This window comes from Gorilla gorilla, chromosome 16, assembly GCF_029281585.2.
Source record: "Gorilla gorilla gorilla isolate KB3781 chromosome 16, NHGRI_mGorGor1-v2.1_pri, whole genome shotgun sequence".
Classification (NCBI taxonomy): Eukaryota; Metazoa; Chordata; class Mammalia; order Primates; family Hominidae; genus Gorilla; species Gorilla gorilla.
Window position 1 is genome coordinate 20,535,667 of NC_073240.2, and position 105,543 is coordinate 20,641,209.

The window sequence follows — 105,543 nt, forward strand, 5'->3', positions numbered from 1 at the left end:
TCATGTTGATCCATTCCTGTAGGGAGTCTGTGTCAGACAAATCTGCGCATCCTCCTCCACTCAGATGGGACATTCGACTCCTAACAATGGTCATGTGAAACTTTCAGCAGCCTAAACACGAAATTTTTGGGCAAAGCATGAATTAAACCTAAATTAATTGAGACTTGACAAATTACTCTTTATCCAACATTTCTTCCATGACAAAAGTACAAAAAATGTAAAAAACACATTAAAATCAACCCCCAAAATTACCATATACATTTTTAAAGAGCCACTGATTTATTTTTGTCATACACTAATATAATCGCCCAAGTATCAAATTTCTTTTAAAAAGCTTTGATTTCACATGGATGAACCTTGGAAACGTTATGCTAAGTGAAAGAAGCTAATCACAAAAGCCCACATATTCTAAAATTCCATTTACAGAAAAGATCCAGCAGAGACAAATCTGCAGAGACAGAAAGTAGATTCATGGTTGCCTAGGGCTGGAGAAGCCAGGGGAAGACAGACAAGAAAGTCCCGGGGAGGTGGGGTAGGGTGTTAGAGGCAGAAATAGCTAAAGGATACAGGGTTTTTTTTCCTTAATTGATGAAACTGTTCTAAAACGGACTGTGGTAATGGTTGCACAACTCTGGGAATATACTAAAAACAGCCACTGAATTGGACACTTTAAATGGGTGAATTGTATGGTATGTAATTATATATTAAACAGTTATCCCCCCAAAAGCTTTCATTCTAAAGCTACATGTCCCCTCCAAATAAAGCTATTAGGTACACAATTTTGCTTCATAAAAACATAACATTTTTCTTATTGTAATTAAGTATGACAGAAAAAAAACATGGGGGAATAACCAGTTTTTATAAATTGCCTAATAATGAGAGGAATATGAACATTACAAATCAATTACACATAAACACCAACTCATCCATTTCCAGAGTAACAGATAATATAGTCAATAGTAATAGTTGAATGAACTGTCCACATTTTAAAATTTCATTTAATCTATGGGTTCAATCTTTTGCCCAAGACATTCCTTAATTAGAATACTTAACAAAATAGCAAAATGAATTGTTTCCATGTTTTTTTCTCTACCTGTGTTGCTCCTTTTCTGAAAATTCTGTGAAACACCCTGATGAAGGGGTAAAGAGCAAGAAAAGATAAAGAAATGGTCTCTGCAACAGTCTCTAGCAGTGCTGCCCAGTATTTCTGTGATGATGGAAACATTTTCTCTCTCTGCTGTCCAGACTGTCATATGTGGCTACTGGGTACTTGCAATGTGGCTACTATATGATTGAGGAACTAAATTGTATTTAATTTTCATTATGGTAAAATTTAAATAGTCACACGTAGCTAGTGGCTACCATATTACAAAGTACAGGTCTAGATAAACCACAACTAAATATCAGTCTTCAGACAACTATATGCTTACTTTACTGAGTGACTCGTGAAAGATTACCAAAGAGAAGGACATATATTTAGCAGATCAGTTAATAGACAAAAGTCAACTTTACAGACTTACCTGGCTATCATCCATTTTGGCTTTTGGATAGTTAAAGATTAGTTTTGTTGCTTGTTCCCATTTTGCATGTGTATCTTCCCAAGCCTAAAATGAAGGCAATTATCACTTGAAAGCAACTTTAAGTCTAGAGGTAAACGTCAATCAGCAATGGCCAAGTTTCAAACTTGATGTATAATAAGTACTCAGATATTACACTTCTAACACTCACATATCTTGGATTTACTTCAAAAGCTATTCCTGATTACACATATGTAACAATAGGTTTCCAAAATTGAGGGTGGGCGCCTAGGAGGGGTGTTTCTCTTGCTAAGAGCACACCTCAGTGTTTCCTGCAGTGGGATGCTAAGTGCGCCTCAGCAGTGCCATCACTCTTTCTGAAGTGCTGCTGTTCCTAAGCAAATACAACAGCCAATCAAGTCACTGCACTTAGAGCCCTGCCTGCCAATGGAGAACCTCGTAAGCCCTACCCAAAAGGCAGAGTAGGAGGAGCAGAGCAAATGCCTCAAATGATAAAGCCAAAAACTTCCTTTCACTAACCTCACAGGAAAGGTACTTATCTTAGACTCTACAATGTCCACAGCACAAAATAGCTATTCCCACCTATAATTTACTCAAAACATATGCCAATGTGCGTAAAACTTCACTATCTACAACTTAGGTGGAGTAAATTATATGATCACAACTGATAGTAACATATACTGCCAGTTATTTTTAAAACGTATAGCATATTAAAAACTCAGTGGGAGACTATTTCAAATGCTTTTTCTTTTCATCTTTGTTTCATTTCTTTGTTCAGAAAAGGATTTCAAGTAAGCTACTTGAATTTCCCCTGTAAACTTACAAAGTAGTAACCTTAAATACATTCTCACAATCAGATGCCACGTGCTTCAGGCAGGTTGAGTAAAAAAACCACTATTCACATTTACCTGTTGACATCACATTGCTGACAGAGGCAAACTCCATGAATGTGCTACAGTTGGGCAAGAGGTTATGCAATGACACTTCATGCATCCCACACCAGGTATCTGCTTCCTCACAGAGGTGGCGGAAACAGGACATGGCACCCAGAACAGCTTCACTGTCAGGGTTCCACAGAAACATGTACAGCGCCACACTTCTAGTTTGGTCTGCCCTTGTTGGCAAATCGGGGAAGGGGGGGCGGGGGCGGTTGCGCTTCATCCTGCTGCACTATCCTGAGAGTCAAAGTTGTAAGACATATATTTGCAACTTGACTAATTTTATGTATAAAATCCAACAATGCAATAAACTGCGTGTGTGTGTGTGTGTGTGTGTGTGTGTGTCTCAGCATACAATAACTCACAAGAGTTTTCTCCTTTAATCATCACAGGAATCTTTCAAACCCTCAAATATCTTGTCCAAATGAGAAATCAGATTATCTGGACCAACATAAAGCTACTATCTTTCCAATTTCAAATCAAATAGGTATTATCCTATTCCAGATTCCAGAAACATAAACTGATTCTAACATAAACAGGTAAAACACTGTAACATAAATCTGCTGCAGTAATGATATAATGTACTTACCAGTCAATTAGAAATGACAAAAAAAAGAAGTAGGCCGGGCATGGTGGCTCATGCCTGTAATCCCAGCACTTTGGGAGGCCGAGGTGGGCGGATCACGAGGTTGGGAGATCGAGACCATCCTGGGCTAACATGGTGAAACCCCGTCTCTACTAAAAACATAAAAAAAAATTAGCCGGCCGTGGTGGTGGGCACCTGTAGTCCCAGTTACTCAGGAGAGGCTGAGTCAGGAGAATGGTGTGAACCTGGGAGGCGGAACTTGGCAGTGAGCGGAGATCACGCCACTGCACTCCAGCCTGGGCGACAGAGTAAGACGCTGTCTCAGAAAAAAAAAAAAAAAAGAAAGAAAGCCTAGGTTTTAAAGACCAATAAAATAGTAAACATGAACGAGGAAAAAAAGAAATGAGGAAACAGTTACAAACATAGATACTGAAGGTAATTATATGATAATATAGAAATAAAATACAGCCTTTAATTGTACAAGTAAAATATAGAAATATTATTTACAACTCTGCACTGATAAAATTGAAAAACATGTTTTCTAGGAAACAACAAACCATCAAAAGTGACTACAAATAACAGAAATTCTTCAAAAAAATAAAAATAGAATAACCATGTGATCCAGCAATTCCGCTTCTGGATATATATTCGGAAGAACGAAAGCAGGGCCTTGAAGTTATGTGCACACCCATGTTCACAGTAGCATTATTTATAATAGTCAAAAGGTGGAAACAACGGAAAAATCCATTGGCAGATACATTTAGATCAATAAAATGTTGGTATATACATACAATGGAATATCATTCAGCTTTCAAGAAGAAGGAAATCCTGACATGCTACAACAAGATGAATACTACTTCAGCCATAAAGAATGAAATCCTGCCTTTCAAGGCAGCATGAATGGAACTGGAGGACATTATGCTAAGTAAAATAAGCCCATGTCAAGAAGACAAATGCTGTATGATTCCACTTATGTGACATAGTGAAATTCAGACAGAAAGTGGAAGGATGGTTGCAGGAGTTGCAGGTAGGGAAGAATGGAGAGCAGTTGAATAGACACAGAATTTGTTTTGCACGATGAAAAGGTTTTGGAGATTGGTTGCACAACACTGTGAAAGATGGCGCCACTAAACTGTGTACTTAAAAATGGCTAAGATGGTAAATTTTATGTTATGTGTATTCTACCGCATACAAAATTTTAAAGAGAGACAGAAAAACTACATAGATCCATAAGGCAGCTCAAATAGAAGGTGATTAAAGAGTTATTTTAAATAGACAATAGATAGGCTAGTTCTAGAAACAGCATAAGAAACCAGTAGCAGTACTTGACTTAGGAAGAAAAGTATAAACTGAAGGTCAAGAGGGAGTAGGAAGCTTACTTTTCCACTGAATTCCCTTCCTGATGTATAGTGAACATTTCCATTATGTCAATTTATTTTTTCTTTAAAACTAATAAGTAAAAGTCAAAGGAAATCTTAAGAGCTTCTAAACTTGATGATTTTACAAGGAATTTCTATCTAATCAGATAATTTCTATTACTTAAATTATTCCAGACCATAGAAAAGAGTAATAGTTCCCAAATTCATATTCTAATTTAGCACAAATAAGTGTTAGAATAACTACTTTCAAAAGTGATAATGCATATTATGTTAAATATACACATGTTCTAAGAATCAGAAAGCTGAAACACTGGAAGGAAATGTTTTACTAAGTAGCTACCCAGTACATTTGCCAATAGCCAACCAAGTTTACCTCACACACACACACAAATCAACATACTAAAAGTAAGGATTTCCAAACATATTTCCGCTCCAAATTTAAAGTGAAAGTTTAAATAACATATAAACCATCTGACTGGATACAATTCAGCCCTAAAGCTAGAGTTCAGGGCCCCTTATCTTTTGTTCATTATTAATTTTAAAATTTTTGATGTATTTATTAGTATTTATGAAGAACATAGTAACATTCCCATAGATATGCAGAGATCAAATCGAGGTAATTAGCATATCCATAATCTTATTTATCATTTCTTTGTGCTGGGAATATTCAACATCCTCCTCCTAACTCTTTGAAACTGTGTGACATATTGTTGTTAATTACAGTCATCTTACAGTGCTATACAACACTAGAACTTGCTCTTCCTATCTAGCTGTAATTTTGAAAACTTTAATAAATTGCTTTCTACCGTCCCTGCACCCTATGCTTCCCAGCCTGTAGTATTCTGTTCTACTTTTTACCTCTATGAGATCAACGTTTTTTTAGCTTCCACAAATGAATGAGAACACACAGTACTTAATGTTCTGTCCCTGGCTTACTTCACTTAATATAATCTTCTCCAGTTCAATCCATGTGCCTCAAACTACAGGATTTCATTCTTGCTTATGGCTGAATAGTATTCCATTGTGTATGTATACCATATTTTCTTTATGCATTCATCTGTTGTTAGATACTTAGGATGATTCCATATCTTGGCTATTGTGAATAGTGCTGCAATAAACACGGGGGTACAGATGTCTCGTCAATATACTGATTTCCTTCTCTTTGGATGAATGTCCAATAATGTATTGTTCGGCCATATAATAGTTCTATTTGCAGTTTTTTGAGGAACCTCCACACTCTTCTCCATAGTGGCTGTACTAGTTTACATTTCCACTAGCCACATTTAAGTGTTCACTTTTCTCCACATCTTTGCCAGCATTTGCTATTTTTTGTCTTTTTGATAGTAGCCATTCTAAGTGGGGTGAGATGACACCTCATTGTGGTTTTGATTTGCATTTCCCTGATGACTAGTGATGTTGAGCTTTTTTGGAAAACATATTTGTTGGTCATGTGTCTGTCGTCTTTTAAGAAATATCTATTCAGGTCATTTGCCCATTTTTCAGTTGGATTCTTTTTTTTTTTTTTTGCTATTGAGATGTCAAGAGTTCCTTGTATATTCTGGATATTAATCCTCATATGGATACATACTTTGCAAATATTTTCTCCCATTCTGTAGGTTGTGTTTTCACTCTGCCAATTTCTTCCTTTGAATTAATATTAATTTTTTAAAGAAAAGTAACTTAAATGCTTGACAATATGGAATTAAAAATACAGTATCTTCAAGCTGGGTGCAGTGGTGCATACTTATAGCTGCAGCTATCTGAAGGCTGAGGCAAAAGAGGATCGCGTAAGTCCAGAAGTTTGAGACCAGCCTGGGCAACATAACAGCAAGACTCAGTCTCTTTTTAAAAAATGGTATATTCAATTTGGGGAACATGCTACAAACCCTCAAAAAACGGGTACAGAAGAAACATACTGCAACACAATAAAAACCACGTGAGAGACACCCACAGCTAGAATCATATGGAATGGGGGAAAATGGAAAGCTTTTCCTCTAAGATCTGGAGCGTGATAAGGATGCCCACTGTCACCACTGTTATTTAACACAGTACTGGAAACCCTAGCTAAAGCAATCAGTGCAGCCCCTGATATGGCCCCCAACCCACCCTGCCCCCTGCCACCAGCAGTGTAGCCCCCCCGCAATAGCGCACCCAACACACCCAAACCGCCCCGCCTCCCCGAACCACGGGCATTGCAGCACCCCATAGCACCCTCAACCCGAAACCGCCACCCCTCCCAACAGCCGTGCAGTGCAGCCCTGGATAGGACACTTAGCCCACCTCACTGTTGCCAGCAATACAGTCTGGGATAGTTTCCCCAACCGGCTCCCCGCCGAGGGCAGTGCAGCCCTGGTTAGGGCCCCCAAACCACCCCCCGGTGCAGGCAGCACAGCCCAGATAGCACACCTAACCAGCCACCCTAGGCGGGTAGTGACGCCTGAGATAGGGCCCCCAACCCGTCCCAGGCCATGGGCAGTGCAGTCCTGGATAGCGCACTTACCCTGACGCCTTTCTACACTCTGGCCGGTTGCAGTGTCCATCGCTGCCACCAACCGCAGCAGGCGAGGCAAGCCGGCGAGGTAAGCCAGCCAGGCAAGGTGAGGCAAGCCGGCGAGGTGGTGAGCCAGGGAGGCCAGCCACAGCCCGGTAGGCTGCAGCCTCCAGCATGCAGTCGGTAGCACCTCCTACTCCAAGCTGGGAACGCAGCAGCTATGAAGTCAGACGCCGACGAGGCTGGAATAGTGCAACTCTCCCTCTTAACATGCTTTATATACCGAGATTATAAACTACATGTTCTGATTGGATGAGAGGAAAACACTAGGCCTACTCTGATTGGACTTTATTGTCACGTTCTGATTGGTTAGCCTAAGACTTGTGCTCATCCAATCAGAACATGAAAATAACGTCCAATCAGAGTAGGCGTAGATGTTTTTCTCATCCAATCAGAACGTGAAGTCCGAGAATCAGGCCTGCACAACCCCCAGTATATAAGGTATGCTAAGGGCGCCTCGCGCTATTGCAGGCTGTGGTGTGTTATCGTGTAGTTCTCCTGCAGAGTTTGGAGAAGGCGGCAGCAGACTCTGCTGCCGCAGGCTGGAGCCTGTGGTGCCAGGGCTCGCCTTGAGTGGTGTGTGGCGGCAATGGAGAGAGGCAGCTGGCAGTGACAGCTGCTCCGTGCCTGGCTACAAGAAGGAAAGGAGAAAGCACCTACCATAGGCTGGAGGCTGGAGCCTGCAGGACTGTGGCTGGCCTCGCTGGCTCGCCTCCCTGGCTGGCCTCGCTGGCTCGCCTCCCTGGCTGGTCTCGCTGCGGTTGGTGGCAGCGACGGACACTGCAGCTGGCCAGAGCGTAGAAAGGCAATGGGGTGGTAAGTACGCTATCCAGGGCTGCCCGCGGCGGGGGCTGGTTGGGGTATTATTCCAGGTGTCACTACTTTGGGTGTACTAGAGTGTTATTTTGGGCGTCACTGCTTTTAGGTGTGCTATGCGGGGCTGCACTGCCCTCAGCAGCAGGGGGGTGGTGGGGCGCGGGTTGGGGGCACTATCCTGGGCTGTATTGCTGGCAGCAGTAGGGCTGGTTGGGAGCGCTATTGGGTGCTGCACTGCCCGCGACAGGGGCCGGGTTGGGGCTGCTATTGTGGTTGCACTGCCGGCGGCATGGTGGTGGGAGGACTGGTTAGGGCGCGGACTGGTGGGGGCGCTTACTGGTCGGGCTTCATTGCCGACAGCGGGGTGGGGATGCTATCTGGGGCTGCACTGCCCATGGTGGGGGCTTGTTGGGGGTGCTATGTGGGGCCGCAATGTCCATGGCAGGGGATAGGTTAGAGGCAGTATCAGGTGCTACGCTGCTGGTGGTGGGGCGGGGCAGCGGGGGGTGCCGGTAGGTGCTTGGAGGGTGTGGTTTCGGGCGCTATCGGGCCAGACTGCCCATGATAGAGGGCAGGTTTGGGTGCGCTATTGGGGGATACATTCCTCACAGCAAGGGGCAGTTTGGGGGTGATACCCGGCCGGTGGCAGGCGGGGTGGTGGGGTGGGTTGTGGGCACCATTCGGGGGCTGCACTGCGGTCAGTGGCGGGGGGGCGAGTTAGGTGCTCTATCAGCTGCTGCACTGTTTGTGGTGGGGGCTGGGTTTGGTGCGCTATCGGGGACCATATTTCTGGCAGCGGCATACAGGTTAGGGGTGCTGTTGGAGGCTGCACTGCCCATGGGGGGGTGCGGGTGGGGTGCACTATCCAGGACATCATTCCCCTTGGGTGGGGGATAGTTGGGGGTGCTGTCTGCTATGTAGGGCTGCACTGCTCGTCGTGGGGAGGGGGTTGGGGACCTTAAGGATCCATGGCTGCACTATTGACGGCAGGGAGCAGGTGGCCGTGCTCTCCGGGGCATCACTGCCTGCAGTCGGGAGTTGGTTGGAGGTCCTGTCTGTGGCTGCATGGCCCACGGCAGGCAGTAGGATGGGGGAGTTATCTGGTGCTGCGACGTTCGAGGCAGGGACGGGTTGGGGCCGCTATTGGGTTTTACACTGCAGCGGCGAGGGGCGGTGTTGGGGGCGCTATCCCAGAGCCAACATCAGGCAGCGGATTAGGGGCGCCATCGGGGGCTGCCTTGCTGGTGGCGGCAGAGCTTGCAGCAACAGGGTGTCCAAGGAAGGAGCCTTCTTCCTCTTCCTGGATTTCAGACTAGAAGGCGATCTCCTCCTGCTCCTGCTAGAGCGCAGCGAGCGCACGGCGTTTCCGCAGGAATCCTGAGCACGGCAAGGACCCCTTACCTGCCGTGGTTCCCGGGGCCACGCCCTTTTCGCTCTGTGTTGCGGAGACCACCTGGCACCCCTAGGCACGCTGGACACCGAGTGGCGGGGACACCACGGGGAGACAGGGCTCTGTGGGTGGAGGCATCAGGATGGGGAACCGTCATTTGGGTGGGAGGGCTGGCTGGGTCTGAGTTTCTGCTGATTTTGTTCCCCAAGGAGCACAGTCCTGGTGGGCCCAGCGGTTCCTGTGGATTGGAGCCGGGCAGTGTGATGTTACCAGTCACCACTCCAGGTCCCAGTTCCTGGCCCGCTTGAGCCAAAAGGAGAGGCTGGACTTTGGAGGGTGGGTACGAGTGCCTTTACTGAGACTGGCCCCTGCCACTCAGTGGCCAGGATGACAAGGTGAGGCTCTAACGCTATCACTCTCTGCATTCTCCTCTAGGCTTTTTTGGCTTTGTCTGCCCAGCTGTTCCATGCCAGGAGGAGGAGGAGTTACATGCTGGAAGCTTGCAGATGGCCTGGGGCTGCTGCTTGCCTTGCTGCGGTTGGTGGCAGCTACCGAGACTGCCTCCCGCCAGAGCGGTAGGAGGATGGCCACCTGCGGCCATGGCAGGGGCAGGGCTGTGGCAGTGGCCAGGTAGTAGGAGCTTTGTAGGGTGGGCCAGTGCATTGAGGGCAACAGCAGCGATGGTTATAGTGACATCTGCGCTAGTTGTGGCAGCAGCCGCAAGTCCGGGGGCCGGGAAGAGGGAGTAGGAGCGCTGCGGGGCCTGCCCGGCCAGGCCTAGGGTGGGTAGGAAGCTTCAGGTGCTGTACCACAGGCCTCGGTGGAAGTGGTGGAGGAACAGCCACGGCAAGGAGGAGTTCTCCCTCTTCTCCTGCAGTCTCTGGAGGGCGACCTCCTCCTACTGGCGCATGAGCCCGGTGTGAGTGTCAGCATATTATCTCACTCTTTCTTCCAATATAATACAGTCATACACTGCATAACAACGTTTCGCCAGTGATGGCCTGCATGTATCAGGGTAGTTCTACAAAATTATAATGAAACTGAAAAATCCTCATTGCCTACTGACAGTGTAGCCGTCTTAACCTTGTAATACAATGCAATACTCACGTGTTTGTAGTGATGATGGCGTAAACAAACCTACTGAGCTCCTGGTTCTATGAAAGTATAGCCAGGCGTGGTGATTCACACCTGTAATCCCAGCACTTTGGAGGGCCAAGGCGGGCAGATCACGAGGTCAGGAGATCGACACCATCCTGGCTAACACGGTGAAACCCCGTCTCTACTAAAAATTAGCTAGGGGTGGTGGCAGGACCCTGTAGTCCCAGCTACTCGGGAGGCTGAGGCAGGAGAATGGGGTGAACCCGGAAGGTGGAGCTTGCAGTGAGCCGAGATGGCGCCACTGCACTCTAGACTTGGCGACAGAGCGAGACTCCGTCTCAAAAAAAAAAAAAAAAAAAGTATAGCACATATAAGTATATATAGTACATAAAAGTTGATAATGAACAACTATGTTACTGGTTTGTGTGTTTAGTATGCTGTGATTTTTGACATTATTTTAGAATGCATTCCTTCTACTTACAAACAAAAAAGTTAACTGTAAAATAGCCTGAGGCAGGTCCTTCAGGAGCTATTTCAGAAGAAGGCATTGTTACCATGGGAGATGACAGCTCCATGTGTGGTATTGCTTCAGAAGACCTTCCAGTGGGACGAGATGTGGAGATGGAAGACTGATGTTGATGATCCTGACCCAGTGTAGGCCTAGGCTAGTGTGTTTGTATTTGTGTGTTAGCTTTTACCAAAACGAAGTAAATTTAAGACATTTGTATGCTTATTTTTTGTTCTGAATACTTACCAAGATACAACTTACAGAGAGGAAGCATCGAGGCACCTCAGTGTGTCTTTTTAACGCTGACATTATCATTGAGAAAAAAATTAAAACACAGAAAAAGCTATTTTTCTTAAGAAAAAGTTTGAGTGTTTTTAACAAATCTATGAATTGATCTGCAATTTCATGGTATCTTTATTGGTAATGGACCTTCAACAGTGCAATCGTGCACAGACTTTACTGAGGAGGCACTTAACACAGGCTGAATCACCTATAGATCTATTCAACTGATTACCTGTGCCTGTGAGAATATACGAGGTAAACTCTAATGATGTATCAATAAGTAGAAAGCTATGAAGCAAATTGAGACAATTATCTAAATCATCCTGTCAGAAATTCCCTTTTTATCTGGACTACTAGGCCAATAAAATATCATTAATTTCTGGAACCTGTGAAGTTAGCCTCTGTTCAGTTAATTAGGGAAATGAGTCTCTAAACAAATAAATAATGTAAACCAGCAGATTGTGGTCTCCACAAGAGTCAAAGGCAAATAACTGCTGTCAACTATTTGTAAATCCAGTCAAGGAAAAATAGTTTTGTCATAACGAAGAATATTTTATTATAAAATTTGTTACATGATATTGATTATATAAAATATATTAATATCACATTAAATTAATATGTTAAGGGAAATTAGATTTCAAAATGTTTTATTCTCATTGCTCTATCTTAACTATTTATTTGAATGTTCTATTAGCATGTAGAATCTAATAAAATATCAACTATATAGGGACCTGAAAATACATTGTAGCTATTACTTATCTTTGCGTTTTCAATGTCAGAAAGTTCATTGTCATAGGTAATCTAGTAAGCAAAAGTTAATAGTTTTTCTGAATTTAATTAATTTAAATAGTTGTATCATGTGCATTAACCAGTTCATGTAATCCAAGTTAAATTTTACATGCCTATGGCAAGAAGTTCTAAATCCCTAGTGTACGTCTCTAAAAGACCTGATTTCTTTCCCCAGACTTATCTCATCTTTTTATCTATCCATCTCTTTCTTCCACTAACAAAAAATTCTATCTCAATCGTTGTAAATCAGTTGTATCACTAGTCCCATTCCATCTATGAGAAAACTCCAGTTCAGGGATGTTAAGTGACTTCATTAATGCCCCACAGCTAATCAGTAGGAAATAACCAGGAGTGGAGGCTAGAAACAACTCCAGATCTATAGCCTTAACATTGCGCTGTGTTTGCTGCGTACTCGCTGACATACAAGTAATAAAAGTATTTCTCAATTCTCTGGGAAATTTCTACACTCCACTCTTGCTCAGCCTGTTCATATACCCAGAGCCCATCACTTATGTCAGCCTTTTGAATTTTACAAATTTTGTTAAAGTAAGATACCATTCCTGGTGCTTTTTCCAATTCTAAATATAGAGTGATTTTTATTTTTGTGCAATTCTTAACCATTGGACCTATTCCCTTATTATGCCATTTGTCATTATTTACCAGCATTGCTTTTACATTTTTATAGGTATTCTCTTCTCTACTAATTTAGGGGCTCTTTGAAGATAATAATTACCTTGCTGTACTTTAAATACACCAAAATTTGTTATGATTGCTGAAGAAGTAAAAACAAAGTGAAAGCTACCAATTTTATTCAGTTCAAATAGTGGTATACCTCAGATATTGTGGATTCAGTTTCAGGCCACTGCAATAAAGCAAGTCAGATGAAGTGTTTGGTTTCCCAGTGCATCTAAAGTTTATGTTTATACTACACTGTAGTCTAGTAAGGGTGCAATAGTATTATGTCCATCTTACCATTTCTGTGTATTGAATATATTGGCTATGGGTTTGTCATAAATAGCTCTTATTATTTTGAGGTGTTTCACCAATACCTAGTTTGAGCGTTTTTAACATAAAGGGACGTTGAATTTTATCAAAGGCCTTTTCTGCATCTATTGAGATAATCATGTGGTTTTTGTCTTTGGTTTTGGTGATGTGATGTATTGTGTTTATTGATTTGCACATGTTGAACCAGCCTTGCGTCCTAGGGATGAAGCTGACTTGATGGTGGTGGGTAAGCTTTTTGATGTACTGCTGGAATCAGTTTGCCAGTATTTTATTGAGGATTTTTGCACTGATGTTCCTCAGGGATGTTGGTCTGGAGTTTCCTTTTTTTGTTGTGTCTCTTCCCAGTTTTTGGTATCAGGATGATGCTGGCTTCATAAAATGACTTAGGGAGGAATTTCTCCTTTTCATTTGTTTGGAATAGTTTAAGAAGGAATGTTACCAGCTCCTCTTTGTACATCTGGTAGAATTCAGCTGTGAATCCACCTGATCTTGGGCTTTTTTTGATCAGTAGGCTATTAATTACTGCCTCAATTTCAGAACTTGTTATTGGTCTATTCTGGAATTCAACTTCTTCCTGAATTAGTCTTGGGAAGGTGTGTGTGTCCAGGAATTTGTTCATTTCTTCTAGATTTTCTAGTTTATGTGCATAGAGGTGTTTATAGTATTCTCTGATGGTAGTTTGTATTTCGGTGGAGTTAATCATTTTTTTGTGTGTCTATTTGATTCTTCCCTCATTTCTTCTTTATTAGTCTAGCTAGTGGTCTATTGATTGTGTATTTTTTTCAAAACACGAGCTCCTGGATTCATTGATTTTTTGGAGAGTTTTTATTTCTGCATCTCCTTCAGTTCTGCTCTGATCTTAGTTCTTTTTTTCTGCTAGCTTTTGAATTTGTTTGCTCTTGCCTTTCCACCTCTTTTAATTGTGATGTTAGAATGTCAATTTTAGATCTTTCTCACTTTCTGATGTGGGCATTTAGTGCTATAAATTTCGCTCTTAACACTGCTGTAGTTGTGTCCCAGACATTCTGGTACATTGTCTCTTTGTTCTCATTGGTTTCAAAGAATTTCTTGACTTCTGCCTTAATTTCGTTATTTTTCCAGGAGTCATTCAGGAGCAGGTTGTTCAATTTCCATTTGATGGTGTGGCTTTGAGTGAATTTCTCAATCTTGAGTTCTAATTTGGTTGTGCTGCCGTCTAAGAGACTGTTTGTTATGATTTTAGTTCTTTTGCATTTGCTGAGGAGTGTTTTACTTCTGATTACATGATCAATTTTAAGGTGCCACGTGGTGATGAAAAGAATGTATACTCTGTTGTTCTGAGCTGGAGAGCTCTGTAGGTATCTATCAGGTCTGCTTGATCCAGAGCTGAGTTCAGGTCCTGAATATCTTTGTTAGTATTCTGTCTCAATGATCTGTCTAATATTGTCAGTGAGGTATTAAAGTCTTCCACTATTATTGTGTGGGAGTCTAAGTCTCTTTGTGACTCTTTGCTTTATGAATCTGGGTGCTCCTATATTGGGTGCATATGTGTATATTAATAGAGTTAGCTCTTTTTGCTTAATTGAACCCTTCACCATTATGTAATGCCCTTGTCTTTTCTGATCTTTTTGGTTTAAAGTCTGTTTTGTCAGAAACTAGGATTGCAACCCTTTCTTTGATTTCTATTTGCTTGGTAAATTTTCTTCCTTCCGTTTATTTTGAGCCTATGTGTGTATTTGCACGTCAGATGGCTCTTTTCAAGACAGCATAGTGATGGGTCTTGGCCCTTTATCCAGCTTGCCTTTCTGTGTCTTTTAATTGAGGCATTAAGCCCATTTACATTTAAAGTTAGTATTGTTATGTGTGAATTTGATCCTGTCATCATGATGCTAGCTGGTCATTTTGCAGAATTGTGCATGTGGTTGCTTCATAGTGTCCCTGGTCTGTGTATTTCAGTGTGTTTTTGTAGTGGCTGGTAACAATTTTTTCTTTCAATTTTCAGTGCTTCTTTCAGGAGCTCTTACAAGGCAGGCCTGAGGGTGACAAATTCCCTCAGGATTTGCTTGTTTGTAAAGGATCTTATTTCTCTTTCGCTTATGAAGCTTAGTTTGACCAGATATGAAGCTCTAGGCTGGAAATTATTTTCTTCAAGAATGTTGAATATTGGCCCCCAATCTCTTCTGGCTTGGAGGGTTTCCACAGAGAGGTCCACTGCTACTCTTATGGCTTTCCCTTTGTAGGTGACCTGGACTTTCTCTCTGGCTGCGCTTAACATTCTTTCTTTTATTTCAACCTTGGAGAATCTGATCATTATGTGTCCTGGGATTGATCTTCTCATGGAGTGTCCTACTGGAGTTCTCTGAATTTCTTGAATTTAAATGTTGGCCTGTCTTGCTAGGTTGGGGAAGTTCTCCTGGATGATATCCTAAAGTATGTTTTCCAACTTGATTCCATTCTCCCCATCTCTTTGAGGTACCCCAATCAGTAGTAGGTTCTGTCTCTTTACATAATCCCATATTTCTTGGAGATTTTGTTTAGTCTTTTTTATTCTTTTATCTCTATTCTTTCCTGCCTGTTTTATTTCAGAAAGATAGTCTTCAATCTCTGAGATTCTCTCCCCTACTTGTCTCCATTTTTCTCGGGAGGTATTTTAACAAAATTTAAAGAAATTACCACACCGTTTACAATTACTGTGTATATTTGTGTTTATGTGTGCACGTGTGTGTGTGATGAACCCAAGGAAAGAATATTCTAAAAGGAGGACCAGTAATGTTATTTTCTATAGTTTTTTCTTAGTACGGAACCCAAAAAAGGAATATCGAGAATGTTTCAGACAGTAGAGTAAGATAGAGATAAATCCTACAATTGCTACTTATAATCTGGGTAACTTTGGGAAAATTACCTTTCTTTTGAACTTAAATTTTATTAACTTTTAGAATGAGAATAATAAAAATACTCTCCTCATAGGACTGTGGTGAAGATTAAGAGAATTAATTAATATAAAACACAGCATGGGGCCAAGCATATGGTAAGACCTTAAGGAATTTTATTTTGTTAATTATAAAACACACATTTCTCCCTACATTTTAACATCTCAGTAGAGAAAATGTCTTAGAATTTATGTTCTTATAGTTTATGAAGCAAGGATTCTTACCTAAATACATGATTTATAATTGAAACATAGTTTTTTGTTTAAAAATGTTAGAAATCAACACTATGAAATCAGATATCAATTCTGTCAGTGGGGATAGTTTGCAGTGAGGGAAATAAAATGGAGAATTTTGCAAATTAGGACAAAATTAATATATGTTCTCTTTATTTTGAGTTTATTCATATTTATTCCACAAACATTTGAACTCATGACCTCATGATCCACCTGCCTCAGCCTCCCAAAGTGCTGGGATTACAGGCTTGAGCCACCATGCCCGGCCTAGTTCTTTTTATCTTAACCATATCATTATGACTTCTTCAATATATAAGAATCTAGATTCTTTCTGCTTGATATTCACTCTTTCATGTATTTTCTAGTTTTATTGCTCTTATTTTATTGAAAATCATCTCAAATTTTGCATTTAAAATTAATTATAACAGGCATCCTAGTTTCCAAAATAAAAGATATCTTTCTAATGTTTTGCTTTAAACATAATATACAATATATTTCTCATAGATGCCCTCTATCCAAACAAGAACTTTCAATCTTACGGTTTCTAAGAATTATTATTAAAATTTGGAGTAAATATTTATTTTTTAGTGTATTTTTCTAAAACTGTAGAGATAACGGTATAATCCTCCTTCCTTAATCTTTTAATATGACATGTTTACATACGTTTTTTAAAGCTGTATTATCCTTGAGTTCCTGAAATAACTGTTTTTGTAATAGAGTAAAAGCCTTACTTAATGTAAAATTTTCATTTTGGCATAATTTCTGACTTACAGAAAAGTTGACTTAATAATACCAATAATTACCGTGTATCAAAAGTCCCCAACTGTAGCATTGTACTATAATTGTTTATCATTGTCTTTTTCCTTAAAAGACGCAGAGGTTGTGTTCCTTCAAGGCATTCTCTTAAAGTTGTATTTGAATCAAAGAAAAAATTCACAGGGAAGTTGGAAAACCTTTCATACTGAAAAATAATGATACTACTATATATCACAACTTGTGGGATGCAAACATAGCAGTATTAAAAAATATTTATAGTATTGTGTATTGATCCTAAAAAGGATAATGCAAAATCAATTATCTAAACATCCACGATAAGCTACAAAAACAGATTACATTAAAACTAAAGGAAAAAGAAGAATGGCAAGATCAAATATAAAAGTAGAAATTAAGGACAGTGAAAAATACAAAGAAAAATTTTTCTGTGAAAGATTAATATATTTGTTTGACATATGGTAAGTCTAATAACAAAACACACACACACACACACACACACACACCCCAATATAAGGAATTTTTAAAACAACATTAGTTACAGAATGTACAGAGGTGTATGGTTTATTTCCTAGATAGCTTGTGTTTTTCTACGTGTCTGATTTTTATTTATTTGTAACTTAATATGCTTGTGATCAGAGAATGTACTTTCTATGATATAAAAAGTTCTAATATATTGAGACGACATAAAACTCATATTCTATCTTGTTAAATGTTTGGTAACATTTACCAATTGAAAAATACATATATTTTGTTAATTGGTTATAAATGTCAAAGATTTATTTGTTTTATTTTTTAACTCTTTTTTCATACTGATATCTTATTCATTTGATTAAGTGGTGATGGAAAGGTATTAAATTGTCTTTATTTTATTTTAATAGTTTTTAGGGAAAGAGGTGGTTTTTAGTTACATGGTAAGTTATTTAGTAATGGTTTCTGAGATTTTGATGCACCCATCACCCATGCAGTGTACATTGTACACAATGTGTGGTCTCCTTCACCCTCCCACCCCGCTTCCCTTCAAGTCCCCAAAGTCCATTACATCATTCTTAGGATTTTGTGTCCTCATAGCTTAGTTCCCATTTATAAGTAAGAATATGCAATGTTTGATTTTCCACTCCCGAGTTACTTCACTTAGAATAATTCAGGTTGCTGCAAATGCCATTATTTCATATTTTTTCTTTTCTTTTCTTTTTGGAGACAGAGTTTCACTCTTGCTGCCCAAGCTGGAGCACAATGGCACGATCTCGGCTCACTGCAACCTCTGCCTTGCAGTTTCAAGTGATTCTCCTGCCTCAGCCTCCCATGTAGCTGGTCTTACAGGGGTCTGCCACCACGCCCAGCTAATTTTTGTATATTTAGTAGAGACGAGGTTTCACCATGTTGACCGGGCTGGTCTTGAACTCCTGACCTCAGATGATCCTCCCGCTTTGATCTCCCAAAGTGCTGGGATTACAAGCGTGAGCCACCATGCCTGGCCGTTTTTTTTTTTTTTTTTCCTATATCTATGAAGAATCTCTTTCCTAATTTAACATGGATTCCATTGATTCTGTAGATCACATAGGGTGATACAGATATTTTAACGATATTTTTCTAGTGCTTGGACATGGGATATCTTTACATTTACTTGTGTCTGCTTTAATATCTTGCGTCTATGTTTTATAATTTTAATTGTGGGATCTTTCGCCTTTTTGTTAAGCTTATCTCTAGGTATCTTTTTTGGGGGGCATTGGGTAACTACTGCAATAAAATAGCTTTCTTGATTTCTTAGGTGTTTCACTATTGGTACATGGGTGTGCTACTCATTTTTATATATTGATATTGTATCTTGCAACTTTATTAAATGTTTATTATTTCTAGTAGGTTTTTTTGAGGAATCTTTAGGGTTCTGCATATGTGTATGATTATGTCACCTGCAAACAGAGACAATTTGATTTCCTTTTATTTCCATTTTGGATGCATTTTATTGCATTCTCCTATCTAATTCCTCTAGCTAGGACTTCTAGTACTGTGATGAATAAAAGTGGTAAAAGTAGCCACACTTGTTCCAGATCTTAGAAGAAGAGCTTTTAACTTTTCCCCATTGATTATGATGTTAGCTGTGGATTTCTCATATATGAACTTTACTGTGCTGAGATTAGTCTACTGTTGAGGCCCTCTCATGCATTTTTCAGTTCATCAGTTGCATTTTTCAGCTTTGAGGTTTCTGTCATCTTCTTAAATTACTTCTATCTCTTTGTTAAATTTCTTTGATAAGTTTCTGAATTACTTCTCAATATTTGAATTTCATTGAGTATCCTCAAAACAGCCATTTTTACTTCGCTGTCTGGAGAGTCTCACATCTTTTTTTTTTTTTTTTTTTTTGTGAGATGGAGTCTTATTCCATCACCCAGCCTGGAGTACAGAGGCACAATCTTGGCTCACTGCAACCTCTGCCTCCCAAGTTCAAGAAATTATCCTGTCTCAGCCTCCCAAATAGCTGGGACTACAGGCACCTGCCACCACACCCAGCTAATTTTTGTATTTTTAGTAAAGACAGAGTTTCACCTTGTTGTTGGTCAGGCTGGTTTCGAACTCCTGACCTCAGGTAATCCACCCACCTCAGCCTCGCAAAGTTCTGGGATTACAGGTGTGAGCCACCACACCCAGCCGAGTCTCACATCTTTAGCTGTGGTCACTGGTGACTTATTTATTGTTGGGTGAGGTCATATTTCCTTGAATGTTCTTAACGCTTTTGAGCATATGTTCATGCCGGGGAGTTGAATAAGTGTGTATTTATTCCAGTTTTTGCAGTCTGTTCTTGTATGTGCTTGTCCTTCTTCAGTCTTCCAGAAATTCCAAGAAATTCAAGACTGTTGAGTTCCCCAAGCCTGTGGTCACTGCAGCTGTTACATCACCAGAGGGCACCTTAAGCTCAGGTTCACCATGACTTTTGCAGACTGAGGTCCCTGGTGGCCGTGACACACTTGGAGAAGATAAGGGAGGGGTTCCCTGGGTTCCCAGACAAAGTTCTTCATTCACGTCCATCTTCTTCCCCTTGCAAGGAATCTGGGCACCAAGCTTTGTGAATCTGGGCACTCTCATGTGATTTGGGCACTCTCATGGCCACTGTAGCTGGCGCAACACACCTGAAGCCCACAGCCTCCCAGACCAGAGCACCACTGGGGTTTATCTGAGTCCTGTGGCCACTATATTGCCTGACTGCTGCTGACTTATTTAGGTTTCTAAGCCAGGTTAGTCTGCTGGTGATGAAGCTGGCCTGGGTTTGGGTCCATCCTGCCAGGGTGGCAGAATCCCTTCTCCCTGCAGGGGAGTCTGTAGGTGTCTTGGAGCTCCTGCTTAGGATCAGGGCCACAGTATTCTGCCTGACACTGTGTCCACTGTAGTAGGGCTGATACTGGGTTCTCCTCTTTCTTGCATAGGGAAGGAATTCTCTCTGCACTGCACTGCCTGGAGTTGGGATTGGGGTAACACAGGCAGCCCTGTGGCCACTGCAGCTGATGTCGCATAGGTAGCCCACAGCCTCCCAGACCAGCACATCGTTGGTTGTTGGAGCTCACCCAAGGACCAAAGTGACTCTGGCCTGCCTGCCACTGAAATTTATTTGGGGCCTGAGGCCACTTGAATCAGCTGGTGGTGAAGCAAGTCAGGACTCAGGTTTGTCCCACCAGGGTAGTGGATTCCCTTTTAGACCAGGTCGTGTCTAAATGCTGTATCTGTGGGCACTAGCCTGGAATGAAAGGCCATGGGGTTCTGCCCAGTGCTGTCCTTTACTATAGCAGAGCTGGCACTGGGCTCCCAGGCAAAGTCCCATGGACCCTTCCTTGTCCCTCCTGCAAGAGGTGGACACATTCTCTGCACTGCATTGCCTGGGGTTGAGGGAAGGGCAGTGCAGTCACTGCAAGACTGTCTTTTCACCCTCTTTAATGTGTGTTCTCTTGTTTTTAAGCTAAAACCAGGTTCTGTGATCTGTCACCTGCTTTCTTTAGCTCTTGTGAAGGTATTATCTTGTGTGGATTGTTGGACGGTGGTTCAATGTAATATTCCTGCAGAGACGCAGTCACTGAGATTCTGTCCTCCATCTCGCTCCACCTCTTCTCATTTATTTAGTTCTTCTTCAGTTTATTTCAACAATGTTTTGGAGGTTTCAGAGTATAAGTTTTGAACTGCTCTTGTTAATTTCTAAATTTATTACTTGTTTTGTTGCTATTATAAATGGGATTGTTTCTTTTATATCATTTTAAGGCAGTTCATTGACAGTATATAGAAATAAAATTAATTTTTAGTATTGCATTTATATCTGGAAACCATGCCAAATTTATTATTTTGAATACTGTTTTACTGAATTTGTTAGAATTACATATATATGAGATCATGCCATTAGTAAATATAAATAATTTTATTTTTTTTTCAATCAGGATGTTTTCAATTTTCTATTCTTTACTAAATACACCTCGCTAGAATCCACAGTGTAATGTTGAGTAGAATTTGCAAGAGTGGACATTCTTGTAACTAACCCTGCCAGGAAAGGATTCACCCTTTCATTGCAGAGTGTAATGATAGCTGTGGGTTTCATAGGTAACTACCACTAGTTTCAGGAAGTTATCTTACTGTCCATAACTGGAGTGTTTTCATGATGAAAATGTGTAATATTTTCTCAAATGCTTTCCATCTATTGAGATGCTCATATATTTTGGTCTTTTATTCTGTTAATATGGTGTTTGCATTCATTGATTTTTCAAATATTAAATCAATGGGGCATTCCTGGGGTCAATCACATCTGCACACAGTGCATAATCTATTTTATATGTTGGTGGATTCAGCTTGGCAGTATTTTGTTGAAGATTTTTGATTTTATAAAACAATTAAAGACACTGGTCTATATTGTTTTGTGATTCAGTTTTGGTGTCAGAGTAATCCTGTTTGTAAAATGAATTGGGAAGTGTTCTCTGCCGTTTTATTTTCTGCAAGGGTTGGTGAACAATTGATATTAATTTCTCAGAGTGTTTGATTCACCTGGGAAGCTAGCTGAGATGAGATTTTTATTGTAAGGTTTTAAAATTACAATCCAATGTTTTAACCTTCCATAGATCTACTTATATTTTTAATTTCTCCTTTAGACTATTTTAGTTTCTGTCATTCTAGGACTTCATTCTATCTAGGCTATCTTACTTTTTCGGCATAAGATTTTTCATTGCATTCTCTTTTAATCATATTTGTTTTGTAATACTGCCAGTGATGTGTTCTCTTTTATTGCCGATTTTAGTAATTTGAGTTTCTTCTCTTTTTTTCTTGCTTAGCCTAAGTAAACATTTGCCAATTCTTTTATCTTTCCAAACATTTCATTTTGGTTTATTGATTTTCTCTGTTTCGTATTCCTTATCTTTCTGTTATCCTAACTCTATTTTCCCCCCATCTTTATTTTTTTATTTTTGTTTTGAGACGGAGTCTGGCTCTGTCACCAGGCTGGAGTGCAGTGGCGTGATCTTGGCTCACTGCAACTTCCCACTCCCTGGTTCAGGTGATTCTCCTGCCTCAGTCTCCCTAGTAGCTGGTATTACAGGCACACACCACTAGGTCCAGATAATTTTTCTATTTTTAGTAGAGACAGGGTTTCTCCGTTTTGGCAAGGTTGGTCTCAAACTCCCGACCTCAAGCAGTCCGCCCGCCTCGACCTCCCAAAGTGGTGGGATTACAGGCATGAGCCACCTTGCCTGGCCGGCTTAACTCTAAGGAAATGTTTATCTTTAGGAACATTGTATTTGGTTAATTAAAATTTTAGATTCTGGAGCATCAACTGTTGTCTTACATGAAAATAAAAGCATGAATTGGGAAATAATGGGTTCCCCAATTTTTTTGTGGGGGGAACAAAACAACTATCCATGTACATACAGTTTTTGGTTCCCCAGATCATTGAGCCAACTTGGCCAAAATAAGTAACCCCTCATTCCTTATCTCAAGAAGGTGATCTTGCCTTGCTTGGAGACGTTAAAATGAATTCACTGGATGTAGTCACTTTTAAGACTATTAGTTTACTTCATGTCCCATTTTCAACCAGTTACTGTACCTGGAATAATGAATCAAATTCTGTCATGCACATTTAAATAAGTAAATTCTGTCATTTAATATCTAAATTATGTATATATATTTACATACCTATATTTTACTTGTAATTCGATGAAGATAAGCCTTTGTATGTATGCTCTGTGTAAAATATGCTGTCTATATTCTCATGATTACAAAGAATAGTTTGAGTAATGGAATGTATTTGAATTTTACATATATCTTTCATTTACTAGCAGAAATAAAATCTTAGCACTTGATTTAGTAAATTCCTCCATTTAAAATAAGATGTTACTTTAGCAGAAACAAAATTTATCTTAATGGGATAATAATTCACTAGTTTACCTCTGATGAGCATCAGCTAATATTTAATCCATTGTGAAATTACACAGCATCAAAATAAAATATAATACAGTTAGTTAAAATAGAAAAATTATCTTATTGATTATTTTAGACATCATAAATTAGATTATAAAATCAAGGTATTTTTGCTGTTTGTTTTGTTTTTAGGATATTAGCATATACTACCAAACGTGAACCATAGTAAAAGCTCTTCAGTAACACTTACCATTCCATTTTCAAATAACCCGAGTTCATGTGTCAGATTGAAAAGCTTTTAGATGAGTGGTTTATGTTTCTGTATGTATCCAAATATTTGTATATCATGTAGACAGCCCAAGAACATATGCACATATGTTAGCTATTGCATAGAATGGTAAGGAATACATTCTTAAAAGAAAGAAGAGAGTAAGATACCTTCACTTAATGTTCCAAATAGGTCTCTAGTATCTCAAATGTACTATTCACCCATTACTTTCAAACATTATATCAGGGTGAGGCACCATGGCTCATGCCTGTAATCTCAGCCCTTTGGGAAATTGACGTGGGTGGATCACTTGAGGCCAGGAGTTCCAGGCCAGCCTGGCCAACATGGCAAACACCTGTCTTGACTTAAAAAAAAAAAAAAAAAAAACTAGGCATGGTGGCACGCCCCTGTAATACCAGTTACTTGGGATGTTGAGGCACCAGAATCATTTGAACCTGGGAGGCAGGGTTTGCAGTGAGCTGAGATCATGCTACTGACTCCAGCCTGGGCAACCAAGCAAGACTGTCTCAAAAAAACAAAACCAAAAACATTATATCATGGTATGTGATTAATCTGAATTCAAAACATTTTAACATGAACTAAATGAAAATTATACAAAATTTTGCTTGTTTTACTGCATTCTCCTAATTCCTCTAGCATGTATTCAATTCTATTTGTTTTGAATTTACCAACAATTCATATCTTGCTGAGAATATTTGCACTGTAAATATTTTTGTGATTATTGGTTATATTCAGACCATTTATGGTCTCTAGAATAGAGAAGATGGTGGTGAGTGCCATTGTGGACAACTTGAAGACAGCATTTCCTTGCTCTGAATCCCAGGGCCCCACAGAGGAGCTGAGTGAGGCCGAGACTGAAAGCAAGTCCCAAACAGAAGGCAAGAAGGCTAGGAAGTCCAGGCTGAGGTTCTCATCCAGTAAAATTTCTCCAGCACTAAAAGTGTGACTGAAGCACAAGACAAGATTCTTTATTGTCTCCAGGAAGGCAATGTGGAGTCCAAGACCCTATCCATGTCTGGGATGGAATCTTTTATTGAAAAACAGACAAAGTTACTGGAGATGCAGCCAACAGAAGCCCCAGAAAAAGATCCTGAACAACTTCCCAAAGGACATGTGGACAGTTGCTTATCAGATGCAGCTGTGCCAGCCCAAGATCCCAGCAACAGCGATTCAGGAACAGAGACAGAGTTAGCTGACACAGCCCTGAATCTGCTTCTCTTGCTACTAACAGAACAGTGGAAATGGCTGTGTACTGAAAACATGCAGAAGTTTCTTCGTCTTATCTTTGGTACCCTAGTTCAAAGGTGGCTAGAGGTGCAGGTAGCTGATTTAACAAGTCCACACTGCTGGGTGCAGTACCTCCGGCTTCTTCAGGAGTCCATCTGGCCTGGTGGAGTTTTGCCTAAGTTTCCACGGCCTGTAAGGACCCAGGAGCAGAAACTGGCTGCTGAGAAACAGGCTTTGCAGAGCCTAATGGGAGTCCTCCCAGGTCTCATAGTAGAAATTCTTGGGGTGAACAAATGCCAGCTGAGTGTCTAGTCTAGGAGTCACTACAACAACCACTCATCAACAGGCATTTGATTTACTGCCTTGGGGACATTATCCTGGAATTCTTGGATCTCAGTGTCTCTGTTGAGGAGTCCGCTGCTACCACCTCTGCTTAAGATACCCCAGGCAGCCCTAAGAGGATGGGTGTCTCCTCATAGCTGGTTATTCCTGCATCCTCCCCAGGTCAGGGAAGTAGAGTTACTCAGCCACTCAGAGACCAGTGAGGAAGCCTGCATCCTCTGGAAGTAGGCTACAGCTCAGAAGGCCTAGGCTCTCAGTGGCTCAATTCTCTCCCGCTTCTCCATTTGTAGTAGGTGACACAGGGTACGTGTCCCAGTTGCATGCACATTTATTTCCATGTCCCTTTTGTGGTGTTGGGATTGTTGTTGGTGAGTAGATTCTGTTTCCTTTGGGAAAAGAATATGTGAGGTAGAGGAACAATCCCCTTTTGCTTCTCCTTTTGCCGTCCTCCCTGACATTGTTTGCCAGAACCCTGGCCCTGTGCACAGATGTATTTAATCCACCAGCACACAAGCTCTGGATAGAACAGGAAAAAAGCTATGGCCAGATTTCCTTGGAGGAAAGAACAACCTTCTGAGCTCTCTGTTCCTACCCGGAAACTAAAAATTCATTCCGGGCCATTCTCAAAAACCAGACTCCTGGGTCTTATCTAGTTTCCCAACAGTTCCAGAAGAAGAAGGAGGGAAGAAAATTTTTCAAGGGACTTCTTGCTCATGTGTTGCTATTTCCTAACACATCAGCCTTATGGAAGACGTCATCAGGCTGCTTCCCTGGAAGGCTACACTTTTCCTTTCCAGAAGACTTCAAAGCTGATTGCAAAAGCTTCTGGTAAATCCACGGCACCCTTCACACCCTTTCCTGAAAGGCATTTGTACCACACATTTTATTTATTGGCTCTCCTCCCAACCCCCCGCCCTAGAGCAACTAGGTTTTTGAATTTGTGACCCTCTCATTATCTTCAGCAAATTTGCATGACAACTTGCATATTCAGCCTCAGCTTTTCCCAGGAGAAGGTAAAGCACTTGCCTCCTGTCTTAAGAATGCAAAAAGAGTAGGAATAGCAAGCCGGGGGAATGAAATCTCCCTTCATAAGTCTTTGATGGGGAACTTTTATTGCTCTGAACAGAGGAGATTAGCAAACTTACAAGGAATAGCTTCTTATTTCCTGTTCCTTATGGTTATAATTAGCCTTTAAAGAACTCCAGCAAAGGTGTTTTGTTAGGGCACATCTATTAGAAAGGCAAAGAAATTAGGAATTGCTGGAGGAGAAGGATAAATCAGGAGGAATTGCTGGTAGAAGAGGATGCAGTCAGTCACAGGGAAGTGGTATATATTAAATACACGTGAATAGCTGGCAAAAAGGTGTCAGAGATGTTACTCGGAGCCATTTGGCTTCACACTTGCCTGTTAGTGCCTTGCTTTCGCTGAATTACCAGAGCCTGCCACTTGGAGGAAGGTCTTGGAGTTAGACTGATGAGAAGGCAATGGGGTGCCAAAAACAGGTGTCAGAGTTCTCTTAGATTCTGAAGTAGGTGGTGAGCACACAACTAAAGTGGTTTGTGGAAGAAAAAAATGCTACCCTTACTGAATCTCTTGATTATAGTTTATAATCAAAATCATTGTAAAACTTTTCTCCATTTGTAAGTAATTACGCATATAAAGTATCTCCCTCATTCGGTAGATTTCAGATTTCTTTCAGAAATGTGTATCAAGTATAAAACGTTTTGAATTCTACATTGCATTTGAAATTATTTGTTATTGGTTATATAATTATAACCAAGTACATTAATGACTACATACTGTAAACTTTCTTTGCCATGTGGCACAAATAGTTAATTTACCTTTTCTTTCTCTGTTTATCTTCTATGTCCTAGTCTATTTCAGTTTTCTCTCAAGTAGTGGTTTTCATTGAACTACCAAAAAGTTGCAAGGGCAACCACACTTGAAGAAAAACGTGTTAGTAACATATAGTTTAAAGCTTTTTTTATTTATAAAATTATATTCCAAATTGTTAAATTAATTTTATTATGCAGACTTGATGTCTGAAAACTTCTTAAAATAGAGAAGTTCACAATATTAGATACTGTGTCTTTCTTCATATAATGACAAAAGTCTTCAGTTCTGAAATTTTAGGAAAAGTTTTGCTTTAAGATTAATTAAAACAAGATTGCATAAGCAGAGAGCATGTAGGTACAGCTATTCTATGGAAAACTTATTTTGTTATTAGAACTGTTAGGAACATCTTTTGAGAATATTCAGGCTATATATGATGCTGCAAATTTATTTTCATAATTGCTATAACTGGCAGGGCAAGCAGATGATATGTTTGTAGCTATCTCGTTGTAAGCACATCTCCAGGAATAAAAAAGGGCCTTAAGAAGAGGGAGGCAGGTGGCACAGTAATCACATCATGAACACAGATGCAGTGGCCCCTGAGAAAGAGTCATGATGACAGCTGCATTCTTTGTTTCTGTCTCATATGTAATCTAATTTCAAGGAAGTATCAAAGTGTTGGGGTGGAGAGAGGATAAGAATCACTAGCATGAAATCTAAAGAAGTGCAGTCATCCAGTTGCCTGATGTCTTCTGAGGTGGTTCACCCAGATTCACAATACAGATAATTAAATTCAGAGCTGCAGAGATAGGGAAAATAAGATGTGGAAATAGGCTTCTTCTGAAGTATTATTCAGGTCTCCTCCTTTTCTTCCAAATGCCATCCCCATCAGTATACTCAAGGTATCTGATGGCATTGATGAGCAACTGAAAAATCATTTAATTAATCATCAGGTTCTTTATCCTTAGTTAAAAATGTAGAGTCACAAAAGTCATGTATCAAAATACGCTCTTTTTTAATAGAGTATGGTCTACTACCCACTGTGTGTCCTCTTAACCTTTCCAGAGTAGCAAGGTGTCCTTACAGCATAAATTTAGCATAAAATTAGACACGTTCCAGTATAAAATAAAATGAAGACATAATAAGCCAATACTGAATTCTTTAGTGAATCTAGAAAATTCACTTTAATTTTTTTTCTAGAAAATGGATTTATTTTAGTGTATTTATTTGCTTTTGCATTTGCCTCATGGTTCTGCATGACTAACTTGTTAAAGTCACAAGATATCATATATTGGGTGGATTTGCAAGCGATGTTTAGTGTTTTCTTCCCTGATGAACCAACATAACCATCATTCTGCTATGAGTCTATGTTATGAAATATGTCTGTGTCCTGCTGTGCTATTCTCAGGCTTCATTTTTGCCTCTAAATCTTCCAGGTACTGTTGTTTTTGACAATGTAATGGATATTACTTCTTTCTGTGCCTTCAAAATTTCAGTAAGGAAATAAACTGGTTACCAAAAACACCTGTTTGTTAAAATTGGAGTCAAACTTTTTAAAGAAGAGATATACTTGGTTTTCTTTCCTAAATATTTAAAAATTAATAGGATTTATTCATAGTATAACATGGTTTTAAAAAGTAATTTAACTTTAGTTTTATTGAATACCTATTTGTGTAGTATATTACATTTATTTTTGTTAATATTAAATTTTTAAAAATTTAAGTATAAATTGTGCATTTTATGTATTTATACCGTTATTTTACTTTGGGTTCTCTCATTTGAAGTTATAACCAAAGTTACACTGTTACTCATTTTTTGTGTTATGCATTTAATGTTTTCATGGATTCCTTTTTTTTCTATTTTCAGCTAGTATATATTGCATTATATTTAAAACCACAACAGGTAGGAAATGGGGAGTTGTTACTTGATGGCTATAGAGTTACAGTTTTGTGAGATGGAAAATTTCTGCAGATCTGTTGCACAGAAATGTGAATATAGTTAATACTTACAATATCTACACTTAACATGATTAAGATAGTCAATTTTATGTGTATATTTTTGCTGTAATTAAAAAATACCATCACAAGTTTGAATGATAAATAATAACTTATTTTGTATAATATTGAATGTGTTCACATCAATAAGAAAAGCCTAATATACCAATGAGAAAGAGTTAATCGGACCAGGCATGGTGGCACACACCTGTAATCCCAGCACTTTGGGAGGCCGGGGCAGGTGGATCAACTGAGGTCAACAGTTCAAGACCAGCCTGGGCAACATGATGAAATCCCATCTCTACTAAAAATACAAAAATTAGCTGGGCATGGTGGCCTGTGCCTATAATCCCAGCTACTCTGGAGGCTGGGGCAGGAGAATCGCTTGAGCCTGGGATGCAGAGTTTGCAGTGTGCAGAGATTGTGCCATTGCACTCCAACCTGGGCAACAGAACGAGACTCTGTCTCAAATACATACATACATACATACATACATACATACATACATACATCTGTCCATTACAATATTTTAGAGATGTGAAAAAAAGTTGCATAACTGGTGACTTGAATATCTATGTTTTTTGTAAGCTCTAATACATTGAGAGTAGTTATTCAAGGAATAAAACAATGAAGAATTAATGCTAATTTTATGTTCACATAGAAAGTATTAGTAGCAGAAAGCGATTTCATCTCAGAGAAGAAGGAAATTCTTACATAACATAATGAATGATGCAATCAGGATACAAGAAATTATAACATTATTTTTGTATTTGTGCAAACGTTATTTGAAAATCCTCAGTGCACATACTTTAAGAATTAGGTTTAAGGCCGGGCTTAGTGGCTCACGCCTGTAATCCCAGCACTTTGAGAGACTGAGGTGGGTGGATCACTTTATTTTGAGCCTATTGGTGTCATTACATGTGTGATGGGTCTTTTGAAGGCAACAGAAGGTTGTGTCTTGTTTTCTTTCCAATTTGCCACTCTATCTTTTAAATGGAGCAATTAAGTTGTTTACATTCAAGATTAATATTTATATGTAAGAGTTTGTTCTGTTGTAGTGTCGTTAGGTAGTTTCTTTGTAATCTTGATTGTGTAGTTGCTTTATAGGGTCTGTTAGCTTTATACTTATGTGTGCTTTTATGCTAACAAGTATCATTCTTTCATTTCCATTTTTAGAACTCTTTTAAAAATTTTTGTAGGACTGATTTGGTGGTAACAAATTCCCTTAGCATTTGCTTGTCTAGAAAAGACATTAGTTCCTCTTTGTTTATAAAGCTTAGTTTGGTGGGATGTATAATTCTTTGTTGGCATTTATGTTTTCTTTCAAAATGCTAAAAATAGACCCCCAACCTCTTCTGGCTTATAAGGTTTCTGCTGAGATGTCCACCATTAGTCTGATGCTATTCCCTTTATGGGTAATTTGGCCCTTTTCTCTAGCTTCCTTTGAGATTTTTTTTTATTTCACATTAATCATGAATAGTCTGATGACTATTTGCCTTGGGAATGGTCATATTGTTTAGTATCTCTCAGTAGTTTTCTTAATTTCATATATCTGGATGGCAATGTCTCTAACAAGATTGGGGAAATTTTATTTAATTATTTCCTGAAATATGTTTTCCAATTTGCTTACTCTTTCTTCTTCTTTCTCAGGAATGCCAGTAAGTCATAGGTTTTTGTTGTTTAACATAATATCATATAATATTTCTTGAAGACTTTGTTCATTTTTTAAATTCTTTCCCTCTATTTTTGTCTGACTGAGTTAATTTGAAACATGGTCTTTGAGCTCTGGCATTCTGTATTCTGCTTGTCTAGTCTGCAGTTAAGTCTTCTGATTGTATTTTGAGATTCCTGTAGTAAATTTTTCAATTTCAGAAGTTCTGTTTGGGTTTTCGTTAATATACCTATGCCATCTTTCATATCCTGAATCATTTTACTGTTTTTTTTTTCTATTGGATTTCAACATCCTCTTCAATATCGAGTTTCCTTACAACCCGTACTTAGAAATTTTTAATCTGTCATTTCAGACATTGCAATCTGGTTAGGTTTCAGTGCTAAGGAGCTAGTGCAATCCTTTGGAGATGTTGTGAAACACTGTGATTTTTTGTACTGCTGGAGTTCTTATGCTGATTTTTCTCATCTAAGGAAAGTGTTGTTTCTTATTTTTGAATTTGTATTGTTTGGATGGGGCTCTTTATTTTTTTTCCCTTGAGGGTGTAACTGGTGGGTGTTATGTATTATCTTTTGGCTTAGTTTCTGAATGCTTTTGGTGGGCGACAAGGCTCTACATGTTGGTTGTGGATATGTGGATACGTTTTGTGTGGTGGCTTTATCAGATATTGTTTGGTATAGCCATGTATTTTTTATTTGGTGGTGCATTTCAGGCTGTAGTCCAGTATATAGCACTTAGGAGTATGATATGGCGGGTAAGCTGCTGCCCATTGGATGAATTTGCACTGATGAGCATGGTGGGAAGAGATCATGATGGAGTGCCCTGAAGCCTCCAGGAAAGAGATGGAGGGGTGCACCAGCTCTTCATACTGAACTGGAAGAAATGCAGTCTACTTCCCTATCATATCCCTGTCACAGGTCTCATGACCTTGTTTGTAAAATCTTCATCATTTAATTCCCAGCACAGTGCCTTTGTGGGCCATGGATCTGCCTCTCTGATGGCTACCACTATAATGAGGGTCAGGGTAGAACCTCTTCCTCCAGTACAGGACAGACAACTTTGTAGTCTATCCTCTGTTGTCAGGGTGCTGCCACTCTGTTGGAAGGGGGAGTTGGACCCCACCCCTTGTGAAAGCCAGAGCAGGCACAGTCTCATTTTCAGCAGGGATGGATCCACCACCCCTGCTGAAAGCACAAAGAATCACTTTCTTTCAGTGTACACTCACCAGGTCTGGCAGGAAGAACTGCTCCTGCATTCATAACAGTGTACAGTGGATGAAAGGTGGGAGACGATCCTCTTCTTCATAATTATTCCTGGATATTGATGCTGTCTCATTCCTCAGTTGGTGCCACATCTGTATTTCCTTTGTCCCAGGGAGTACTTTGGCAGGCTGTGCTCCCCAGCTCCTTAAAGGGTGGCTCCATGCTGAGAGTAAGATCTCCAGAGAACCTACAATTCCCCAGGCACCCACTAGTCCCCTGTGCTTGCCAAAGTCAGAGCAGGTTATGGAGTATATTTGCAGGTGGTCTGGTGGTGCAATGACTTAAGGGCAGAGGATCCTTGGGAAAGAAAGTGACACACTGGTGCACAACCAGTATGGTGCCCACCATCTCAGTTCAGGTCCAAGGCGAGAGTGGGTATGGCTGTGCGAGCTGGCCACTGGTTCTGTGTTCTCAGGAAATTCTCTAATCATCACTGATTGTGTTGCCCTGGCTAGCAAGCGCAAAGGGGCTCCCCAACCGTTTAGCACTCGGCAGGTCATCAGAGGGGTGTAGAAAGAAGCAACTTCTACCTACCATTTTGGCTGAGCTCTGAGTTGCTCAGAGGTTGATATCAGCCAGAGTCTTGCTGCATTCTTCTGGGCTGCAGCTTCTTCGCGTGGTTACTCCAACAGGTCCTCACTTCTCTATATTTTCCATTCAAAACTTGTTCATTCACTGGTAACTTTGATCTTTCTGAGAAGAGCTGGTATGTAATTTCCCTAGTCAGCTTGAAAAAAAAATTTTTTGTTTTCAGAATGTATACATTTATCACTATAAATTTTCTCCTTAGTACTGCTTTTGCTGTATCCCATTAGTTTTGGTATGCTGTGTTGTCATTTTCATTAGTCTAAATATTTTCTAAGTTCTACTGTGGTTTCTTTGATCAACTGATGGTGTAACAGTGTATTTAATTTCCATGATTTTGTCAGTTTTCCAGTTTTACTTCTGTTATTGATTTCTCACTTTAATTTGCTGTGTTCAGAAAAGATATTTTGTGTGATAGCTATCTTTTAATTCTCCTGAGACCTAATTTGGGCCTAACATATTTTCTGTCTTGTAAAATATCCCATATGCACTTGAGAAGAATGTGTATGCTGTTGTTGGGTAAATATTCTGTATATGTTAGAACGATTTGGTTTATTCTAAGTCCTCTATTTTCCTTACCTATCTTCTATCTGGTTGTTTTATCCATATTGAAAGTAGGGTATTGAAGTCTTAAACTGTTATTGTAGAATTGCTTATTTCTCCCTTCCATTATGTCAGTTTTTTCTTCAAATATTTTGATGGTTTTAAGCGTTTATGATTGTTATATCTTCTTACTATATTTAACCCTTCATCAGTATATAATGTCCTTTTATGTCTCTTGTAAACATAAATTTGGATTTCAATTTTTATTTAAATCCGAATTTTTCTGATATTAGTATAGCCACCCCTGTTCTCTTTTGACACAACACCCTACTCTCTTGACTTACCTAGCCAGGTTTTAGTGAAAAATCCTGTTAAGTCAGTTTGGTAAGAATCCCTGCAACCTTGAAATCAAATTCGTTTTTTTACTGCCAACCTTTGATAGCTAAGTTCTTGGCCAGCCTTCAACAAGAATCCTTCTGAGCCAACCAGTGATCTCTGACTGCTGTTCAGAAGAAACAAGAGGGATGGATAATGTAAAAATCTGAATCAGTATTTCTAATTCTGGGCACATATTGGAATTGACTAGTAATCTCATATTAGCTTGGTTCCAACAACTGCCCAGTTCACGGAAAGCCTTCTAATTTAGTTTACTTCAGATATTTTTACTTATTTTGCTCTACTCTTGTGGAATATATTGCTGTTGTACTCTCTGTGTAGGAACGTAGGATAAACTTATTCAATGTTTCCTTAAATTAAACACTTATTAATCTCCCAGATATCACCTTTTTTCAGAACTCAGAGTTAGGAATGGCCTTCACCATACTGATGCTTTCTGACTGAGCTCCTCTCTACCCCAAATACAGGGGACCCTAATAATTAGGCAGGAATATCATTACCCCTATTCAGCCTGAAGAAGTTTCAGAAGATGGATCTCCATCCCTTTGCAACCCTTAGTATTAAGGATTCTCTTACAAAAGTGAGGGGGAAATGTCAGAGGTGTTTGAACCAGAGCAACTCCATCTTAAACAGGAGCTAGGTAAAATAAGGCTGAGATCTACTGGACTGCATTTCTAGAAGGTTAAGGCATTCTAAGTCACAGGATGAGATAGGAAGTCGGCACAAGATACAAGTCACTGATGAAACAGGTTGCAGCAAAGAAGTCAGCCAAAACCCACCAAAATCAAGATGGTGACAAGAGTGACCTCTGGTTGTCCTCACTACTACACTTCTGCCAGCACCATGACACTTTACAAATGCCATGGCAACATCAGGAGGTTACCTTATATGGTCTAAAAAAGGGAGGCATGAATAATCCACTCCTTGTTTAGCATATACTCAAGAAATAACCATAAAAAATGGGCAACCAGGAGCCGTAGGGATGACTGTCTATGGAGTAGCCATTCTTTTATTCCTCTACCTTATTAATAAACTTGCTTTCTCTTTACTCTGTGTACTCACTCTGAATTCTCTCTTGCATGAGATCCAAGAACCCTCTCTTGGAGTCTGGATCCAGACACCTTTCCTGTAATGACCATGTATGAATTGAAAAAATGATTAGACAGAGTGAAAAACAGATTAAAAAATTAGTACTTAGTGTATGATTTCAATTTTCTAAAACTCTACAAAATTCAAACTAATCTAAAGTGACAAAAAGTAGGCCAGTGTTTCTCTGGGGGGAGGAGAGTAGACAGGATCTCCATAGTATTACAAGGGATCCCTTGGGAGTGATTTATATGTTATAGGTAGTGATGTTTTCTTGTTAGTTTAGCACTTACTTATTGTTTGTTTTCTTGTTTACTTGCTTTCTGTGTCCCCTACTATAATGGATTATCTGTAGCCAGGGTTGGCAAATTATGGCTCCATGGGCCAAATCTCACTCATAGTCTGTTTATGTATGGCCCACAAGCTAAGAAGCATTTTTATATTTTTAAAGGGATGTAAAAAAGAAAAAAATGGAACAGTAAGGAACAATATGCAACAGAGACTATATGCACCTCATAAAATCTGAATATTTAATATCTGGCCTGTTACAGAAGAAATTTGCCAATCTCTACTCTATATGATCAATTATCTCCTATTCTATTCACATATATATGGTAGCCTGTATATTACAAAATAGCTAGAAGAGAGTGTTGGAAATAAATTTTTGGTGCCGCAAAAGAAATAGCACTCGAACATGAATTTTCTCAGCAAGGCAATTTTACTTCTATAAAAGTGTGTGTCTCATGGATGGAGCAATGGTGAGAGCACACCCAAACAAGGGAGGGGAAGGGGTTCTTATCCCTGACCACCCCTACTGCTGTGTCATTCCCCTATTGGCTAAGGTCAGACCGCACATCTAAGCTAATTCAGATTGGCTATTTTAAAGAGAACAGAGGTACAAGCCAGAGTGGCAGGATGAGTAGTTTGGTGGGAAGGACAGTTACAGAAAAGGTGACTCAGGATGACTAAGAACAGAGCAGGTGACCAAGGATGACCAAGATCAGAGCAGGTGAACAAGGGTGACTAAGATCAGAGCAGGTGATAGAGGGTAGGAGGAGGTTGTTTACTGAAACTAGGGGCAAGGAGACATAAAGAACAAGGAAATTCAACCTTAAAATGAAGAGCAAAGAACGGGGAGCCGAACATACTGATACATTGGTTCTTTGAGGAGGATCTCAGAAGTCATTCTACTTAACAATTTACAGGCTAAAACCTTTGAGGAGGAATTTATGATATCCTACAATTTTCTTCCTTTCAATTTTCATAGTATTTCCTCTTCAGACTTTTTTTTAACATATCTTGGCTTTGCTGCTCAACTTAATCCTCTAAAAGAAAAAGCTGATCTGAACAAGGTGAAGGAGAGCTAAGGGAAGTTTTAGTAAATACTGCTTCTATAAGTCTTTGCACTAGCCCATAGATGCATGGTATGACACAACACTGGACAAGAATGAGTACACCTACTACAGCTGCAAGAGAAGTAAGAATTGAGGCTATGATTCCTTTCCATTTAATGAGCCATTTTTCTAGCCACCCTGTGAAGGGGTCATTCACTCCTGAGTTTTTGGCTAACTCATTGGACAGGGCAGTTAGACCTTGCAATGCCTTTGTTGTACTTCCATCAGGGGTGCTGTTGTTTGGGATGAAGGTACAACATTGAGTTTTAATCATGATGCAGACTCCTCCTCTTTCTGCTAATATTATGTCTAAGGCTATTCTATTTTCCCAAGCCATCTGGCTAGTAGGCCCTAATTGCTCAGCTATTCCTTTAACAGCATCTCTAGTGTAGTTAATAAACCACTGTTGGTTGTAATAAATGCAATTTATCCAATCTATGTTTTCATTCATTGTCACCCACCAAAATATTGACTCAAATCCTGTAGCTGTTTGATCTCTGGCTTTAAATTTATCTGGTACTCCTCATGGGACCCCAATTACATCTAAATAAATGCGAGAGTCAGAAGACACATAAAGGGCTTCCCTTGTTTTATGATGTTGTATTTTTCCTCTCTCTGGTTGGTGAAATGCCAGGGTGAAAGGGATAGCCTACCGGACTAGAGTACAAGTGCCACTCAGTTACTTGGCAGAGAGTCCAATAAAGGTCCACCACAATACCACCATACATCTGCTCAGGGATGAACAAGGGCTGACTGATTGGTAAGCTCTTGGAAAGTCTTAAGCTCATTGCATCCTTTCAGGTCTCCAAGAAACACTGAGTTTCCTCCCTGTCATGAGAGACAAGAAGTGAAATTAATGTGGGGAGATGGAAGCTGGATGGCCTTCAGGGGCTGACCTGCAGAGTGTTGAACTTTGGGATATAGCAGAGAGAGAACTTGACATGACTTGTTACCCCAGGCTGTGTAATCCTGGAAAAGAGCTACCATGCAGCCCATGCCTGGTCGACTGGAGGACCACCCTAGTGGAAAGGGGTCAATCTGGGCCTCTGGCCTGCCATGCACTCAAGCATAACAATTGCTTTTGTTTCACCTGCAGACGGAGTATTTGATCCATTCCAACCAGGCATTTGCATCTTGATATCCTGTCTCTATTGCTAAAGTTTGTTTTAAATCATTTACTTCTACAGCGTCTACTTTGGTCCTATCATTAGATGGAGGAGTAACAACTGTTTCATTGTGAGAGGTTTTGGAAGAAGGCTTAGGGGAAGGTGTAGGTGGTGGGGGATCAATGAAACATATTTCAAAGTATCTGATAGGGTCTGTTCCTGAAACCTCATCCCCCATACCATAAAAACCAGCTTAAAGAAGGGAACCAGCTTAGAGAAGGGGAAGATCTTTGAGGGTTTGGGGTAGTAACCTGTATTGGATTGCACTGGTTTAGCTGACAGCTAGGTGAAGCTGTTCCTTTAGTAAAATGAATGTATGGTTTTAGGAAATTACAACTACTGGTTGAGGCAGTCCATCCTTGCTCTTTAGTGGTCCACAGAACGTTGGACCAACTGCAGCATAAAAGCTCTATGGGGGGCAAGACTCCCAGCTGATGCCAGGGTCCTCATTGAAATCTTCCCAGACTAAATGATCCCAATTCAATAATGTCCAGTCTGAGAAGAGCCAGGAAGGACAGAGGTACTTTTCTGAAGTGGAGAGCTGTCTTTGACTTAAAAAGTCTCCATAGGATGTAACAAGGCAAGCATCAAATTTAATAGTTTGAGGTGAAATTGACTTGGTTACATTAATAACTAGGTGGTCAGCAATAGAGTGAGGAAAGAAGAAGGAGTAATAGAATAGATGAAAGGAAGTTAAATTTTTCTGAGCTTTAGTTTGGTAGGGTTTTCCCCTGGGACTATGGCCCATGACTCTGGAGGGGGTGGCGCTTTCTTGACTCAGGTGTAACGGGTCCATCCTTTTTCTGCTATTCGGACTGCGGTTTCAGTAGTTAGGAGCATTAGGTAAGGTCCTTCCCAGGCCAGTTCCAGCTTTTCCTTCTCTCCAAATTTTGATGGGGACGTGGTCCCCAGGCTGATGTTGGTGTACTGGAAACTCTAGAGGGGGCACCTGTGCTAAAAGACCTTTAGTTCTGAGGGAAGATAAAATGGAAGATAAACCAAGTATATAATTTCTGAGAAACTGATCTTTTGTTTCAAATGTAGGAAGATCAGTAGTAGAATGTAGATAAGGTGATCCATAAAGCATCTCTTAAGGGGATAGGCCTATGTCTTTTTGGGGAGCAGTTCAGACTCTTAACAGGGTAATAGGCCTTTCTACTTTCCCTAATGAAGATGGGTGCCAGGGAGTATGATAATCCCATGTTACATCCAGTACCTGGGATAATTTCTTAATGACATGTGCCGTGAAATGAGTCCTATTATCTGAATTAATGTTTTCTATTAATCTAAACCTGGGTATAATATTTTCAACTAATGCCTTGACTACATTATTAGCAGTTGTACTTGAAAAGGGAATAGCTTCTACCCAATGAGTAAGGTGATCTACTATTACTAATAAATATTTCAGACGACCAATTGGAGGCATCTGTGTGTAATCAATCTGGATACTTTGGAAAGGCCTTAAGCCTGGACTCCTTCCCCCAAGGGGTAATCTTTTACTAAGCAACTGTCTGTAACCTGTTTGGCCAGGGTATACATTCCTGTGCACCCATAAACTCTGAGGACTGCATCACACATGGCTTGGGACCCACAATCGGTCCCTTGATGCAGTTGGAACAAGAGCTCCCTTATAAGGGGCTTGGATAACATTTCTCTCTGGTCTAGCAATATCCATTTTCCTTCTAAATTCTCTTTAGCACCTATTTTTATTAGTTTTTAGACCAAAGAAAGCCAAAAACCATTTTATATTTGACAATGCTTCCTGTATGATTTTATACCAGATAAGCTAAGTTTCACCTTTATATTAGTGTGCCATTAATGTTAAACTCAATTTTAATAAAACCTTGTAGGCATATTTATCCAATGTCTGACCATAAGGTAAGATTTTTATAGACTCTTTTTAAGCCTTTATAATTTTTGTTAAAGAACAGGTTAGTGCTTTAAGAAAAACCCGTCGTGCTTTTATTTTAATGTCCAGTTTACAGAAAAACTGTACCAGTCAGCCTGAGCTCTTGTTATTTGAGTAACTTTGCAAGGAACTTGGGTACCCTCTTTAGTGAAAAACATAATATTCGGAGACATTTTTGCATACTAGGAATGGGAAAAAGTGTGTGAGAGGATAACCAGAGAATCATATTTTCTGGACAAGGCACACTGTACTTCAACTATAATACACAGTAAATGTACTACTATAAGCAGTAATACATTTAAAAAGTGTGCCATCTGGGTCAAAGAAACCAAAAAAACAAAACACCACAAAACCTGCGTAGGAAATCCATTCTGCTATTTTCTAGCTCTATAATATTGCACCGTATTCTTAATGCTTCTTTATCTTATTTTTATTGTATGTAAAATGAAAGGAATGAATATATCCTAGAGATATTTTAAAGCTTAAAAAGATGTAAAACTATTACTACATTTCTTGTTGTTCAATGTCAACTCAGTTGTAATTAGTACTAGTACCACAAGATATCATTTGTTTTATGCATAAAATTAGAATATGCAAAAATATTGTAAAATTTTGGAAGTGTTGTATTATTGTAAAAAGTGTTACTATGTTTTTATACTTACTTTTTTTACTTATACTTTTTTGTATTTAATTTTTTTCTTAAATGCTAATGCACATTTGTTTTCTTTTTATTTTGTTATTTCTTAAATAACTCGGAATGCTTTGGCTCAGAAACATGTTTTTCCCTTCACTAATAGGAATTATTGAATCCCTTTAGGAGACTCTAAAGACTGAGTCTGGAAAAGAATTGGTTAACATTATACCAGACTGTGACTAGAACCCAGTAAAAAAATATAGAAATAGCCTTGAATGCTATAAAAGAGGAAAAGCCTAAAATAGCCTGTAGTGGTGAATCCCCAAAAGTCTTGGTCTTGTAAGTGATCAAGGAGGGGTAAATTTATGATGAAATCTAAGGTCTTGAAATAGGGTTCTGTCATTTTCAGAGCTTACATGGGCAATTTAAAAATGGAATGTCAACTGAATTAAAAAGTCCACATAGAAAAAATTATAATATCTACCAAGTACTAATATAAAAATACTCTAAGAAGATAAGATCATAAAAATCTAGGGGGAAAATATTTTATACTAAGATTCAGACTCCTACTATCATGAAGATAAGTGGTAGAGAATTATAACTCATCTCTGGTTCCCCAGATTATTTTATCAGTATTAAACAGAAGTTAACATAGGCCAATACAAAACACACCAGTAAATAATTTGTTCAGGTGGTTGTTTTTCATGAACAACATATATTAAGCAGCCGCTGTGATGAAGGGTTTGTGAAAGTGTTGAATGTAAATGCCTTCTGCTGGTTAGTCATGCCCTTTTACATTTTACTGTATCTTTCACACCATTCATAGACGTGTCTTCATGTGCTGTTAGATATATAGTGCAGTATAAAATGCATTCGTATCTAGATCTATCACATGCTGTATATCACGTATCATATACTTATAAATAGATCTGTTATCTCTGTGGCTTGGAGATATGCACCTATCATTACTCCAAAGTTGGTGTGAGTAGTACTGTTTTCAAAGGGAGAGATAATAGTATATCAACCATTTATTTTTAAGGCAATGTCATTTTCTCAATGTCATCAAAGTCTATATCTTAAGTTTTAAAATAAAGAATACAAAGTAGGAAATTAAAAAAATATACAATGGAGAAAGAATACTTAAAATCACTAAAGTTTATTTCATGAGTTTTTATTATCATTACAGTTTGCTTCGAATCAATCAACTGACCTTTCCCACAGGCCAAGTTGATTTGCTTTAAGATTACAGTGAATCCACTTGTAAGTGTATGGAGACAGGGCTAAAGTGGTAACAGTCTCATAAGTTTACTTTGTTTCTAGGAAAAGAACATTTCTTATGACTACAGAAACCTGACCAGGCTTCTGATACCGACTCTTCAGTTTTGACATAGCTGCCTTCACTTCTTTGTTTCTTAGCATGTAGATTACAGGGTTTAAAATAGACGTGAAGATGGTGTAGAATATAGCAAGGACTTTGTCAACTGAGTAACTGCTGAAGGGTCACACATAGATGAAAATGCACGGTCCAAAGAATAAAGTGACCACAGTGATGTGAGCAGTCAATGTGGAGCGGGCCTTCACCATGCTTGCAGAGGAGCGATTCCTAACTGTAACAAGTATTACAGTGTAGGAGACAACCAAGAGGAGAAAGGAACTCAGAGAAAGAAAGCCATTATCTGCAACTGTTAGTAGGCTGACAACGTAAGTGTCTATACAGGCTAACTTGGTCACTAGAGGAAGGTCACAGAAAAAAACTGTCTACCTTATTAGGACCACAAAATGGCAGATTAACAGTGAATGCCAACTGGCTGGTGGTATGGATGAAGCCCACAAACCGGGAAATGAGGATGAGCACAACACATACACGGCGGCTCATGATTGTCATGTAGTGGGGAGGTTTGCATATAGCAACATAACGGTCATAGGCCATGGAAACTAGAAGCACCATTTCACTGCCAGTGAAGAGATGAACAAAGAAAATCTGGGCCAGGCGGGCATCAAAAGAAATAGTCTTGTGCTCAACCAGAAAGTCTGCAATCATTTTAGGGGTAGCAGAAGAGGCAACACATACGTCTGTAAATGACAGGTTTGCAAGCAGAAAGTACATGGGGGTGTGAAGGCGGGAATCTGAGGTCACAGAGAGGATGATGAGAAAGTTGCCCAACAGAATTGCTAGAAAAAGTAGTGAAAATATAAGAAACAAGAAAGGTTGGAGCTCCCTTGAACTAGACAGTCTAAGCAACACAGATTCTGTCACCCAAGAATGATTTGTCTCATTCATTGAATTGTGGAAGGGACTTAATTTCAGCTACATGAATAAGAGAGAAACAGAGATCAGTTAATGAAGTGAGCATGGGTTTGGTTTTCCAATTATACTTTTAAGAATTCCAATTCCTATTCCTATGTTATGTGTCTGGGTTTTCATGAGTTATTACAGCTAGTACAGCTAAGTATGGAAGATTGGGTTAAAGGGGAGAGTTGTCAATGAGATGTTCAACCAACTGGGATATCTAAATACATTAATTTAAGAAATAAAATCGACAATTTAAAAATGAATTTGAACATCTGAAGTTTTTGTGACACTACAGAAATCCAGTCGAAAAGTCTACAGAGACATAATCTAAACCAATTTTTCTAAAGTAAATGATAGTAAAAATTTTTTGAACATCTGTCACAGAGGAAGAAAATTTCACAAACTTGATGACTAAAAAAGTTAGACACAAAAGAGTATACACTGTATTGGTCTATTTAAATGAAGTTCAAAAATGGCAAAACTAAGGTGTAGAAAAACCTCATAGCAGTTATCCTTAAGGGACAGGAAGTGGTCATGGGAGGGGTTTCTGAAGTGCTGGTAATATTCTTTCTTGATGTGGTTGATAGTTACATGGGAGTGTTTACTTTATGAAAACTTACTGAAATATGAACTTTTGCTTTTTTCACTTTTGTATACATAAGTTGCATAATTATGAACATTAAAATAGAAAGAGAGACAGTATTAGATTTGTGTAAGAGAGCTCACAGGAGAAATCATTGCCTTAAGTGATTATATCTTATTTCTTCTCTACAGTTAAACATTATGTAAACTAAAGTACAGAACCCTGGCAAAATTGAAAGGCCCCAATATTATTGGAACTCTTTTATGATTCAGCTTTTCATGGAGTTCTACTTTATCATGAAATCTAGCACACTGGTTCCTTTCAATTAATCCCTGAAGGTATGAAGCTTCTTTAAACTTAGCCATTGGTGTTACTAACCATAGACAGTTTATTGAGCTGTGATTGATATTTCATTTGATGTGATGTGGCTTAAAAACTTATAAGTTATATTGCTTACTATAAATACTAATATAACTAATAAGTTATATTACTTATTACTAAGGAAATCAGACCAGGAAAAAAAGATTTTTCTTTTCTACTCAGCTACTCTATATTCTATGTTATCAGAACTTTCTTCCTTTTATGTTATTTTTATTTGTAGAAGCTATTTAGAACTTAGAAAAGTTTTATGGTAAACAAGAAAAAATAAAATGTGAATTTTAAAGGAGCATTACATTATCTGATTTTGAAGAATCTTTCTCTACATCTTAATCGGGTCTTGGGAGAGGATGTCTTTTATTTTACTCATTTCTAACCACTTGCAATTTTTGATATTAATGTCTTCTTAGATCATAGGTGCAAATTGCTTAGTCTATCTTTGGGTTAGACTGGAGGGTTTATTTATAAGGACAGAATGTGTGATAAATAATTTTAACTCCCAGAAACCAAATTTAGACTCACCTCTGTATTTCAAATCTCCAGTTCTCCCAAAAAAATACAGATTTTCTCCCTTATTTGCAGATGATGTGTTCCAAGACCTCCAGTGGATGCTTGAAACCACTGATAGTACTGATTCCTATATAAGCTATATTTTTCCTATACATGCATACCTAAGATAAAGTTTAATTCATAAATTGGGCACAGTGAGAGATGAACAGTAATAACTAACAATAAAATAAAAAAGTATAACAAGATACTGAAATAGCATTTATGTGAATGTGTTTCTTTTTTTCCTCTCTCTCGCTCTCAAAATAGGTTAATATTTTTGGACCACAGTTGACCTGAGGTAACTGAAACTGCTGAAAACAAAACCATGGATAAGGGAGGACTCTTGAGTTATCACAGATTATATCAAAACTATGGCTCTAGGCTTTTTAGAAGAGTTTAACAAGTGGAGCTTGAAGGTAAAGCAGGCTACCGAAAAAAATTATACGAATCTCTCTTCTCACTTCCCAGAAGTCCTGACCCTTCAATCCTGTGACGTAAATACTGCATTGAATCCCTAAGGCATGAATAGAAGTAAAATCTAACAAAATCAGCAAATAGGAGTTCATAGGTACTCCATCAGAAAGAGCAAAGCCATAAGCACAAGGAATGAGTGTCCTATGGAGACCCTCCAGGTGCTGCAGCAGAGAGGGGCATCAGGAGACATTTCTGAGCACAGAAACTTCCTGGTGTCTTTAGGCTAAGACACATAATCCAACTGTGTGAAAGACAGTCATAAGAATCATCCTCCCGATAGCTTTTCTGACTCTTCTGCAGAGCTCTATTGTTCCATTTTCACTGGCTTCTTCAGGTGCTCAGAAAAAGAAAAGACCCTGTTTTTCATGGAGAAAACATTGGGCAAATTGATTCAATCAAGAACTTTCTTAGTATATAAGATGAAAGTGGTAGAACACATGAACTCTGAACCTGTTTCTTACCTAAATCCATTCTTTTTTAGTTCACTTACTTTATATAAATTTAAATGCCTGCTTTTCCCAGGCACTGTGCTATGCACTGGTGATGAGGCAGTTAGGTTTATAACTTGTCTCCCTAAAAATTATTTGCTAATATTAATAACCCTTTCCTTATTTAGACAAGCTGACGAATTCACTTCCCTTTACCCCCAGTACATTCCCTATTAGATAAAATGGACTGTATTTTTGTTCCCAATAAAATCGCTGTACTGTAGTGAAAACAAAGCTTTTATTTTAAAATGTTCTATGTTGTATCATTGGGTAACTGTGTGACGCTGAGCAGTTCCTTTAGCCATTCAGGGATTATTATCATCAAATATTAAATCTTGAGACTATTAACCTCAAAGAGACACTAAAAATATTTCTTAAAAGATTATATAAATGAAAATTCTTTAACCAACTGTAGTGACTAAGTATATGTATGCATTCTTAGTAATGTATTATTTTAGATCAGAAGAAGTAAATATTTTCTCACAATTTTACATTATGTGGTCTGACTCACACAAGAATGAGTTTCCAATAAGTAGATGTTTTATGTAAAGACCTTTTTCAAAAAAAAATTCTTGAAAATTTGAAGATGGATTAATGCATGTATACAGGGCTGTGCTCGGCAAACCTCAGTTCCCTCCCATTTTAAATTCTGTCAGATGAATCTTGCCTCAATATTTTTATCTCAGATATTAAGACTGATAGATGAAGTGAAATAAATAGGTATCGTTTACAGGGGCCACCAAACTCTACAAGTTCAAATAGGTATCTTTCACAAACTTGCCAATATTGCTGTTCCCCTGACCCCCTCCCACTCCAAATGCAGATCAGAGAAATAGCAGTCTCTCTGTTATAGACTATATTGGAGACAAATGCTGGTGCATGGTCTTCAGAAGGATGCTGACAAAACACTTTTACTTACCTAAGATGAAATGGAAAGTGTGGAGCTATCCTATAATCTATAGTCATTAATGCTTGGGAAGAATTTCGTTGTTACTTCCACATCTCATAAGAAAACAGAACAATCCCTCAGGAGATTAGTCATAAAGAATTTACTTCTAAACAAGACAGAAGTGGATTCAGGGTGTCTGTAGGTGAGTTGTTTTCAAGGAGGTGAGACAGGTCTGGATGCTGTATCTTAATCTAAGTCTTAGGCAACTAGAAGAGCATTTGGAGCAGTAGGGAATCTGAAAGGAGAAAAAGAGCAGACTGAAAAGAAGAAATGCTGAAAACAAAATCTTCTGCTTCACAATTTTGCAAAGGATTCAGCCTCACTGGATCTATAAAACTGGAGAATGTTTTAGGAAGTACCATCAATAATAGTGATTTTTATATGATTTGGGATCTGTAAAGACTCTGAAGTAGTAAGATATTGCATCATTTTATCAAAAATTTCATCAGGGAAGATTTAGGGTTTTCTTCCTTTCATCTGACTTTCCCTCGATTCAAAGTGTAGGTGACTTTTTACTTGCTTCTGACAGATATATATAATCATTATAAAACTAAATCAAACATCTTGTGCAGTAGTGATATAATGAATTTACCATAATAGTAGTAATATTTTAAAATATATTTTAAGGAATTATACATGGGATATGCTTTTGTTCACAAATAGAATATATATCCAGCAAGAAATGTTAAATCTCATTAGTGGTTTATATTACTACTTTCTAGTCATAGATTAACAAGGACCATTCTAAACTATAAGCTTTAAAAACCTGAAGTTCAAATCAGTGGATGCTGGCCAAAGACATTATGGACTATCAAAAATGTATTAGCCATCTTGAGTACAATGTACACTACTTGTGTTTGTGGGTGATAGGTGGACTAAAAATCTTATACTTCACTACTATATAATTTATCAGTGTAACCAAAAACTGCTTGTATCCTAAAAGTTATTGACATAAAAGAATATATTAATTTTTAAAAATTAAATACATGTATTAGCCTAGGCTATAGAAAATATATTTTCCAATTCTATCTTTCACTCAATAAACTTTATAATTGTAAGCAAATTACATACCCTCCCAGGTGCTCTGTGTTTCCTCAAAAAAAGAGTAGACTTCCCTCTCCCAAATGCTGTCTCTGGTTTTTGAAAAACATGATCCAAAATGAGTAAGTCAATTCAAAGATAAGAATAATTATAAAATATTATATTGAAATTAAGGTATATCCAATCAAAAGCGTAAAACACCTGGTTTTAGTAAAGTGATGGCAGCAGTCACTCTTCAGAGTTAGGTATTGGGACAACGGTAAATAGGTAAAATGGGCATAGAATATTCAAAGATTAATTTAAAACGATACGGAGGATAATTGACTGTCTCTGGTCTCTGTTCTGTTCTGACTCAATCTCTGTCCTTGGCCTTAAAATATCAGCACCTACCCAGGAAAACAAAATTCACCAGGAGCCATTGGATGAGGGACAAAGATAGAGAACCCATGTCTTTCCAGACTTCAGTCTTCACCTTTTACACTCTGCAGTATCAGTGTACTCAGCACACTGATATAAGAAAAGCCATCACGATTATTACAAGCTAATTAGGAATTTGACGTCACTGGACTGCAGTGACCAAGAGACCCAGAGGAGAGTTGTGATAGCAGAAATACCTTAATCAGGGATAATTATGTGAGACAATTTGTTTGTCCACAATAATTATAGTGCATCACCTTGAGGATTTCACAAATGGAAGAAGCAGCAGGCCTAATGGAAATGCTTTGTTCTGTAAGAGATGTAACACTTTTTTTTTAAAAGCAATGAGTAATTTTGTTAGCTAATTCTTTATGCTTCCAAAGAGCTTTAGAAAAGCACTATTGGGAGTGTCAAAAATTGATGGGGGGTCATCATGTGACTGTGCATATTACATGGCAAACACCTTGGCATTTTGACAGCTTCACAAAAGCCATGTGCTTGGTTTCTAGGGCAAGGATTCTAGAGTAAAAAAGTGAAAGCTGCTTTATTAATACAATAGAGATACTGTATCCTACAGAGTAGATTCTAGTAAAGAGACTCCAAATAATTTTGCAAACATTTATACTTCTGAGTTCAAATAAAGAATTTGAGCATTAATGGGACTCTAGGTTCATAATACAAAACTCAAGACTCTAGTACCATACAGTCTAGATGTGTCATGATCAAAACTCCCCTGTGCACCCCTTTACAGATAACCACTTCCCCTCCTCAAACACCTGGAAACCATTCTTCTGTTTTCCATGCCTACAGATGTGCGTTTTCCAGAACATGAGACAAATGAAATTGTACAATGTATAGCCTTTTCAACTGTCTTCTTTCATTTAGCAATATACATTCAAGATTCATTCTTGTTGTTGCATGGATTAATAGCTCTTTCTTTGTTATATGGAATAGTATCCCATTGTATTTCTACCACAGTTTGTGTATCCATTTGTATATTGAAGGACTTCTTGGTTGCTTTTTCTCTGTTTTTGGTGATTATGAATAAAACTGCTATAAACATTTTTTGTAGGTTTTTATGTTTATGTTATTTTTCAAGTCAGGTGGAGGATTTGATTTGATAAGAAGAAATATTTGATTCTATTTTAAACTCTGAAATTAGGTGCAAACAGATTAGGATTGGTATGTCTTCATGATTGATTAAGCCCCTTATATGACATGCTTCTCTTTACTTTTGATTATATTTTTTCTTCTGAAATCTACAGAGTCAGATATTGATGTGACTGCTTTAGCTCCTTTATAATTAGTATTTGCATTGTATTGTATATCTTTGTTCATCTTTTTATGTTTAAGTAGTCTGTGTCTTTATATTTAAAGTGGATTCAAGGTAGGCAGCAAATAGTTGGCTTTTGCTCGTATTCATTCTAGCAATGCCTGCCTTTTAGTACACTTCTTATACTATTTACATATAATGTAAATGATATGTTGGGTTTATATCTACTACCTTGCTACTTTTTTTTAATTTGGGACTTCCTTTACTTTCCGTTTTTGTGGTAGAATTATATTAACCATGATATGTCTTGCTTTTGTTTGACTTACAAAGTCTTCATTTCACTTTCATTTTGAAGGATATTTTTCATGCTTAAATGATTGTGTTGACTGTTGTTTTCATTCTGTTTTTTTAACAATTCTAATCCTGTTTTATAATAAGTATTCAGTTATTCAAATCCTGGTTTTTCAGTATATGGTTGTTCTTTTATCCATGGCTACCGTAAGATATTTTCTGTATGACAAGTTTCCCATATGAATTCTGATATGTCTTCTTGTGATTTTCTTTTGATTTATCTTGCTTGAGGTTGGTAGAACTTCTTGACTTTTTTTATTATAACTTTCAATCAAATTGAGAACATTTTGGTCCCCATTTTATCCTTTCCTCTGGAACTCCAGTTACATATGTGTTAGGCCAGTTGGCATTCTCTTGCATATTGCTGTGACTCTGTTCAATTTTTCCTTTCACATTTTTGTCTCTGTACTTTGGTTTAGAGATTTTCTATTGCTGTGTCTTCTAGTTTACTGATAATTTCCTTTGTGGTGTCTAACATTTTTCACCTCATGAAATCTTGATGTTGTTAATATATTCCATTCCTCTCTTCATTCTGTTTATATTTTTTATTTATATACTTGAGCATATTTATGACAGCTCTCTTGAAGTTATTTTATTCTAATTTCCACATCTTGGTAATTTCTGAGCTTATTTGAATCAGTTTCCAATTCTACTCATTATGATGTATATTTTTATGCTTTATTACATTTATCAATGGTGGACACTAAAAGTATTTCTGAGTGCTGGATTCTTTCTTTTTTTATTCAAAAGTAGTAGTCTTTGTTCAGTCGCAAAGTTACTTGTGGGCTAGGCTAATTATGTTATTTTATTTTTAAATATTTTAGGATGGGTTTAGAGTAGGCTTCTCTAAGCTACTTTAGCCTTAGTATTAAGGAATTATCTGGTATTTAAGGAATTGCCCAAGGTCGAGTAAGGTCTTGGGTATTTTTATTTTATTTTATATTTTATTTTACTTTATTTTATTTTTTATTTATTTTATTTTATTTTATATGTTATGTTATGTTATGTTATGTTATGTTATGTTATGTTATGTTACGCTATTTTTTACTGAGATGGAGTTTTCACTCTTGTTGCCCAGTCTGGAGTGCAATGGCATGATCTCGGCTCACCGCAACCTCCACCTCCCAGGTTCAACCCATTCTCCTGCCTCAGCCTCCCAAGTAGCTGGGATTACAGGCATCTGCCACCAAGCCTGGCTAATTTTGTATTTTTAGTAGAGATGGGGTTTCTTTATGTTGGTCATGCTGGTCTCAAACTCCTGATCTCAGGTAATCCACCCACCTCAGCCTCCCAAAGTGCTAGGATTATAGGCGTGAGCCACTGCACCTGGCCAGTGTTGGGTATTTTTAAAAGACTGTCTTCTTTGGCTGATCAGACATCATACGTCTCCTGAGTAAACTCACACAGTTCAGCTTATAGCTCTACAAAATTTTTCCTTGATTTTAGAAGATTTAGCCTTTGTGTATTCATCTTACTATTCAATAAACAACTCAAGTGGGCCCCATAAAAACTTCTGGAGAGTTTCTCTGTTTTGTTGTTGTTGTTGTTGTTGTTGTTGTTGTTGTTGTCCTCGATGTAGACTTTGGCCATCGCCAGCTCTCTGAACTCCATTTTCTGTTTCTAACTCATCAGGTCAACTGTACTCTGCTTTGAATTGCCTTTGCTGCCCTGAAATGTAGAAAGTACCTCCAAGGAGGAAACTAGGTTGATCATAATATTAATCTTATATTTTATTCTCTCAAGGATCTTAGTCTTGTGTTGCATGTAGACTAATGCTTAAACACAATATAGTGGTATGTTTTATCCAGTTTTCTTGTTGATTATGAAGGGAAATTAAATCCAGTAGTACCTCATGGCTGGAAGTGGGAGTTCACACTGTTTTCTTTTAAAGAAAAAAATCATGAATATTGTTTACTTCTCTTTTAAAATGATTTATAATTCATTTACCATGAAATTTATCCTTTTAAAGTGTACAATTCAGTAAATTTTATCATGTTAACAAGGTTATGCAGCTATCCCTACTGTCTAACTCTAAAACATTTTCCACAACCCCAAAAGAAACCCTGCAACCATTAGCATTTACTTCCCATTCTCCCTAAATGCAGCCTTTGGATACCATTAAACTATTTTCTGACTCTTTGGAATTACCTATTCTGAACATTTCTAATAAGTGATATGACATAATAATAATGTGTCTGGCTTCCTTAACTTGGCATATTGCTTTTAAGTTTCATCCATGTTATGGCATGTATGAATACTGTATTCCCTCTTATAGCTATGTAATATTCCATTGTAAGGATATAGAAATTTTGTTTATTCATTCATCAGTTGATGGGAATTTAGGTTGTTTTCAGTTTTGATTGTCGATAGTACGTCGATAGTACTGCTGCTATGAATACTTGTATACAAGTTTTTGGATAAACATCTTATTTCTCTGAAATGGAATAAAAACCTATGAACTCTGACTAGAATTGGAATTTCTGGGGCATATGTTTCACTTTTTGGGGAACTACCAAACAGATTTCCAGAGTGGCTATACCAGTTTACATTCTTACAAGCAATAGATGAGGAATTTAATTTCTTGACAATTTTGACAGCATTTGTTATATTCCATTTTTTAAATTACTTACAGCTATCCTAATGGTTGTGAATTGGTATATCATTGTAGTTTAAATTTCCATTTTATTAATGACTAATGGTGTTGAGCAATATTATGTGGTTAAGGTTATGTGCATGTCTTGTTTGGAGAAAAGTCTATTCAAATCCATTGCCCATTTTTAAGTAGGTTATTTGTCCTTAGTTATTATTTTTGAGAGTTCTTTATATATTCTGGATACAAGACCCATGTCAGACATAACTTCACAATTTTTTTTTCATTTGGTGAGTTTTCTTTGAACTTTCTAGATTGTGTCATTTAAACCTCAACAGTTTTTAATTTTGATAAAATTAAATATCTATTTTTCTTTGGTTACTTGTGTTTCAGGTGTCAAATCAGAGAAATTATTACCTAATCCAAAGTCACAAAGATTTACATATGTTTTGGTATGCTGTGTTTTCATTTTCATTTTAAAGCATTTTATAATTTGCCTTGTAATTCTTTCTTTGGTCCAATGGATATTAGGAATATGTTGTTGAACTTCCACTATTTGTTAATTTTTCAAGTTTTATTGTGTTACTGATCTCTAATTTGATTCCATTGTAATCAGAAAACATAGTTTGCATGATTCTAATCCTTTTAAATTTAGTGAGACTTGGTTTAGGGTCTAATACATGGTCTGTCCTGGAGAATGTTCTATGTGCACTTGAGGAAACTGTATTGTACTGTTGTTTGGTGGAGTGTTTTATAAATACATTAAGTCTAGGTGACTTACAGAGTTTTTCAAGTCTTTTATTTCCTTGCTGATCTTCTATCTTAGTGTTTTACTTAAAAGTATTAAAATTTTTGTCTATTATTGTGAAACTGTCTATTTCTCACTTGAATTACGTAAGTTTTTTCTTTATGTATTTTAGGACTCTGTTGCCATTTAATGAAATAAATAAACACATACACACGTGTACAAAATTGTTTAATCTTCTTGATGGGTTTATGCTTGTATCATTACACAATGTCCTTCTCTCTCTATTAAACTATCACAAGGACGAAAAACCAAACACCGCATGTTCTCACGCATAGGTGGGAATTGAACAATGAGAACACATGGACACAGGAAGGGGAACATCACACACCGGGTCCTGTTGTGGGGTGGGGGGAGGGGGGAGGGATAGCATTAGGAGATATACCTAATGTTAAATGATGAGTTAATGGGTGCAGCACACCAACATGGCACATGTATACATATTTAATCTGCACGTTGTGCACATGTACCCTAAAACTGAAAGTATTTTATATATATATATATATTTATAAAAAGATGTTTTGTTATAAAGTCCATTTTATCTGATGTTGATATATCCACTCCAAGTCTCTTTTGCTTATGGCTGTTGGCATACTGTATATTTTTTTAATGAATCTTCTGTCAACCTATTTGTATGTTTGAATCAAAAGTGAGTTTTTTATAGGCGTCATATAGATAAGTCATGTTTTCAATCCATTCTGCTTATATCTGCCTTTTAATTGAAGTATTTAATCTATTTACATTTAGTCATTAATAAGGTAGGGCATCTGCTACTCTGTTATTTGTTTCTATATGTCTTGTATCTTTTCTGTTTCTCTTATTATAGTCTTCTTTCATGTTAAACGTATGTTTGCTAGTATATCGTTTTAATTATCTTGTATTAGTGGTTTCCCTGGGGCTTAGAATTATCACCTTAACTTATAACAATCAAGTTTGGATTAATATCTATTTAATTTCAATAATATTTTTAAAACTTTGCTTCCATATAGCTCTGTTTTTACCCTTTCTCCGGGCTGTTATTGTCATACAAATTACATCTTTATACATGTTGTGCTGAACAACAAGTGGATTTGTAGGTGTTTCTTTGTGAAGTTATCTTCTAAATCAGGTAGGAGAAAAAAGTATTACAAATAAAATACATATTTATGTATTTTACATTTACATATGCATTTACCTTTATTAGTCCTCTTTATTTCTTCATCTGTATTCAAGTTACTGTCTAGGACTTTTAGTTCAACCTAACGGGCTCTTTTTAGTATTTACTGTTAAGAACCAAACTACTTTTCTTTAATAAATGTTCCCTGGGTTGCTGTAAGCCTTTCCTTAATCTCCGGGATATGGAAACAGTGGCTCTGTAAATTTTTGTCAATTTTTCATTTCTTTATGGAAGAGGGATTTTAGATTAGCTCCTTACTTTATCATTTTTGGTGGCATAACACTCTATTTTGTAGGGTGTTTTTTCTTTTACCATTTTTACTGGATATATATTCAGTAGAAAATAAATCATTCTACCAAAAACACGCATGGACTTGTATGCTCATCACTGCACTACTCACAATAGCAAAGACATGGAATCAACCCAGATGTCCATCAGTGGTATAATAGTTTGGATTTATAAAAATGGTAAATATACACCATGGAATACTATGCAGCTATAAAAAAGAATAAAATCATGTTGTTTGCAGCAACATGGGTAGAGCTGAAGGCGATAATCCTAAGCAAATTAACTCAGGAACAGAAAACCAAGTACTGCATGTTCTTCCTTATAACTAGGAGTTAAACATTGAGCTCATACAAATATAAATATGGTAACAATAGACACTGTGGACTACTAGAGGGTGAAAAGGGAGCTTGGTTTAAAAACCACCTATCAGGTACTATGCTCACTACCTCTGAGATCCATACTCAGTATGTGAGGTTTGGAGTATGGATCCCATCACATGTGTGAGCATCACACAAGATTCCCCTGTAACAAATCTACACATTTATCCCCTGTATCTAAAATAAAAGTTGAAAAGGAAAAAAAATTTCCAGGGATTTTGATGATCAGATGAATCTGATAACCACTCAACTAGTTGGCCTCTAAAGTCCTTTTGAATTAGATGTGCTGTAAACCTCACCTCCTCACCTCATGTGCTGTGAACCTCACCTCCTTCTACTTTATGTTTACATTTTTGGCTTTTTTGTTAAAATTATTTTTGCCTTCAGCGTTGATATTTCAAATAAGTGGAGTAGATAACAGTGTCATTCGCAGATAGCATTGTGTGCTTATGGCTGATATTAAACTTTTCAGCCATATATACTTTTTATATTCTTTATGAAAGTTTTCTTTACAACAATAATTATTATTTTTAAACAGTTTTTGCACCTATTGAAGTAACTATATATATATTATATATACAGTTTTTCTTTTATTCTGTTAATACAGTGAATTGTATTAAATTATTATCAAATGTTCATTCAGTTCATCATCAACATTGCATTGCTGTGTGATCTCAAATGGATACTATTTTATTATTCTATTTTCCTGAATTTGTATTGCTCTGTCTTTAAAGGAATTTTGTATTTTTGCTTTTGAGCGAGATTGGCCTATAATTTTTCCTTCTTATATGACCCTTTTCAAATTTTGAAGTCAGAATTATTCTAGCTCATTATGTGAGTGGAGCAACGTTTTCTCAGAACGAGGAAACAATGTCAGTCTGTTTCAGATGACACTTTATTAATTTTTTAATTTTAATTTTCAGTTTTTGTGGGTAGATAGTAGGTGTTCAGATGACACTCTTGCACTGAGAAAATCAACAGTTTATTTTCTCCTTATGACTTGCTTTACCCATTTCTTCATGAGGCTATATTTTCTACAGTTCATCATTTCCAATGTACATATATATATATATATATGCATTTAATTTTCTGTTACAGAATTAGGGAAGAAATTATTCAAGATAGACTCCTAGAAATACAATTATCAGCTCATGAATAAATACAGCAAATTGCTTTCTAAAAGTTGTTCTGTAATTTTTGACCAAATAGAGCTTCCATGTTTTCAAATTTTCTGTCTTATTTAGTAATATCCTTTTGTTTTACTCTTTATTAATCTAATAGGGGTCCATTTTTATTTATCTATTAGATCAATTTTTTTGCTACTTTTGTTTTCTATTTGTATATCTTTAGAAAATGTTCTCATAATATTTGACTCACAAAACTTTATAGGTAATAAAATAAGTCTGACAGAGAGGGTTAAGTTCTAAAAACATGTATAACGGGTAAGAGAACATATGCGAATGTATGATGAGATTGATTTAGTTATCTTGCAGTGATATGTAACCAATAATTACCTTATTATCCTTACAATACTATAAAGTAGATATTATTATAATCCTAACTTTGTGTTAGAAGCAGCTACAATTTAGTGCTAAAGTTAGCGTCACAAGGCACACTGGTAGTCTGAAGGTTTGAATGCACAAAGAACATACGTTTAACTGCTATATATTGCTTAAATAAGGATCTGATTACAGAAAACCTCTATCTAAGGATGTCTACCTGGTCTTTAAAATAAAGTTTTATTAGTATTATTATTATTTTAAGAGACAGGGTCTTGCTCTATCACTCAGGCTGTAGTGCAGCTATGTGATCATGGCTCACGGCAACCTTGACCTCCTGGCCTCAAGTGATCCTCCTACCTCTAAAATAACAAAGTTGTGCCCAATTATATTCTCTGCTCTTTCTGAAGTATACATCAGCATGCTCACTTTTATCTTGCTGCTTCAATCCCATGCTTGTGTTAGCAGTAACAATAATCAGCAATAATTCACTATTTTGTTTTATATTAGGCTCTCACACCCAAACCCCAAGTCCTCATGCTCAAAAACCCAGGTTGCCTTGATTTGGTAATAACTTTAGCCCAGAATCCCTTTATCTCTCTGAATGGCAACAGGTATAGTAGCTTTTAAACTTGATGCGATTAAATTCCACATACCAATTTTGAGATAAATCTCAGGAAAGTAACAAAAGGGTGAAGAGGAGAAGCTTCCAAAACTTTTCAAAAAATAATTTTAAAAAGGGAATCACAAGAGTCTATAAGGGAACTATTTAAATATCATGATACTCCCCAAAGTCTCAGATAGCCAATCTCATGAATTGGAAAAGCCAATTAAAAAAGAACTTTGTTAAGTGAATTCATCTTGCTATGGTAGTTATTAACACTATTTTAGTTGCTTCTCCCCCATATCAAGATGGTAAGAACTTTTAAATTGTTTGCCCATAATTTCAAATGAGAACATATGTCATGAGACAGAAATGTAGTGACCTCAAAGTTTGCAACAACTACATTTGCCCTCATTTAATGTTCTGCCTCTATGCTTGCTTTGTCCTTATCTAAAGTGACTGTGCCAGTAAGCACTAGCACACATGCACAGGGCCTGAAGAAAACTAGATCCAAAGAAATATAAATCCAGCAGTGGGTCTAAGAAAATTAGAATTTTGTTTTCTCTAATCTTATACTTCTTCCTTTTCTTGAAAATTTTTATGTCAAATGTTTTCAAATTCCATACAACACAATATTTTGCCAAAATTATCCAATATTTTAATTATCACTACACAGTACTTGACCATACAACAGACATAAGTGGGTAAAACTGCCCAGATATAAAAATAGCTTGCTTTGGGATATTGTGGAAACATATCCCATTAGAGCTGTAGAAAGACTTAGGAAATCTATAGAGAAGAGCAGGTGACAAAGACAAAGGTAAATGTCGTGACACAGAATGAGTGCCCAGGAAATTTGATGAGCTTAATTGAGGAAAGGAGCCCAATCGTCAGCCCAGACTGATAGACCACGTTGTTTCTTCACATCTTCTCTTTAATTTTCACAGGCATTTCAGTTCTTCTGTTTCCAAATCTAGTCCTCCTTTAGTCTCCCTTAACCCATGTAACGGCATTTGTATTCCCGCAGTGGTTTCAGCCAGAAACTTCGCTCTTTCCATTTTCTCACTCCCACTTCCATCAAAGCTTTCTATTACAATTTCCCTTGTCTAAACCTTCCCTTTCTTTCTCCTTAAATGTTTCAAAGGGCTTCTAATAATCTCCAACTCTCTGCACTGATCTTTTTTCCAGTCAGTTTCTCCTCAATACTCAGAGCAGTCTTTAAAAATAAGATAAATCTTTAAAAATAAGATAAATAAGTCAAACAACTTTAAAATGATAAACATGCAGTCATTCCTCTGTATACATGGGTTCTGTGTCTATGGATTCAATCAATCACAGATCAAAAGTATTTAGAAAAAACAATTCCACAAATCTTCAAAATCAAAACTGAAATTTGCAACACACCAAGTACTACATTGAATTCACTTAAACGAAGTGATATGTAGACATTGTATTAGATATTATAAGTAATTTAGAGATGATTTAAAAGTATACGAGAGAATGTGCATAGGTTATATGCAAATGCTACACCACTTTATACCAGGGACTGAAGCATCCATGGGTTTTGGTATCTGCGGGGGTCTTGGAACCAATTCCCCATAGACACCAAGGGACCATCATAGTCCCCATTGCTCTAGAAATATAATCCAGTCTCCATAATGAGCCCTTGATATCCTGTATTTTACAGATTAACCTTCAGCTTCATCTCTTCTCACTCATTGGTCATTCACTAAATTCCTCCTTTCATTTTCTGAAACACATAATCCATTTCCACTTCAGGGAGTTTCCATTTCTCTCTTGTCTGCCTGAATATTGTTTCCTTTGGCTCTTCTATTGTATATCCTTCTCACTGGAACTAAATAAAAGATTATTCATTACACAGAGCAGAGAGAGGCTTTTTCTCAGCACCATTCCCCCCTCTTCACTCCTTTGTTTTTTCTCATCTCACATTATTTACTACCTTCATAACACTCATTAAACTTTTAATTTGCTCGTTTGATTTTCTTACATGTTTTTGTTTCTCTCTCCTTCCTGCATCTCCACTCCAAGACTGTGGGACTCATGTGGGGAAAAACTGAGTGTCTTAGGATCACTATCATCACCCCAACACCTGGCCCAGAACCTAGCAAATAGTAGATGCCCACAGAATATTATTGATTCACTGAATAAATGAGTGTACAAGCGGCCGTCAGGTGGTTACCTTTTACCTTTCAAAAATACCATAAAACTCTTTTTTTAAAAAATGAGAATGTTATAATGGGGTCATACATATGTTTTTATTGACACTGGCTTCTTTTACTCAACATAATGCCTTTGAGATTCACCCCAGTTACTCTGTGAATCAATAGTTGGTTCCTTTAAATTGATGAGTGGTATTCTGCACTGACTCTGGACTTGGCCATGTGTCTTGTTCTGCTGAAAGGAATAATAGCACAAGAGAGTTTTGCATTGGGACTGCCCTCTATTGTTACTATTGGAATACTGAGGCCACCATGGAATTGAGCCTAAGCCAGTCTTTTGGAAGACAAGAAGCAATGATGTCCTGGTAAATGTTTAGGAGCTGGTTCTTGGGGTAAAGGGGGCAGAGAAGGCTCTGATTTGTAGTATTTTCCAATGTCTGTGGTACAAATACTCCCACTATGGCAGATTTCAAGCCACCAAGTGTATAATAACTACCTCACAAAACCCCTGATAATGTAAAACAAGCTCTCATTCAGGTATAAGTCAGCTCCAGCTGATGACAGATGAGAGACCATGTGGAGAGAATTTGGGGCCTGGCTGACAGTAAACCAGCTCATGTTGCTAACCTGGAGGCTACCAGACATATGAGGGTGGTCAGTATAGATTGTCCAGCTCACCCAGACTTACCAGATATCCTAGTAGAGATCAAACATCTTGGCCCAGACCAGAAAAGGTACTCATCTGGTTTGTGAGCAAATATAAAATGGTTCCTAGTTTAATTCAATAAATTTTGAGGTGGCTTAATATGGAGCAAAATCTAATGAATACAGTTGGCTGTCATTTCATTCCATATCACCTATGGGTATCTTGAATATTATAAATAAACAAATGATAAGCAATTTCTGAAAAAAATGAGTCTGCAAGGCACCACCAAAAGTAGTAAAATTTTTGTTTTCCTGAGATAAGTGGCTACGTTGTTGTCATATTGCTAGTGTACTGCTAGGTTCATGTGGAACTTGAATTATTTTTTTTAAACAGTGAAAATATAGGTTGCAATACCAGGAGTAAAAATAAACTGTCGACGCTAGCATCCCATCCTAGTTGATGTTGCATTTTTTTCTTTTCATTATATGTTGTTGTGACTATTGTTATAGAAAATTTCACACAAGTTTCCTCTAATAAACCATATGTTAATACTAGTGGTCAGTGTTGAGAACCAGACCCAAAACTGAAACCAAATATTTGAAATACAAAAATTTAGAGATGTTCTGCTCCTTTTCTTTTAAGAAAAAACAGAATTTAAATCATCCTGGTGGCACGACAGGAGCCGAGCTAATTTTTTAAATTGAATTTTAATGCAGGATAATTTGCATAGAAATGAACCGAAATAGACCACTCAGAATTAGGTCCCTTCTTGTACAGTTGGACAGTAAGGAGATTTAACCATTATGGACCTATGTAATGATAAGGGGAAGGAAGCACAGAAAACAGTCTTGATGATCATTCTCACACCCTAGAACAAGATATTTGGATTTTCTTCTTTACATGGGCTCTTAGGATATGTATATATGTACTGTATAAATTCATTTCTTACTTTGTAAAACCAAACCCATTCCCATTAGTATGAATTCCTTCAACTTTCTCTCTTAAGTATCTAACTTTCTTAACACATCGTCTCCCAAGTATAAATTCATCTCTTCCCATTTATACCCTAAATTCTTGAAATCAACTATTACATCATGTCAGTTGTCCCCAGGTCATCATTTCCCATTGATTTCTCTTGAAGTTTTCTTTAGTTGTTTGTTTCATTCTCCACCCTTTTCTATTCTAGGCCCCTGTTGGCTCATTATCATGGCTACATTATCTGGGCTTTTCTGCCTCTAGCCTTTATTGAGATTGGAGAATAAAAGGAGCTGGCAGGAGATTAGAGGGAAAAAGGAGAGAAAGGTCTGGATTTTACTCAGTTTCTCCTCCCTGCCACTTCACTAGAATTCTTCTAGTAATCTATCCTTGAGTATTTATACCTTGTAGGTCCCTTTATGGCTCTAGCTCTCAACAATTTCTAACCCTCTACTTGTCCCTCCAGGCCAGGAGTAATAAAGCTTCCTGCTGGTTCTGGTGGTAGGATGCCTCATTTAATCGTGCCAAGATTTTATAGATAGTTGATTCTCATATTATATTGAAAACCTTTGGCAAATAGGTTTTATGTTTTCTTCTGTGGCTTTGACTAATACACTTCTTGACCCATTGTAATGGGTCTGCTTCTTGCTCAACACTTACAAAAATGTGACCCACCAAGCTATTTCACTAAATAAATGGCTTCTGGTTTTAGGGGGAATTTTGTCATTCTCCTGTGAGAAGGTGTTAAAGGTACTTTTTTTTTTAATAGCATGCTTTTTTTTTCGTATATTTTTCTATATATTCAGTTATCTACTGAGCATCTCCACTTGTTTTCATATGCACACTTCAAATTCATTATGGACAGTATTCAACTTATCTTTCCCTTATGTAACAATTCATAAAGACATTTTTTAAATGAATGAACTCCTGGAGTTGTGTATTGTCTTGCTAGCTCCTCAAGCAAGAAAATTTTGCACCAATTTTGTTTCTCCCTTACCGTCAAATGTAGTCAAGTAATAGGCATTATCTATATAAACTTTACTTCTGAGTCTGTTCAATTCTATTTTACTATGATCCTCAACTAGCCCAACTTCATTACACACTGGATTGATGCAATAGGTGTCATCAACTTATCTCATTATCTTTATGATTTTTTATTTGTAATATGTTTTCTGTAATCAATCAAATTGCTTAGTCTAAATATATAACATTAAACCTCCTAAAATACCTCAATCTTTCCATTGTCCTTTTAGCAAAGTTGAGATTTCTTAGTAAGACTTAACAACATCATTCTAAAATTGATTATTCTACCCAGGCTTATATCTCACTCTCTTTGTTATTAGTGTGAGTAATTGTAGCTAATGTAACAAAATATCATAAAATTTTAGGTACTTTAGCCACATGCAATGATATATCCGCTCATGTACCTATGCTCGGTAGTGTTATGGTTGGTGACTGGTCACCCGTCAGAGATTGAGCAACCCAGGTTTCTTCCATCTTTATTTTTGAAAAGTTTTATTTTGCTTTTAATTGTCACATAATAATTGCACATATTTATGGGGCACAGTGTGATGTTTCAATACATGCATATATTCAGTAATGATAGAATCAGGGTATTCAGCATATTCATTATCTAAAACATTGATCATTAGTTTGTGGTAAGGACTTTTAAAATCCTTTCCTCTAATTATTTTGAAATATGCAATATTAACTATAGTCACCCTGCAGCCAATAGAACAAATAAGTACTTGGGAGAGTAATTCAGGAGATGTAAGTTGGATGTTTTCAGTCCATCAACAATGATTAAGTAATTTAAAAAGCATTCTTTCTTTTCACTTCTTCTCTAGTTTTTGTTTGTTTGTTTAAATATCTCTGTGCAAGTTCAGAACAGTTTTATTTATATTAGGATCAATAATCTGAGGAATGAAATAAATTGTTGCATTTGTTGCAATAAATGAGTTTATGCTCCCTTTACAGAACATTAAGGACATGAACTTTTAAGAAAGTTTTAATGTTTCACTATAAATGATACTTGAGCCTTCTATTAGAATAGATAAGGTAAACTTATATAAAGAAAAAATAAAAATCTTCTCCTTCTCATCTGCATTTGCAATCCCACATGCACTGAAGTAATCAATGTTAATGGTTTTCTGTCCATTCGGCCACACCTCTAATGGATAGAATTTATGTAGTGTAATTCTTTGTCAGGTACAACTACACATGAGTAAAACTAGGTGTGATTTAGAACTCAAGATTAGGATTTTTAACTAGTAGTGAAATGGGAAGGGAAAAGCAAAAGTAAAATATACATCAACTAATGGCAGAATGGTGTATAAAAGGGAGTCATCTGTATATATGACATCTGATGGCCCCGCCACTCAGCTAACCCATCCACACATGAAATAATAAGTAGACAAGTGCATTGAAACTTGTAAGTGTGACAGAAAGGTCACCACGTGATTGCTACTATTATATCATTTTATTATTTTGTTCTCCCAACAATGTGTAGCTCAAATTTATACTACAGGCTGTTCCTATCCCTTAACAAAATATCCATTAATTTATGAATTTGATAAAAGTCTAACTTACTGCAGTGCCCTACAAATAATAGTTTGGCCCATCTGTGGTGATGACTGTTCTGGAAGATCTTTCTGATGTTGAATAACTAATATTGTGTTTCAATGTTACTATTAGGTTGGTGCAAAAATAATTGCGATTTTTGCCATTAATCACAACTACATTTGCGTGAACCTAATAGTAATTTAACATTCTGTATCTAACATTTGTGGACACTGATCGAATATGCAGTATTCTGGGGAGAAGTTGGTGGAAGAGATGTGTGTTGTTTTGTGAAAGATAGTATTCTGAGGGAAGGCAGAAAAGGGATATACATATAAGAAAATAGTGGATCTTGATCAGATGCACACTTGTTCCTATTTACAAGAAGTCTACTCTGTGTTACTGAACAAATCAACTTACATGAAGTCAACTAATTCCAAAGAATTTACCGTCTAGAGAAATTCACATTTGTAATAATAAATAGTTTTCTTAATGACAGAAATTTTATAATATGTCTTTTTTACTTTATAGCTATAACCGTAGAGTTATAAAATCTAAATACAGACAAGCCTACCCAGTGTTTGATTATATTCAATGATGTTTAAAAGGAATGGCCTCTCTTTTGTTCTTACTGGGAAAATTATCATTAGCACAGTGCTTCATGCAGGCTCTTATTACTTCTATCTCCCATTGTTATGATTGGCAAAGCACAAAGCCATGCTCAAATTGGAATGCTTGGGCACATTGCAGTATTTATCACAGGGTGGACTGGATACTGAGTTTCTTAATTTATAAATATTTCTTTCCAATGCAAAATTCATGAAGGCTTAATGTTGGGAAATGTCTGAATGGCTATAAATTCCCTTCCTAATTCCCTCCCCTCAATGCATACCCATTTTTTTTGGCTCATTCTTAGAACTGTAGCTGTTCTTGAATCTTTGATGGGTTGAAGCTAATCCACATTCGGATTTTACAATCTCATATAATTGCCAAAATTCTACCCTTCAAAACACTTCTTTCTTTCTTTTTTTTTCTCTTACATTTCCTCAAAGAAAATTAGTGAAAAAACAATTTTTTATTTGGTCTGAAACTTTATGGTGGAAATCTGAGGACAGGAAGAAATTTAGGGACTTGTTCATGCACTTTTGATTTGGCGAATGCCTGGAATATATTTTTTTCTCTCTGCACAATGCAAAGTAGTTGCACTCACAAAGTATCAATTAGAAAAAGAAATTCTTTCCACATTTCATCAGAGTTTTAAGTGGTTACACTACAATAATCCCCAGCTATTTGGGAAATGGTAAAAAAAAAAAAAAAAAACTTTGAAGATCAAGCCATCATTATTATTTTCACTAAAACCTAAAAATTCAGCCACAATATGTCAAACCAGTTGGGACAGGACTTCCTTCCACTAATTTAGTTTTTACTGCTGGATACCTGATGGGCTACTTACTATATCAGGTGTCTCATAGGGCAAATTGTACCTGGAGATAAAAAAAAGAAGAAAAAAACAGGCTTCACCCCCTAGCAGCAGAATACAGCAGAACTTTTAGGTACCCACAGAACATAAATCAAAATGGACTGTATCCTGGATTTTAACAAACATTAAGAATTTTTTAAAAACTGAAATCCTGTAGAATGTATCCTCCAGCCAAAATGGCATCAAATTAAAAATAAAAAAGTAAAATAACAGCAGAATCTTAAATACTTGAAAAATAAACAGCATACTTTTTTAGTTCTTTTTTTTTTTTACATTTTTATTTATTTTAAGTTCTGGGGTAGGTGTGAAGGATGTGCAGGTTTGTTACATAGGTAAATTTGTGCCATGGTGGTTTTCCCTACCTATCAACCCACCACCTCGGTTTAAGCCCAGCATGCATTAGAGATTTTTCCCAATGCTCTCCCTCTCCCTCCCCCATCCACAGGCCCCAGTGTGTGTTGCTTACTTCCGTGTTTCCATGTGTTCTCATTGTTCAGCTCCTACTTATAAGTGAGAACATTAGATGTTTGGCTTTCTGTTTCTGCATTAGTTTCCTGAGGATAATGGCTTCCTGTTCCATCCATGTCCCTGCAATGGACATGATCTCCTTCATTTTTATGGCTGCATAGTATTCCATGTTGTATGGGTACTGCATTTTCTTCATCCAGTCTATTACCGATGGGCATTTAGGTTGATTCCATGTCTTTGCTATTGTGAATAGTGCTAAACAGCAAGCACACTTCTAAGGAGAACGTCTCAAGGGAAACAATTAAATATATTAAACTGAATAAAAATAAAAATACAACATATCAAACTTGATTTAACACAGTTGACGTCAGTGCTGAGAGGAAAATGTATTTCACTAAATATATATAATAGAAAAGTAGAAATCTCTCAAATAAAAATTCAAGCTATCACATCAAGAAAGTAGAAAATAGTAGCAAAATAAAATCAAAACAAATATAAGAATATAATAAGGATAAGAGCAGAAATAAATGAAACAGCCAAAAGAAAACAACAAAGAAAAGCAAAGAAATAAAGCTGGTTCTTTGAAAATATCTATAAAATTGACAAACCTTAACTAATAATGATAAAGAAAAAAGGGATGTCATAAATTACCAATTTCATGAATGAAATGGGCTAACATTAGCAGTAGAACTCAGCAATGTACACAAAGAATTACACAGCATGTCCCAGTGACGTTTACTCCAGTGACTGCACACCTAGACATTCATCCCACTGAAATAAAAACTTTTTTTCTGCACTTGTAATTGGCTTCCCCTCTGCTTTTGTTGGCAAGAGCAGGTCGGTGTCCCAGGCTTAGAAGCCATTTTTTTCTCTCTCCGTCTGTCTCTCTGTCTCCGTCTCCGTCTCTGTCTTTGTCTCTGTCTCTCTCTCTCTCTCTTTCTTTTTTTGACAGAGTCTTGCTTTGTCGCCCAGGTTGCAGTGATGCGATCTCGGCTCACTGCAAGCTCCGCCTCCCGGGTTCAGGCCATTCTCCTGCCTCCCGAGTAGCTGGGACTACAGGCGCCTACCACCATGCCCGCTAGTATTTTGTATTTTTAGTAGAGATGAGGTTTCACTGTGTTAGCCAGGATGGTCTTTATCTCCTGATCTTATGATCCGCCCGCCTCAGCCTCCCAAAGTGCTGGGATTACAGGCGTGAGCCACAGTGCCTGGCCAGAATGCATTTTTCCTCCCACACCAAAGCACCTCCAGGCACCAGCCTGGAGCCTGGCTGCATAAGCCTGCACAGCAGGAGGGTCCCAGCAGGAGGGTCGAGGTGCCACTGCCTGGGTCCAGCTCATAGGCTGCCAGGGAGACTCTGATCTGGCTCCCTGGTGCTGGCAGTGTCCTGTTCCCAGGATCTGCACGTGGGGGTGCCTTCCTGCATCCCCCCATCAGTGGTAGGTGCTCCTCCCAGCCCCCTCTTGCAGGCCTGGAGACAGCAGCCTGCACTTCAACCCTACTGCATGCCAGTGAAGTGAAGCACCCCGGGCCAGAAGCCCCACAGCTGTTGGCCCTGGTTTGGACACCAGGCAGGGGGCACCACAGCAGGAGCTAGCAGCCCAGCCCCGATTCTGTGGCCCCGAGTGCCCCGTTCCTGATGGCCCTGTGTTCTGGGTGCGGACCAAGGAGGAGCAGGTGTGGAAGGCGCCTCAGGCAGGCCCTGGGCTCCGTGGGCGTCTTGTGCTCACCAGTAACGCAAGGCTGTCACTGACATTAGTGGCGCCAAGACTTTTGCGCACGCGGATTGCACACATCGGCCACTTCCTGCACCACGTGCAATGACGCGCACGCCTCACGCGCACGCCGCATAACGTCTGAGGCGCGCGCCCCGCACGCGCGCCCCGCACGCGCGCCCCGCACGCGCGCCCCGCACGCGCGCCCCGCACGCGCGCCCCGCACGCGCGCCCCGCACGCGCGCCCCGCACGCGCATAACGGCTTGGCTTACCTGTAAAGGGCACGCTTCGCTTCGCGTTCCTCGCTTGGCCTTGCGTTCCTAGCTTGGCTTGGCTGTTAGTCGCTTTGCCTGGTGTTTCTTGCTTGGATTGGCGTTTCCTCCCTCGCATTCCTTTGCTGGGCTTGACCTTTTCTCTGCTGGGTTTGGCATTCCCTTGACTGGGCTGGGTGTTTCCTTGGGGCGGGGGGGCTTGGCCTTTCCTGGGGTGGGCGTGGGGTCCCCCTGGTGGGCGTGGGCTTTCCCCGGGTGGGTGTGGGTTTTCCCTGGGTGGGGTGGGCTGGGCTCCCTTGCTGGGGTTGGCAAGTTTTGGCTGGGATTGACCTTTCTCTTCAAACAGATTGGAAACCCAGGGTTTCCTGCTAGTTGGTGAAACTGGTTGGTAGACGCGATCTGTTCACTACTACCGGCCTCCCCTGGCTGTTAAAAGCAGATGGTGGCTGAGGTTTGTTCAATGCCCGCGGCCTCTGCTGTGAAGAAGCCATTTGATCTCAGGAGCAAGATGGGCAAGTGGTGCCACCACCGCTTCCCCTGCTGCAGGGGGAGTGGCAAGAGCAACATGGGCACTTCTGGAGACCACGGCGATTCCTTTATGAAGATGCTCAGGAGCAAGATGGGCAAGTGTTGCCACCACTGCTTCCCCTGCTGCAGGGGGAGCGGCACGAGCAATGTGGGCACTTCTGGAGACCATGACAACTCCTTTATGAAGACACTCAGGAGCAAGATGGGCAAGTGGTGCTGTCACTGCTTCCCCTGCTGCAGGGGGAGCGGCAAGAGCAACGTGGGCGCTTGGGGAGACTACGACGACAGCGCCTTCATGGAGCCGAGGTACCACGTCCGTCGAGAAGATCTGGACAAGCTCCACAGAGCTGCCTGGTGGGGTAAAGTCCCCAGAAAGGATCTCATCGTCATGCTCAGGGACACTGACATGAACAAGAGGGACAAGCAAAAGAGGTAACCGGGCCTGGGATGGGAGGAGGCGGGACATGGGGGGATGATGGGGACATACCCTCCTGGCGCAGGGAGGGAGGAGCCAGGCTTTCTCTTCCTCCGCAGGCCCCACACCACCCTGGGTGTGGAAACCTCAGAGAGGTCAGGGCCCAGGTCCCTTTATAAACAGCAACACAAAAACAAAACTTTAGCTGATTTCCAATCCAATTATAATTTCCCTTATAGAACACTAATAGACTTTTAAAGTGATTTAACTCGCAAAATTAAGTCGATGCAGCAGATTATTTTTAATGTACACATTTTAAAACAATGTTCTATACATTATAGAAAGGTGTATATTGAGAACTAAGTCCCATAATATATCAACTTCTGGGCTAAATATTTTTCAAATAAAATCCAATATGGATTTTATATCGATGTACCCTATGTAAATACATTCTTTACTGAGTAACCTTAAAAGGAAACTGAAATGGGAAGTATGGTTCGTATCTTTGAATAGGAAGGTTCGTTTTTCTTAAGATGTGAGCTTTTTCTGTGTTTATCACTTTTACATAAGCCAAATAAAAATAGCAAAGTCTTAGTGTCTTTAAATTGCACATGATGTATTTTATCATTGTGATAAATTGATTTTTTGTAACAGAATGGAAAAAGACTTGCTTTTCCAGATATCAGAATGTGCGTGTGTTATTTCCACAAATTGTTTGCTAACAGCTGAAAAGACATAAATGAACAGAACAGAATAGGAAATCCAGAAATACCCAAATATATGTAAGAATTTAGCACTTGATAATGGTGATATTTCATATTGGTAAAACAAGGTGAATTATTCATAAATTAAATGCATGCTGTTTGGAGAAAACTACCTAGATTTTTATGTCACAAAAATAAGTTCCTGGAGTATAGATTAACAATTTTAAAGATACAAAAGGAGAAAAGTACCAGAAGAAAACACAAATGCCTATTTATATGTGCAAATATTTATTTATTTTTCTGAGACAGACTCTCACTCCACAGCCCAGGCTGGAGTGCAGTGGTGCAATATCAGCTCACTACAACCTCTGGTTCCTGGTTCAAGTAATTCTCTGCCTCAGCCTACCAAGTAGCTGGGATTACAGGCACCCACCACCATGCCTGGCTAATTTTTTGTGTTCTTAATCAAGACGGGATTTCACCGTCTTTGCCAGTCTTGAACTCCTGTCCTTGTGATCCACCCACCTCAGCCTCCCAAAGTGCTGAGATTACAGTCATGAGCCACTGAAACCGGCATATATATGCAGATATAATAAAATAAGCTCAATTTAAAATTGGGCAAGGTACTTTTTTGCATGTCTACCAGTGACCTGTGCACATAGGAAAACATAGCATTCCTGCTAAGAGAAGGAATTTAAGTTAGAAGAGGAATGAAAGACTATTTTCTGTTTAAGTTAGAAGAGGAATGAAAGGCCAGCCATGGTGGCTCATGCCTGTAATCCCAGCACTTTGGGAGGCCAAGGCAGGTGGATCACGAGGTCAGGAGTTTGATACTAGCCTGGCCAGCATGGTGAAACCCGTTTCTACTAAAAATACAAAGAATTAGCTGGGCATGGTGGCATGCACCTGTAATCCTAGCTACTCAGGAGGCTGAGGCAGGAGAATTGCTTGAACCAGGGAGACGGAGGTTGCAGTGAGCTGAGATTGCACCACTACACTCCAGCCTGCGTGATGGAGTGAGACTCCATCTCAAAAAAATAAATAAATAAAAATAAATAAATAAATATAAAGGAATGAAATACTGTTTTCTGTCCACAAAGTTTGTGAGGGTGAAGAACAGTGGTACTTATATACATGCTGAAAGTTTAAGTTGCTGCGACTTTTCAAATAGACACTTTGATGGTAAGAACCACATTTTTAAAATGTGTATGCCTTTTACCCATCTATTCCATTATACTGAAATATCTATATGAAACAGACACAGCTGTTTTTCTTAGTATTGCTTAAAATAGCCATGTATTGAGAAGAACCCATAAAGATTTTATGAACAAATTTCAGTGCATCCATAGGATGGAATAATATGTAACCATTGAAGGTGTCAGTAGATACAGAGATATGTCGGCATGCAAAGATGTACTTTGCTATATCAAGTGAGAAAAAATCAGTTTGTTACACATATACACAAACAGAATCTGCTCTTGTGTTAGCTGGAAATATGTGGAAAATATAATCAAACTTATTTCTGGGGATTTGTAAGTGAAGTTTTTCCCTTTCTCTTATCTGTGATTTCTGCAATGAACATCTGAAAAGTTTTAGTTAAGTTTCATTAGTAATGAAATAATCGTTGGGAAGAGAAGGAATATGCTACTTGCATAGATACAAATAATTTCTCACATTCTATTATTTATTTTTATACCTGTGGATGGCTATCTTCTGTGAACTTTTACCCTCTTCAGAAGTAGAGGGCTTCTGTTTACCTCTTCTGGTAGATTTTATTGTATATACATTTTATTATATATAGATTAATGTGTAAATAGTATGGATTATTTTAGTTTAGTTATATATTTATGAAAACTAAAATAGCAAATATAAATGATCGTTACTATCGCAAATGTATTGCTCTACTCAACAGGAGTTTTCTTTTAAAAATATTGAACTTCCAACCCATGTTTATCCATTCTTTCAATCCGTTTAGTCATCAAACATAAGCCAGACACCTATTATATGGCAGGCATATTCTGCTATCTCTCAGGATCCTTCCACCTTTGAAAACTTCATGTTTACCTGCTGCGCCTGAGCAAGCTGAGAGAATCAAAATTGGGGCATTAGGACTTAATCTCAATTGAAGCTTTTCCTCCCTCCTTTCAAACAAAAGCACTTCTGAAGGTGGAAAATAGTAAAAGATAACCCTTAACTGCCCTTTTGAAAATTTATAAGACTTGGGTAAAGACTGTTTTAGCTGTTTTAAGAACTTAAATGTGGTACATAAACAGCATGGAATACTATGTAGCCATAAAAGAAAGAACAAGAGCCTGTCCTTTGCAGGGACATGGATGGTGTTGAAGGCCATTATCCTTAGCAAACTAACATAGGAAGAGAAAACCAAATACTGCATGGTCTCATTTATAGGTGGGAGCTAAATGAGGAGAACACACAGACACCTAGAGGGAAGCAACACACACTGGGGCCTATCAGAGGGTGGAGGGTGGGAGGAAGGAAAGAAGCAGGAAATAGAACTAACGGGTACTAGGCTTAACACCTGGGTAATGAAATAATCTGTACAACCAACCCCCTTGGCACACGTTTACCTATGTTAACCAACCTGCACATCCTGCACCTGTATCCCCAAATGTAAAAGTTGAAAAAAGCTCCACAAATAGTTTCATAAATCCATTTTAAAAAGAGAAAATTTATAACAGTCTTAAATCCTAATATGAATGATTGGAAATATCTGATGTACGTACATTGTATAAATCTAAGTATTGAAAAAAATGAGCCCATGCTATTCATTTGAATTTCAAGTTTTCTTTCGCTTAAAGTTTTTGAAAACCAAAGTAAGAAATAGATTATTTTAGAAAATTGTTTTTGTTTTCACCTCAGCCCTCTTATTCCATAGTTCTTTTAAGAACTAAAATTTATCTAAATGCTAGTCATCTGACTGGAACTGCCCCAGACCTGTTATATTATAACATATTCTACTTAATGTAAGGCACCAGGGATTGTATGATGCCCCATTATGTTATGTCTCACTAAGAAAATTATTTAAATGCTGCCAATTATAATTATAGTAAATCATGAATTATAAGTGGTATTTCAGTGTAAGAAATGTTAAAACATGCAGACAATGATCATCTTAGACTCAATAAAATACAGTACAACGCTACCTGTAATCTTTAAAATGTACCTGAAAGTGTAGGTATAATTGTATCGTTTCACTTAATTCAAATGTTGTCTTTAGTGGTATTAGTAAAAATTATAATATCTTACAATTTTTGAGCTGTTATTTGTGTTAGGAACTATTCTATATTTTGTGTAGAGTCTTATTTAAGCATTACAGTGGTTTCCTCTGAGAAACTGACTATTTTCATTCCCATTTTATTGATGAGGAAATTGAGACACAAAAAGGCTAAGCAACAGCTAGGAAGCGACAGAGCTTCAAGTAGGATTCCAGCCCAAGTTGAATGTCATCCAAGAGCTATGCTCTTTCTATTCAAATAGGCTGCTCTTTCATTAATACAGTGACTAATGAGAGGTAATAGGTAGTGTGCTTTCTTCAAAGGAAAATTGAGTTTGTTTTGAAGGCAGAGTAATAGGCTATTCAGTGTTTGCAACTACATGAATCATTAATGTGGCATTAGCTAGTGCACTACAATTTCCTGAAGTCTTCTCACTCTCATAGGACTGCTCTACATTTGGCCTCTGCCAATGGAAATTCAGAAGTAGTACAACTCCTGCTGGACAGACGATGTCAACTTAATGTCCTTGACAACAAAAAAAGGACAGCTCTCATAAAGGTATGCAGTAGTCAACTATATCAGTGTGAGATGGGTTTGATTTCAATAGATAGCATAAAAATGAGTTTTCTCATTTAAATATAACTAGTTGGTGAAAGCTGTGGAATGTTATTTTGAATTCCTAGGACTTATGATTTGTTTTTGGTCTAATACTGACAGGCCGTACAATGCCAGGAGGATGAATGTGTGTTAATGTTGCTGGAACTTGGCGCTGATCGAAATATTCAAGATGAGTATGGAAATACCGCTCTACACTATGCTGTCTACAATGAAGATAAATTAATGGCCAAAGCACTGCTCTTATATGGTGCTGATATTGAATCAAGAAACAAGGTATAGATCTACCAATTTTATCTTCAAAATACTGAAATGCATTCGTGTTAACATTGACCTGTGTAAGGGCCAGTTTTCCATATTTGGAAGCCCAAGCATAACCTGAATGAAAATATTTTGAAATGACTTAATTATCTAAGACTTTATTTTAAATATTGTTACTTTTAAAGAAGCATTAGAGGGTACAGTTTTTTCAGTGCACTTGTGGTTAATGCTTTTTAAAAAAAAAAACACTGAATTTGTAAAAGGTAATACTTTTTTTTTTCAATTTTTCCCTGCCAAGTTTTTTTTTCCCTAACAAATGTAAAATGACAAAATTTGCCCTGGAAATAGGTTTTACATTAAAACTCCAATAAAACTTAAACATGTTTCAGTGAATAGTAATCCTGCTACTTTGGCAAATTCCTAAAAAAACACTAATAGATATGAGGTGATGTATCTCTCAGTGGCAAGGCTTAAGATACTTCTGATTGCTCATGAGGCAGAAGTGGAAAGGGAAAAATGCAGCAATCAGAAATATCAAGGCCAACTTGGAAATTAGGTAATGGGGGAAAAGACCATGAAGAGGTTTTTTTTTGTTTTTGTTTTTGTTTGTGTGTGTGTGTGTGTGTGTGTGTGTGTGTGTGTGTGTGTCTGTTGTTATTGTTGTTCATTCGTTTCCTTTATATGGTGAGACAGGGTTCTTTTCCATTTTAGAGAATGACAGTTTTCAGTTTGGGAGAGGGAGTTAGTGGGTTGTAAACTGCCTAGAGATCAATTTTAGGAGGCCTCTGAGGAACCAGATTGGCAGTGAATATGTGGTAATGTAGTGGGAAACCCTTGAGTAGAAGGAATAACAAGTAATTAACCAACTTAGTATCCTATTCTGGTAGAAATGGCCAATTAGAGTCTCAACTCTGCTTTCAATTCTAGAATGTCTTGATGGGAAGGTGGGAGATAAGGGGCTTATAAGTAACAAGATCAGGTTGGATTTTGAGTTTACTAGACCTTGTTCTACTCTTACCGGGGAAAATTTTGTGTTTTCAGCAAATGAGTCTCTCTCCTACTCTTTCCTCTTTTTGGCCAAATCCTCAAATGATAAAGGGAATTGTTTATGTGATGAGAGATGAGACTGAAATAATTGTCTATTGCACTAGCTTCCAGCTAGAGTTGTGCATTCCGGTTACCTCAGGAAAATTCTTAAATAATCTTCAAGTCTAGGTTTTCCCCTGAAGATTTTGATAGAGTAAGTCTAATAAAGCCTGGATATGTATGTTTAAAAATGTTTCCTTGAAGCCAGGCATGGTGGTGCATGGCTGTAGTCCCAGCTGCTAGGGAGGCTGAGGTGGGAGGATTGCTTGAGCTTAGGAGTTCTAGTCTAGCCTGGTCAACATAATGAGACCCTGTCTCTAACAACAACAACAACAAATTTCTCAAAATCCGGATACACTCCTGCTTAACCACTGAATACATAAATGTAATATGTAAATTCTTATATCTCAGAAACTTCAGATATTTCTAGAAGAGTTGGAGTTGGATATGTGCTAATTCCTTTAAATCTTTCCTTTCCAATAACATTAATCTAAATTTTTGTTTGTTTGTTTTTGAGATGGGGTCTCACTCTGTTCCCCAGGCTGGAGTGCAGTGGTGCAGTCACAGATCACCACAGCCTTGACGTCCCTAAGCTCTGGTGGTCCTCCAATCTGTTTTTGTATTTTTTTTTTTTAGTAGAGATGAGGTTTTTGCCATGTTTCTCAGGCTGATCTTGAACTGCTGGGCTCAAGTGAATCACCCACCTCAGGCTCCCAAAATGCTAAGATTACAGGTGTGAGCCACCATTCCTGGCCTAGTCTGACTTATCTCTGTCATTGGGAGATTAAAATGAATATTATTGGCACTATCTATCAGCTTACAGAATAATACCTTTTCCTTTCTACCATCAGTTATTCACTGCCATTCAGAAGGTCTTTAGAAATTTGCAGTGAGTAGTCTTCCAATAAGTAGAGGATGGCTCTCTCAGGACTTTGTGTCCCTTTGTTCAATCATTCAAGTGCTTAGGTCAGTAAGTCGTTTTTAAGAGCAGAGTTTTCTCAGAATTGTAGCAAATTCTAAACCTTTTTTGTCAATTGAAGCTGTATTATGGGCTATCCAGTATGTCTCTTAAGTTTGTAGAGCTTTGGCTTAATCAGGATGGCAGGTTTAAACACTAAAAACCATGGAGTTATTAAGAATACAGATAGGAAATCTCTTAGTTTCAGTAATCCTATGAACTGATTATCTATCTAGTTAACAATCTGGAAAAATTAAATACAAATAGATTTTAAATGAATAAATGTTGGAAAAATTCTTGAAATGGGCAGTGTGAGTACTAATAGCAATATTTATTGCACGTTGGAGCTTGAACTTTGGTAAAACATGTGAAACTAAAGAAATATTTTACATTCAAATTCTTGCTTTATACACAACAATTTTGTCTTAGGGTTGGATAATATAGAGATAAAAGATACAGCCCCTGCCCTCAAGAAGCTTTTTGTTTAAATGAAAAAAAAAATCATCCAAAAGTACCATGCCAAATGCTCATTTAGAAACAAAGAGTCTTGGAAACAGTAAATGTTTAAAGTGAGTTTTTGAGATGATCAGATTTAATGTGGTGAGGCAGAGAAGGGATGTTTCCAAGGGAAGGAGTGGCATGTGGGAAAGTACAGAAGAGTGAGAAGGAAGCGACCAAATTTTATTTACTTTCTGTGAGTGTAAGTCCATAAGCTTCCAGTTCAGTTGAGAGATACATAATTTTTTGAATTACATATTGTTTTTGTTTTATATTGTTTTACAGTGTGGCCTCACACCACTTTTGCTTGGCGTACATGAACAAAAACAGCAAGTGGTGAAATTTTTAATCAAGAAAAAAGCTAATTTAAATGCACGTGATAGATATGGAAGGTATGGTTATTTCTTTTAATCTGTGTGTTGTTCTAGATTGATAGCAGTCACTCAAGTCATAAATAATAAATTAATGAGATTAAATTATACTTATTGGGACATAGTGATCAGTATCAACACAAATCAGTTAAGTAGAAAAGCAATTATTTGGACTGGGCAACATAAAGAACTGTTTTAGTAGGATTCATCTTCTCTTATTATATTGACTGATGTTATTTGTTGTATGATATTTTTGGTTACATGATCTTATGTTAGCTAAAGGGATTTCATATTAATTTTATGAAGTTTGAACTTTAACTTTCAGTTTACTTTATGACTCAGTATTGAACTTCTTAACCCTTTCTAGTAGGTTTTAACCTCTGTATCTTATATGCTTTTCCACTAAATATGCTGTATTAAACATAAATAGGAGTTGAAAATCCTTTTATCTTTTCAATGACTCTGCTTTAAGTTGCTTTCTTTGAAGAATATTAATGTTAGCTTATCCCTACATGACAATTAATTGCTATTCCCACATACTGTGGGTTCAAAAGCTTTTTTCCTTTTTTATTTCCAGTGTATTTTGATGTTTTTATTTTTAGTTGGTATGGAGAGAGGGAGTGAAGATAGTTTTAAGTGGATACACTTTTCCTTTAATGAAGGCAAGCTGTAGGTGGGTGATAAAGAGAAAAGAGCTAGGCTTTGGATTCACACAAGACTGGGTTTAATTCCTAACTTTCTTACTTGCTACATGTGTGACATTGGGAACGTTATTTACCACCCAATATGTTGTCATATGTGAAAAGTAGGAGAATATATCCTTCAAAGTTGGCTGTGCATAAGCAAGAAAGATATATGTGGCATTTAATTCAGTGTGTAGCACATGCTTATTGGCATCATTAGCTGAAACTCCTGTGACTACTATTCTTACCATTATTATTAATATTACTGCTTTCAGCATGCAGAGAGCTCTTATTTATCTTAGCCCCTAGCTAATTTTCTATTACAGCATATCAGTCTAGGGAAGCTGTGACAAAATCTTCACTTAAGTCTTTGTCCACTTCAGATAAGTGGCCCTAGCATTGTTTCTTGCCCATCAAAGGACTTTAAATTAGTAGCTTCTGCTATGCAATACCCCGCTGAGATAAGAGGTTTCCTTTTTGTCCCTTCCTTTTAACCTTGGTGGTATTTTACAAAGATGAACTCTCGAGCACCCAAGATGCTTATGTCTTTTAATGCATGTAAATGTTTGATTCTGCATGGACAGGCAAGATGTTAAATTGGTAAAGTATATCAAATTAGCTTTTAAAATAACTTTATTACAGTTCCTAAAGGAGAAATTATCTCTGTAATTTTAGAACTGCCCTCATACTTGCTGTATGTTGTGGATCAGCAAGTATAGTCAGTCTTCTACTTGAGCAAAATGTTGATGTATCTTCTCAAGATCTGTCTGGACAGACGGCCAGAGAGTATGCTGTTTCTAGTCATCATCATGTGTAAGTGTTTACATGAAAAGGCTAGTTAATGCTAAATTGAGGTTTAAAATAATTATAACAATTGCATCTTACATATCAGGTGAGATGTCATAGTTTGGTTCAGGTAGTTTTAGAGTGGCAGTGAGTTAGTCCCCTGCATCAGCCAGAAATCAGACAAAAAGCAAGACAAGTTAGAAGTACCAATGGGTGCAGGATTCTTTACCTCAGGACTTTTAAGACCTTTATCCTTAGAGATCCCAATATTGTTCATTTCATCCAAGTATAACACCTATGCATGGGATAAAAAAGAGTATCACATCTTTGATTTTTCTGATTAGTTATTTGGATCTTGAAATGCCCAGTTTAGCAGAAAGTCTTGTACTGTCTCCTGGGGACTATCTCCTACATACTCCTTGAATTTTTCAAGAACCAAAGGGGTTCACTAAATCCAAGGAAGACAGTCCCTTTTATCAAGTCAGAAGGAGGAGAAAAAAAAGGGCATTCCAATCATTCTGTTGTTTCCATTGTTTCTGTTGCTGCATTGTTGCCACTCAAACTGGTTCTGCTGCCTGGTAATTGTTGACCTTTGACACCGAGATGCCCTTACTGATTCAGATCCCTCAAGTCTTCATGGGGATTCATACAGTGACTTTGAAGTTACAACATTTTTTAGTTCCCTTACCTATGCTTATATGCTCAGCCATTGTTCCCAAAGCACCAGCACCCTGCTCTGGCCGCTGGGCATCCTGACTTTATCCGCACACAAAGTGAGCAAATTGACCCTTCCTGCTGTATTCAGAACCTAATGTGGAACCCACATCTTAGCCAAGAATTAGCTGAGACCTTCATGGTAAGAGATCCTTTCAGGCCGTTGTTGGTCTTTTCTCTAGCAGATATTAGGTGGGCTTGTTATAAAGGGTCAGAGGGGTTCAAATAATGTGGCAGAAAGAGATCAGTGTTTGTTTCTTCTTCTTTGCTACCAGATCTACACTGTGAGGCACCTTTATATCCTGTGTAGAACCTTAGGCAGTAGAAAGTCCCATATGAGCCTTCCCCAAGCAGTGGCTCCCAGCTGTGGTTGGCCCCTTGAGTGATCTGATTTACATGATAATGAAAATCGTCCAAGCTACTTCCATCTCTAGCTCAAGATTTTAAAATATTTTCAAATTGTACCTCACAGGAAGCCATTGAAGAGAATACTCAGAATCTCAAGTAGGTTAAGTAAGTAGTGATGAGTCATGGACAAGAGCCAAGCCTTGTCCATGACTCATCACAAATCACATGTAAAAGTAGGGCTTTGTGCCGGCTTTGGCGGCACATATCCTAAAATTGGAACAATACAGAGAAAGTTAGCATGGCTTCTGCATAAGGAGGCAGCACAACTCTTTGAAGCATTCCATATTTTGTGCAGTCACTGGAAGATCATTTCACTATTTGCTGACTAGCTCTAAGGAAACAGTGTGAATCAAAGCAAAATGGGTGCCACCAAAATATTGAAATGTGATTTGTGCTGCAAAAATAGTCATGGAAGATGGTCTGTGAGATGATTTAGAGCTGAACAATGTGTTCAGTGCAAAATATATTATAAGTATGTACGTCAAAAATTAGAGAATGTCAATTTGCAGCTTCTTCATGAAAACTGAAAAAAAAATAAAAGTAGAGTTTTGGTCTCCCATGTCAGCTGGAATTGAACATCAATATAAAGCATTATCCTAACAAACATCTGCTGGCTCAGAGTTTGAGTCTGTAGAGAAGGATCATTGCTCCAAGCCAGGTCTTAACATCCATTAGTTTTTCTGCCCTTAGCAAAACAAATTGGTCAACTCCGTAATAGTGGACAATCACATTATCTACTTTAATGAGAGATTTATGAAAAAATTTAGTTACAAACTATGACACAGTTGAGATGCCCTGAATTATAAGCCATAAGGAGTAGGACAACTAAGAAGCAAAATTAGGACTTAATAACATTTTCTGAAAACTACAGTATTTGCATATTAGAACCTATGAACAAAATACACATGGGGTTTTATCTGGGATTCCAAGATAATTTTAGTCATAAAGTTTAGGAACAGATTATTCCATTGCTTTACTATTTCTCTGAGCGTTTAAAAAATGTTACCTTGTTAAATCTTTATAACAACCTAGTGAAATAAGGCAGCAAAGTCCTCACTTTGTAGAAGAAGACATTGAGCCTAAGAGAAGAAAGTTGTCCAAGAACAAATAGCTGTTCATTATGGAGCTAGGACTTATGCAGAGTTGGGACACTTTCTATTATGTCATGCTAATGCATGCTGATTTACTGGGTCACAGTGCCCTTGATTTATGAGCATTTCACCTAATCTTTTTTCTTCTTTAATTAGAAGCTTAAAGAAAAGTTTGCAGAATGTACTCATAAGTGTATGGGATAATACTGTTAAATTCTGATATTATGATATTGTTTGAAATACTCTAAGAATTTTACATTTGGTAAGTATTTTTTATATCAGTATTAAAATAGTAATTTGGTTTCTTACATTTTTATACATAGAATTTGTGAATTACTTTCTGACTATAAAGAAAAACAGATGCTAAAAATCTCTTCTGAAAACAGCAATCCAGGTAAGACTTGTGATAATGAATTACTTTAGGTCAGTTGTCCACAATGTTTTTGGCAGCAGGGACCGGTTTTGTGGAAGACAGTCTTTCCATGGGCTGGGGGAAGGTGGGGATGGTTTCAGGATTATTCAGCCATGTTTCATTTATTGTGCTACTTTATATTATTATTACACTGTAATATATAATGAAATAATTATACAACTTACCATAATGTAGAATCCGTGGAAACTCTGAGCTTATTTTTCTGCAACTAGGTGGTCTCATCTGGGGTCAAAGTGAGACAGTGACAGATCATCAGGCATTAGATCATCATATGAAGCACACAACCTAGATCCCTCAGATGAGCAGTTCACAATAGGGTTCGTGCTCCAATGAGTATCTAGTGCTATCACTGATCTGACTGGAGGCAGAGTTCAGGCGGTAATATGAGCCATGGGGTGTGGCTGTAAGTACAGGTGAAGCTTCCCTGGTTTGCCTGCTGCTCACCTCCTCCTGTGTGGTGTGGTTCATAATAGTCCATGGACTGGTACCAGTCTGTGACCTGGGAGTTGTGGACCCCTGCTCTGGGTGGTCCTACCGTAGATAAAAAAATAAAAGTAAGAAATTTTTGATCACAAAAGAACGCCAAAGCACAAGTCATGTTACATATCCTTGTCCCAACAAAGTCTCACTCTTACTGACTTCATTCCTCCTCATTTGAAGTTGGAAGGAGATACATTTACTTTGTTGGAACAAGATGTGTTCTCTACCTGCTGGTCAATTGTCTTGATAACAGTAATTTTGTTAGAACAAGATTCTCTGCTACCATTTACCAAAAGATTGTCATAATAAATATACAAATTGCCCAACTCTAGGCTCAGCAGATTATAATAAAAGTAGAAAAATGTTTCACATTAACAAAAATACTAGTATGCCACCTGGTTGTGGACACCTAATACATTGTATAATCCAAACTGGATGAGGACACCTTTAATTTAGCCATCTATTTATCAAAAAGCTTCTGTAAGTTAGGTTTTATAAGTTGCAGAAGACAAAGATGGAATAGATGTAGTTTTGATCTTTAAGGTGCTCATAATAGAGGTGTCTCTATTTCATTTCTGTGCTTTTTCAACAGAATTTACAAAGAAAACATTTCTATGTTTTCACTTGTCCACTTAACAAATAACTATCAAATGTCTTTTAGATACTAATCATTTTTCTAATGCTACAGAACACACACAATTAAAAATACAGACAGGAGCTTGTTATCATCATTGTCATTTTTATTATTTTACTACTTTATTCAGTGCTTACTGTGTGCTAGATGCCAACCGGAAGCTTATAATTATGATTTATGATGTATTAATTATGTGCCAGACATACGTGATGAGGAATGAAAGTTTTGAAAAAAAGTAGGTATGATTCAAAGTAAGCATGCAGAGTGAGAAGAATTTTTCTAGGTAAAGAAGCAGAAGAATAATTTTTGGCAGAAGGAACATGCAACAAGTTTGTGTGTTTGCCAGGAGAACATCTAATGAGATTGCCTGTTTGGCAGGAAGAGCAACAAGTGCAAAAGACAAGATGCCGAGTGAACTTTGCAGGGTTTCTGAGCAGTTCACTTTTGCTAGTACCAAAAGTGTGAGACACCAGAGGTTGGGAATGAGGTGAATACTTAGCTAAGGCAAGTTTATGATAGACTTTTTTAATACTATAGAAATGAGTAGGTCTTACCCTGTGGGCCATGGGAAATTTACCAGGTAGAATGCTTTGGACTGTAAATACTAGATGAGCAGTGGCTAAAACAGTAGGAACCAGAGTTGTTTTGGTTGTTCAGTGATATCCTAGGATCCCACTTGTCCCTCTTTCAGCTGTGCTGTTGGCAGTGTTTTCTTCATGTCTCCTTTGATGGTTGGCTAATCCGCAGCAGCTCCAAACATCTTGTTCTCACAACACAACATTTCAAGGGCTGCTTTTCTTCACATGTGTCTTTTAAACAGGGAGAAAACTTAGAAGCATGCAAGGGGCTTCCTGTAACATTTCATTGGCTGGGTGACACCACATGCTCATTCCCAAACCAGGCAATGGGATGGCAAATACATGATTAGCTTAGAATAAACATTTCTCTTTCTGAGGCTGAGGAGGGGGATTGGGATAATAAATATCCCAATAGACTTGTGTTTCTTCTGCAAGAAAGAATAAGGAATGGCTATTGATAGGAGCCAACAATGTGTGCTGCAGGGGCTCATTGGAGAAATTTGAGCAGGGGAGTTACAAGATTAAATTTGAATATTAAGGCATATTCTGCTTATGGTGTAAAATGGGTTAGCAAGCTTTTTCTGTAAAGGACCAGGTGGGAAATATTTTAGACTATGTGGTCTCTGTCATATCTACTTAACCAGGCTGTTGTCTGTTGTTGTAGTGTGAAAGCCACCACGATTATATGTAAGCAAACAGGCATGACTTAGCTCCTATAAAACTTTATTTACAAAGCCAAAAGGCAGATTGGATTTGGCCTGTGGCCTGTAGTTTGCTGGGATTGATGGAAGATAACCATGTAAAGAAACCAGGAGACAAAGGAAGCTTTTGCAGTAGTCAGCTATAGTTTCCATGTCACACATCCTTGGACTAGTATCAATGTATTCTAAGGTTTTCACCTGCCCGTGGCAAAATAAAGTTTGGAATCTCAGTTACTCATTTTAATGTGTTGGCCTTTTTTTGGTGTTATGCTTTTTTCATTTGTTTTGCTTAATTTTTTTCATGTAAGAAATAACATTAATAGTTGGAAGGGTTGTTTGTAATAAAAGCCATTTTGTAAATGTTTAGGTTCTCAGTGGCAGTGGTAATATAAAGCAGAGGAAGAAGAGAGGTATAGTCAATATGATTTAGTGATAATTGGATGAGAAAGGTTTGGGGGACAGAGAGAAATGTCAGATAATTTACAGGTTTCCACGTTGTACACTAGTATTTAACCTGGACATGAGGAAGGAGTAGGAAATTTTCTCCATGACCTGTGTGAGTCACAGCTTCCAGAAAAGAAAGAGAGCAAGGAGCATATTAAGGAAGCACAGCAAAGTCAGTCCTACAGTGCCCTGCTTGACTTCATGTCATAGTTCTGACTTCTAAAAAATCATTTTCTGCAAAATGTGCTTTGTGTTTTTCCCCTCTTGCAGCCTGCAGGCAAACAGAATCCCTTTAGCAGGGCATTTTTGTGTTCTTCCTTTAAACAAAGCAACATATAACTAACAAAAAAGAAGTAAGAGAAAGAGTGTTTTTTGTATAGGCTAGCATTTAACTTAAACTTGAGAGCGAGTACTAGGATTATACTTAGAATTTATGGACTGGGTAGGAAGACTAGATAGAAATCTAAAGATTGCTGACTCAAACACAGTGTGATTTTTTTTGCTTTACTGTCACAGCTCTGAATTCACAACTATTAGTTACATTCATATACACTATAACTTTATAAAGCACCTTCCCAAATATTAAGTGATTTATTATAATTTCTATGACTTATCATAGAATTGACTTTCCAAGCGTTCATTAGAATTATTGAGAATTTGCTACATAGTATCATCTCAGCTGTGTCCACATGAGCTAGCTGTCACCTTGTCTTAATGAATAATGGCTCACTAGGAATATTGGTTTTGGCATTAAAATGATCTACATCTAAATACAGATAGGACCAGGGACCACTCTTGAACGTTAATGTCTAAGCATCTTAAAAGTACACATAAGGCTTTCATAATCTGACTTCTGCCCTACTCTACATCTTTAGCCCTTTTCCCTGTGTGCCCTTTCTCTGGCATTACTGAGTGGCTCTTAATGCCCTACTCACTCCTCCTTCTATTGCAGGCAAATACTTTCACTCTTTCAGGCCTCGCTCCTGCTCTTGCTGCTGTGTGGCATGCTGTCACCCTTTCTTGCCCTCTACCACTTTTAATCTAGCTAGCCTCAATATTTAAGTCTCTGCTTGGGCAGGTGTTCTAGAAAAGCCATCCCTGACAGGCTTTATTTGCATTCTTTTTAAACCCTAACACCTAGCATGTATGTAGCAGGACTCAATAAGAAATTTCTGAGTAAAATAGACTGTTTTTACAAAGATGATGTGCAAGGCTGTTCTCTGCAGTCTTGGAGTAGAGGGGACAGACCTGTGGAGAAATAATGTACAGTTCAGGTGGTAAAGGTACAGTAGAAAAATCAGTGAGGTCCTAAGGCTACCTCAAGGAAGGAGTTACCTGTTTATCTGGGGAAAGATCTGCAGAATCAAGGAAGACTTCCCATAGCATTGTTTTAAAAGATGAAAATAAGGCTGGGTGTGGTGGCTCACACCTGTAATTGCAGCATTTTGGGAGGCTGGAGCAGGTGGATCACAAAGTCAAAAGATCAGGACCATCCTGGCCAATGGTGAAACCCCATCTCTACTAAAAATACAAAAATTAGCTGGGCATGATGGTGTGTGCCTGTAATCCCAGCTTCTCAGGAGAATGAGACAGGAGAATCATTTGAACCAGGGAGTCAGAGGTTGCAGTGAGCTGAGATTGTGCCACCACACTCCAGCCTGGTGACAGAGCAAGACCCTGGCTCAAACAAAAAAACAAAAAAAAAAAAAGAAAAATGAATATAAATTTGTCATAATAGTGGATGGAAACATTTTAGATGTTAAGAAGACATTGTACACTAACAAAGGTGTCAGTAGTAATTTTGGAAATCATTTGTAAGGTACTATTTTTGCAGAAAACAAGAGGCAGGAGAGACCCAGTGGGTCAAACAAGAGGATTTTATTTAGGTGCACACCAGCTCAGCGGATTTGATCAAAAACCTGAGCCCTGAACAAAGACAGGGCTTGGCTTATATAGGCAAACTTACAGAAGCAGAACAAAGGCAGTTAATCGTATAGTGACAGTTTTGCAACCACTGCATAGCTTGTGACCTTGCAGCTGCATTGAAGGAAAACAAGAATTTGCAAAATATATGCATTTGTAAAAATAGCTATGAATAAATGCTGAGGGGGAGGGGAGATGGTAAAGGAATTTGTTTTCTTAACTTTTCTCTGGGATGTCTGGAGCCCATACCTGTGGGCTCTGGCTTCTCAGACAGGGTCACCACAACCTTTCCTGGTCCCTGCCTGATACTATCCTTACAGTCAGAGTAGCTAAGTGCAGGAAAATTTGTTTCTCTTTAAAACTAAATTTTCTTTTCTTTACATTTACTGCTTCACTATTAGGAAGTGAACAAACATACTGAGTTACCTTATATGTTTCTACTGTATTTTAAAGTTGTGTTTCTGGTGGTTTTGTTCATTTATGTGGGGTGGATGAATTTGTGAGTGAATCACATCAGGTGTCTCCCCAAGTGGTTTGTTGAAGTTTTGGAGAATTATTTCCTAAGTAACTATTTCATGAAAGACTAAACACTCAATTTATGAAATAAAATAAAATGTTGTCTTCAATCTATTTTTATAAAGTCAATAGTTTTTAACTGTTCTAAGTGGTTCATCTTAACTGAATATATGGATTTCTCAACAGAACAAGACTTAAAGCTGACATCAGAGGAAGAGTCACAAAGGCTTAAAGTCAGTGAAAATAGCCAGCCAGAGGCACGGAAAATTTTAAATTTAAATTTTTGATTTAATGTTGTTTTCTTTGCTTTAACAATATTAGATAGTCCAAATGAAATTACCTTTCAGACTAGGTTTTAAGAATCAATAGATTCTTTTTTTAAGAATTTTTTAATAAGATTCTTAAAATTTATTTTAATAAATTCGGCAATCTCATTAACAGAAGAATCAATAAATTCTAATTTAACATTTGATATTTAGCTTAAAAACATAACCACTATAAAATTTAAAATACTCTTATTTTACAGTATTCTTATTTAAAATATTCTTATCTGCCTTTTTGATTAGCTTATAGCTAATCTTTCCTTTTGGAATAGAGGCAAAAACATATTCCAGACCTTTGTTTGTTCTTTTATTTTTACAACACCCTAACATGATAAAGTAACATCAATTATTGGATTATATTATTAAGCAATAGAACTATGAACAATGTAACACTGAAGGTCCCTGAGCTGGATTCATGGTTAAAGAATAATCACGGCCAGTGATTGAAAATCTGCAGTTTTATATTGTCAGTCACTGATACCAAGGTTAAAGACATATTCTGCCTTGTGGTCTCTCACTGACTTCAGCATTTCTGTTCAGGGAGGGAACCAGGTCATAAAAGCAACCCAACTGCCTATTACAAGAATCATATCTTGCAGAATGGGACATTTGGTGTTAGTGCACAAACACAATAACCTTCTACCTTATTTTAGTTGCAGAAAATCAGTACAGATTATTAAAAAAAATTTATCCATTGTAATTAGTACACCTTAGAATATATTAGAACTGGACTTAAGCAGATCATCTAGATACATAACACTATCATATTACAGCATATAATTTCAATTAAAATTTAAGAATTTGCATTTCTTTCTGTTTGGTGTTGATTTCAGCTCCTAAAAATTTGAAGCATGCCTACAATCCAATTAGGAATCTTTTAAAAAAGCACTTCAGTGCGCTATAGGGGCTCACTAGTTAGGGTTTCATGAGATATACTCTTTTCAAGTGAGGAAGCCTTTGGAACACTACAAATCATCTGCTAATTCATTTTTGGTAGATTTAACACATAACAAATTAAGTTTAGTTCAAACAAATGGTAACAAAGTTAAGTTTGCTGGTTCATGTTTTTATTCTCCCTTTGTCTGAGGTGAATTATTTTTCACATGTTACTCAGAAGCCAATGATGTGGCAGTAGCTAAACATAGATTAAAAAGTTAATTCTTAATTTTAATTATTTATTTATTTAATTATTTTAACAGTTAAATTTTATTTTATTTTCTAATTTTTCATGTCCATACTTGATTACTTAAGAATAAAATTATTTTAACATGCATTCCAAAAGAGGAGACATACACGGAAATACAACAAGCAAATTAACCTTCTATTTTTGCATCTACAGAAAATGTCTCAAGAACCAGAAATAAATAAGGACTGTGACAGAGAGGTATACCTTTATGTTCAAATGTTTCTGTTGAATTAGATTTTTATGTTATGCCGTTTAACAAAGTGTAGTAAGTGTAGGCATACATGATCCTATCATGTAAGTAGCATAAATCACCAGTGAAAAATTTAATATTTAACTCAGAAAGAATTCTGTACATTGAGTTTTCAAGAGATACAAACCCTAGAGAGATTCTTTCATTATTATGGAACAACCCTGAGTGGTGCCATAAAATGCTAGGTAATGCCACTTCAGGAGCTTTGGACCAATTATTTTATCTTTCTTGGTTTTAATCTGATTATCACTAGATAATGTGGCTAAAGAAGATAATTACTTATTCTTTGTAACTTCCAGCTGGACAATTGTATAGCTATTGAATGTGAAATTTGGGGAGCATCTAATTTTCTGGAATTCCACGCTTGCACCTCAGCAGTTTCACTCTGCTCCTTGTGTTGTGGCAAACTTTGGTTTTCATGTTTCAGTGAGCACCATCATGTTTTTGATATCCAGGAACCAAAGGAAAAAAGAACGATCAAAGGCAGTGGGGGAGGAGAATATCTTAGTGCAGAAAAGGGCCATCTTCCTGTCTATTCCTGAAGCCCCCCAGTGTCTCATCCTCTACATCTGAGTGTTTAATGTAAAATCTAGGTGGTAAAGACAGAAGACACATTTTGTGTCTATGTCGTTTTATTTTTGTGTTCCCATGAGTCAAATGGGGTAAATTCATATATAAGATTCTGAAGAGTTTTTGGGAATAAAAGCACAAAATGAAGGAGGGCCCTTTTTGAATTTTGGAAAATTCTGTTTTATTCAGTCAAACAGCAATCAAGCAAACTTTACAAAAATTTCAATGATATACTAATGACATGATAATTACATCTTAAAATTATACGGTAATAGTTCTGTATATATGATCAAATTTAAGTGTGAGATATTTTTAATGACTAAAATAATGGCAAACTGAGTCAATTGATAAAATCAATTAAAAAGGTTCTTTTTATTCAATAAAGTGATAACCATCCTTAATATCAAACTTCCACTCAAGGTTGAAGAAGAAATAAAGAAGCATGGAAGTAATCCTGTGGGATTACCAGAAAACCTGACTAATGGTGCCAGTGCTGGCTATGGTGATGATGGATTAATTCCACAAAGGAAGAGCAGAAAACCTGAAAAGCAGCAATTTCCTGACACTGAGAATGAAGAGTATCACAGGTAAGCCTGTGGCAACATTTAATAGGAGATGACTATATGCTGTCAAACTAATCCTAATTTGGGCTAATATTCATGATGAACAAATTTTATACTTTTACTAGAATATTCAGCCTTGCCTGTTAATCAGAAAAATGAAAATCAGTAAACAATGAGTTACCGTTTTTTCCAGTCATTAATTTATTTGAAAAATAACCAGCATTGGCAAATGTGAGGGAAAAGGCATTTTCTTTTCTTTTTAATGAACTTTTATTTTAGCTTCAGAAGTTCATGTGCAGGTTTATTATATAGGTAAACTGTATCATGGAGGTTTGGACTACAGATTATTTCATCAGCCACATAATAAGCAAAATACTCGAGAGGTAGTTTTTTGGTCGTCTCCCTCCTGCCACACTCCACCCTCAAGTAGACCCTGGTGTCTGTTATTCTCCTCTTTGTGTCCATGAGTTCTCATTGTTTAGTTCCCAGTAATGAGTAAGAATATGTGGCATTTGATTTTCTGTTCCTGCATTAGTTTGCTTAGGATAATGGCCTCCAGCTCCATGTGTGTTGCTGCAAAGGAAATGGTCTCATTGAAAATGGCATTTCATACACTGTTGGTAAATACATTTTGAACATTAATTTAGTAGCATATTCACACACACATATATATAACATAGTAAGGATATATAGGTATGTTAAGGATATTTGTATAGATTTGTCACATATATACTTATGTGAAAGGACATTTCTTACAGCATTATTATATCAAAAAGATGGATCCTTATAAATATGAATTTATCATTATCAAAAGTAAATCCTTACCAATAGAAAATAGCTCAATTTTCATACCCAGAAAATAATACAGTATGCAACCATTTTTTACAAATGAGGTTAGATCTAGAGTATACTGGTTATTTTGCAATTACAATGTATTTAAAGCATTTAGTTTGGTAACACATCTTAAGATAATTTTGTTAGAATTCTTGGAATATCTGCTGTGTTGCAAATGGAAGCTACACGCTACATTGACACTGTACCTTGTTAGCAACAAGATTGCTAGTTATTAAATTTTTGTTGTCAGTGCCTGAGTGCCGAAATATTGGACCTTCAATCTGAATATTGCCAAGGGATTGTACGTGGGGATCTATATTTAATATAAACATTTGAGTATATTGGGTAAAACTTTTATTAAAATATATCAAAGTATCTTTCATCTGCTAAACTAGGAGCTGGCCAGCTTTTCCTGCAAAGAGCCATTTAGTAAATATTTTAGGCTTTGTGGACTATATATATTTATTTTTTTTGAGACAGGGTCTCTGTTGCCCAGGCTGGAGTGCAATTGTGTGATCACAGCTCACTGCAGCCTTGACTTTCTGGGCTCTAGTAATCCTCCCACCTCAGCCTTTCTACTGGCTGGGACCCCAAGTGTGCAACATCACACCCAGCTAATTGACTCTATGGACTGTAAAGTGAATAAGCATGGCTGTGTTCCAAGATTCTTTACTTACAAAAACAGGCAGTGGGCTGGATTTGGCCCACAGGTGCTAATTTGCTGACCGGTGTGCTAAAAGGAAGGTGCTGCTAATGCAGTAACACTTATTTGTAAAAGTGCCCTGCATGTGTGACATTATCTTTCCTTTGAGAAAAGGATATATTTCAGTATTCACCTCACCATATTTTTCCACAGTGATGTCATACAATTTTTAAAATTTCATTTGTAAAATAAGATTATTTTCTGCATTTCTGCCACTTTATTCCTGTTAATAGAATTCAGTATTTTATGGTGATCAATTACTTTGTATATTTGATGAGTATCAACTGTTCTAGAATTGGCTGATTTTTATCAAGCAAGAAATACTCTCCTTGAAGCTTTTAGTTTTTCTTGGTCTTTATGTATAAGCATGAACAAAATAATAATCAGCTTCTGTAATCTAGAAATGGTCAAGGCAACTTTTAGTTCTATAGTGTTAAGAATTTAACACCTTGGTCTGGCATTTTTAATGCCAAATGTGTATAATTTTTATAAGCTTTAAAATATGTAATTGTTATATAAAATTTGAAAACTACACCTGTTATGTAAAATTTGAAACTATTTGTCTATTACTTTTCCATGACTGTGGAAGAAAATTACAACATTCTCAGCCATGACTCCTAAGTATGATGTCCTTAAAAGAACTGTCTACACTCATGAACTCAAATTTTCTTTTCCTTCACTCTTGATCTCATGCCAGTAAGTCTTCAATCTCAGCAGTCCTCCAACGTTTTTCCTCAAGATTATCACTAATTGTTTTCTGTGATAAATCTAGGCACTTTTCTTCCACCTCATTTTATTTAATCTGTCAGCAATATTTGAGGCAATGGAGGGCATCTCATCCCTAACGGCGTCTTCACTTGGCTTTCAGGACCTCACTGCCTCAGGCTTTTCCTCCTGCCTTTCTAGTCCATTCATCATGTTCTGTTTTGCTTGCTCCTCCTCATCTTTCTCCTTTTGGACATTGTTGTTTCCCAGGGCTCACTCCTCAATCTTCTTTCTTGTGACTTTTTCTTTTTCTTTTTTGGAGACAGAGTTTCGCTCTGTCACCCAGGCTGGAGTTCAGTGGTGTGATCTCGGTTCACTACAGCCTCTGCCTCCTGGGTTCAAGCAATTCTCCTGCTTCAGCCTCCTGAGTAGCTGGCATTACAGGTGCATGCCACCATGCCCAGCTGATTTTTGTATTTTTAGTAGACACCGCGTTTCCCCATGTTGGCCAGCCTAGTCTCAAACTCCTGACCTCAGGTGATCTGTCTGCCTTGGCCTCACAAAGTGTTGGGATTACAGGTGTGAGCCACTGCACCTGGCCCCTCATGACTTTTTCTACTGTGTATATGCTAGTGATTTCCAAATGTATGTCTCCAGCTCAAATCTCTCTCCTTAATTCCAGATTTCTATATCAGCCTGCCTACTTGACATCTCTCTTTGGTTAGTTATTGGGTATCACACACTTGTCAGATCCAAAATTGGGCTACTGATGTCCTTCCTGAAATCTACACCTCATATAGTCTTTCCTACTTTGGTTAAGGGCAACTCTTCCAGTTGCTCTGCCAAAAATCTCGGTGTCATTCTTGACTCATCTCTCTCTCTCTCTCTGACACCTCACATCTAATCTCTCAGTAAATCTTGTCAGGTCTACCTGAAGAATATGTCCAGAAGCCAGTCATATCTCATACATCTGAGCCACCCTCATCTGCAGTCTAGATGAGTGTCATAGACTGGGAATTGATAGTCCTGGTTTTTAAAAACTTCCCTTTTCATCAATTCTTAACTCAGTGGATGTATTTAAAACATAAGTCAAATTGTGTCGTTCCTCTGCCCCAGCCCTTCTCATTATCTCCATTTCACTTGGAGTACGTGCCAAAGTTCCTCCTAATTATCTCCCTTGCTCTGCTTCAGCCACACTGAATTCTTGCCATCCCTTATCTACCCCTAGTGCTTAAAGATGCCAGGCACACCTCTGTGATTCGCAGTTCCCTGTGTCTGGAATGCTTTCTCCCCAGATATCCTCCTAGCTTTCTCTTTCCATTCCTTCAGTTCTTTATTTAAAACCCCCTTTCTAAGAAGAAGAGGAAAAAGGGTAAAAAGAAACACATTAAGGAACAACCACTTTCTGAGGAAGAACGGTGTGCTACCCAGACGCGTCATGCTTAAGGTTCAATTGGGTGCCTACCAGGGATGCTCTCTAACGTAACGAAGGGAAGGTTCAGTGAAACAAAGTGATTTATCATCTCTAACTTCAAACCCATTTGTATCTTGACATCAACGCTGTTAACCTTATGTCATCATTTCTTAGAGACTTTGATATACAAATAAAAGGATTTTTGTATTAGAAAAAAAAAATCCCCTTTCTCAGCAGGGACTTTTCTGACCATCCCAACTTTCCCACCACCCTCCCCGTCAAACACATAAACATTTCATTTTCCTGCTTTAGTTTTTCTCCTGTAACATCCTGTATATTTGGCCTTATCTGTCTGTTATTGTGTGTTTTTCTCACTCTCATGAATAGGGTTTTTATTTTTCACTACCATATCCTCACTGCCTAGAAAAAGGCCTAGCATATTGGATGAAGCTACCTAATAAATACTTATTAAATGAGTGAATGGAGTTTATCCTGCATATATTGTTTGATTAATTCTCACTTTAAAAATGTTTGACATGGTTCATTCTAACAGCTTTGCCCGGTAACTACGTGCATTTTTAAAATTGTTTTGGCTTTTTATAATAAGCTACATTCTTTATATTAATTTTTTTATTTAGAGAGAAAAGCCCAATATTGTGGTTATTCACTATTTATTCTTTTACTAGTAATCATAATTGTAGTTATGGCAAACTGAGTCAGAGGAATTGCAAACTTTACTGGTATTTTATTTTATTTTGAGATGGAGTCTCGCTGTATCCCCCAGGCTGGAGTTCAGTGGTATGATCTCAGTTCACTGCAACCTCCACCTTCTGGTTCATGCACTTCTCCTCCCTCAGCCTCCCAAGGAGCTGGGATTACGGGGGCATGCCACCACGCCCGGCTAATATTTGTATTTTTAATAAAGATGGGGTTTCATCCCGTTGGTCAGGCTGGTCTCGAACTCTGTACCTCAGGTGATCCACCCACTTCAGCCTTTCAAAGTGCTGGGATTACAGGCATGAGCCACTGCGCCTGGCCACTAGTATTTTATTTAAAAAAAAATTACGGTGGCACATTTAATGGACTTACAAATTCTTTTCAAGGGATTATGAACCTTTGGTATTTGAAATAAAGAGACAGAGTTGGAATTTTTTGCTTCCTATTGTAAGAGGAATACTGGTCAGGCACTGTCTTTTCTGATGGAGCAGGTGCTGCTGCGTGGCTGTATTTCAGAAGCAAGCTGCTCACATTGGTATTGGTTGGTGAACAAGAGCAGTGGTCATTGATTGACTAGATTTCAAACTGGCTTTGGGTGGCTTCTTGTTACCATTGGTACAAGTCATTTCTTTCCTAAGTTAGAGTCAACTTTAACCGAAAATTTTCTGTATAAAAGTTGCCTTCAATTAACTATGTTCAAAATGAAACTATTTTATATTCCAGAATTGTAGACTTCATTTTAAAATTTTGGTCAAGATGAATTGGTTAATAATAGCTCTCAGGAATATCTGTTTTCTTTTTTTAAAAATACATATTTCTCTGTATAATGTATTCCTTAAAATTAATTATTTTCTTTCTGTTTTTGGTATTTTTAGAAGCTTTTGCTCAAGTCCTAACATAATCTCCAGTAGGAGATTTTAGTCTCTTTGTCAGTTCATGTATGTATATGGTAGTGATACTCTACTCTCTTTTTAAATTCCTTTTCTTGTTCACTTTCTTCTCAGTACAATAACGGTGATATTCTCACACATCTTTACCTCATTTAAAAGTAATTACAGTTTGCTGCTGGCAAATTCAGCTTTTTATATTTTGACTAAATACTAGGCTAAAAGTGAAGAAAATTTACCAGGTCATTTTATTTTCAAACAAAATCATTACTAATAAAAATTGCTATTTTTGAAATATAAATAATGACATTTTGATATTTTAAAAGTAAGGATACACCCCCCCCTCAATAGTTTGGCTTTGTGTTTCCACCCAAATCTCATGTCAAATTGTAATTCCCAGGTGTTGAGAGAAAGACCAGCTGGGAGGTATTGGATCATGGGGTCGGTTTCCTCCATGCTGTTCTCGTGATAGTGAGTTCTCACAAGAGCAGATAATTCTATAATGGGCTCTTTCCCTTTCACTTCTCTCTCTCCTGCCACCTTTTGAAGAAGTTGCCTGCTTCCCCTTTACCTTCTGCCATGATTGTAAGTTTCCTGAGGCCTTCCCAGCCACGTGTAACTGTGAATCAATTAAGCCTCTTTCCTTTATGAATTACCCAGTCTCAGGTATACATACATACGTACATATATATATATATATATATTTTTTTTTTCTTTATTCCACTCATCAGTTGGTGGACACTGGCTGATAACATATCTTTGCATATGTGAATTGTGCTGTAGTAAATGTATGTATATAGGTGTCTTTTTGAGAGTATGATTTCTTTTATTTTGGGTAGGTATCCAGAAATGAGAATGCTGGATAGAATGGTAAGATCTACTTTAACAGAACTCTCCATAATGTTTTCCATAGATTTGTACTAATTGCTGTCCCCACCAGCAGTGTATAACTCTTCTTTTTTCACCACATCCACACCAGCATCTGCTGTTTTTTTTATTTTAGTAGTGACCATTCTGGCTGAAGTGAGGTGATATCTCACTGTTGTTTTATTGTACATTTCCCTGATGATTAGTAATATTTAGCGTGTTTTTATATTCTTGTTCACCATTTGTACATCTTCTTTTGAGAAATGTCTATTCATGTCATGTGCCCACTTTTTAATGGAATTATTTGTATTTTTCCTGCTGATTTGTTTGAGTTTCTGGTAGGTTATGGACATTAACCCTTTGTTAGATTCATAATTTGCCCATATTTTCCCCATTGTATAGGTTGTTGGCTCACTTTGATGATTATTTCTTTTGCTGTGCTGAAGCTTTTTAGTTTAATTAGGTCTTTATTTATTTATTTATTTATTTTTATTTTTGTTGCTTTTGCTTTCAGGGTCCTCATCATAAATTATTTGCCTAGGCTAATGTCTTCAGGTCTTAGGTTTAGGCCATTAATCCATCTTGAATTAAATTTTTTACATGGTGAGAGATAGAGATCCAATTTTATTCTTCTATATGTGACTATCTTTTTTTCCCAGCACCATTTGTTGAATAACGTGTACTTTCTCCAGTGTATGTTTTTGTATCCTTTCTCAGAGATCATTTGGTTGTAAGTGGCCTTTTTTCTGAGTTGTCTATTCTGTTCCATTGATCTGTGTGTCTACTTTTATACCACTACCATGATGTTTGTTACTGTGGCCTTAGAGTATCATTTGAAGTCAGGTAATGTGATGCCAACATGTTTGTTCCTTTTGCTTGGTATGTCTGTTGCTATTCAGGCTCTTTTGTGGTTCTACATGAATGACAGCTTTTTAAAATAACTCTGTGAAGAATGACATTGGTACTTTGGTAGAAACTGTATTGACTCTGTAGACTACTTTGGGCACTATGGCATTTTCACAATATCAATGCTTTCAGTCCAGGAACATAGAATGTATGTTCATTTATTTGTATCATCTGTGATTTTCTTCAGTGGCGTTTTCCAGTTATCCTCTGATAGATCACTCACCTCCTTCATTAAGTATATTCCTAGGTATTTTACTATTTTGCAGCCATTGTAAAAAGGATTGGATTCTTGATATGACTCTCAGCTTGGTTGTAGTTGGTGTATAGTGGTACTATTCATTGGTATTTGTATATTTTGTAACCTCTGAGACTTTACTAAATTCACTTATCAAATCTAGGAGTGTTTTGTAGGAGTCTGTAGGGTTTTCTAGGCATAAGATCATATCATTGGTGAAGAGAGAGTTTGACTTTCTCTTTTCCAATTTGGATGCCCTTTATTTCTCTTGCCCAATTGCTCTGCCTAGGGCTTCCCAGTTTTCTTCTTAATATGCATGAAATAAAAGTAAAATTGAAAGCAATTAATGATCAGTTTATTTCACATCTCTCTCTCATACACAGATAAAATTAATTCAAAGTTCTATGTTAAAAACACAATATTAGACCCTGTCTTGTTCCAAAGGGAATTTCTAAGTTGTCTATAAATTACAGAGGAATCAAGAATATAAGTGGAAACTGTTTCCAAAAAATAAACACAAAAAGTTTGGGTTAACACAGGGGTTTCCAATCCCCAGGCCACAGACCAGTACCAGTCCCTGGCCTGTTAGGACCTGGGCCACACAGCAAGAGGTTAGTGGTAGGTGAGCAAGTGAAGCTTCATCTGTTTACAGCCACTCTCTGTCACGTTACCACCTGAGCTCCTCCTCCTGTCAGATCAGCGGTGACATTAGATTGTCATAAGAGTGTGACTTGAACCCTATTGCAAGCTGCTCATGCATGGGATCTAGGTTGTTCACTCCTTATGAGAATCTAATGCTTTATGATCTGTCACCATCTCCTGTCACCCCTAGATGAGACCATCTAGTTGCAGGAAAATAAGCTGAGGGCTCCCACTGATTCTACATGATGGTGAGTTATATAATTATTTCATTATATATTAGTAATAATAGAAATGAAGTGCACAATGTATGTAATGTGCTTGAATCATCCTGGAACCATCCCCCACCTCAGGTCCATGGAAAAATTATCTTCCACAAAACTAGTCCCTGGTGCCAACATGACTGGGAGAGCAGGGTTAACAGATGTGAGACCCGTTTGCCTTGTCTTGGATTAATGTGCAGATATACATTGTGTGAATGACATCTGATGGTGCCATCTTGCCCTGTAGATCATTTTAGGGACACCTCCAGTATTTCATGAAAATTAAAATTTCTTCTAGTGACGAACAAAATGATACCCAGAAACAACTTTCTGAAGAACAGAACACTGGAATATCACAAGATGAGATTCTGACTAATAAACAAAAGCAGATAGAAGTGGCTGAAAAGGAAATGAATTCTGAGGTATTTTCTTTAGTCATTATCAAATGTTTTCATATGTGTATATATTTTTAAAAAGCTTTATTTTGGAAGGTATAAAGGATTTTTAAATCATATACACACACACACACACACACACCCTGTATATCCTTGGTCATATATCTATATATGTACACATAGGGTAAAGCCATGTTCTTAATTCAACTGCATTTGCCTGCAACAGTCGAGTAGTGACCTTCACAATGGCCTCAATCCAAAGGAAAAGCATTTGATATTTTTCATAAGAATTGATTATCTTTCCAATATCAAAAATAAGTTTTGCTACTAACAACAGATTTGCTAGTTTTGGGACATTAGTTCTTTTTAAAATATTAATAGAGAAGTCAGTTTGTTATTTTCACTAATAGGAAGGTAGGAAATGTACAGCTGGGTCAGAGGCCACATTGTGGATGTCATTATCCTTGCTTTTGAGGAGAGGAGCAGTTTGCTCCAAGTAGTTTCTCATTTCAATGCAAAGAGCTTTGAAAACAATGACATGCCATGATACACATTTAGTGATAATTTATTGATAAGTATTTTGTTCCCAGATGAATAGTTCAGTATGTTTCCCATATTTCACACTTACTACTATAATGTTTCAAACATTATGAAGAGGAAAGAAAAGTTATTGCAATGGCAAATAATCTCATGATTTCTAAGAAAAGCCTTGTAAGTTATATCTTATTTACCATTTGTATTTTGAAATAAAAGGCTTCTTTTGTATTTATATATTTACACCACAGAAGCAACTGATTTTGTGGAGGATCACTAGCAGTAGCATCAGAAGACCTGGCAAAAATCTTGCACGTTGCATATATACGTGTGTGTGTGTGTGTGTGTGTGTGTGTGTGTGTATTCTAGATGGAGTCTTGCACTGTCACCCACGCTGGAGTGCAATGGCACAAACTCAGTTCACTGCAACCTCTGCCTCCCAGGTTCACACGATTCTCCTGCCTCAGCCTCCTGAAGTGCTGGGATTACAGGTGTGAGCCACCGGTCCTGGCTGCATATATTTTTTGACCTCTCCTTTTAAGAATCGTGATCTTAAATGAGTTGAGTGTTGTATGTAGAAGTGCAATGCTTAGATGCCGGTGTGTACATTGTAGAAGGGTACAATGCTTAGATTTAACAGTTATGAATAAATGTAATTCTTATAACTGACTGTAAAAATATTAGGAAAGCAGTATATTGATAAAACATTCCTCAGAAAAAGGAACTTAAAGAACTTTGAGGAATTGCTTCTGTCCTAATATATGCATAGCTAAGGCTCTTATGATGGTGTGGTTTGTAGGTTAGATATCAGAGTGTAAACCCAATTTAAAAAATGTAGCCAAATGTATTAATCTTCTATTTTATGCCTCTGGGTTTTTTGTAATTCAGAGAAAGGCTTTTCCAATTCTGAAATTCTTAAAAATCCTCTAGTGATTTATTTTTCATGGTCTTTAGATAAATATTTCAACTTTTTGGAATTTACACTCTTTTAGATTTGAAGTTTTGTCCAACTTTTTTCCAGTTAAATATCCACTATGGGAATTATTTCATTATACAAATATAAATGTCATTCTTCAATTTTAGAAGAAATCATGATATGTCATTCTATTGAGTGCTAACTAAAAGTTCCCTTTGTTTACTTAGCTTTCTCTTAGTCATAAGAAAGAAGAAGATCTCTTGCGTGAAAACAGCATGTTGCGGGAAGAAATTGCCATGCTAAGACTGGAACTAGATGAAACAAAACATCAGAACCAGCTAAGGGAAAATAAAATTTTGGAGGAAATTGAAAGTGTAAAAGAAAAGATTGATACACTTCTTCTTTTTATTTTTTTTATTTTTTTATTTTTTATTTTTTTTTGAGACGGAGTCTCGCTCTGTCGTCCAGGCTGGAGTGCAGTGGCGCGATCTCGGCTCACTGCAAGCTCCGCCTCCTGGGTTCACGCCATTCTCCTGCCTCAGCCTCCTGGGTAGCTGGGACTACAGGCGCCCGCCACCACGCCCGGCTAATTTTTAGTATTTTTAGTAGAGACGGGGTTTCACTGTGTTAGCCAGGATGGTCTCGATCTCCTGACCTCGTGATCCACCCGCCTCGGCCTCCCAAAGTGCTGGGATTACAGGCGTGAGCCACCGCGCCCGGCCAGATTGATAAACTTCTAAAGGCTATACAACTGAATGAAGAAGCATTAACGAAAACCAGTATTTAAGTACAGTGGACAGCTTAGGATTTTGACAACTGAGAATGCTCAGTTCTGAACTGGAGAATGTAAGACACAGCTAGGAAACACTGGAAATGGAAATTCAATCATGTCATTGTAGACTGACTACTGCTCTACATGATTGTGATCAAAGTCAGATAGCTGAAAGGGACTTCTTTCCAGAGAACAAACATCAACAGGTTTATTTACAGGAGAAAATGAATTCTCATATATCTCACCTAAAAGATAACAGTGAGATTCTTTCTGAACAACTCTAACGCTGACAGTAAAATTAACAACCTAAAAATTAAGCTCCATCACACAGGATAAATTCTGAGAGAAAAGATGAGGCAGGCCACCATCTTTCCTGTTTGGGCAACTTAGTCATTCCAGTATGCGGGCTTTGGAGAGTACAAACTCACCAGGGGCAGAAGAGATCCTGTGGCATAGCACAGCTGCTTTACCAAATCATGGCCAGAATGCTTCTGTAAGCAGGCCCCTGATCCTGTTCCTCATCACTGGACAGGATCTCCCACCTGAGGTGTCCAGCTACACCCACCAGTGTTCCCTGGCCAATGGAGATTTGAAACCTTCCTGGGACAGAGTTCCCAGAGAGAGGGGTGGGCCATGACCTTTGTTGTTTGGGCAACTAACCCTTCTGGCCTGTGGGCTTTGGAGAGCCCAAGCTGACCAGGGGTGGAAGTGGTTCCTCAGCACAGAACAGCCACCCTGCGAAAACGTGGCCAGACTCTTGTTTAAGCCAGTCCCCAACCACATTTCTAATCACTGGGTGGGGCCTTTCAACCAGGGTCTCCAGCCACCTTCACTGCTGTTCTCTGGCTGACACAGGTTTCTGGCCTCCCTGAGTCAGAGCTCCCAGGGGGAGGACCAGACTGTCATCTTTGCTGTTTGGATGACTCAGCCAGTTCAGTCTTAGAGTTTCAGAGTGTCTGAGGAGACCAGGGGCTGAAGTGAACCCCCAGCACAGCATAGCCACTCTACAAAAACATGGCCAGACTTCTTTTTTAAACAAGTCCCTATTCCTGTTCCCTCCTTACTAGGCAAGACTTCTCAACTTGCTTCCAGTCACATCCTACAGGTGTGTTCAGATTGGCAACAGGTTCATACCTCAGAGGTACAGAGCTTCCAGAGGAAAGGGCAGGCTATCGTCTTTGCTTTTTCACAGGCTTCACTGCTGATATCTTCAGCCACTGGAAAATACGAGGCAATTGGCGACTGGAGTGGACCCCCAGCATACCACGGCAGCCCCACAGAAAAGTGGCCAGACTGTTATGTAGGTGCCCATTTCCATATCTCCTCGATGGGCAGGTCTTCCTGGCCTGGGTCTCCAGCCAGCCCCCCACTTGAGCTTTCAAGCCAGTAGCAACTAGCAACTCCCTGGACAGAGCTTTCAGGAGCAACAGAAATACTCTCTGCCACTGCCTCTGCAGTGGAACTGCCCTTGCTACCCTCAGAATATCAAGGGAGCAAAGACCCTAAGTGCCATATTGACACCTCCAACAAGCTGCAGTTGACACAAGGAACAAGTCAGTCCATCTTCCACGGGTACAACACACCCCTTACTGCTCATCACCAGACAAGGAACCCTGGCTTGGGCCCACAGCACAGACCCTCCATCCTGGGGTGATTACATTAAGTAACTGCTGACTTACACCTCTCTGGGGTGGAGCCCCCAGGAGACAAGGAAAGTGGTGGAGCAGCAAGTCAGCTGATGTGGAGCCCGGAGGGCAGGGACATCTATGTCTCTAGGCTCCACTTGGTCTTATGAGACACTTTATCCCAGCACTTAAGGAGTGCTGAGGTCAGACCAGCCCCATCTCACGTGCAAGATTGCCCAGCACAGATCAGGTCTAAGAGTTCTCTTCCTAAAAAAGGGGACTTGCTTAAAAAAGAAGTCTGGCCACATTTGTATAGAGCAGTTGTGCTGTGCTGAGGATTCACTTTTGAGAGAGTTCTCCTCTGAGACCTGATCTCTGCTGGGCAGTCTTGCACATGAGATGGGGCTGGTCTGACCTCAGCACCCCTTAGTCTGCTTGCCTCTCCCAGGACCCCAGCCAGGCCACACCTGCTTAGAGGGCACTTTCGGGTGCCCACACCATAGCTTCTGTACAAGCGGACCGTGGCTGATCAGTGGAGAGCTGCAGCAAGGTGACCTCTACAGCCACGTACCAGCCTGCACATTACCTCTCCATACTGCAGCCCTTTATATGGAAACTTCCTACATCGCTTTGCTGTGTGTGTTTACACAGGTGGGTTTTGTTGTACTTGCCCTAACAGCATATGGGAATGCAGCACACACCCCAACCCACACCAACTGCCACTGAAGATGAAGCCATGGTGCGCACAGAACCAAAAACCCCACCCCTGCTAGCATCTCACCCTTGAGGTAATGCTGTGCAGAGGAAAAGGGACCTTCTTATACCCTGAGTGACCACTGTTGCTTGGGGGGGGATCAGGGAAGGCACCTTCACTGGCCAGCCACCCACCCCAAACCAGCACTACCTCCAGTGCAACAGCACACACAGTCAGCAGAGGCCCCCTGGCCCACACCCCAGCTGTTTTGCCTCCACCACTAGGTGAATGCCCACAGGGAGGCAGGGACTTTTGCATCTGCTAGCATTCTGCCACAGCTGCCGCACTTTGGTCCCCTCAGTGCAGTGGACTCCAAACCTCGAGGAGCCAGAGAACAAAGCTGTGGCCCAATACAAGTTCCCCAGAGTTAAAGCACACAGTCCAAGAATTGGGAGCTGCATGTTGGCCCCTTAAAATCCTCCAAAAACAAAACCTGTTGGCTGAATCTACCTTACACCACAATCAAATCCTCAAGGTCATCAGATATAATAAAGGAAAAATATCCTGTCCAAAGGTCAGCAACCTCAAAGATTGAAGGTGGATAAGCCCATAAAGATGAGAAAAAGACTCTGTGCAAGAACACTGAAAACTCAAAAATTCAGCATGCTTTCTTTTCTCCAAATGACTGCATCAACTCTCCAGCAAGTGTTCAGAACTGGGCTGAGGCTGAGATGTCTGAAATGATACAAGCGGAGTTCAGGATATGGGTAGGAACAAAGTTCCCTGAGTGAAAGAAGTATGTTGTAATCCAATACAAGGAAGCTAAAAATCATTGTAAAACATTGCAGGAACTAACAGACAAAATAGCGAGTATGAAGACCTGACAGAGCTGTAAATCACACCAGAAGAATTTTCATAATGCAGTCACATGGTGATTGTGTGTGATTGCATTATGAAAATTATTGTAGTATGTGTGGGCACCTGAGAGTGCCCTGTAAGCAGGTGTGGCCAGGCTGGGGTCCTGGGAGAGGCAAGCAGACTAGGGAGGGCTGAGGTCAGACCAGCCCCATCTCATGTGCAAGACCATCCAACAGAATAGACCAAGAAGAGGAAAGAATCCCAGAGCTTGAAAACTGGCTTTCTGAAATAAAACAGGCAAACAAGAATGGGGGAAAAAAGAATGAAAGGGAATGAACAAAACATCTGAGAAATATGGGATTATATAAACGACCAAATCTATGACTGATTAATGTACCTGAAAGAGATGAGGAGAATGGAACCAACTTGGAAAACACATTTCAGAGTATCATTCATGAGAATGTCCCCAACCTAGACAGACAGGCCAACATTCAACTTCAGGAAATCCAGAGAACCTCAGTAAGATATGCCATGAGAAGATCATCCCCAAACACATAATCATCAGATTCTCTGAGGTCAAAATAAAAGAAAAAATGTTAAAGGCAGCTAGGGAGAAAGGCAACATCACCTGCAAAGGGAATTCCATCAGACTTAGCAGACCTCTCAACTGAAACTGTACAAGCCAGAAAAGATATTCAACATCTTAAAGAAAAGAAATTTCAACCCAGAATTTCATGTCCAGCAAAATTAAGCATCATAAGTGAAGGAGAAACAAGATCCTTTTCAGATAAGCAAATGCTGAGGGAATTCATTATCACCAGACCTACCTTACAAGAGCTCCTGAAGGAAGCACTAAATATGGAAAGAAAAGACCACCACCAGCCACTACAAAAACACACTGAAGTACACAGACAAGTGATGCTAAAAACCAACCACATACATAAGTCTGCAAAAAAGCCAGCTGACAGCATGACGACAGGATCAAATCCACACATACCATTACTAACCTTAAATGGAAATGGGCTAAATGCTCCAATTGAAAGACACGGGGCAAGCTGGATAAAGAACCAAGACCCATTGGAGTATGCCGTCTTCAAGAAACCCATCTCATATGCAGTGCCCTACATAGGCTCAAAATAAAGGAATGGAGAAAAATATTTCAAGGAAATGGAAAATAGAAAAAAGCAGGTGTTGCACTCCTAGTTTCTGACAAAACAGACTATACCAATAAAGATTGAAAAAAAAAAAAGACAGAGGGCTGGGCGCGGTGGTTCACGCCTGTAATCCCAGCACTTTCGGAGGCTGAGACGGATGGATCACAAGGTCAGGAGATCGAGACCATCCTGGCTAACACGGTGAAACACCGTCTCTACGAAAAATACAAAAAATTAGCTGGGCATGGTGGCGGGTGCCTGTAGTCCCAGCTACTTGGGAGGCTGAGGCAGGAGAATGGTGTGAACCTGGGAAGTGGAGCTTGCAGTGAGCCAAGATCGTGCCGCTGCACTGCAGCCCAGGCAAGACAGTGAGACTCCGTCTCAAAAAAAAAAAGAGAAGGAGATTGCAAAGGTGGTCCTGACCTTTGATAAATCTCATTATTGCTTGATACTAACCTGGGCTATCTTTATTGCCCAAACCAATAGGATAATGTGCTGAGGTTAGGGAGCTTCTACCCTGCAGAGAATCCCTGATCTCCAAAAATTTGGTTGAGATCTAAGGTTGATTTTGCTATACAACTCCTTTTCTGAAGTTTTACTTATTTCCAACAAGGCAAGTTTTCCTGCTTCCATGATGATGGAGAGCAGGCACCTCCTTTCTTGAGTTTCAGCTTGCTTCTGACAGGGAAGGTGAGTGTAAGTTTTTTCCAGCTTCTAAGATAGCAGAGAACAATCACCAGCCTGAGACTTATTTCCAGGTAAGTAGCTGAATTAGAGTTTTGTCTTAAAATTTTTCCTTAATGACTAAAATTTAAGATTACTCACCAGCTGCTTTTAATTTCTCGTTACCATTAGAACACTCAGTAATCATATGAATTGTGCATTTGTTTGTTTGCTTAACTCTTTTTGTTTGTTTATGTTTGGGGTTTTGTTGTTGTTGTTTCACTTTTCTCCCATCTCTTCCTGACTTGGTGAAATCCAAAGAATGCTCCAAATTGTGGGGAACAAGGCTTCTGAATTGGCTAAAACTCATGTGGCTGCAAAAAAAAAAAAAAAAAAATTCCAGTTAGCAGAAATGACTTTTTTTAACTTTTTTATTTTTATTTTTTACATAAGTGGTTGCCTCTTTTGCTAGCCAAGGCCAAACTGAGGGAGTAGTGGTGGTGACCTAAAGTTAAGATTCTGCCCTGTTCACTACAGAAACCTGAGTTTGGTTCCTAAGTCTAGTTCTTTCTGTTTGATATTTGTGTTACTTTTAAAATATCAGCAGTTTGTCCCAGCTATGATGTGGTAGTAAAAGATTCAGAAGTATTTTCTTTACAAGTTCTATGTTGAAAAGCTTAATTAAAAGCAAATTTCTTTTTTTTAAATTATACTTTAAGTTCTGGGGTACATGTGCAGAACATGCAGGTTTGTTACATACGTATACACATGCTATGGTGGCTTGCTGCATGCACCAACCCATGATCTAATGCCATCCCTTTTCTAGCCTCCCACCCTGACAGGCCCTTGTGTGTGATGTTTCCCTTCCTGTGTCCATGTGTTCTCATTGTTCAGGTCCTACTTATGAGTGAGATCATGTGGTGTTTGGTTTTCTGTTCTTGTGTTAGTTTGCTGAGAATGACAGTTTCCAGCTTCATCCATGTCCCTGCAAAGGATATGAACTCATCCTTTTTTATGACTGCATAGTATTCCATGGTGTATATATGCCACATTTTCTTTATCCAGTCTATCGTTGGTGGGCATTTGGGTTGGTTCCAAATCTTTCCTGTTGTGAACACTGCCGCAATAAGCATACGTGTGCATGTGTCTTTATATTGGAATGATTTATATTTTTTTGAGTATATACACTGTAATGGGATTGCTGGGTCAAATGGTATTTCTAGTTGTAGATCCTTGAGGAATCATCACACTGTCTTCCACGATGGTTGAACTGATTTATAGTCCCACCAACAGTGTAAAAGCATTCCTATTTCTCCACATCCTCTCCAGCTTCTGTTGTTTCCTGATTTTTTAATGATGGCCATTCCAAGTGGCGTAAGATTGTATCTCATTATGGTTTTGAATTCCATTTCTCTAATGACCAGTGCTTTGCTTCACATGTTCATTGGCTGCATAAATGTCTCCTTTGGGAAGTGTCTGTTCATATCCTTTGCCCACTTTTTGATGGGGTTGTTTGTTTTTTTCTTGTAAATTTGTTTAAGTTTTTATAGATTCTGCATATTAGCCCTTTGTCAGATGAATAGATTGCAACAATTTTCTCCCATTCTGAGGGTTGCCTGTTCACTCTGATGATAGTTTCTTTTGCTGTGCAGACACTCTTTAGTTTAATTAGATCCCATTTGTCAATTTTGGCTTTTGTTGCCATCACTTTTGGTGTTCTAGTGATGAAGTCTTCGCCTATGCCTATGTCCTGAATGGTATTGCCTAACACAAGGACATTTCTGTGCCTGAATGCCATATCTCCCAAAGTAATTTATAGAATCAGTGCTATCTCCATCAAGCTACCATTGATTTTCTTCCCACAATTAGAAACACTACTTTAAATTTCATATGGAGCCAAAAAAGAGCTCGCGTAGCCAAGACAATCTAAGCAAAAAGAACAAAGCTGGAGGCATCACAGTACCTGACTTCAAACTATTCTACAAGGCTACAGTAACCAAAACAGCATGGTACTGGTACCAAACCAGATATATAGACAAATGGAACAGAACAGAGGCCTCAGAAATGACACCACACATCTAAAACCATCTGATCTTTGACAAACCTGACAAAAACAAGCAATGGGGAAAGGATTCCTTATTCAATAAATGGTGTTAGGAAAACTGGCTAGCCATATGCAGAAAACTGAAACTGGGCCACTTCCTTACACTTTATACAAAAATTAACTTATGATGGATTGAAGAGTTAAACTAAAGACCTACAACCATAAAAAACCTAGAAGAAAACCTAGGCCACCAAACTCAGGAGAAATGTACTTGTAGTGAAATGCATGGTACAAACACACATTCCCTGCTTCCTTAAGTGGGTGAGGTTGCTGGCTGGTCCACCTGCTCCAGGTGGATCCTTGCAGAGGTGGCTGGTTGCTCTTTGAGCCAGCTTGGCCTTGCTTGGCATTCACAAGCCTCAGTGCAACAACTGTGCTACAAATGGAGCCACACAGAAAATGACCAGCAGGCTCAGGAGCAGGGTGTACACTGCCTTTGGGGCTCCAGTCCATGCCTCAGGGCTCATATGGCACTGTGGGCTTCTTGGTTGCCAAGAGGCAGATCACAGGCCATCTTGTGGAGGACTTTATGTTCAAGTGCAGAAAGCAGCCAGGATTACCACCCAGGGGACTCTGCCTTCTGTGGCCCTGACCGGACTTAGAATTTGGCCTAACTCAGGACAAGCACACTCAGAGCAGCGTGTCAGTAGCTGAAGCTTGTGCATGAAAGGCGTGGCCAAGCTGTCTCAAAGAGCAACCAGCCACCTCTGCAAGGGTGCTCCAGGAGCAGGTGGAGCAGCCAGCAACCTCAGCTACTTGAGGGAAGCAGGGATGGCCAGATTCCCACAG

The 105,543-nt window shown here is 38.2% G+C and overlaps 1 protein-coding gene, 1 non-coding gene and 3 pseudogenes across 2 annotated transcripts in view; 3 read left to right on the forward strand and 2 right to left on the reverse strand.

Annotated features, from left to right (window-relative positions):
• The window catches only part of LOC115930170 (neurofibromin-like), a 10,536-nt gene extending 3,339 nt beyond the window's left edge, over window positions 1-7,197 (reverse strand). Inside the window, exons 1-4 of the mRNA XM_063699098.1 lie at window positions 6,942-7,197; window positions 3,066-3,214; window positions 1,521-1,604; window positions 1-111 (exon numbers count right to left, since the gene is read on the reverse strand). The exon at window positions 1-111 is cut by the window's left edge and continues 329 nt beyond it. Of these exons, the coding sequence (XP_063555168.1) occupies window positions 1-94 (94 nt within the window). The 5' untranslated portion in view covers window positions 95-111; window positions 1,521-1,604; window positions 3,066-3,214; window positions 6,942-7,197. The remainder of the gene's footprint in view (window positions 112-1,520; window positions 1,605-3,065; window positions 3,215-6,941) is intronic.
• Window positions 7,198-24,205: 17,008 nt separating this feature from the next.
• On the forward strand, window positions 24,206-25,169 carry LOC129527249 (sorting nexin-19-like; annotated as a pseudogene).
• Window positions 25,170-40,808: 15,639 nt separating this feature from the next.
• Window positions 40,809-42,711, reverse strand: LOC129527245 (olfactory receptor 4K15-like; annotated as a pseudogene).
• A 23,551-nt stretch (window positions 42,712-66,262) lies between these two features.
• Window positions 66,263-97,256, forward strand: LOC129527243 (POTE ankyrin domain family member B3-like; annotated as a pseudogene).
• Window positions 77,361-77,467, forward strand: LOC129527298 (U6 spliceosomal RNA). The gene has a single exon (XR_008672271.1). It is a non-coding gene; the product is annotated as a U6 spliceosomal RNA (small nuclear RNA).
• Window positions 97,257-105,543: the final 8,287 nt, after the last annotated feature.